This window comes from Gopherus flavomarginatus, chromosome 7, assembly GCF_025201925.1.
Source record: "Gopherus flavomarginatus isolate rGopFla2 chromosome 7, rGopFla2.mat.asm, whole genome shotgun sequence".
Taxonomy (NCBI): Eukaryota; Metazoa; Chordata; order Testudines; family Testudinidae; genus Gopherus; species Gopherus flavomarginatus.
In genome coordinates this window covers 12,052,203-12,174,335 of record NC_066623.1, presented here as the reverse complement: position 1 = coordinate 12,174,335, position 122,133 = coordinate 12,052,203, and the positions used below count along the sequence as shown (strand labels likewise).

The 122,133-nt window shown below is 41.5% G+C and overlaps 3 protein-coding genes across 4 annotated transcripts; all 3 read left to right on the top strand.

The window, feature by feature from the left end:
* The first annotated feature begins 11,525 nt into the window (after positions 1-11,525).
* On the top strand, positions 11,526-16,709 carry TXNDC15 (thioredoxin domain containing 15). Its single transcript, XM_050962454.1, has 5 exons — positions 11,526-11,699; positions 12,164-12,639; positions 14,194-14,357; positions 15,033-15,163; positions 16,186-16,709. Exons 1-5 carry the CDS (start codon positions 11,621-11,623, stop codon positions 16,380-16,382), a joined length of 1,047 nt encoding a protein of 348 aa, XP_050818411.1. The 5' UTR covers positions 11,526-11,620; the 3' UTR covers positions 16,383-16,709.
* Positions 16,710-19,723: 3,014 nt separating this feature from the next.
* On the top strand, positions 19,724-53,348 carry PCBD2 (pterin-4 alpha-carbinolamine dehydratase 2). 2 transcript variants are annotated; one of them, XM_050962464.1, is made up of 4 exons: positions 19,724-19,838; positions 24,424-24,555; positions 49,315-49,395; positions 51,451-53,348. In XM_050962464.1, the coding sequence occupies exons 1-4, from the start codon at positions 19,725-19,727 to the stop codon at positions 51,544-51,546; spliced, it is 423 nt and encodes a 140-aa protein (XP_050818421.1). In that variant the 5' UTR covers position 19,724; the 3' UTR covers positions 51,547-53,348. The 2 variants fall into 2 exon arrangements, with proteins under 2 accessions (XP_050818421.1, XP_050818422.1); XM_050962465.1 differs by lacking the exon at positions 19,724-19,838 and adding an exon at positions 47,455-47,569 and having other exon boundaries at positions 24,430-24,555.
* Positions 53,349-59,588: 6,240 nt separating this feature from the next.
* On the top strand, positions 59,589-78,970 carry CATSPER3 (cation channel sperm associated 3). Its single transcript, XM_050961930.1, has 8 exons — positions 59,589-59,600; positions 60,033-60,224; positions 62,740-62,979; positions 73,392-73,574; positions 73,989-74,129; positions 74,908-75,027; positions 77,098-77,255; positions 78,820-78,970. The coding sequence occupies exons 1-8, from the start codon at positions 59,589-59,591 to the stop codon at positions 78,920-78,922; spliced, it is 1,149 nt and encodes a 382-aa protein (XP_050817887.1). The 3' UTR covers positions 78,923-78,970.
* The last annotated feature ends 43,163 nt before the right edge of the window (positions 78,971-122,133 follow it).

Here is a 122,133-nt window from a genome sequence, read left to right as displayed (position 1 = left end):
TCCCATTTCCCTCCTCCCGTGCCAACCTGCAGTCCCAGTCTTTCTACTATTTTTTTGGTCCCAATCTAGGCTTCTCCTCACACCTCCCCCCAAGGCTCTTGTTCCCTCTGCATTCAAATCAGTCAGCTTCCTCTTTGCTGCTGCCCAGGCCCAGCAAGAATGGGGGGCGAGGGTGTCATTGAGAACACAGGAGAGACAGTCTCCCTACTCAGGTGCCCAGACCTGGCATGACCCACAACAGTCCAGAAGTGCAATTGCAGGGAAAGTCTTACTCAGCCCCTACATAAGAATGGCCCTAGTGGGTCAGACCAAAGGTCCATCTAGCCCAATATCCTGTCTTCTGACAGTGGCCAACGTCAGGTGCTTTGGACGGAATTAACAGAACAGGTAATCATCAATTGATCCATTCTCAGCTTCTGGAGATGCCCAGCGTGGACAGAATCCTTGAAGAATTTGGCTCTAAAATCAAAATCTCTATATAACAGGTGGGAAGACTGTGGCCCGCAGGCTGGATCTGGCCCACGAGCCGTTTTAAGTTGGCCTATGAGCTCCCACTGTGGAGCGGGGTCTGGTGCTTGCTCCACTCTGGTATTTCAGCTGGGGCACACAGTTGGGGGCCACACCACACAGCTCCCGGAAGCCACAGCATGATCCTGCTCTGGCACTCCAGCCAGGGCACAGGGTTGGGGGCTGCTCCACGTGGCTCCTAGAAGCCGCGTCATGGCCACACTCCAGCTCCTACAGCTCCTTCCAGCGCTCCAATGGGAGCTGCATGGGTGGTGCCATGGACAGGGCAGAGCACAGAGCAGCCTGGCCACACCTCCATGTAGGAGCCAAAGAGAGAGAGAGAACATGTCATTGCTTCCAGGAGCCGTGTAAGGTATGCGCTGCTGGGAGCCCGCACCCCTGAGCCTCTCCCCGTACCCCTACCGCAGCCCTGATACCCCTCCTGCCCTCCAAATCCCTCAATCCCAGCCCAAAGCACCCTCCTGCACCCCCAAACCACTCACCCCCGCCCCAGAGCCTGCACCCCCAGCAGTAGCCTTCCCCCCTGCCCTAGCCCTGATCCCCCTCCTGCTGAACCCCTTGGGTCCCAGACTAGAGCACCCTCCTACACCACAAACTCCTCATCCCCAGCTCCACCTCAGAGTCTGCACCCCCCAGCTGGAGCCCTCCTCCTCCTGCACTCCACGCTGGAGCCCCCTCCCACATTGTGAACTCATTTCTGTCCCCATCTCAGAGCCTGCACCTCCTCCCACACCGCAACCCCAATTTTGTGAGCATTCATGGCCCGCCATACAATTTCTATTCCCAGATGTGGCCCCACCTGATTTGTTAAAGCTTGTAACCTGGATGGATTTCAATGGATTTTCTCAGGGAATGACAAAATGCTTCTCCTTGACAGTAAGGCTACCCCGTTGATGAATTTCAAGTCTTTGCTACACAGCATGGGGGTGCCAAAGCTTTTCAAATAAAAGGTTGCCAGAATTCTTTAACATGAGCAAACTAATGTAATTTTTCCTAGCCTCATTTGTGGAAATGGCTGGACCAGTTTGGCTGAAATTTAATAATAATCAGCTTGAGGCTGACACCCAGCATGTAAACTTTCAGCTCAATGGTTTAAGCTTGGCAAAGTTGTAAGCAATTGAAAACAGGGTCTTGTAATTGGCATTGTTAGGCAATTTTAATAACAGCATTGCCTAAAACACATGCATAGACTGGGACAATACATTTATCCTAACTTGTGTGGGATATGTGCTGAGTACCTACATCTCTCAGGGGAATATTTTGTTTTGTTCACAATACAGATTACTATCCCATTCTCTTGTGTAATGTGTGTGTAAATTCACATATATGCACAGCTCCTGTCCCTTCTGTTGTGATGGAAGAGAATTCCATGGGTGTGATATTCTTTTCATTTCAGCAACACATCTACTTTGAGGGGTTGCAATATAAACAATGGGACAGGGATGTGATACCAAGCAGAGCAGTGGTTATTTGAAGAAGCTGGTATCTGATGGCTGAGAGGTCAGGGCTGGAACCCACATTTGACCAGATATGGGAAAGAAATAACTGTCAGGCAGGAAATCAGTTTCCTTATCCAAAATTCACCAAGGTGATGATCAGGACGAAATATGGTTTCCTGGATATTCTACTCTAAGCTGGATTCTTTAATCCCTCCTGAAAGAGAGAAGCATGTAAAGGATGGGAAGTGGAAAAATTCCCAAACTCGGACTGCCTACTTGAAACAGAACTAGGTAAGAGATGGTTAGTAAAATATCTGATAATTATAGGAGTTGATAAAGACAAGGTCTCATTTCTATTTGATACATTTTTTGACATCTGCATTCATTTATATGCACACACAATCTTTCGCCTGTTTTGATATGGTGGAAATAGTTCGTTCTTGTAATCTGTATTCCTTGTCCTTATTTTTGCCTGTAGCCTTGTTAACATTAATAAACATGTTTATTTCCCCCACCTTGTGTATGTTGCTGATAATTTTAAGGAACAATGGAAAAAGAAGCTAAGGAAGGTGTCCAAATAAGCCGAACCTGCAGACATGGCAAGTAAATAAATGGGCCCAGCCTGCCAGGGTGCCGATCCCTGATCTACATTCTTCTTGGGTTTTTTTATAATTTTGCACAACTCTGTTAATTAACTTCTTGAATGCAATGCGTTCATCTTTAGTGACTTCTTGTGTGTCCGGTACTTCCATTCCTTCAACTGATATGCTCATTCGTTTATTCACATGATCAGGCAAAAGGCAACTTCTTTCAGAACACAAAATTCTATTCAAAAGAACACTCAGTTGTAGCTGTTGTGACTGGGAGTAGCAAGAGATGAATTCCAAGTTCAGGTCGAGCCACTAGTGATGATAAAAAAAAGAAGTTGAAGTCAAATCTTCATTCATTTGTTGTATGATATTCCACTCTGTGTTCAAATTCTCTATTCTGTCCTGAGCCCATGGCAGCCCCATTTCTAGTAGTGCCTCACTCCACTCAACTGTCGGTGTTTTTATAGGACAGGGATCTGTAAAAGCTACGTAGAGGTTGACTAGAATCTAGAAGTCGCTGTTGTAGATTTTTAAGAATCAAGTCTGTGTACTGTTTCAGTTGTCTTAGCAAATGTTTCTTGTCCTCTTTACTTAAGGATTCAATATAAGTGTCTTCATTAGTCAACTTCTGGACTGAAGTCTTTGCTGCTTCACGTACTTTTTCAATGGATAGCTCTCTGATTGATCCAAATGTAGCTTCTATTGCTGGACAAAGATCTACTACCATTGTAGCAGATGCCTGGATGGTACTGTTTAATGACCCAAGTGGTTTCAACAGTAGACTTACAAGAGATAGAATGGCAATAATCTTCTCTGAACATAATAGCAAAAGTAATCCACCAGCCTCACTACTTAGATCCATGTTATCTTGGTAGATGCTTTCCAAAGCCAGTAATAACAGCTGGAGTAATTTTAAGACAACAGCCAACGATTGCTCATGAGAAAGCCAGAGGGTTTTCCCGGGTTGGACTAATTTGAACTTCAGTCCCAGTGTATCTTCTTTATTTTCCAAGATATTTGGTCTTTTTGGACTCTTGCTGAAAAAAGAATATAATGAAGACATTACATTTATAGCTTTTAAAATGTCTTTTGAAGAGTCTGCAGCTTGTACTGGTGCTAGTTAGAGTACAAGACTTCTGCAGCATGTATAGGATAGTTTAGGGCTTCATTTTTCTCTGAGCAAAGCTTGTACTCAAGCATGTCTTCCAGAGAAGTTTGTAGCTCTATCAAATGCACAAGCAGCCATCTGTTTGGGGTCCAGTTGACAAACATTTAACTCTTCTAAGATGTGGGTTGTCACAGATGTAGCTGATGTATCTTCTATAACTTGAACATCTAGAAATGTATTTACTGACCTCAAGATAATGTACACAATAACTTGATGTCCATTTGTATCAGTGCATTCATCAGCCAGGTATGCAGATTTTTTGAATGTGGGGAGAAAGTTCTTCACTTTTTCAACTTTTGAGTCTTTCACTGTTGCACCACATGCTTCTAGCCAGAAAGATAGTGAGCATTTGCTGGTCTTGTTTGGAACTAGTATTCAAACTTCAGAATGAACAAGTGACAATGCACTTAATGTTGGCCTCCAGTTTGTAGTGTGGTGTCTCTTGCTTAAATAGAAAGTATGATGCCATATTTGTTTGCATGAACTATGTTGTGTCTCCAGCATTCTTAACAGCCTCACTAACACTCACGGGTGTTGCCCTTGCTCAGTGGAGACTGAGTTCAGAGGTGCTTTCACATGAGTTCACCTCCCAGGTGGGGGGCAATAAGGCACCTTGCTCATTCCATCATCTGCTCAATGTTTGCTCGGGCCACTGTTGTTCATTGTGCCACCGTTCACTCCATCGCTCTATTGTCAATAGTCCTGTGCGATCACCTTCTGCTGCCACCTGCCACTGTGATCTCTACAAGTTGGTCTCTTGAGGTTCCATCCAGCTATGAATGATTTGAGCTGAGCTCTCAGTGGGGAACCTTGCTGCTAGTGCAGACTGGGTCATCACTTCCACAGAAATACTGTCCCACAGCTGGTCTAACCACTTAGACCTGATTATCAGTGATTTCAGCTGTAGTGGTCACTCAGTAAAACAAAAGACTCTCTATGGAGCCTAATCAGCTCTGTCTTTAAACAGTGGAGAGGGGCAGGTCAAATAGTACTTGTGACTTAGGCATTTCACACACACACCCCCACATTCAAGTGATTTGTAACCCAACCCCAGCCAAAATCTATCAGTTGGGCAACACAGCTCTGTTTGCTGGATAGCTAAGGGTTAATGTCTCTTTCATCTATAAAGGGTTAACAAACAGTGATCTGCAAACACCTGACCAGAGGACCAATCAGGAGACAAAATACTTTCAAATCTCGTGGAGGGAAGCCTTTGTTTGTGGGTTTTGGGTTTGGCTTTTCTCTCTGGGACCTGGATGGGACTAGAGGTGCAGTCAGGTTTCTGCCAATCTCCCTGCTACAGTCTCTTATCTATTCAGAATTGTAAGTAAGAAAAGGCAGTCATAGTCTTTTGTTTTTTTTTCATTTGCATATGTGTACTTGCTGGAAGTAGCTTAAATTGTGTTTCTGCTGGAGAAAGTTTCTTTCTATTGTTTATAGTTAAAAGACCCTGTAACTTTTTACCATCTAAAGTGCAGAGATAAACCTTTTACTTTTTTCTTTCTTTTTTATTAAAAGTTTTGCTTTTAAGGCCTGTGTGAATTTTTTCTCCTAGTTAAGGTTCAAGGGAATTGGTGGGGAGAAGGGAACGATAATTTTCTCTTTGTGTTAGATTCACGCAACTTGAATCTGTACGGCCTCTGGGTGAGGGGGAAGGTAACACTCCTCTGGGTGTGGTGATTCAAGAAGTTGAATCAGGCGATCTCCTAGTGTTCCCAGGGCGGGAAGGGGCTGGGAGGAAGAAGGGAGGGGGAAGGGAATGGTTTATTTCCCTTTGTTGTGAGATTCAAGGAATTTGGGTCTTGGGACCCCCAGGGAAGGTTTTGGGGGAGACCAGAGTCTATCAGGCACTCTACTCTAAGTCCTGATTGGTGGCAGCCTATCAGATCTAAACTGGTAATTAAGCTTAGGGGAATTCATGCTAGTACCCATATTTTGGATGCTAAGGTCCAGAATTGGGAATTATACTTGACAGCTGGATACCTAGGTAGATTAGGTGTGAATGTAAATACAATCTGGTCCTGAAGCCTTTCCCCCAGCCCCTAGCTCATCACTAGCTGTCAGTGAGAGCTCATTTAGACTTCGCTTACAATCATAATTTGAAATTATTAGGTTGGCCAACATCACCAAAATGAATGCACTGACATTGTCATAAAAAACAGTTGTATAAGGAAGCTAGTCTATGTTCATACTTTCCAAATCTATTATACTTTTTCAGATACACGTATTTTATCATACACTTTATATGTTATAAAAATGCATGTATTAATGTTTCAATTTCAATTCAAATTTCTGAACAATCACTAAATTGGCAACACTGCACGTAACTAGTTCACAAAACTGGGGGGGTGGGGGGAGTGTTGGGGAAATTCAGGGAGGGTGTAGGCAAATCCCTACGTTCAACCCAAATGGGGGTAACTCTCTGGCAAGAATACCACCTCTTTTCCCCCTCTCCTCCATCCCTTCAAAAAGGAAAATTACCAAATTGCTCTTTACTGATGGTTTGATGGTCTGCTAAATGAGGAGTGACATGCTACAGCTACAGGCTGTAGCTGGTTGGCTCATTGTCCTTATAAAACTACCTGTGGCTGGCTTGATGTGCTTGAATCACCCACTGTGTCTGATCAGGATGGCAAATAAATTTGTGCGAGTGCTCCACTGAAGCCAGCATTTCAGCTTTGGAAGGCCAAAAGCAACTAGGGATTGAGTTCCCATAGCTCAAGGGGGAGGCCTGATATCTACCATGCTGGGAAGCTGGTAAACGATATTCCCTGCTACTTTCACTCATCACTGCTAGAGTCTAGCACTGTGATATTGTTCTACAATGAAGCACACTTTTGAAACAAACAAAACAACTAACAAAATCATCCAAAGCCCAAGATTTGGTGGTGATGGGGGACTTCAACTATCCAGATATATGTTGGGAAAATAACACCGCGGGGCACAGACTATCCAATAAGTTCCTGGACTGCATTGCAGACAACTTTTTATTTCGGAAAGTTGAAAAAGCTACTAGGGGAAAGCTGTTCTAGACTTGATTTTAACAAATAGGGAGGAACTCGTTGAGAGTTTGAAAGTAGAAGGAAGCTTGGGTGAAAATGATCATGAAATCATAGAGTTTGCAATTCTAAGGAAGGGTAGAAGGGAGTACAGCAAAATAGAGACAATGGATTTCAGGAAGGCGGATTTTGGTAAGCTCAGAGAGCTGATAGGTAAGGTCCCATGGGAATCAAGACTGAGGGGAAAAACAACTGAGGAGAGTTGGCAGTTTTTCAAAGGGACGCTATTAAGGGCCCAAAAGCAAGCTATTCCGATGGTTAGGAAAGATAGAAAATGTGGCAAAAGACCACCTTGGCTTAACCACGAGATCTTGCATGACCTACAAAATAAAAAGGCGTCATATAAAAAATGGAAACTAGGTCAGATCACAAAGGACGAATATAGGCAAATAACACAGGAATGCAGAGGCAAGATTAGAAAGGCAAAGGCACAAAGTGAGCTCAAACTAGCTATGGGAATAAAGGGAAACAAGAAGACTTTTTATCAATACATTAGAAGCAAGAGGAAGACCAAGGACAGGGTAGGCCCACTGCTCAGTGAGGAGGGGGAAACAGTAACTGGAGACTTGGAAATGGCAGAGATGCTTAATGACTTCTTTGTTTCGGTCTTCACTGAGAAGTCTGAAGGAATGTCTAGTATAGTGAATGCTTACAGGAAGAGGGTAGGTTTAGAAGATAAAATAAAAAAAGAGCAAGTAAAAAATCACTTAGAAAAGTTAGATGCCTGCAAGTCACCAGGGCCTGATGAAATGCATCCTAGAATACTCAAGGAGTTAATAGAGGAGGTATCTGAGCCTCTAGCTATTATCTTTGGGAAATCATGGGAGACGGGGGAGATTCCAGAAGACTGGAAGGGGGCAAATATAGTGCCCATCTATAAAAAGGGAAATAAAAACAACCCAGGAAACTACAGACCAGTTAGTTTAACTTCTGTGCCAGGGAAGATAATGGAGCAGGTAATTAAAGAAATCATCTGCAAACACTTGGAAGGTGGTAAGGTGATAAGGAATAGCCAGCATGGATTTGTAAAGAACAAATTGTGTCAAACTAATCTGATAACATTCTTTGATAGGATAACGAGCCTTGTGGATAAGGGAGAAGGGTGGATGTGATATACCTAGACTTTAGTAAAGCATTTGATACGGTCTCGCATGATATTCTTATAGATAAACTAGGAAAGTACAATTTAGATGGGGCTACTATAAGGTGGGTGCATAACTGGCTGGATAACCGTACTCAGAGAGTAGTTATTAATGGCTCCCAATCCTGCTGGAAAGGTATAACAAGTGGGGTTCCGCAGGGGTCTGTTTTGGGACCGGCTCTGTTCAATATCTTCATCAACGATTTAGATGTTGGCATAGAAAGTACGCTTGTTAAGTTTGCGGACGATACCAAACTGGGAGGGATTGCAACTGCTTTGGAGGACAGGGTCAAAATTCAAAATGATCTGGACAAATTGGAGAAATGGTCTGAAGTAAACAGGATGAAGTTCAATAAAGATAAATGCAAAGTGCTCCACTTAGGAAGGAACAATCAGTTTCACACATACAGAATGGGAAGAGACTGTCTAGGAAGGAGTATGGCAGAAAGAGATCTAGCGGGTCATAGTAGACCACAAGCTTAATATGAGTCAACAGTGTGATACTGTTGCAAAAAAAGCAAACGTGATTCTGGGATGCATTAACAGGTGTGTTGTAAACAAGACACAAGAAGTCATTCTTCCGCTTTACTCTGCGCTGGTTAGGCCTTGACTGGAGTATTGTGTCCAGTTCTGGGCACCGCATTTCAAGAAAGATGTGGAGAAATTGGAGAGGGTCCAGAGAAGAGCAACAAGAATGATTAAAGGTCTTGAGAACATGACCTATGAAGGAAGGCTGAAGGAATTGGGTTTGTTTAGTTTGGAAAAGAGAAGACTGAGAGGGGACATGATAGCAGTTTTCAGGTGTCTAAAAGGGTGTCATCAGGAGGAGGGAGAAAACTTGTTCACCTTAGCCTCCAATGATAGAACAAGAAGCAATGGGCTTAAACTGCAGCAAGGGAGATTTAGGTTGGACATTAGGAAAAAGTTCCTAACTGTCAGGGTAGTTAAACACTGGAATAGATTGCCTAGGGAAGTTGTGGAATCTCCATCTCTGGAGATATTTAAGAGTAGGTTAGATAAATGTCTATTAGGGATGGTCTAGACAGTATTTGGTCCTGCCATGAGGGCAGGGGACTGGACTCGATGACCTCTCGAGGTCCCTTCCAGTCCTAGAGTCTATGAGTCTATGAAATAAACTAAATGTTGTGTGCTCATGTACTGTATAAGCTTCCATAGAATCAAAACATCCTGTCATAGCCACAGGGCCACCTCTCTCTCATTGCAGAAACTGGACCTGATCCAAGTTAAGTCTATAGTGAAATGTCTGTTGATCTCATGGCAGCATCAGCTGACACACTTTTGGCAAGTCTTTAAGCTTTCTCATTAGTGTAGCATTTGCTCTGAAACATGCTGTAAAAAAACAACTGTCAGTTGAATTTTCCCTAATTGTGTGTAAAGACTGCACAAATAAACTAATGGAACTGCCTATTTGCATGCTTGCATGGAAGTTAGAGGAGGGCTTCTGGCATGGATCAAAAGGTATGCAACAGCGAAGGTTTGAGTAAGAAATTGATTTAACAATAATTTTTGTGTCCATGTTGCTATGAGGATAGAATGGTCTAGTGCAGTGTTTTTCAACCTTTTTGATATCACGGATAGGCTTGCTGCCTTCATAAACCGTGTCAGGGAGATCCATGGACCTGCTGTTGAGAAACAGTGTGCTAGTGCTCAGTCAGAACAGAGGACTGGGATGTAAGAACTGAATTTTAATTCTTTTTTGCCACTGCTGTAACCTTGGGCAAATTGTTTAATCTCTAGTAGTTTTCTTATCTAGAAAATGGGGATAATAATCTTATCTACTTTAGGGATTTGGTGAGAAGTATTTTGATGTTTGAAGACTAAGATAGTTATGGATGATAACTCAGAACTCTGTGTTATCAGGTTGTCTCCCCTGTAAGACACTACTGCCTCCTTTTGCTTCTGCTGAGAAGTCATAGTCCTGTATTTATATTACCAGCCTCTTGGGATGGAAATGCATCTTATAAATAGTATGTAGGTGTAGTCAATGTCTTTTAAAATGCAGATAGCTGTGCTTATATGCAAATAAAAGGAATTAGCCCCTCTTTAGACAACAGTTACCAAACGTCAACACAACATTATTTACTGAAGTTATGAAATAGACTAAACCAGTGCTTCTCAAAGTCGGTCCGCTGCTTGTTCAGGGACAGTCCCTGGTGATCTGGGCTGGTTTGTTTACCTGCCACATCCGCAGGTTTGGCCAAACGCAGCTCCCACTGGCTGTGGTTCGCCACTCCAGGCCAATGGGGGCTGTGGGAAAGGCGGGCAGCACGTTCCTCGGCCTGTGCTGCTTCCCGCAGCCCCCATTGGCCTGGAGCGGCGAACCACGGCCAGTGGGAGCTGCGATTGGGTGAACCTGTAGACGCGGCAGCTAAACAAACCGACCTGGCCCACCAGGAGCTTTCCCTGAACAAGTGGCATCCCAACTTTAAGAAGCACGGGACTAAACAATCCCTGAGAGGGATTTTATCACTCCCCTCTCCCATCCTTGCAAACCTAGGTTGGGTGAAAGTTCACACTAAATGGTAACTTTAAACTAACCAGTCACCTAATCTGGCTCCTAAAATCAGAGAAGGATGCTTAAACTAGTGAAAAATTAATGGGCCTAAGGAGCAGGTTTCCTGAGTTTTGTTCCCTGACAGTGCCTCTTGCTCTGGGCTTGAGCAAATCATCTAACCCAGTAGCCCTCAACCTTTCCACAGTACTGCAGCTTTTCCGGAGTCTGATTTGTCTTGCGAACCCCCAACTTTTACCTCACTTCAAAACCAGACATAAAAATACACATGATTATAGAAAAACACCCCCCACAGAGCACACAGTTACAGAAAAATTGTTTGCTTTCTCAATTTCTCAAGGTCCCTTCCACTCCTTGAATCTGTGAATATAATTATAAACTAAAGCAATTGGAATATAAATATTGTACTTTCACTTCAGTGTAGGGTCTATAGAGCTGTATAAACAAGTCATTGGATGAAAGTTTAGTTTGCCCTGATGTGCTAGTGCTTTTTATGTAGCCGGTTGTAAAACAAGGCCAAAAGCTAGATGCGGTGATGTGCCCCCTGTGTCCCCCCGGTTGAGAACCAGTGATACAGCCCTTCTGCCTCCCTTTCTCCATCGGTAACGGAGTAACCGCCCCGCTTCACTGGTCTGTCTATGTCATGTTTGCAAAGCGGGGGTGCTGGAAAGCACTCGCCTCCCTGCTAAACGTTGAACACACCCGCTACAGGCCGGCCTAGCACCATGGCCGCGGTCACCCGAGACCTCTGCTGGAGCAACAGGGCCGGGAGCGGCTGTGAATGGCGGGGACAGGCTGCCACCTGTTGGCGGGAATCCTGCTGAGGTGAGAGGAGCTGAGGGCTGCCCGTGAGGGGCCTGTGCGGTGGGAGGCCGGGGCCTGAGTACCTCGGGCGCTGTAGGCAGGGATGCGACGGGGCACTCGTGCGCCGTGAGCGGGAGTGACTGACCCCTGAGTCTCCGTTGAAGTCCAGACCTTACGGATCCTTTGCCCGAACCCAAGATGGCGGCCGAGGCCATGCTGCCCAGGCCCAAGATGGCGACTTCAGAGCTGGGTCTGCAGCTTTTACCCCGGTAGCGGAAGCGATTGAGGAGCCGGCCGGAAGCGGTGGTTGTCAGTGGAGACGCAGGCCGGCTGGCTTCGTTCTTTCTCCCGCCCGAGGATGCGGGTTCTCCTCTCTCCCGGGTGGAGACTCCGGCAGCTGCTCTGGGTGACTTGGCTGAGCGGGAGCTTCCTGGCAGGTGAGGGCACGGGGGAGAGGCCACGGAGCAGGCCGAGGTAACCAGGGTGATCCGCCAGCCCTGCTCGCTCTTGCTCCCGTTCGCCACCGCCCTGTGTGTGTGCGGAGGTGTCTTTGTCTCCACCATCCCCGGGGCTGACCCAGGTTTTAGGGTCACGGTGCTGGTACCAGCTCTCTTCCGTTGCTCTCTGTCAGGGAGGAGGGTCGCACAGCGCTGCTGCCGGCCCCAGGCTGGCTCCCGTCTTGCCTGCTCCTCTAAGCTTCACAATGACCCTCGTGAGTAAACGGGCAGGAGGAGAGGACGGGACACGTTCATCTTCCAGCTGCCCTCTGCCGTGGTGGTTATCGCTCCTCCCTCTGACCCTCACTTCCATGAAAACTGCTGATCCCTTGAAAAAAAAAACCAGCCTGAAAGAAGCTAAAGCTACAGCTGAACGCAGGTGCTAAATATTGTTACTTTTATAGGAGCAGCAGCAGAGGAAAATGCTGACCCACGCTCTGAAACTGCCCGACCTCTTAGCACAGAAGGTGGTTCTGCCCTTACTGGAGAGCTTCAGGCGCCAGTGCAGTACAAGACTGCAGAAATTGCTGATGCAATGCTGGGTAGTGGGGTTCCTGCTGATCAGTCTGTGGTGTTGTCAGTGATTCCGGGAGAAGCAAAGGACAGGCACATGTCTGAATTTGATATTGGCACCTGCGATGCAGCAGTAGAAGATGCTGAATGTAGTGTGGGGACTAGCCTTGCTTCTCACTTATCACAGTCTGGTTCCCATGTTCAAGAACAAGCAGGAGACTCAAATGTAGTGCTAGAGGCTGTGCCTGCTTCACCAGCTGAGGAATCTAATAGCACAGACAACATGAAAACTCCCAAAGTGAACTGTGAGGAAAGAAATATTACCGGGATCAGAAACTTCACGCTACAAATCCTGAATGTTTCGCAAGTAAGTAGGAAATCATTCTGTTTGCTACTTTCTATGTCTATCTTGATACCTGGGTAGGTGTTACACAAATAGAGTTTTTACCCAAATGCTACATATATAATCCTTCCAGTATTTGCCCTTGTGAGTTTAGTGGCACAAAAAGGATAACTTAAAACAAATGTTTAGTGTGCTGGTGGGAGGGGAGTTAGTATACAGGGAAGTGCACTTTCCATATTGTTTTGAAATACAGAAATAGCAAGATATTCAATTCCGCTATGTGCCATGCCTATGTTCCCCAAAGTCTAAAGAATCTCCCGGAACCCATTATGACTTGTGCCAGCTTGCCTGCAGCACTTTTTTCCTTCCCTCAGGAATGCTTTGCAGCACTTGTTTCCACTAAATTCTAATTTAGATGGCTTTACTTAAAGAGAGGGTAGAAAATAAAATAAAAAGAAACATTTCAGATAAATACTACTATGAATTACAGCTGGTAGGAAAATGGAAACTTTTCACAAATTTTGGTTGAAATTGTATTTTTGATATTTCTGACCATCTCTATTAAGTATTGAAAATAACTGAGACACCTTTAAAAGTCCTTCAACTGATGCATAGTTTGAAAAGCAACTTGTCTTGTTAAAATCTCATTAAGGCATTCTTGTTCCCAGGAGGCTACTGCAAGTCTCTTTCTCCTTTGTTAGCTCCCAGCTTTGTCTTAAACACTGGTTTAAGTATTTGAGATATTACATCACCCCAGACCAAAGTATAGGGTAGCAGAACCAGTTTGAGTCTGGTTCATACAACAGAAGCTTCTCTCTGTTCCCCCAAATGCTGGGGAGATAAAGGGAGTCAGAAGGGAACACGGGCCTGGGCACAGTTTATTTGAGTAAGTTTAGCTTACCAGGTCCTTGCTTGCCTTCCTTCCTACCCTTCCACAAGCCATCCTTGCCTGTGATTCCCCAGCCTGATCAGTTCTCTGTCCTATGACCAAGTAACTTCCTTTCGTATCCTTGTTCATCTCCCACTTTCTCCTCTGCCCTTCACTTTTCTTGCTTTAGGAACAGCTCCACTACCTTTTTATCCCACAAATTAGCTTCTTGGCCCTGCTAAGGCTTGGAATTCCCCTATTAGAGAAGAAATGAAGTGGTAGATATCCTAACTTTCCCTTCAGAGCTGTCAGCCCCACTTCCTGACAAACAGGATTCAGCTCCTACATCACACATCTGCAGCCAGGGAGTAGGCTTCTTAGGTAAGGGAGGAAAGAATGAAAAAATGCCTTTTTTACTTAGTAATAATCCCCAAAGTATTATTTGTCTGCCAAGGAGATTTTTACATTTGAAAAATACGGTTAGGATTAAAATCAGTCTGACTACATTTTATTCGTTGGATGTTCATGTACTGTTGCAATACTGCTAAAAACAGACTTCTGACTGAAATGCTAACTCAAATTTGCTTATGATGGTACTACAGTGTTCTCCTGAAATTAATCTGTTACCAGAGTATTATGCAATGATATGTAATAGAACCCTTTAAAATATTTGGCCCCTTCTTTTTAAATCAGCATGTTTTCTTTCACAGGACTTGATGGAGTTTTTAAACCCAAACAGCAGTGACTGTACATTAGTCTTGTTTTATACACCTTGGTGTCGCTTCTCTGCCAATCTGGCCCCTCATTTTAATTCTTTGCCCCGAGCATTTCCAACTCTAAACTTCCTGGCATTGGATGCATCTCAGCATAGCAGGTAACTTGCAATAAATACACTTCACCTTATAAAGCTTCACATGCTACAGTATTAGCACTTTGTTTCTGATTCTGACAAACCTTATGCTTTTAAAATGTATTGATGGAGTAATATGTACTCTCTGAGTAAATTAGAGTTCTCTGCCCCCCTGAGTCTGCCTTTACTTCCTTTAGCTTTTCTTCAGGCAATTTTCTCCCTCATTCATCTTTTAATAATGAAGTTAATATTTTCTTAAATGTTCAAGTGAACACCTTGCTCTTCAAGATGAGGGATTAATAGCACTGGCTAATATTTGACCTAGTGTAGATTGATGCCAGGCTCAGCTAATTCATCTAAATCTTGACATGCAAATTCATTTCTGGGTTTCTTCTGAGCAGAGACTGTAAAATATGCTACATCCTTTTCTCTGACCACAGTGCATCCTCAAAGGACAAGAACAAGACCCTTGTGCCCTAAGACAGGATTGAAACATGGGTCTCCAGAATGAAAGTTAATGCACTAACCCACTGTAGAATTTTATATTGCCTAAATTCACTAGTGAAACATTCCCTAATGCCATAAGAAAATAGTTGTGCCCTTGTTCTTGTTATTGAGTTCAATTCAATGTTAATTTAGTAAAGCAGACTTTTCCTTCTTCTATTGTGACCTCATTTCTTACCTACTTATTTCCTTCAGTTTATCAACCAGATTTGGAACTGTGGCTGTTCCTAATATCCTTCTTTTCCAAGGAGCCAAACCCATGGCCAGATTTAATCATACAGACCGAACCCTGGAAATGCTGAAAGCATTCATTTTCAATCAGACAGGTATGTGGGCTAAACTTGATGCAGAGCTATGAAGGTCAGGATCAGGTATAGCCTCAAACTGACTTCTCCCTTTTTTTAAGAGGCTATATTAGAGCCTTCCTGCTGCCAGGAACAGAGCCTTAGGAAGTTCCTGTTCAGTCACCATAGCACTGAGTGGAATTTCAGGACAAGGTAGAAGCAAACAGCCCAGCTATCGAAAGCTGTTTTGATGGTGTTTGGGGGGCTTGGTGCTCAGGCAGACAGTGTAAGTAGGAGGATCAAGCACTTCTCCACTCCTGAAGTCCTGGATTAATTGGGAATAGTTCTGGACAGATATTAGTACTACCCTTATCTCTGCATTCCAGGAGGGGAAAGGATCAGACTCCTATGCCCATTGTTGTAGGATAGGCAAAAGGTAGGGGACATGGCAGCCTCAGTTCTTATGTTGGTGGGGACATAGGAGGAGCACAGAGAGCCCTGAATAGTTTTCCTGTAGCTGGGAATCAGCTGTCCAGGCTGATCTCCATGGGCTGACTTTACCCAGCCCCCTTCTCTCTTCCCACAACATAGTTAGCCTTATGAGAGTAGAAGAAAGAACATGCACTAGTGTTGTGACAGATTAATGGAGGAGACTGCTAAATTGTTATTAAAGCAGGATTACCTTTACTGTTGTTGTAGATTCCCTGACTGGTACTTCTACCAAAGATTACACTGGGAATGCGGAGAATAAAACTCTTCTAATGACACAGTACTAAGGAAATATGTATTAAGATACTTTGACAGTTTGAAAATGGAAAACTGACTTTTAGCATAGGTCACTGAAAACAGATCTGTGCTGCTCTACTGTCTAAAACTCATGGGCAGATACCCTGTAGTTATATCGTAAAATCCAGGGGACTATATGAACCAGAGTTGTGTTAAGTCCTATAGCACAAGTTGCTTAATTTGGAGATGAGAATACAGTTCCTACAATGAACTAATGACCCATAGATTTAAAAAAATTGCTATTGCTAGCAGCTTTTATCACTGGTTTCTTCTTTCAGGAATAGAAGCTAAGAATGATGTGGTGGTAACTGAGGAAGACCGAGCAGGCCCTCTACCGAGTGTCCTGACAAAAGGAATAGATTGGTTGCTTTTATTCTCTTTATTGTTTCTGGTTAGTTTTATTATGTATGCTACCATTCAGACTGAGAGCATTCGTTGGCTAATACCGGGACAAGAGCAGGAGCATCAGGAATAAGTGAGATCATGACGGGAGAACAGACTTCATGCCTACAGATAAAGCAGGAATTTATATGAACTGAAATTGCATAAACTTGTACAGTGAATCAGATGGTTGTAATTTATAATCTTATTAGTTAAAAATCACTTTTGTTCATTAACTACTGTATGTGTAAAGTCAAACTGCTGGTAATTAAGTAAACAAATACAAAAAAGTTCAGTAGAAGGGTTTTTATTTATTTATTTAGGAAGTATTAACAGGCTTACGAATCCTTGCTGTGTAAATATCAGAAAACAATTATTATGAAGATTGTTTTTTAATAAACTGACTTTTTTAGAAATAATGTTAATTTTGTTACAAAATTTTACTTTGAACTTGTAGTAATCAGTAGTATCATACAGTGGGACCTTGAAATATTGCAGATGATCTTTATAGGAAAAGTAAGAGTTCTGCAGCCAGCGGTACTGCTTTGGCAGCAGTAATATACAACCACTTCCATTATTTTGGAACTGAGGGATCTCAGCCTTTTAATGTGTTTTTCCTTTTCAAGACCCATGACTACAAATTAAAACTACATACATGGATTGATGCTGTGTATTGTAGAAAACTACAGAGATTACTAGTAATAGGTGTAGGCCTACATGGAAGATATTCATGTTATTGCAGGAAGGGAGAAGCCAAAATAAAAGGTTAAAGGATATTATATGTCCTTAAATAAAGGCATCCAGCATTTTAAACAGAGGTCACTAAACAAATTCAAATTGGTGTTTTTAACTAAGGCAAGACACAGTAACAGTAGAACCTCAGCGTTAGGAACACCAGAGTTACGAACTGACCAGTCAATTGAAATCAAAAGTATGCAATCAGGCAGGCAAGTACCATACAGTTCTGTGTTAAACATAAACTACTAAAAAAAAAAAAAAATAAAGGGAAGGAAACTGTTTCTCTGCTTTGTTTCATTTAAGTTAAAATAGTTAACTTAGAAGAAAATAATTTTTCTTCTGCAGAGTATGCTTTCAAAGTTGTATTATGTCAATGTTCATTTGTAACATTTTGAAAGAACAACCATAATGTTTTGTTCAGAGTTATGAACATTTCAGAGTTATGAACAACTTCCTTTCTTGAGGTGTTCATAACTTGGAGGTTCTATTGTATTTTTAATAAGGTTTTAAAATTGTTTAGTAATATGTTTCACTAATACGTTGTTAAGAGTAGTTATTTCTCCCATCTTATATTTTAATGGTACCTACTGGAGGAAAGACCACTTCCCAAACATCAGTATTAAACTCCTTTGGGTTTGAGGGAAGTATGTTTTGCACTTGCTGGTTAAGTTTAGCAACAACAAAAATCTTCATTTTGCAGCTGCGGAGAGGGTGACCATGTATTACATTTGGCCCTGAGGCTGGATGTTGTTTGATATCCTTGGTTTACCATGCTCTGTGAAGGATCTGCCTTTCCTTTCTAAGGATTGTGCAGAAAAGGCATTTTATTGTGTATTAATTCTTCCTTGCTTCCCTACACAGTTAACCTTCACTTACTACTTGTTTTTCTGTAGCAGGGTTTAATGTAACTTCTCAGGTCAGAATTGACTTCCTTTTCTCTAAGTACTGATTTCTGGCAGGAATAAAAATGGCCATTCAGTATTCCATACAACTTCAAGTATTGATCTCCCATCTAAATGAGCAGTCATGAGACTCGTTTGTATTTACACAAATCTTTGTTCATTGTTAGTTTGAAGGCCTCAGCTGCTGAGTGTATAAATAGTTGATAACTAGAGTAAGCTTATGACTTTTTAGTACTAACAATCTGATTTTATTGACTGTGAGGCTCTAGAATAAGATACACTTTAGCTTTAGCCATACAGAGTCAGATTCTCAGCTGGTGTAAACTTGTGTAGCTCCACTGGCTTTAATGGAACAATGCTGATTTACATCAGCTGAGAATCTGGCCCACTTTTCATTTCCCTTTTGGCTTGCATTATTCCTCACATGGTTAATAGAGATCTGTAGAATACTCTTAAAATTGCTCCATTTCCGCAAAAGACTAAAAGATAAGATTTTCCTTAAGAACCTACACAATTTTATACTACATTGGGGTGCATTTACCCTCCTGGCTGTTGGCATGTGGCTATGTATTTAAAACAGCTAATGAAGTTTTGTCTATGAATATGCACTTAGCTGAAAAATATAAAAGTTAAGAATGTGGACTTGATTTTGTAGCTACCCTTCCCTTTCCACTAAGCAACATTTCTACCCTGAAAAGTGATTTGTAAAAAAGACAGGTCTGTGTTTTATTTCAATTATTCCATAGCAAAGGTGATCATTTTTTTTTTGCATTGTCATTGTTTTAGAATAGAATCATATTTTCCAAGGCCACAATTTATACCAAAATTAAAACTTTTGTAAGCAATCCTTTACAGAACATAAGCCCTATAAAGAATTATAACCCCCCCCTTTTTTTTTTTTAACCATTCCCTGCTCAGTTGGAAAGGCTGCCTTTGCACCTCTAAGAACCTGAACATGAAACCAGCTTCACTGGCCAAACCAAACTGAATGGAAACAGGAACAACCCTCTTGAAGGCTGATGATTAAATGCCTGGCACTCCCTGATTTTGATAATCGAAGCCACTAACAGGTTGTGATAGAGTGACCAGATGTCCTGATTTTATAGGGACAGTCCTGATATTTGGGGCTTTTTCTTATAGAGGTGCCTATTATCCTCCACCCCGTGTCCTGATTTTTCACACTTGCTATCTGCTCACCCTAGCAAGTGTGAAAAATCGGGATGGGGGTAATAGGAGCCAATATAAGAAAAAGACCCCTAAACCAGGACTGTCCCTATAAAATCGGGACATCTAGTCAGTGAGGAGTTCTGCCTGCAGCCACATGCTGCAGCTGGTGGTTCCTGCTCCTTCTAATGCAGCTGCTCTTGACAAGGGTTGGGGTCCCGGGGAGGCTGGGGTTTTGCAGCTAGTGTGACCAGATGTCCCAATTTTGGGGTCTTTTTCTTATATAGGCTCCTATTACCCCCCACACCCTCTCCCGACTTTTCACATTTGCTATCTGGTCACCCTACTTGCAGCAGAGGTGCATGGACCACAGCTGGGGCGGGGGGGTAAGTACCATTCGCTTAGCGCAGGGGAGCTCTGTGCAGATGGCGGGTAAGTACCATTCTTGTCGGGGATTGGGGGAACCCCCGAGGGGTCTTCTGCGGAGGCGCGGGCGCAGAGGAGCCTGTGCCCCTCCCGGGGCCGCGTGACGGGAGGCGCCGCGCTGGGGGTGGCGGCGCAGGCACTGGCTTAGGCCCCTGCCCTGGGCCCTTCGCCCCGCGAGGGGGCGGGGCCGCCGCCGCGCTGAGGCGATGGGAGGCGGCGGGGTCGGGCTGCGGCTGGCGCTGTTCGGGGCGCGTCTGGCAGCGGCTGCGAGTGCGGGGCAGGGCGGCGCGAGACCCGGCCTCAGGAGCCTCTCCGCCATGGTGAGAGGCAGGCGGCTGCCGCCCTCGGGTGCGGGAGGGCGGCTGACCTGGGGAGCTCCCCAGAGATAATGGGGCCAGCGAGCCGCGATCCAGGGGCTGGGCAGACGGGAGTCCCTCGGGGGTGGACAGAGAAAAGCCCGCTAGGAGCAGGAGTCCTGGTCTTCTCCCCTAAGTTCAGCCTAAGGCAAGTCCCGCTCTCTGGGGACCCTGTTCCAGATCTTACTAGTGCTGGATGCGGATGCTTCATAGTGGGATCGTCCCTCTTCTTCCTTCTGTGCTGTGAAAGCGCTAACGGCCTGGATACTGACATGCCCGTCATTAGGGTTCAGAGCCAACGCTGCTGAGATAAATATGGCAGTTCACATCCCCCGGGCTTTTGTTTCCTGGTGTCTGCAGAGTTGGGTGCCTACCTCAGTGTAGTAGTGTTTTGTAATTTTCTTTGCCTTTACGAGGATTTGATGCTTAATTTGTTGTTTTTTTTTTTTAATGAAAATTTTAATTGTGGAGCACAAAATGTAGCTACCATGAAAAAAAGACTTTCCAGTCACAGCATCGCAAATTTGCTTCATTTGTTTCCTGCTAAAGGGCCAGGTTATGTGGGTAAGGGGGTGACTTTCGGGGGGGTCAGATGGGTATGAGCCCCTGAAGGCAGGCAAGAATGACTTGGGGTGAAGGGTGAACAACAGCCTCTCAAAACGTTGCATAATCTGTTTTGAGCAGTTCTAATCCTTGCTGTTTGTATAATGTGCCAGGTGTGATTCACACTGAAACAAATAATTAATTTAAAACTTTCTCCCAACACTTGGCACTTAATTTAACTAAATATTCAAGGGAACGTGGTGGGAGATAAGGGACTCAAATGCGCTTTTCAAATCCTCCCAAACTAAGGAACTAAGAAATTATTATTCTAATCCTTATGTGCTTGATTACCCATCAAAAAACTTTTCCTGCTGGACTGACTGAAAGCTAATGATCTGTCAATGTGAGAAGCAACTTTGGTTCTTCATATCTGTCAAGGTGTGAATGGGTGGGTTATGTGGATTTGGTGCTGGGAAGCACAGGATTTATAATCAGGAGATTTGGGTTTTATTTCTAGCTCTGACACAAATACACAATTTGACCTTGAGCAGGTCACTTGACCTGTCAGAACTTCAGATTATCCATTTTTAAAGTGGGAGTAATACCTGACTCCTAGGGTTGCACAGAAGTGTAATTCACTCATATTTGCGGCCCTGCCTTGGAAGACTCTAAATAAGTGAAAATTATCTTGTGCAGGTTGTCTGAATGTGATTTTCTTGGGCAAACCAGTTGATGGAGCTTTCAGGCTGTGCCCAGTTTATCCATCTAAAACTTGATTGCCCCAGATGCTCTTCACACCCAGCCTGGCCATCCCATCTCCTAATTCCTTTGAATGCAGAGTCTTTTAAAAGCCACTGCGTGAAAAAAAATGTACCAAGTATGCATTAGACAGAATGGTATTCCTTTGATTTAGCAGATTTACTAAAGTTGGGATGCTCCCTGGGCCTAGAAGCCAGGATCCTGAGTAGGAGTATGGTAATTCTTTAGGCATTATCCTGGGCGTAGTTGAATTAGTTCTTTATCTAGTATTGCTAATAAACTAAACTGTATCTTTAAATGTTCATCTAATTGTGGGTTATTGCTGGTTATGTACTGTATGACTTTTAAACCAACTTTTGTACTTTCACATAATTTAAGCACTATACCCAGATGTACAGACACTCTTTTCTTAACCTTTGTATTATATAATTTTAACATTAGCTTTAATAAAAAAAATTAAATCTGTTTCAGTCTTGGATCTACCTCCTCTTCTCTCAGAAGATATGATTATTTACATCCCCTGCATTTCAATCTCTATAGAGCATAGACAGTCTGACATCAAGTAATAGTAATACATAATTCTGCATATATGATTATCTAATAGCCGCCCCCATAGCCCCCAGAACATATTTTATTATAAAGATCTTTGATACAGGATAATGGATGCTTTGGCATCAGACTCCTCTCTTTCTTTCCTGGACTGCTTTCAAATAAAGCTGTTATTTTTTAACTAGCTTAGGGCCCATCATACGACAGAATATAATCAGTAAATCATGGGTCAGTTTTGTATGCTAAGTCTTATGTTTACATTTCAGTGTCCATACTCTGTTTGTTTCTGTTGTACCTTTCCACCTCTTCAGTGGGTTTGCACTGTGCTTCATTGTGTGTTACCACAGATACAGACATGTGAGCATGTTTCTAGAGCAGGGGTCAGCAACCTTCAGAAGTGGTGTGCCAAGTCTTCATCTATTCACTCTAATTTAAGTGAATTAAATTCAATTTAATTACGTGCCAGTAATACATTTTAACATTTTTAGATGGACTCTTTCTGTAAGTCTATAATATATAACTAAACTATTGTTGCATGTAAAGTAAATAAAGTTTTAAAAATATTTAAGAAGTTTCATTTAAAATTAAATTAAAATGCAGAGCCCTTTGTACTGGTAGCCAGGACTCGGGCAGTGTGAGTGCCACTGAAAATCAGCTTGTGTGCCACCTTTGGCACCCGTGCCATAGGTTGCCTACCCCTGTTCTAGAGCCTTGCACCGCCTTAAAGTTGTCTTAAAATAAATCAGCATGTGCTCAGTATACTGCTTTTTACTAAACTTTTTAAGTCAGTGGCAGGTGCATGTATATATGGAGCCAGAACGCAGAACTTGGCTTTTACAACCATTATTTCTAAGCAAAATTTCTTCAGTGTCAAAAGAGCTGGTGTGCACTAAGGACCAGGCCAGTGGCAAACAAAATAAATCTATTTATTAAAATCTGATGATCAGCTCTGAAATGAGTGGATGGACTCTCCGTTAATCCAGTGGGGTTTGGATAAGGCCTCAAGAAAGCAACTGAAATGTCTTAACTGGTTCTAAAAAGTCAGAACACAAAAATCTCCAAGGAAACGAAACAATTTTACCTCCTGGCTGACTATAAACATGATAAATTTCAGGCCAGAGACTATCTGAACATGCTTTATAACAGGCCTAAAGGGAAATTCTAATCAATAAATGTTCTTATAGCAACGCTAATATATATGTTTGTGGAACATTAATTTTATATTAAAGCAAGACACATATTTTTGTTAGTCTCTAAGGTGCCACAAGTACTCCCGTATTTTATAAGAAAGGCTAGATAGACTAAATTGAAATGTTAGTTTTTGGATATTTAAAACTTGTCTGTTAGAATGGGTGAATCCTGTTGAAAACAATTGTTTAATCAGTTGCATTAACTAGATCTGTAGAGTGCTCTTTTTATCCTCACCGTTAGTGAATGTGTTATATTTGGCTTCTTGGAGTTAATTACTAGGTTACAGTAATATGTATATTTCATATTTAAATGATGCATGTGTATTTATCATAACTTTCTGTGCCAATATCATTCAGTAATAAGGAACAATCTTAAAATCTTTCTGCTACTTAATTAGAATTAATTGAATTAACTTCTGATTTGGCATGCAGCACCATCTAGTGGTGAAGTGGTAACTTTATATTTATAATAAAGGTATGTACAAAGATCCAGCACTTATACACATACACAGTAGACTATATTTTCAAAAAAAGTTCACATCAACATTGCCAAATGAGTGTATGATTAAGTGTGAGAACATAGCAGGTAGACTATACATGGTCTGGCACTTCTAGAATGAAGTATCTACACACTTTAAAACCATCAAACTTAAAGTTAGACAGATGCTTAAGTACCTTGCTGAGTCTGAGCCTTTTAGTGGGAGCTCTATTTAGTTGTTACTTCTGATTTGTAATGGTATGAGAGCAGGCCATGCTTCATATCCTTACACAGAACTCCTCAGTGCTGTCTGTGGAGTGCCTTGTGCAAATTGGGGTAGCACATATCCTTAGTGCCGGATTGGCATTGAAAAGAAAAACAGAGAGAAACTTTTTTATAAATAGTTACTGAACTCAAATAATAACAATTTTGCTTTTTGTTTTTTAAACTTTCTTCTTAGGAAATACAGGGTACAATAATTATACATAATACACAGTGATTTCTGGTATAATCTGTGCTTTTCTAATTTAAATTTGGTCATGCTTAGTATTTTTCAGGTGATATTCCCTTTTTAACTTCAACTAATTACTGTACATTACATTTAACTTTAAGATTTAAATGAGGGAAAATGGCAAAATTGGATTGTCATCAAATATTTCAAGCTTCACAGTATCTGGATAATTCACATAGGCCTAGTATAAATGAAAGTAATAATACTACTGGACAAAGGTATTCTTGAGTCCCTATTTCATCCCAGCAAAAGAGTAAAAAATCCTTATATGCAAGCACATAAGCAAAGTTAGTTCACCAAAATAGTTATGTTTCATGGCTCAGTTAACTGGCAAGTGATGGTGTTCTGTTAAATTATAAAGTGGAATAAAACCGCATAGTAAATTTTCCACTTCTGTTGTCCTGAAGGATTATATTTTTGAAATACATAAATCATAATTTCAGCACATAATTTTCTTGTTGTGTAAAGAAATGAGAGGACATTAACCCTAGTTCTGGAATGTATTTTTTTTCTTTATAGTCTTCACAGTCTCACTGGTTGACAACAGAGGAAAGGACCCAAGTTTTACTTGAGCTCAAAGCTTCAGGATGGTCTGAGTTGGGAGAGAGAGATGCCATCTACAAAGAGTTCAATTTCAAAACTTTTAATCAGGTAACTATTGCTATATATTATCCTAATATAAAAGGAAATATAATTATCCTGGTTTGTATTGTGTTCCTAGTGAAGGGATGTTCACATCCACAAATCTAGGAGTATTTGGGACCAAATCCTGTTTGCTTTCCTCATGTCAGTAGTGTCGCTGAAGTTATTGGGCCAGATTCTAATCTCAGTTACCCAGGGGTAATTCATTGACTTTATTGGCATTGTTTGACGGTAAGGCAAGCAGAATTTTGAAAAGTACAGATATTTACCAAGCCAAACTTGGGGAAAAATGTGAACAGAAGTGTCATAAAACTCACCTTTTATACTGGAAGGGAGAGTTATGGTACTGTCTTGAATGAATTGCAGTAGACACTCTGTGAGGCTGCCTTTTGTAGATTATATACCCTGTTGGGCTTGAATTTTAAGTCAAAATCCTGGGCCATGCTGTGTCATCAATTTTAAAGAATTTTTAAATTTGAAATCCAAGATGAAACCTGCTTTGAAAATTGTTGGCACCGTATGGCCAACTATTATTTAATATATTTTCTTAAGATAAGATTGTCAACTAGATTCTTGCTACCATATCTCAATTCGGAAAGAAAATTTGATTTCTGATTAATCAAGTGAGACACGTACAAAAAGAGACAAGTTAGAAGAGGAAAAATTAGCTGTATTGTGGCCCTGCTAAATAAGACAAGAATTAGTTATAACATACCCTTCCCATTTCAGTGCCATTAAACTTGTGTTTATTTGGAGAAAATGGATTCTTTTCAGTTATGTCTCATTTAATTTTCTCATTGCTCTTTTTTAAAACCTGGCCTTACTGATATTTATTACACCTTTTATATAAGTGACCTATTTGTATTCTAGCTTGGATCTTCTTACGCAGATTTTGGGTCACATTATCAAAAGCCTTACATATGACTCTGCAATTGTGCACATGTTTGTGTGTAGGTGTCCACCCAATGTTTTTGAAAAATTGCCACTAAATGTGTGTGTTTAGGTCTCTTAGTCCTCTTCCCCTCATTTCTATTGCTCAGGTACAGTCAATTTAACAATCCTCTGTTCTGATCAAAATAGTAGTAGATTGTTATATAATAATGATTAGCTGTGAAAGATCAGCTATTCCAGGGTTTCTTAAACATGGGTCGCTTCTTGTGTAGGGAAAGCCCCTGGCGGGCCTTTCCGGTTTGTTTATCTGCCTCGTCCACGGGTCCAGCTGATCGCGGCTCCCAGTGACCATGGATCAGTGCTCCGTGCCAATGGGGGCTGCTGGAAGCGGTGGCCAGTAAGTCCGTTGGTCCGCGCGACTTCCAGCAGCTCCCATTGGCTTGGAGCAGCGATCTGCGGCCACTGGGAGTTGCAATTGGCCGGACCCGCAGACGGGGCAGGTAAACACACCGGCCTGGCCTGCCAGGGGCTTTCTCTACACAAGCGGCGACCCCTGTTTGAGAAACCCTGAGCTATTCTTACAGTTTTAGGCAGATGATAACCTACGTGTGGAATGAAGATAATTCCCAGTTCCTACTTTATTTTTGAAAGGGCTATGCTCTCCCAGGGGTGAAGGGTAAGATTACATTTTTTTAAAGATGCCATATTCCTCTGAAGATCTCTTCTCCTCCTTCCCCCCTCCCAACCCCCGTCCCATCCACACCACACTGGATTTGCAGTGTAATACTATCTACATTTGTAGACTGAAGCATATATAATGTGCTGTTTGTTCTCATGGCCATAATATAATCCAGACAAAGGTCTTTAGGAGACCCTGTATGGTGAAATGTGAAAATGACAATTTGCTGTGCCCATCCTTTTTAATATTTCACATTAGAGAGAACATAGAATAAAATATGTGTGAGGTAGTTAGAAAAGAGCAGCATCGCTACAATACAGAGCAAGAGCAGGTACAGAACTGCACGTGTGGAGCCTTGAGTACATATTTTCTGGATTGCACTTTAAACCTGGGAGTTAATAATAGAACAAAACAAACAACTTCAAATGAAACAAATTATGAGGCAATGAAGGAGGTGAAAACTACGAGGTGGAGTTTACATGAAACCTGGATGGGAGAACTGGAGAGCCAAGGACACAGGGATAACTACTCCTCTGCATCAAACTGTAGGTGCTGAGTTTACAGCTTTCACACTGGGGGCACTTTTGAAAGTGTCCATGCGACGGTGTAATTGGAGAGCTTGTTGGCTCAGCGTAGCTGGAAATGCTTTTTTAAAATTAGCGTAAAGTAGCCTTTGTATATTGCAAATAAGTGAAATAAATCATTTCTGCAGTTCATCTTTAGGCAATGGATCTGAAGACTATATACCAAAGAGATGAAAGCAAACACAGCCCTGTAATAGAAATCTGGAGAACCCAGCAGCTTAGATCAGTGAAGAAATCAGAAGGAGAATTAAATAGCTGATTTTTTTTAAGGCTTTATCCTTGAAATGGTATCGGGTAGAAATTAGTCAGGTATTCATAAAGTTGCATGTCTGGGAGAGAGCCATGACGAGGATGCTAGAGTGGAAAGTCAAAATATATTTAAATTTACACCATAGGTTATACTAAGCCTAAAGCTAATAGTACTTTTTTTCTGGGTTCAGAATTGGCTAGGTCTCACCCTATCAAATATATCATTCTAAAATGTCTCTTCCAGTTGGGTGGAAGATATTGGTGGATGCTGAGTGTGCCCCCATTCCTGCTTGACCCTTAAAAGTATTAGATGAAAAGGGCTACGCAGGAGCTATTATTACTCTGAATGATTGGAAATTGGCTTAAGAATTCAAAACTTCTGGCACTTTCAGCTGTGTGTACCACTGGGTAAACTAACAGGGGCCAAAGTGTCTACACTGCTTTCATTGTGGTCAAGGGGGTTACATGCATCTATATAAGGGCAGAATTTTGCCCTTAAGCATTTAGAAAATTGGGGCAGCTGTGGTGATGTAACATCGCCATTTGAAATTTCAGGCTGAAGAACAAGTTGGTGATCTCTTAGCCTTGGAGAATGGCTTAAGGTGGAATTTGGCTAGAGAATGCATGAATGTTTGCAGAGAGCAAATGTTTGTCTCCTGGGAAGGTGGCGCTGAAGATAAACTGAACTGCTATATTTTAATTAATCTACCAATGCTTACATTTACTTATGTCCCCATACAACATTTACTTATTAATTGGTATGTCTCAAAAGCAGATCAAGAAAACAGAAGTGCCAAAAATGGAGCTAGCTACCTGCTTTGTAGAGTTTTGCAGTCAATATGCTGTCCTTTAATACACATGGACTTTTAGGGGTAACTTCTTGTATTTAATAAATCTTCTGTTTACGGAACTTAGTTCTGTATATTAGTTCTAGAATATTTAGTAAAAGTCAGCCAGCCAAGAAATACAATTTCCTCTATGATCTCCATCCTGCCCTTTTACAGATGGCATAAAATCAGGTGTGTGTTTAAACCCCCCCCCCCCAAAAAAAAAAAAAACCATGAGCAGTTGAACTGACATGAAAGGTATTTCAGATTTATGTTTTGCAGATGATATGAGTATGATTAATGTATTCATTGTTTCTTTATTGCTTCCCACAGATAATGTGCATGATGCATGGAAAATTCTGTGGCTTTAAAATCTATGCCAGGTTTACAAAGACTATGTATGTCAACAGATGTTAAGAATATAAACAGAGTTTTTATTATAAAGTCGCTCAAATGCGTAGACATGAACTTGGTTTATGTATATTATTTTCAGTATGAGGGAGAATGAAATGAAACTTCTGTGAAATGAGAAAGTTATTTAGATTCCTAAAGCTTTCAGACTGAGATTAACTTGCTTAAAAGCTATCAGAAATTACGCTTCTGGCTTGGGAAATTATTTTATTACAGGACTTCACGTGAAACCGCTGGTGGTGGTGGTTTTTTTTGAAGATAAATTTTACAAAAATGGGCTTTAGAAAATGAGTTGGAAAACAGTTTGAAATGTTCCTAAAATAAGTCAGTGAATGTACTTCCTGTTGTCAGTCCTTTTCTCTGCTATAACTGCCATTGCATGCTAGTCATGATGTCCTAGTTTGAAAAAAATATTGATGTACATAGTGTCCTCCACCCAACCCTACCCAGAAAGAAAAGCATCTGGTATCCATTGCAGCTTGTTCCCCGTCCCTCATTTGGGCAGCTTCTATGACTGAAATGTTAATTTCCACTTCCTCCTCATAACCATATTATCATCATTGCTGTTCACTCCATTCCCTATCAGCTGGGGGGACTGAGGCATAGGAAAATCATGGTACCTGATCACTTCAAACTCGTCCACAGTAAATCGCAGAATCCTGTAATAGCTCCCGAAGAAGACTAGCCATCATACATGGTCCCATCTTCACTGGAGACAACCATCAGTACAGCCTGATATTGATGCATCCTGCCATGTTCACAGAGATTTTTTTATTTTTTTATTTTTTTACAATTAGAGCTTCTGTTTTGACTGAGAAGACAACAAACACAAATAGGGTGACCAAACGTCCTGTTTTGGCCAGGACAGTTCCCACTTTTAAGCCCTGTCCTGGATGTCCCGACTTTCTTGGCAAAACTGGCCATTTGTCCCATTGCTTTTGCCAACTTATCAGTTGGCAAGACCAAATGGGACAAATGCCCGGTTTGCCAAAAATGTGAGGGGTTCCCTCTTCCCTCCCAAGGGAGCGTGGAGGATCTTTGGGGGAGGTGAGTGATGACACCAGATGCTGGGCCTTGGGCTGTTAGATCTTCGCCACAGGGAGAAGGGGGGGCCTTGGGCCAGCCTGTGCAGTGTCCCATTTTCCCATGGGAAATATGGTCACCCTAAACACTGTTGTCATTGTCTGTTTTCCCATTGCATCATTCCTCCGTTCTGCTGCCCTCTATTTGTGTGAACTGGCAGGCTACAGATGTTTGAGACTATTGCCTTTTAAAATGGGTCTGTGGAGAGAGATAGCAGAGGAAAAAGAAAAAAAGTAATCTGTGTTTTCAAGCCACTTTGTATTACATAAAAGAAACATGTTTTAAAGGCTCTTAATTTCTATTCCCAAGTGATAGATATGGAAACAAAATGCCTATTCTCACTGATAAAGCAACCAATCCATTTCAATTTGCCAAAGCAAAAGTCTGAGTCAATGAGAGTTACAAAAATACTGTCACAACTTCAGGAGCCTGACTAGCAATGTTTGCTAATACATTTTTTTTCTTCATTTACTGAAATCTCTGGCAAAAAGAAAAAGTTGAAAAATTTGTAGTCTAGAGCAGAGATCTCCAAATGGTGGGGCATGCCCCCCTAGGGGGGCACGAAGGAACATTTGGGGAGGTGCAGCAGGGCCTGGGCCAGCCCCCATGGGGGGTGGGAAGGGAGTGTTACCTAGCCCTGCTCCATCCCAGGCTTCTGCCCTCAGCCCTGCCCCCAGTGTTGGCCCTTGCCCACGACCCAACTGGAGCTTCTGCTCCTGGCCCTACTCCCACCCCTGGCCCCCGACTGCGTCTTCAGCCCCGCCTCCAGCCTTGGCCCCTGACCATGGCTCTGTTTCTAGCCCCAGACCTGCCCCCAGCTGCAGCCCCAGCCTTGGCCCCCTTACCCCTGTTCATGCCCTCCCCCCCCAGCCCCAACCCTGCTCCTGGCCCCAGCTCTCGTGGGAGTGAGGCGCAGACGGGTAAGGGAGGGGCATGACTTTGAAAAGTTTGGGGACCCCTGGTCTAGAGAAAATAGAATTGTCACCAAGCTGTTCAAAACTTTGAGGTTCCTGGTCTGTTATAATTTGGCCTACAAATTTACCCTTTTTGCGAGCTCAGCTGTAAAAAATATGTGAAAATTAATAAGATGTCGCAACCACCAGGCAAGAGAGAGGTACCCAGATGATATGTCCATCATTTGGGATGAAACAGACTTCAACAGCAGCTTCAGCCAATCTTAACTAATGTCTTTTCTTTTCCCTGACGGGACAGTTTTTACCATCTTTGGTACCATCTAAGAGACCGTCAAACAACTTGGTATTTTTCCCAAAGACACTCTCCTGCTAAAAGGAAAGGGAAAAGGAATTGTTGCTGTTAAAATGAAAGCCTTATTTAATACTTAATATTTCAAATGCTTTAACTGTTTTTCCTTTTTATCTTTAATAAAAAGATAATCTTTTTTAATGGTGTTTACGCCATGGTACTAAGCGGACTGAGGTCTCTGTATGCCAAACCCCAAGCTTTGTTTCCAACTGTTCAGTATTGGACAATGACTGGTTTTATACAGGGGGATTCCATCAAAATTAATAAAACATGTTCTACATAACTCTAAATTCTTGAAGAATCCCTGTCCACTATAGTGCAGAAAGATGAGTCACTTCTATCTGAAAATGTTTTCCCTAATGCTTTTAGAAGGAACACCTAAAATTACTACTACTGAAAGAAAAAGAGGAAAAGTTGTTTCTGGTTTGTTTGCATAGGGCATGTCTATACAGCAACTAGACACCCACGGCTGGCCCGTGCCAGCCGACTTTTGCTCATGGGGCTCAGGCTGCAGGGCAGTTTCATTGCTGAGTAGACTTCAAGGCTTGGGCTGGAGCCTGGGCTCTAGAACCCTGTGGGGTGGAAAGGTCCCAGAGCTTGGACTGTAACCTGAGCCCACAAGTCTACACTGCATTGAAATAGCTCTGTGAGCCTGGATTGACTGGCACGGGTCAGCCACGGGTGTCCAGTCGCTGTGTAGACATACCCTTTGGGTTCAGCCAGTTTCACACTTACCCTGTATAGTCAGTCAGTTTCCTCTGTTTGTGTAGGTCAATCCAATAGCAACAGGGGAGAGAGAAACATTTAGAACAATAGGAAAATGTGATTGTAAAACCAAAAAATTTGGCAGGGACGCTGAGGTTTAATATCTGTGACTACTTCAAAGAATTTTTTTAAAATGAATACATTTAATCTTTTATCCATCACACTGTTTCTAGCTAGGTGAAATGTGTATGCTTGTGTACAAGAGTTCAGTGACTGAACCTTTATTATTAAGGTTAAGATTCTGTTATGGGGATCTTTAGTAAAAGTCAGGGACAGTTTGTGGGCAATTAACAAAAATTCACAGAAGCCCATGACCTCTCCCTGGTGTGGGGCGGGGAGGGGACTAATAGTTGGAGCGCTGTTGGGCGCTGAGCTTCCTCAGCTGCACCAGCCCCACTGCTGCTCCTGTCAGGGGCTGACTTCTGCAGCTCCAGCCCTGGGCGGGCTGACCCAACCCTGTCCACCACTTCGGCCCTGGGGCTGACTGCCAGCTGTTGCAATGGTGGTCCCTGCTCCGGCGGCCCTGCAACTGACTGCTGGCCATTGCTATGCGGCCCGTTGCTATGGTGGCCCCTGCTCCTGTGACTCCAGGGCTGACTGCCAGCCATTGTTATCGTGGCCCCTGCTCCGGTGGCTTTGGGGGCTGCTGCTCTGGTGGCCTTGGGGCTGCCCCTTCAGAAGAAGTCGCAGAGGTCCCGGAAAGTCACAGAATCCATGACCTCTATGACAGAATCATACCCTTATTTATTATATAAAGTAGCAGATGGTTATATCCCATCTCAAAAGTCTGATTTTTTTTTAATTGTTTAAAATATCTTTTGCAGATAAAACTCTGACTGGAGAAAATAGCAGGGAGACTGCCTGCTGTGTTTGGGCTCATGGATCCTGAGAATTGTAGCAAATCTTGTCTCTTTTTGATTATTTGTTTAAAGGACACTTGCACAGCTTCTGAAGAATTATTTCAGAAAAAAGTAAATCATTGTAGCTCTTGCATTAAATTGTTATACTTCCCAACTCTCCTTCTCCAAACCAGTAATAGCACCCAAAACTCAGAAAGCAGAGTTTCTGCTTTGTATGTCCTCTCTGTTTTTCCAGCTACTTTGCTTTAACTGTGCTAGGGCATATTTATTTTTGTCCTCTCTCATGGATGGTCCCTGTTATCAGTATATCAAAACTAACTTGCTGGCTAGGCGATTTATGATCTTTATATAGTTTAATCTTCTTACTTGGTGACAATCCCTTGGTGCTAGTCCTTTCTATAGGTACCTTCACCTTGATTAATGACCAAGAAGATCTTCACAAATGTACCAAATCCTATGGAACTGGGATACAGGGAACACATCCTTAATGAATTAGTGCTCTTTTAGTTGCTGTAATCACTTAATTTAGCTTAACTCACTTTGTAATAATACTGAATACTCCTAAACTTAATCTGTGTTGATACTTCCTTTTTTTCAGTTTCTCGGCACATTGCTTTGTCTTCTCTGTTGATCACAGGTTGGAAAATTTGTTTTTATGTGCATAGCCAGTGTATTTCATAGCTGTTTTATGAACTTAATATTTTGGCTGTTTGGCTGAAATATGTCTGCACCATTTATGTATTGAAAACATAAACCTGCAATCTGCAGAGGTAACTTGAATTTTATGTAAAATATTCACTTGTGGACCGTATCTCCAGCTTTTTATATGCCACAGTGGTCTTATCCCCCTTCCCCATTGTCTGTTAGTGAGGTCATTTTCAGTCCTCTGAGAAATTTTATTCCCAGCCAGATGCAGCCCATATATTAAAAGTAGCACCTGTGACTAATATCACAACAGCTTACCATAAATTTACATGGTAACTAGGATTATGTCTGTCAAGACTGTTAAAAAATGTCTAGATTTAATTTGATTTCAAGTATTGAAGGAGCTCTCTAACATTTCGCTTCATAACTATATTTTAAAAGTTAAAATCACTCCATTGTTAAGTTTTATAGCACTCCCATTGCCCATTAAGTTGATTTGTTAAATGGAGGTCAGAGTGAAGCAACTTGGCTACATTAGGATCGGAAACCAACCCATTTGTGACAAATTTAGTCCTCACGTGTGAATCTTCTCAAAACCTCAGCCCTGATTGGTTTCAGGTGTAGCTTATGTCAGTTGTGTTTAACCTCAAAGAATGAGCAACATGAGTCCATTATTGTCAGTTTTGCTTATCAAAAGACAAACCAATTTTCATTTATTTGGTGGGTTAACTATTTGCCCCTCTGTTTGACTTTTGCATTAGATTGCCTCTTGGATGAAAATAATTGGTTTTGTATCCACCTAGGTAGGTGCTGTTTTTCTTATAGTGTTTCCTAGACTGCTTAATTTCCCATTATTCTTTGAGCCCTCTCTCATATACTATGATTTGTACACCTGCAAAATTATGAAAGTATTTCTGTTGTTTGCTAATGTCCTTGCATTTATGAATACAATAACTGATTTGCTATAAATCAAAATTATTTGAGTGGGTTTACAGAGTAGAGCAAATCTTTATATTTGAAAATAATTTTTGGCCTATTTGTCTGTCTGTCTGTTTTTCCTTATTAGAAACTGACAGTAAAATTTTCAGGCCTCATGAACATCAATTCAGGTCAAAATACGTGAGAGTGAGCTGGTTCAAAACATAGTTTAGTAAAATATATATTTTTATATGATCACACCTTCCTTATTGTTATACTTGTGAATGGCTTAGTAAATAACCCTCTTGCCTTTGCGTCAGAAGGTTATAGGGTCAAGTTCCAGCTGTGGGACTGGACACATTCCACCTACCCATATTCTAGTGTGGCACTGGGTCTGAAAAGCTCATGTGCTTGACTTTTGGATGAAAAATAAATGGAGGTTCTCTGGAGATCATTCATCTGAAAATTTATGATTCTTCTGCCCTGGGTTTAAAAAGACAGAGACAACAATGGTGTTCTAGTCAGTGCAGCCTCTTTTCAATAGTACTACCAGTTAACTGACAGAAGTAGTTTTCTTATTGATGAGAAATGCTGCATAATTATACAGAATCTGGTGTGATGTCAGTGGTCAGACAGGAGCTACCAGATACCAATTAACTCCTTGTTGCTGGGAGTTCAGAAATATTTTTTGTTTTTTTACTTACTTACTTATTTGTCCTGGACACTGTGCAAAACACAGAGTGAAGGATCTCTCTGCCTCGGTGTTCAGCCTACATTTTTTAAATTACCAACATTTTTTTCTACTTGTAAATAATTGAATCATCATATTTACATTGGCAACTTTTGTCTTTACTTTCACCCCCCACACACCCAAATTTAGTCTTGCTGTACCTATCTAAGCTGTTTCCTTATTGCAAGGTCTGTGCCCACCTTCAATGGGCGCCAGCTATGCCAGCCTCAACCGGTCACTTCTCCGACAAATACTTTCAAGCTTTCTGTCATGCTGCTCCTTGTGAGTGGAGAAAGCTTAGTAAGAATCTATCAAGCCACCTCTTTATCTTCCAAACTCACCTCTGCTGTAATGCATATAGAAGACTGAAGACCAAGCAGGTGGCAAGCTGTGATCACTGCTAGTCAATGGCTAAGAACTGTGCCCATTCCACTAAATTGTTTCCCTACCCTCCCACCCTATTACATCTTGTGTTTTAGGTTGCAAGCTCTTTGGGGAATAGGCTATTTGTGCAATGGAGCCTGACCTGTTTGTGGCTGTAGGTATTATTGCAATATTATTATTAATGCCACAGTATTGAAATTTACAATACTATTATATTTAAATGAATCATGATGATATTAAAGATTCAGAACATATCTTTGTGTTTTGCTTTCTTGAGCTGGGAAGAGGTTTTTATGTTTGTATCTATCAGGAGCAGCAGGCCTGACAGGCACAGGTAACAGGTGATATGTAGAAGTTCAAGACTTTTATTCTCCAGGTGCTCTAGAAACAGAAGTTGACATCAATTTGTTATTAGTTAAAACTTAACAGTGACTTAGAATATCAAGGAAATACGAGTTTTAAGTTCTTTCCTTATCTCTCTTTCCTTCCTTCCATTCTAGGTTAAAAAATAAAATACAAGTAAAGAAAGAATAGTGTATTTCCAAGGGGAAGAGGCTCTTCTACAGTTACTGTGCACGTGCTGCATACCCTTGGAGCAGTTAGACCTGTGTTATCTATTCCAAAGAGGACCAGGAAGTTCTTCTCCTGATCTTTGGTCCACTTTGCAGTTGACACTTCTACCAATGCTTCTCTTAAAAGATTAGTGTAGATTTATGATCACTTAAGTGAAAATTATTATAGTATTTAATTTTCATTCATTAATCTGGAAATATTGTCTCTGGGAGTTGAATTTGAACTGGCTAAAGATTTTTATGAATATACTTTTTATTTCTCACAAGTATTCATTTAGATTGAAAAAGAAAATGGAAGTGTCACACTGTTGGCTGCTCTATGTCATCCATAACTGCTCTTCTAATGCTTGCTCGTTGCATTTGAAATAAGGGGAAAAATGGTTATGTACACTCTGGAGGCAAGACTTTCCTTCACTCCTGTAAGATACCAAATGCCGGCGTGTTGACTTTGATTTTAACTAAAATTTGGAATCCTCCCAGATTTGTTAACTCAGTGGTGGCAAGTACTGTAACAGTACTGTTTCAGTTGGGGAAATCAGTAAGATTTACATTCTTGCTGTTCTCAAGAATATCTTCATTCAGAATCACTTTTACTTTTTCAGTTAAAGAAACCTGCTCTCTTGTAGCTTTGTAATGTCCTGAGATAGCTATTATGAACATAGGGGAACTGGGAAGATACTAATTTCAGTACAGATGGCAAGTTCTGTCTCCAGTTTGATAGTGTTTAACCTCTTGCATCCCCTTGCTTTTGAAATGGTGAGCATGACCTTATTAATAACTGTAAATTGCATTCTACAATAGTGGCTTCCCCCCCTGCCCCAAGAGTAAAGAAAAGGCATGTTTTGGAATATTATACTCTGCAATTGTAATTAAAAATGGACTCTGGCTGGTAAAAGGTAAAAAGTAAAATAAAAAAAATTACAATGAACCTATTTAAAAATTAACCATTACTTGCCAAAAGCACATCAGACCTACTTAGCGGACATCCGTTAATCCAGCAGTTAGCTGTTTCAGGCTTTAATGCACACTGTTTTACACGTTAACGGTTTTGAAGTTTCAGGCCAAGGTTGACCTTTCACATCTGCTCCTTTCACAGTAGGAATCTCCACTTACTGCTTCCTGTCAGAATGGATTAGAGTGACAAAGTGCAGAGCTTGCGCTGGCTGCAATTTAGTTTTTGATCAGAATTATTTCTTTCACAAACAATCACATTTTGCTAAAATGTTACATCTGCTCTGAAAACCACTGGCAGACTCACAGTTGATCAGTGTGATGTGAGTATAATTTTTCATTTGTCTTTCATAAAGCTGTAAACCAGCTCTAAATGTATTTTGGGGACTGCCTCCTCCCCTCCTTCATTTGCCATTTTCTTCCTTTAATTTTTGTTGGGTTGAGATTAAAACTTGCTTATATCTTGAACTAACATGGAGCTGGCTGAATCTATTGAGGGATGTGTATGAAATTGTTTTAGTAAAGCACAGGTTGTTCAGTTAGGAGCCAGGGTTCTAATTTTGGGTCCTGTCGTGAGGTACTGAGTATGTTTAGGTTGTGGAGGTTGAGGTTACTCAGCACCTTTTTTTTTCTCCTGATAATTGTTCATTGTGGTGCTTCACAAGGAAACATTCTGGCACTGGGATTCTGAGTGGAGAGTAGTAGTTCATTTCATGGACTCGGTGATTTAATCTTGATTGGGATGGTAACAGCAATAGCTATGTACATGTGAGTTTTGTATTGTTAGAGGAATCTCTATCACCTGGTAGAAGTGGGCATTTGTAGGCAAAACTTGATTAGCTTTACAATCTTTGGTTGGTTACAGTTACACGCAGATTGTAAAGTGTCTAATCTAATAAAAGTGTACAGATGTTAATCTTTCTTACAAAGGACCATATTTCATCTCACTTACATTGGATGCATCTTTTTTTTAATGTTGTTTAAAAAAATCCCTTGCATGGCTAAAATCAGTTTTCACCATTCATGGACTGCATCTATTTCAAGGATATATTGATTTGTGAAAGAGGTGGGTGTGTGGGTAGGTGGATGGGGGTGGATTCTACAAAAGGGAAAGAATAATTGTGAGATTAAAAAAAACAAACCTGGAATTTCTCCCAATATATTGCATTACACATACTGTCTGGCACTTAGTCATAAATTTGGAGGACACCAAAAGTTTTTCAAGACCGCATAAAATATTGACCATGGGTCGTGTATTCTTATGCAAAATAATGCTAATAAAATTAGTCCACTTTCGTTTTTAATAATCTGTTCTTAATTTGTCACTTTTCTGTTCATTTCTGTATTTCTAGCCCCATTTCACCAGTTGTTCAAAAATCAAGAACAGCAAATGAAATACAATTAAATGTAATTTATACTGATTACATAACTTTTTGCATAAGGAAAATTGGAAATACTATATAAGAAATACTATGTAACTGTCTAAACAAATCAGGGTTTTTAAAGTCTTATTTTTCTTTTTCTGTCTTCTCGTATTGTCTAGGAAGATGGTCCTTCTCTCCATACTCCTCTTTCAAAGAATGCATCATCACTAGATTTGAAATAAATACATGAAAAACACTTCATACAATTATTCAAATATTACAATTGGGTACAAATTATGAGCTTAACAACCCTGACTCAGGCAAAACTCCCATTGGAGTCGTACAGTCTCCTTTCCTGAAGTTTTGTAGAAACTTGCCAAAGGCTTGAGAGAGAACTTGTCTCAGTATGGCTGGATAGCATGGCCAGAGTGCTTTCAGCCACACACAGTGGGACCAAATGACCTACCTGGTGGTACCTGCAGTTCTCCTTTCTCATCTCCCATCAATTTATAATGTCAGACCTTTTTTCTGCTTTAACATGTTTGAATTATTGACATTGAGATGTGCCTGTGCCGCCAAAAAAAATAATAAATAAAAGGTCCCTGATGATGATATGGTTATAGGGCCAACTGCATCTTCTCTTCATTCATCCTAACAATAGTAATACCTAGCACTCTTACATAACACTTTTCATCAGCAGATCTCAAAGCGCTTCACAATCTTTAATGTATTTATTCTCACAACACTCTTGTGAGTTAGGGAAGTATTATAAAGTGAGGCTTTTTTATTGTTCTTTGATGTCCTCTTAGGATCAGAATTAGGACATGATTTTCCATTTATGCTCAGCAGAGACTATATTGGATTTTGAGCTGACGTTGCACATGATCTTGGCAACAGACCAAGAAGAACCTTGTATCATTGCTACTGATGTCATCAACTGCATGTCTGGAATGTGGACTGTCTTTTCATGTTCAGAGTGAAATCCTCTGTGTTCTTTGGGAAGTGAAAGAAATAATTGGAAAACCAGCAGAATTTTGTTCTTTGTTCCTGATTTTTTTTTCTGATACAACATAATTTGATAACTAGTGAATTTCCCTTGCATTTCTCCATTTGTTTTGGCCTGGCCTATGCCGAAAATTATGTTCGTTTCTGCTGACATAGCTAACTTCGTCTGGGTAGGTGATGTTTGTATGCCCCTTTTGTCTGTGTAGGCTGTGTCTATAACTACCAGTGTAATGTCTGTAGTATGGACATACCATTGGGCACCAATTCAGGAGAGCATTCTTATTCAAGAAAGCTCTTAAGCATGTGTTGTAAGTCCAACTGAAGTCAATGGGATTTGTATTTAAAGTTGGGTCCTTTCTTAAATTGGGCTTTTACAAACTGCTTATATAGCCATATGTTTTGGTATAATAATATATGCTCAAACATTTCTAACATCTGAATGGCAGAACATTGTAAAGTATAAAAGATCAGGGTGAGTTAAGTGAGTTAACGGAGCATTCAGGTATATACATTCAAAAGATCCGAACAGGACCCAAAGTGCATTTTATTACTAGTTTGCATAGTGTTTTGTTTGAGGGTTTTATTACAGTACATCAAGTGTTTTTATTTGCTAGACCAAGCATTTATTTTAACAAGTCAAATTATCATTGTCCTTTCAGTTGCACAGCAAAGAGAGTTTATTATTTTAAGTAACTGATTGCTTTAACAGGTGCTCAGTTAATGAGGGTTTCGCTGTATTATTTAATTGTTTTGGTTGGGTGCACACTGCCTGTTCAGTAAATAAAAAAGAAGTCCAGTTTCTTTAAGTAGGCATTTCATTTAGTGTAAACCTCTTAGTGAAAACTTTGCTTTTCATTTTTGAGCACAACACACATTAAACCAATATGCTTGGGAAGAGGAAGTTGGAAGTTAGCTGCTTATTCTGGTTGGTAAGTGAGATTTTAATTGAGATGTGGTGCTTCTTGATGATTTTTTCTCTACTGAGCAACTGACATAAAATATCAATAACAATGAAAAATGCAGCTTGGTACAAATTTTCTATGAATCTCGGCAACATTTTAAAATCTGACATGACTTCATTTTTGAAGAAATAATAATATAGTTACAAGGTAGCTCTTGCCCTAAGCGTTTAAATGCAAAATGGAGAAATCCTTCCTATTCCAAATGTTTCTGAGTGAAATTATACATAACAAATAATGCCTTTTTGGAGTGCTTTGTAAGCTTACATGCTTTTAGCATACTGAACTTTGTTTCCAATACTGGTAGTATGGAATTTAATTAACAATAAGTTGGTAAAGTATTATTAAGTCACAATTTTTTCCTTCATTTTCCTTTTCCTTCTTTGAACAGTGCAAAGTGCACAGTGAATTGCAATACACAGTATTACCTAGACACCAGGTTTGTGATACAAAGCTGAAATTAATTTTCAGGAATTTTGTCTAGGGTCACTAGTAAAAGCCAGGAAGGTAGAGATTGTAAGGTTTGCCATTACATAGGCCTATTCAGAAAGAATTGTATGTATTAGTTCGAGATTGTTGCAACAGACTTCAAAGTTAGATGGCACAATAAAGGAGATTTTCATTGCTGCAAGCTAGTGCGAGTTAGTTACTCCATGTCAAGCTGTGATTTTGTAAATCCAATCTTCTCAGTTTAGAAATCATACTTACTTTGCACTAGTCTTTATGGGCAAAGATAATTATATATTTGCCTGTGTAAGCAAACTGATACACTTTGTAATAAAGCGTATCAGACCATTTAGTTGTCAGGGCCAGCATGGCTTGTGAAGCAGAGCACTTTCCAATGGAGCATGAAAAGCTTTGAAATTTCTCAGCAACAGCAGAAAGTAGTTTTTGTTGCCACTCTAAAACAATTGTTTGTCTTCAATCCAAGTTTATAAAAATTTGGTTGTAAAGTCTTTTAATTGAATCACAGTGAATAGGGCCTGCACATGATTCCAGTTGCATTCTGTCACCGTTGCAGTGTAAAATGGGAAGAGGGAAAGATGATCTCCAAATAACATTGTGGTTGTTTTAGGAGGCTAAGGATGAGGAAAAGGGTGATAGACCTGATACCCTGCTTCCCTTTAGGAGACTATCCGTAACATCAGTTACAAGAAAAAAAAATATTCATAGGGCACAAATGCAGCAGTGATGCAAATTGGAGTGTAGGTTGGTCAGAAAAGCTGAATGTGTGGCTAGCAATAAGTGCACATATTTGAATTTCAGGGAGTGTGCAAAAATGAGTGTAACATAACACCCTGAGGAAATAGCAGGAAAGGAGTGTAAGAAGCAGAACAACTAAGAGAAGGGCTTAAGGGAGAGAGTCTATTTTATCTGCACCCTTCTTTTAATGCTTTTTCTTCAACAGTTCCCCATGCCTCCTTGGCACAAAAATGTACCCATTTGCATACCCACTGAATGCCAAATAGAGGCAAATTACACTTGCACCTGTTTTCGACAAACGTATACCACAGTTTAGAGCACTGCTGAACTTGACACATAATATCTTTGACTCTGATTTATTTTGTAGAATTGTATCTTTCGTAACATCAAAAATATGTAGCTTCTAACACTGCACCTGGTCCAGATTGTACAGAATGAACCTAATCTTTTTTCGCTGTGATTTTTTTTTTTTCCTGAGAACAGAATTCGTGGGATTGCCTTCGGTCTCCTGCAGTTCTTGACATTATACTGGTACCTGTGTGTGAAAAGTTCCCAGTGTAAGAAAGGCCATGCCTTCTAGCTGCAGTGCTGTTTCGCAGCATTTTTTCTTCATGTTTTTAAAATGAGTAAATCATATGACAATAAACAGAAATACCCTCAGTGAAGAGAGAAGGGGAAACTGTTGTTTATCTGGTCAGGTGGTTTAGATTAGCAGTGATGCTGGTCTGTATTATGTTACTTTAAATCATAGTGTCCCAACAGGATATAAATTATGAAGATTGTTACAGTATGTTTCATCCAATGTAAGATCAACAAATTGGAATAATTTTTTTATAGGAAAATCACAGTGCTTTGGCAGGGTTATTGTTAAAGAATTTAATTTAACTTCAGATTTGCTCACATTATTTCTTAATATATAAAACACTATTTGCATGATGTATGAAGTATAAACATTTGTAGAATCAAAGGCAAGAATGCCTTTTCCAAGATTACATAGAGTGGCAAACTACTTAGAATAGATCAGTGTTTGTGCTTTTGCTGTCAAAATGTTTGATATAGAGCTGGCTAGCTAGTTTCTTCACCGACATAATTGTAAACAAGCGTTGCAAGCCAGAGACGGCCTCCTTTGTGGAAAAAAGTGTAAAGGTTTTCAGATATTTTGAAAGCTTTAACATATAACTTGGGTATAGAATTTACAGCTCTAATATTGATATATAATTTTATTTTAGGGATCAAAACAAACAGGCTTCAGTTTTGCATAAATGGGATGTGATGATCAGGGATGGAAAACTTCAGCAGCCAGGCCTCATTTGATTTCTAATATGATATTCTAAATTAGGAAGAGTATAGACCAATAACTGAGGTTAATATTGTATTGATATTTCCTACAAAGTCCATGTTTTTTTAGATGTTCCAATAAAAATTCCATGTCCATGCATGCCTACATGTCGTTAGTCTTGTACCCCTACTGTTTCCCTCCATTAGTATTTTTCATAGTTAAACGCACAATCCTCTAAAGTGCTGAGCAGCACCCGTGAGACAAGAAGAATTCAGGGTGCTCAGTATACTGCACGTTCAGGCCCTTTAGGTGTCCATAGCTTTCACTAAACCTAAGTGATCAGGTACTGTTGGCAGTAGAAAAACATAAGTTCACCTTGTTTGCTAGGAAGTGCTGATGTTCTGGCCCCAGTGGTCTATGCATTAGGCACCTCCAATATGTATTAGTATAACTCCTTGGGCCTGAACATGAAAGCAATGCAGAAGCTCCAGCTTGTATTGTATGTGGTAGCCTGCCTCCATGATGGGCTGGTTGCTGTGCCTCCATCACCCATGCACTATGGTCCGTCCACTGGCTCCAGTCTGTTTCTGTTGCCAGTTCAAAGATATAGTCCTGATTGTCAAATAGGTCAGGATATCAGCAACTGCTTCTCTATCCATAGGGTGACTAGATGTCCCAATTTTGGGGTCTTTTTCTCACACAGGCACCTATTACCTTCCATCTCCTGTCCTGATTTTTGACACTTGCTATCTGGTCAGCCTATCTATCCAGGACGCCTCAAGGCAGCTGCGCTTTTCTAGAGCAGCGCAGCCCGCAAAGTGCAGGAGGTGTTTGAAAGGTGGAGATAAAGTTCTCTGGGTCAAGGAAGTTCAGTTGTGGATCTTGCTCCCAGAAGGAGTCAGACTATGCCAGAGTGTGATTATATTTAGGGCATGCTTTAGCTGCCTCCTTTTCTGAGCGAGCTTTCCCACCATTCTTGCAATGATATTAAAAACCATTTTTTATATGATGATTAATGTAAAAGCGAGCCAGAGACAAGGAAAGGCAGTTCCATGAAGACAGCTGCTTAGTGCCTTGTAGCTCTAATTTACGTAGGTATTACAGTGATGGACACAATAGAGAATCTTTAGATGGATAAATAGGTAAAGATTTGATAACAAACACTTCACCAAATGTCTCTTCCTTCCCTGTTTTAACGTTGGTTGAATCTTTAGGTTTTTAAAAACTGATTTAACTTTTTTAAAAAATACCATAACCATGTAACAAGATGCCTCTGTTTTAACAAGGAAAAATCTTCCCTAAATGTAGCCAATAGAATTTTAAAAAATGCAGATTTCACTTGGAGCACAACAGAAAATGTAATGAAACTAACTTAAACAAAATCAAGTGACTATAAACAAAGGTATTGTACAGCATACCTTTAATTTAGCTCAACATTAAGCAACTTCTTTTCTCTGCCTGCTGACCCATAAATAAAAGTTAGCTAGTTACAGGAATTAGTGAAACTTCCATGCATGCAACCTACTTCACAATTTGGAGCTGAGGCCTAATGATGTGTAAGTCTTTTTATTGTTATGTAACAGGGAGTTAAACTGCATGAAGAACAAAGAGGACAAATGCAACGCATCGTGTAATGGCATGAAGTGAAAGCAAACATGCTAAGCACTGTATATTCTAAGATATAAATGCATTATTATGACTAGTATTATCCATTACGTACATGTATCCTATTAATAAAGGATACAAAATGTTTTTGTTATTAAATAGTAATGCTGCAAAGACAGGTAGCCCTTACACCACATAAGGTCGAGGTTAATACTGCCCTCAGCATTATAATGACAGATTGGAAATAAAAACCTTAATGTATTTGTGATTAGCATATGTTTCTCTTGGCTGAAAGATTTAGGAGGCCCAGGGACCCCAAGTTCATAACCTTTGCATTTAAAAACAAATAAATAAAATGCTTGTTAGATTGCTAGGTCTCAAAGCTGTTTTTCTTGAGGAGCCCCATCTTTTGAGTAAAGAATTGCCTGAATGCTGTGTTCCGGTGATACATTATGGTACTCTATCACTGGGAACTCACCAGGCGGTGATATATTAGCACAACACATGAGCCTGCATTGCTTTGATGTATTAATCATCAGGATAATGTTGGCAAGCATTGTGCAAAAGCTGTATGTTTAAAAAGTGTTAAGATGAATTGAGTCCTTGCTTAAGACATGTGAAAAGAAGAAGAATAGCAGATTAGCAGAGGGACTCTGCAAGCCTCCCATTGCTGTTAAATACTCTATAGTGCAAAGAGGTAGATGGAATTTCATCTTTCCATTCACTCCTGAAAGCAAAGCATATAGCACAGTTTTTACCTTTCTCAGGAAAAGCAAGTTGCATTAAGCCATATTTTGTGATAGCATGTTCTGTTATTTTAAAAGTACAGTTGGGCTGTCCCAGGGCACAGCTTGAGCAAGAGGTACCAGCTGAGCTTGCTTAAAATACTTTCTCAATATGATTTCTTCTTTCAGGAGTGATTTAGCAAGGAAATATTTTCCCAAAACAGGCATGTCAAAGCTGGGAGCATCCAGAAAATGAATCTCTGCCTTAGAAATTGCAGCTGAGCTACTGCTGCAACTTCAGTAGTTTTTTAGTTATTCCTTTCATGACTCGTAGAAGAGAGAAATGGAAAAGACCCATTGGATCATCCAGTCCATCTCCTTGCCAGAGCAGGATTGTTCCATACAGTAAAATTTTTAGTGGTGTTTCCACTCTAATTTAAGTGTTGCTTCCAATATTTCCCTGGGAAATCGTTTTCACAGGTTAAGGAATGTGTAGAAACCTATATTTCTAAACTTTATTTTAGTAAAAACATTATCTAAATATAACTAAAATTACACAGTAAAAAATCTATATAAGGTATTCCTGTGGCTCCCATTACCGCAGTACCAGAGTACCTCACAATTTTTAATGTATTTATCTTCACTACACCCCTTGTGAGGTAGGGAAGTACTATTTTATCTCCAACTTATGGATGGGGAACCAAGGCAGAGAGAGACTGTTGATCTCATCTGGTATGGTATTTCCTTTATTCGAAATAGCTGCTTTTAAAACTTGATGCACAGATTTTAGAAAATGCTGCTGAGGTTCTGTGTTGTGGATGATTATATATATATATATATATTAGATTCAAATTAAGATCTTAAAATGATGTCATCAGTGGTTATAGTTGCCACAAACAATCTGCTGAGGTCAAGGCCGTGTAGGGACTTATCAGCATAAATAAAACACTTATCCATCTAGCAACAAGAAATGTTTTCTCTGTCTGGTAAACTGTACCCACCAATGCCAAGTGACTATACTGTCATGTGACTCGTGCTTGACAATGATCTTGCACTGCAGACTGCTTAATAATTTTCATTATTTTTAATTAAAGTTGAAGAAGTGCAGACTCCAGCTCAAAATAAGGTTGGTTATGTTGCCGGAATCAGGTAATTACTTTAATTGATCACAAGATAGTTTCCTTGATCACCAATTAGACCAAATTACCGATCATGTTTCAAGACGTGAAGACATGTCCAAACTGATTGTGTAATAGTGTTTTCATATCTAATCAAACCTAAATATCTCTTCCTCCAGAGCCAATTGTATTTTGTAAAAGGAAGCTTATGGGCCTACAAACATAAAGGTGATCCATAAACAATAGAGTTCTAATTTATGTAATTAGAAAAGGATGTATTTAGGGGCTTAATGGAGATTGCACTGGTGAAATTACTCAGCAGAGCTGCTGCTCATTTTCTTAGTGGGAGATATGTGCTCTTTTGTGCATAGTTAAAATAGGCTATAATCAAAATAGAAAAAGTCGTTTATTTTAGTAACGCAGAGAAGATTGCATTGGGTAAAGCAGGGTTATATGTGTATGTATGTACATACCCCTATGTGTATATAATTGCACACACACATGATGTATGTATAAAATCATGGTTATGGGATCCTTTTAGCTCTGAAACATCCACAAGCCTCTGCTGTGGTAGTTATGTCCCACTGGAACGCTCATACTACCTGTTCCCAGGATTGAGCTCATAGGAAAGGACAACAGGACATTCTCCACGGAGGGCCCAGTGCTTAGGAATTCATTCCCTCTTGTAGTTGATGAAAACCTGAGTTTGGCTACCTTCAGGATGAAGTGCAACTTTTAAGATAACTTTCCATTTTTAGCTGTGGTGACAATGGGGGACATCAGGGTCAGCTAACTGGTGATTTCTGGTCAAGTCGGTAGGCAGGGGGGAGAGGCACAGGGAATGGTTTGGTAAAGTTTAGTGGTCATGATATTTGGTCACCAATTAATTTGTTCTTTAATGTTTTTTCCATTTGAACTTAAGAGTGAGTGGTCATGATTATGCAATAAAATAAAAATATCCATGGAAAAATATATGTATGTACTCGTGTGCGTGCACACATGTGCATATGTCTGTACATAGATATAGATTCTGGAAGTGCATATATGGATTTGGTCAGATTTTTCTTGAATTCCCTCCAGTTTTCCCTGCACTGCGTGAGGTTAAAAAGGCAATCTAATTTCAGATGCCTTTCTGACTGCAGCAGTGGCTTTTAAACTATCCTTTGGAGGCAATTCTAGGTATAATTTGGTATGGTCTTGTAAATAAAGATGTTAAGGCTATGGGTATTTTAAAAAAATCTTTAAATAAAATGTAAATCTTAGAATTTTGAATAAAGCTATATTCCCTAATGTCTAGTGATGAGTTTACTGCTTTATGCTTTGAAGCATCTTGTTGCAATGCTTGAAATTTTTGAAATGTAATTGTTCACTCCAAGTAAAATTAAACCAAACTAGAGCTTCAAGGGAAGCTAGTGTTCCCAATTTTTTCGAATGTTCTTGGGTCAAAGAAAAAAGCTTTTTAATTGCTGACAGTTTGGTGGTTTCCAAATGACAAACCTCATTGGAATAATTTGCTCTGATTGTAACGTTTGCATTCATCTGACTGGCAAAGTGACTTACAAAGTCATACTTCATCCAGGCACTGATTCCTTTTCTTAAAGTGTTTGTAATTTGTGAGAGAAAAAAAAGACTGAAACTATTATCAACCATTATGTTATTTATTGACCACATGTTTGTTTGAAATGGCCATTGCTTGATGGACCATATACAGGCTAGACTATAAATTAGTGCTTAAAATGATCTAAACAGGTAGGTCTATGTCAAGATACTAACTTATGGCAAGTATTTTAATATGAACCAGATTATGTACGTGGATACGGGGTTTTTTTGCTTTGCAGTTTTAATTTAGGCCCTGATCCTCCTGGATGGACTCCTTCATCTGTGCAGAGCCCATTGACTTCCCTTGGTCTCTGGGCAGGCACAGGGGCCTACCTACATGAGTCCTATTGCAGAGTGAGTCCTTGATTTGCATGGAATTTTTTTTTTTTAATGCAGAGATTTTCTGCAAATATTTTTGGCAAGGGCCTCACATTTTCTCCTTGAGTCTGTGATTAAATCCTGTATCACGGGGGAGTGTGAAGAGAAGAGGGTGGGGGACTGGGAAGTCTGTATTCTCTCATTTAAACCAGAACATTTTCTCATAAAGGAGAGAAGTGACCTCATGTGGCCAACCTCCCTCCGCCCCCCTCCAAAACAAAACAAAAATGCTTACATTCAGGGAAAGTCACTAGAAATGAACTCTGTTCCTGAAAAATACACTGTGTATATCAGAGGTGGGCAAACTATGGCCCGTGGGACTGTCCTGCCTGCCCCCCGCATTCTTGGCCGGGAGGCTAGCCCCAGCTCCTCCCCCACTATCCTCCCTCCCCTGTAGCCTCATCTCACTCGCTCCGCTGCCGGCGCAATGCTCTGGGCGGCAGGGCTGTGAGCTCCTGGGGCAGCGCAGCTGCAGAGCCCGTCCTGACCCGGTCTCTGTGCTGCGTGGTGGCGGCATGGCTGTAGCACTGCCAGCCACTGGTGCTCCAGGCAGCGCAGTAAGCGGGCAGGGAGCAGAGGGGGTTGGATAGAGGGCAGGGGAGTTCAAGGTGGTGGTCAGGGGGTGGGGGTGTCGATAGGGGTCGAGTGGGAACGGGGTTGAATGGGGGCAGAGGTCCTGGGGGGGGCAATCAGGAAGGAGAGGGGGTTGGATGGGGTGGCAGGGGGCAGTCAGGGGACAGGGAGCGGGGGTGTGTGGATGGGGCAGGGGTCCCTCCTGGTAACAGCGGGGGTTGGATGGGGCAGGAGTCCTGGGAGCGGGGGAGGCAGATCAGAAGTGGGGGCCAAGCTATGACCCCCTCCCCTAACCGGCCCTCCATACAATTTACGAAACCCGTTGCGGCTCTCAGGCCAAAAAGTTTGCCCACTCCTGGTGTATATTGATAGTATAGCAGAGTGTTTAACTTGGAGGAAAGGTGGGGTGAAGATCTAGGGGCATAGAGGTATCTCCCTTGGGTGAATATTTAAAAATATCTGATACCTGTTGCACACCGTAGGCAAAATAATTGTTTTTCATCAGTATCTTTGGATAAGTCATTTTGGACAGAATGATCGACCAGTATCCAAAGAGGGAGAGAACTCTATCAGCAGCAGGAAAATTACCACAATCCCTTTAGGTCAGTAGTAAATTTTTAACAAGGGGACCATGACTTGGAGCAGTATCCCACTGAGCAGAGGGGGTTGTAACCCATTGCAGGAAGAAGCCAGCTAATCAGAAAGCCATGAACTCTGTGAGTTAGGGTGACCAGATAGTAAGTGTGAAAAATCAGGATGGGGTGAGGGGTAATAGAGACCCATATAACACCCTGCCCTCTGCAAATATCGGGACTGTCCCTATAAAATTAGGACATCTGTTCACCCTACTGGGAGTTCATCTCTGGAGCATGTGCTGCAGAATGCTGCTTTAGTAAGGGAACGGTGAAGATAGAATGGGGAGTAATCCAGGGAAGGTGGAATGCTCCAAAAGGTGACATACTCAGAGTACTCAAAAGTACTCAAAGGGGTAGGGTACAAAACGAATTATCTTTAGGTCCCAGTACACAAGGGCCATCCTTGTCATTACACATCACTGGGCTTTTGGAATATATCCTTGTAGATCCATAACACTAACCTTAACGCACGTTCCTAACATGAAATATTTCTCTGTATTCTTTTTATCCTAGGCTTTTGGATTTATGACACGAGTTGCTCTGCAAGCAGAAAAGATGAATCATCATCCCGAATGGTTTAATGTATACAACAAGGTAATACAGTGAATAACCGTTTAAGTACCTTTATGAACAATTTACTAGACCAGATCAGCGTGTAGAACATCCATTTCTGTTCCTCCTTTTCACATTAGGAAGCTTCTATACATCAAAAGAGATAGTGACTTTACCTATCTCCTTTTTGGATTTTAAAAGAATATTTGCAAAGAAGATCCAGTCCTACTGATGGGCAGAATAAATTAGCGTTGTGTGTTTGTGTGTTTTTTGTTTCTTTTATCTTAGACTGGGCTGATTTTCTTCCTGTTGTCATCATGGTAATATACTTAACATTTGACACACTGTGAAAGTGTTTAAACCTCAAATTGTTCCTACTTTTTAAACTTGTATAGTGAAGAGATTGTCTAGTCAGTGGTTAGAGAGGCAGGAATCCATAGTTCTTCTCTCAGATTTCTCACCACAGGCTGTGTGGCTTGGACACATTATATAACCTCTTCAACCAAGATTTCCTAAAGTCTAAGCCTAAAGTTAGGCTCCTAAATCCATGTTTAGGCCATCTAGATAAATATTCGGATTTTTTCAAAGCTACTGAACACTCATCAGCTCCTTTTGATGCCTGTGGAAGTTAATGGGAGTTCAGAACTTTGGAAGATCAAGCCACTTGTTCCAGTGCCGAAACAGGAGCCTGGAAAGCTAACTTAGGCCTGGTCTACACTGGGGGTAGAGGGATCGATCTAAGTTACGCAACTTCAGCTACGTGAATAATGTATCTGAAGTCAACGTACTTAGATCTACTTACCGCAGTGTCTTCACTGACGCTCTCCTGTTGACTCCCGACTGCGCCTCTCGCCCTGGTGGAGTACCGGAGTCGATGGGAGAGTGCTCAGCGGTCAATTTATTGCATCTAGACTAGACGTGATAAATCGACACCTGCTGGATTGATCGCTGCCCTTTGATCCAGTGGGTAATGTAGACAAGCCCTTAGACTCATATCTTGAAAAACTTGACTCCGGTGTCTCAGTGTAGCTACCTGTAAAGTAAATTATAAAATTTATTTAATTCGTAGTGGTTTCATGAGAGCAAATATTAGTCAGGTGCACTGAGACCTTCCAATAAAAGGCACCACTTCAAAAGTCAAATTATTACTATCATTTTATTTTCTAATAGTTCTCATTTTGTTCTATTAACTATTTTTTTGTTTAGTCACTGGTAAATATATACCATGCCTATCTAAAACAAAACAAGGGACAAGCAGAGTGATGATGCATACACATAAAGCAGTGGTTTTTTCTGACTGGCACAAAGTGCCATGTATATTTTTTTAAAAATGGGATTAATTGGCACTGAAATGGTATAATTCTTTTTTAAACAATAAGGCAAAATTAAATACATTCTAACTATCTCATTTAAAGAGAGCCATTAAGTGATGTTGGACAAAGTGCCTATCTCACACTCTGGAAGAGTGTCTTGACTTCCCAGGGTGTTTAGATTTTCTTTTTTTGCAAATCCCTGCTACACAGGAACAACTAACAATGTAGCACATGACTTTTCTTCTGGGTAAGTCTAAACAAACTCATGCAGGCAGCCTGTATCATAGCAACACATACACCAGTCTGTTTATTTTTTCCTTTCAAAACTAATCTGCAAAGAGCTAACCAGTTTCTTCACCTTTAAGATACTGATTTTTATGCTCCAGTCACTTAATTTGGTGTTTGCAACTTGGTCAATGACCTGAATTCTTCATGAAACCAATATGTGGAATTTAAATTTAAAGAATGAGTAATTTAATCGGATGCTGCCTCTTGGATGAAACCCAAGAGCATGAAGCCTAAATTACTTTTTTACTCTGTGAAGTGCTTCTTTGGTTAGTCTCCAGATTCTGCTGAGCCTGCTCACCTTGCAGCTGACTCATGTGATGTCTTACAATTTGAAAAAATAGTAAGATTCCAACTCTTAGTCTGCAGGCGGGGTTTTTTAAAACCAATATATTAAAGATCACTCTCCCCACAAAAAATTTCAAATTGAATTCTGATCAGTCTTCACTGAAAGCTTGGAATGTAAATTGTAATCCACATCCTTTCCTTTTGCTTACAGGTTCAGATAACTCTTATTTCCCATGACTGTGGAGGACTGACCAAAAGAGATGTGAAGCTGGCTCAATTTATTGACAAGGCGGCTGCTTCTGTGTAATAACTGAATGTTGAAAATAGCATTGCCTTCAGACTGCTTTGTATCTGAACCTTATCATTCATTCAGTGAAGGGTTCTACGTTCTAAATTGCTGCTGCCCCTCGTAGTGTAAAATGATGTGTAATAAGACTAGTTTAGCAGCAACATTTAAAAAGAAACAAAAACTCATCAACCTTAATATGAGAAAACTGCCAAATCCTTATACTTATCATTACTGGTCACACGTACAATACATCAGACAAAGCAACAAAAGTAATTTTGAACAATCCTTCCTTAGAAATTAAAATAAACTTTTCACATTAAAAACCCAAACCAGAAATATGATTCACCATTATTCCACAATGGATAAAAGCCAGAATGCTGGAAGCCTTCCAGAGAGTGAAGGATTCTCCAAGCCCCTAGCCTAGTAACCCTGCAGGGAGTAATAGCACTCGGGTACTGCCAAGTGAGCGTGCCTTGTTCTTGATCCCAGCCAGCAGGACATTTGGTAGCTTTCTTTTTCTCTGTACTCTTGTATGCAGATACCAATAGTGGTGAGGTGCTTTTCAGACCTGTCACCCTCCCAGTAGTAGGATATTGAGGACTTGATCCTCAAGCTGCTGAGTACCCTGGCCTTTATCTGTCAAAGCTCTTAAGGACATGTTGAATTTTAAGCACATGAATAGACCTGCTGAAGTCACTGGAAATACTCATGTACTTGGGGGAAGTGCTTAAATATTTTGATGGATTGGGGCCAGAGAACTCAATATCAAACCCTTATTTTGTAATAGCATTCTCATATTTTATTAAAGCTCATCTGTAGGAAAGGGGAGTGTGGACTAAGCCAGGTTTCCATCACACCAATAAGTGCTGCCAGCAGTAAAGGAAGCAATGTTGGCAGGGTTCTTGATAAGGTGGGCAGGGCTAATCTAAAGTTATGGTGACCCATTTTCTTATAGTTAAAATAATTTGTAAATCTTGTTCTAGGAGCTACAGATCCTATCAGCTAGGTTTAAAATCTATTTCTCACAACATCCCAAGGTTATAAAGTCTCTGGCCTTTATTCTCACTCAGACAAAATTCTCACTGATAGCAGTTGGAGTTCTGCTCATGTAAGTATGACAAGAACAGGCCCCTCTCTGCAGTACTGAGTGTACTCAACATGCACAATCAAGCCTTTCTAATAATTATGTTGCTGCTTAACTACTGGGTTGATTGGCACCTTATAAATGCCTAGATACATAGATAGAATGACACCAGAGGCACAATTAGTAACTACTAAGAAACTAGCTCTATATTGATTCATGTCATTGTCAAAGCCTTTTTGTACATATTAGATTTGTGCTCCCCCAATACTTTCTGGATGCAGTGCAGTAGCTGCCTTCCAAATATTCCCTTCAATAAATTTGTAAAATATGAAGCACAAAATAATTAACATATGCCGTGTCATGCACTTATGGACAACAGTTGTTGATAAGATTTTTGAACCGAGAAGGTTTTTAAGTTAGCATCCGTAGGCTATCAAGTTAAAACTAAAGAGAACTAGTCTAGGTTTTATGCTCTCAAATGCCCATCCCTTAAAATCTTTTTGTATTTGTGTAAAATTAAGGATTTCTTTGACATGATTTTAAAGTGATCAGTGCTGCAGGGAATTACTTGAAAAAATAACTGTTGTCTTTTGTTACCCACGGATGAATAAATCTGGTCCTGAAGGTTTGACAGTGCCTCTCTAATAAGCCCTGAAAACTATTTTTGTTTTTTAGAACTGAGATATTATGGGAAAGCTTTGGATAAGAACAATAAAATCTAATTCCTCCTCTGTAATTTTGTTCCTGTATAATTATTATATACATGCACATATGTGACAAAGCTGTTTTGGCATTAGCATAACTTATATCTAGTTACTGGGAGGTCTTGGGTTTCAAATATTAATATTTATTTACATTCTCTTAGAAAAAAATCCCCACAAATTCATTGAGAGCTCAGAGCAGTATTCTTTTGTGACGCCCGGCTGTACAGTGTTGTTATTTTTTAGATCTGCTGCTTGGTGATGGAGACTGAGTGAAATAAATAGAAAAGGTGAGCAGCGCATTACTGCAGCATAGCTTTTTGGGGTAACATTTGTTTAGCTTCTGCCTCCTGCTCCTCTCCTGGTTATTACAGAGAGCAGTGAGGTGCCCTCCGTGAGTATTGCTATATAAACTTTGTTATCTTATAATGAAAATAGTAGTGAAAAACTGCTCATAGAATCATAGACTATTAGGGTTGGAAGGGACCTCAGGAGGTCATCTAGTCCAACCCCCTGCTCCAAGCAGGACCAATCCCCAGATTTTTACCCCAGTTCCCTTAATGGCCCCCTCAGGGATTGAACTCGCAACCCTGGGTTTAGTAGGTCAATGCTCAAACCCCTGAGCTATCCCTCCCCCCTCCTGTCTGATCAAAGACTGTTGACTTCAGAGACAGAATCTATGGGGAAAATCCTGGCTCCTTTGAAATCTGTGAGAGTTTTGCCATACGCTTCAGTGGGGCCAGGATTTCACCTTAGCCTCAGAGGCAATTTCCTTTCCTCCTGTTCCTCTTCAATTTTTTTGCTAAACTGCTATTGGCTGCTCTTCTCTCCTGCACTCCATGATACCTGCAGCTCCTCAGCACAAAAAGCAATGATGTTCTCCTGGGCTTTGGTTTGCCTTGCAGACACCAGCTCCTTCTTTCATTACCAAAGTCCGGTTTTTAGGTTTTTGACAGAATTCTTAGTATTTTTGAATTGCATCCAAACTGAGAACCTTCATCACACCTCCCTCTCCCTCCCCACCCCCAATCCTTAGCTTTTGTAATAAACTAGCTGCTTTCTGTGAAGCAAGTGGCAATGGAATCTTGGCACTCTACTAGCTATGCTGAAAAACCTCTGGCTTCCCTTTCTGTATCTGGGAAAGATTAAGGAAACATAAATCAGCCATCTAGCTTGAGTTCGCAGTTTGTGCGTGTATCTGTGTCTCTCAAAATATGTTCCTGTATATAGATTCATAGACTCTAGGACTGGAAGGGACCTCGAGAGGTCATTGAGTCCAGTCTCCTGCCCTCATGGCAGGACCAAATACTGTCTAGACCATCCCTGATAGACATTTATCTAACCTACTCTTAAATATCTCCAGAGATGGAGATTCCACAACCTCCCTAGGCAATTTATTCCAGTGTTTAACTACCCTGACAGTTAGGAACCTTTTCCTAATGTCCGACCTATATCTCTCTTGCTGCAGTTTAAGCCCATTGCTTCTTGTTCTATCATTAGAGGCTAAGGTGAACAAGTTTTCTCCCTCCTCCTGATGACACCCTTTTAGATACCTGAAAACTGCTATCATGTCCCCTCTCAGTCTTCTCTTTTCCAAACTAAATAAACCCAATTCTTTCAGCCTTCCTTCATAGGTCATGTTCTCAAGACCTTTAATCATTCTTGTTGCTCTTCTCTGGACCCTCTCCAATTTCTCCACATCTTTCTTGAAATGCGGTGCCCAGAACTGGACACAATACTCCAGTTGAGGCCTAACCAGCACAGAGTAGAGCGGAAGAATGACTTCTCGTGTCTTGTTTACAACACGTCTGTTAATGCATCCCAGAATCACGTTTGCTTTTTTTGCAACAGTATCACACTGTTGACTCATATTTAGCTTGTGGTCCACTATGACCCCTAGATCTCTTTCTGCCATACTCCTTCCTAGACAGTCTCTTCCCATTCTGTATGAGTGAAACTGATTGTTCCTTCCTAAGTGGAGCACTTTGCATTTGTCTTTATTGAACTTCATCTGGTTTACCTCAGACCATTTCTCCAATTTGTCCAGATCATTTTGAATTTTGACCCTGTCCTCCAAAGCAGCTGCAATCCCTCCCAGTTTGGTATTGTCTGCAAATATGAGTATATACACTCTTGTTATACATTGAGAGAATGTGTAGAGATATTGAGAAGTTGGGAGAATAATCGCTTCACTCAATATTGACCCCTCGGTTGGAGCTTAGCGACTGTAACAGTGTATAGCAACTTTAACCAAGGAAGTGAACGGTGCCATGTCCAGCTGAAACTTTATAGGAAATTTATATAGGAAGAATTTAATTACAGGTATTGCGTTTTAGTCAGGACATTTGGGCTAATGCTCCTCTTGTGAAAAGTACCAGTGGGTCTTGGATGACCAAAAGTGGCCAGAACTTCAGTTTTTAGTCTTGTCTGAAAAACAGAACCTCTAGAGTCATAATGCTCCATTACATCAGTCCGGTATATAGGTCAAAACTCCCTATTGAATCACACATACCACTTCTGCGGTGTCCTAATTTTTTTCTGGTAGCTTTCACTTTCTAGTACTGATGGGTGCCTGCTCTGCTTAGCCTTCAGAATAACAGCTCACTGCAGCATGGTGCCCCTTTCTCTTACTCTGGCAATGTTTCCCTGCTCGTTGCAACCACTAGGTTATATTTCATTGGAATGTTTTTGTTTCCAGGTTGATTGTGGTGCTGATGAGTGTTTGGATTATCTGTCATTAAACAACTGTTTTCTTTGAAGGTAATTTCCCTGCATCTGGATTAATCTAGACCTGTTCCCAGTTGCCAATAGGATCTCTAGTTTCACAGGGCAGTCTGAAACAAGTTCAGTAAATTCCCCAAAAGGCTGGCGTCCTCAGTGGGACTGTTCAGCAAACCATGCAAACACCACATTGGGTACTGGGTCTTGGTGAGGTAATTAAAGTAGTGATTATAATCACTGGCAGGACTGCTGGCTTAACTGCTATCACAGTGCAACCCTGATGCTATCCCATACAGTGCTAATATCACCAAGGTCACCAAATGTTCCCCATTTCCCACTGGCCTGTGTGTTTGCTCCCACTTTGAGCCATCATCTGATTATAATCAAAGAGAACTGGCAGAGATAAAGACATTCTTCTCATCACAGAATATGTATGAAAAGAAGTAACCTTTTCCTAAAAAATTCCTGTGGAATACCAGAGGAAAAATAGAACAAAAAAATTCAAGAAAACCTTACAAATGTAAGTAGATGTAAGTGAAAGGACACAATCATTGGCCTTTATTAGATGAAGCAGGAAGATTGGAAGTAAACCCATTCACCACTGAAGCATGTCCATCTGTCTATAAAAAACCAAACTTTTCCTAATCCTTATTACTCAATTGTAGTGATGGAAAGACTTTGGGGTGGTTGCTGAAGAGAAAGGTGTCTTTTTCTTTTGGTATTTCTTTTAATTAAATTTCAGTTTTTGCAGGAATAGAACAGAAGTCTGATATGCTAATAACAAAATATCTATACCCATTCCCAATAGCAGACTCCTCCAATTCGGAATCAGGGGAGAATAAAGGTCTTTTAATTAAATATTGTTGTATCATCATTTCATTCTCCAAACTTGATCTATGAAACATTTTCTGTTGTGCTGTGATACCCAAATCTCTATATCTGTTCCAGGAGATAGAGATTTGACAGATTTATCTGTGGAGGATTATACGGTATTCAGAATATCTTCAGAGTATAGATTTGTAGGTTTTAAGGCCAGAAGGGACCACTATGATCAACTAGTCTGACCTCCTGTATTACACAGGCCGTGGAATTTTTCTTAAGTGATTCTTCCATCAAGCCCATAACTTCTGGTAGAGTTAGACCATGTTTCTTAGAAAGTCCACTCAGTCTTGATTTTGAGAACGTCAAGTGACAGAATCCATTACCTCCATAGGTAAATTGTTGCAGTGCTTCTTAACCCCCCCCCCCCCCGTGAAAAATGTGCACCTTATTTCTAGACTGAATTTGTTTAGCTTCAGCTTCCAGCCGTTGGAACTTGTTATGCCTTTGTCTGCTAAATTTAAAGTCCTCTACCGTGTGAAGAGGGATTGAATGTGGCAAGAGAAGTGAGTAATGGTAGAAGACACCACTCATACCATTACCTTCTGTGCTGCAGAAATTGGAGATTAGTGTCCCCCTCCTTGCCTTTCTGCCTTATTTTTAGAAAATATAATTAGACTGAGAGCAAGGAAAAGAAATGGCCCTCTGAAAACTTTAGCATATAAAAATGAGATATAATTTCCCAGCATACTTCTAATGCTTTCAAATCGAGGCTGCTTCTTTTCTTTGAGATAAAGCAATGAATGATTGAGCAAACTCAGCCATTTGATTGGTGGAATGCTCCTGGACACCATTCGATTATATGGCCCTGATTCAGCAAGGTGCAGAAGCACAGGTCTAGTTTTAAGCTTCAGCTGAATTACTCCTGCTTCAAGTTAGGTTGGCTTTTAACAGTCTTGCTGAATTGGGGCCTTCAGCATATACAAAGAGAACTTTGTTTACTATTTGCCTATTTCCTGAATGATAAAAATCCTTCTCCAACAAATTGTTGCAGTAAGGCTTGTATCCAGCCATAAAAATGTATTTCTTCCACTGCTTTGGCTCATCACAAAGCATAAATACTAAAAATGAATGTAATTTCACCTCATGGTGCAAATTTCTGCAGTTTTTAAAAGGATTTTGCCAGGCTGAAATATAAATTAAAACAGAACGAACAGCAGAATTGCTTGCCTGACTTGCTCCCATTGTTTTAGAATATTAAAGCATAAAGAATTTTTTAAAAAAACTTCATTATCTTTCCCCTATTTATGCTGTCTGTTTGCCTTTCTCTGGGGTGAGACAGTGAAACGGGATTAGTTAATTTCACCTTGTTTTTAATCAGTTTTATGCCCTGGTCCTCCTGCACCAGTGTGAGGATGTGATGATTACATTGGAAACATGATAGGGAAATGCAAGGGCTGGATTAAGGCAACCCAGGGCCGTAGACACTGATTTGTGACTCCACACTTGTGGCCTTGCCCCTGTGCCATAGTGGTGGCAGGTGGGCCTCCTCCTCTGCAGGCAGGGGAAGTGGCATGAGGCCCTTTCTTTTCCTTCAGGGGCGGCATCAACGTTCCCCCATTCAGAGAGGAAGAGGTTGCAGTAGAGCCCCTCCATGTACACACCTCAGCTACTGGGGTGTATCTGCTTGGATCGGTGACTGGATTCACTGCACTCTTCTCCTCCTGCCTCACACACAGTCCTCTGCTGAGGTGGTATTGACTGGGTCTCACCGAGTTAACATTTCATTGAGATGCAGGGGAAGTTCACACCTTTCAGGTCATCTGCAGACTCAGGCAGACATCACTGAATTGCTTACATGTGGGCCACACTTTTCAAACTTTTCTTTATAACTCTGAGGACTAGAAACTTACTAACGAAAGCTGTGGTTTTGATGTAGTAATCATGTGGCTCCAGGATCCAGATTCCTAGGCCTGTAGTGCCTATGGCTTAGTCTGGCCCTAGAGGGATAGCTTTAAAATTGAACAAAAACTTACACCAAATAAAAAACATTTCTATTAATACTAGATTTGAATGTACTTTTAAACAATCCCCCTCCCATCTTGTGTATAAGGTGCTGCGCAATGTTAATCCAATGTTGCATTATATTTTCACAGCAGTGAATGTTTATTGCCTTCTTGCCTTGCTGACTCTTCACAAGAGTTTTCATTTGTCCAGCACTTTGTTTCAAGTGCTGACGTTATCATTTTTATGCCTGGAAGTGACCTCATAAAGTGATGATGTCAAATAGAAAATTCCATTCTTTTCTATATAGAGTATTTCCGTTCTCTGTGCTTGGCCTTGTGCACTCTGAGTTACTTAAGGGAATACATAATGACCACCTAAATCTCTTAAACTAAATAATCTGAAAGTGTGAGTATGGAGCCTACAGAATCTTTTCATCAGAGACGACTTGTGTCAAACTTGGTTGTTGAAAATTTTAAATCCTCATCTGATTCTGATGTGAAACACACTCTGTTCTGGCAATTCAGGTAAGTACTTGACCAAGTCCTTTTAAATATGTTTTTAAGTTTTGATCTACAAAGAAGTTAAAATGAGTCCGATTCATCCTCCATATAACGCCATACAACATTAGTGTCTCTGTCTGGAGCTACCAAGTGATGAATTTGACCATTATTTCTTTATGTATTAAAGTAAAGGCAAGGGATTTTTGCTTTCTGTTTGACTAAACCTCTATGGTTATTTCAGTAAGAGTTTAATGAGGGAGACTGTTCATAAACATGCATTTAAATTAAATACCAAACAATTTTTGCCCTAGTGCCTTTAAATTGATTGCTAATAAGACTGGTCATATTCTCATCTGGATATCCTGGGGAAAGAATGGGACTTTCTTTGTTGTCTTGGAACTTTCTGAAAAATACTGGGAGCTTCTCAGTGATTCTGGATTAAAATAAAAAATTACCACTGAACATGCAAATCTATTTTTAATTTATTGTAGATTTCACAATGATTAACCACCTCGGAAGGGAAAGGACTGTTTGCTAATTCCATTCCTAATCAGTATTAGGGTATGTTTGAAGGGGAGAGGGAGAAATCCACCTTGTGCCTGACCTTGCTCTCTTTGAAGTCATTGGGAAGGTGAATCAGCCTGTCATTTGCCAGACTCCTAATGTTCCTAGAATTTACCCTATTGTTTGTCCCTTAAATTGTTTGATAGGAGACGGGACACTGAATTTTGTGCATATATACGCAGATTACTGCAGAATCCCCTGTTCAACTCAATCATGATAAGCATCATCTCACTCAATGCAGTGTTCTTGGGCTTGGAGACTGATTATGCTATTAAGCTTAATTCTTATGCATATCTGGAGGTAAGGAGCTGGGCAATAGAATGGGTGGTAAGTTTTCCTTTCCTTTCACTAGCATCTGCTGACGATGTAGCAAGTTTTTTAAGTGTTTTTTTTCTATCTGTGAATAATTGAGTAGTAAAGTGAAAAAAAATGGGAGCCTGCATTACAGAAGCCAATATGTGTCCACCTTTCCATGTACAAAGCACACCAGTATCAGCAGACATTGGCCTGATCCTCAGCTGATGTAGCTCCATTGAAACCAGTTTGCATCAGCTGTGAATCTGGTCCAAGGTGCACTGTAAGAAAGATCGTAGAAAGATTAACTCTAAAGCAACATCACTGAGATGCTCTAATTGATGCCAGCTGGAACTGGCCCCTCCTCACTATTCCCCTCCCTCAGGGTCACTGGATAGTTCTCTGGCCTAACCCCCTTCTTGTCCCTGGACTGCTCCAGAATGTCTTTATGCCCATAATGGCGTAAAGCTGGCTATGCTGGTTTTACACCACTGGGGCATTTGACTACATCAGGCAACTTTGTGTCTCCTTTGTGCTGCTGGAGTGACACCCAGGGCATTACGCAGGGCTGAGGCTCTGCCCCAAAGGTTTAGATAAAAAAGTCAATCTTATTTTATTTTCTAAAATTAAATAAATGAATAAACATAGTGGTTGAAGCCCAGTCCCAGAGACTAACCCTACAATAACACTTTGGTGGATGTGACTGTGCCCTGGTGAGTACCCTAGTATTGCTCTCCAATGGGGATGGGGCCAGAGCAAGAAAACCCAGGTCAGTGTCAAGTTTCACAACCATTGATCATTACTAAATTATTTTTTTAAATATCATGACAGAGTCCTTTTAATTGTTACCAGTAATATTTTTTAAACCTGAAGAAGTTAACACCACTAACTTGAGCTCATATTTTCAATATTCAGTTTTCATGCTGAAAAATACTTATCTCCCACTCACACTTTGCTTTTTCTTGTCTTACACATGTCAACTACTCTAGATAAATCTCTGAGTCTTTATAATATATCTCAGTAATGTGGGAACCAAAAGACAGGCCTGGCTAATGTCAAGAAGTCCATTCCCATCTTGGAAAGTTCTAGAAAACTCCACTTCCAGAAGTAGACCCTGCTCAGGGAAAGGGAGGATGCATCATCTAGAGCAGGGGAAGGCAACCTATGGCACACATGCCAAAGGCGGCACGCAAGCTGATTTTCAGTGGCACTCACACTACCCGGATCCACCGGTCCAGGGGACTCTGCATTTTAATTTAATTTTAAATGAAGCTTCTTAAACAGTTTAAAAACTTTATTTACTTTACATACAATGGCTTAGTTATATATTATAGACTTCTAGAAAGAGACCTTCTAAAAACGTTCAAATATATTATTGGCATGCGAAACCTTAAATTAGAGTGAATAAATGAACACTCGGCATACCACTTCTGAAAGGTTGCCGACCCCTGGTCTAGAAGTTAAAACAGGAAATGAGGTATCAGGAGACTTCAGGTTCTGTCCTTGGCTCTGCCACTGACCTAGCCAAACACAACCTCCCTGTGCCTCAGTTTCTCCATTTGTACAATATCTTGTGAAGGGATAATACAACTCTCAATAGCAGATAAAATGGTTTTATGACTTAATGACATATTTGGCATTTGCCTGACTCCCTTAAATAAACATATTCATCCCTCTTCAAGATCAATTTGCATTCTTGATGACACTCGTGAAGTGTGAGGTGGAGTTATATTATCAAGTTTGACTGGCTCAGCCTGGCCCGCTGCATGAGGCAGTAGGTGCAGTAGATAAGACAACTCCCTGAGTGAGACCTCTTTTGTTCTGTCTGTTTTAATAGTGTGTTAGCAGTTGTTCTCATTTCAAGTTAGTATTGTTCTGGGTCCTGTTAGCCAACCCAATTGTTTAGACAAGCAAGAACTAGCATAAGAATTGACTCAGAAGAGGAGGGAGCATAATGGTCCACAAATACATTGGGTGCCATTATAAAAGTGCTATTTACAGCCCTGTGGTATTTATGGTATTCCCTGCACTTGGAATGGTAAATTTAACTGTGGTAAATGTCCAGTTTCTAGTGTGCTCAGCATATTTGAAGAGTGAAAACACCATGAATGGAGAGGAATTCTGCAGAGTGGTACATGGCAATACAATTAAGACTTATTTTGGGTGGAACATGGCAGTGTAACTAGGAATATTGGGGTGAAATTTAAACTGTTAGGGAAAACTCCCTAACAGTGACCTGCATTCAGGTTGCCCAAGAATGTGGCTCCATGTTATTTTAGGACATTTAAATGAGTGATGAAACACTGGCAGATGCCCTGGAAGGAACAGCCTTGTGATGGCAGGAAGAACTAAACGGCTTGACTGTGTTTGCATCCCTGTGTATCTGAGAGTAGGATAGAGCTGTTGGTTAACCTAATTCAGGATTTAACAGGAACAACTGAAGGCTCTTTTCTTCTGTAATCAAAGCCTTCCCCTCTCCCCCACAGTGACATGTTCTAGACTCCTATTCTTTTCTTTTCAGCTGGCCGATCTGATTATTATATCCATCTACACCACAGAGCTTTTGCTGAAGTTTTATGTGGATCCCTTGAATTACTGGAGGAGTGGCTATAACCTGTTTGATGTTCTAATACTTTTCATTGCTTACCTCCCATATACCATTGACAAAAATGACATCAAACACTACAGGACATGGAACATAATTAATGGTTTCCAGGCACTCAAGATTCTGAAGCTTATCTCCTACAACAGAGGCATGAGGGTAAATTGATTATCTATAGTTGCAGTGGAAACACACGTCTGATTTTTATATCCAGGCCTTTACAACTGCACTTGTAAGCAGTTATGGGATAAGAGGGAAGGTTCTCTCATGGATTGGTAACTGGTTAAAAGATAGAAAACAAAGAGTAGGAATAAATGGTCAGTTTTCAGAATGGAGAGTGGTAAATAGTGGTGTCCCCCAGCGTCTGTGCTGGGCCCAGTCCTGTTCCACATATTCATAAATGATCTGGAAAAAGGGGTATACACTGAGGTGTCAAAATTTGCAGATGATACAAAACTACTCAAGACTGCAGACTGCAAAGAGTTACAAAAGGATCTCTCAAAACTGGGTGACTGGGCAACAAAATGGCAGATGAAATTCAATGTTGATAAATGCAAAGTAATTCACATTGAAAAACACACTCCCAACTATACATATAAAATGATGGGGTCTAAATTAGCTGTTACCACTCAAGAAAGAGATCTTGGAGTTATTGCGGATCCACTCACTGTGCAGAGGCAGTCAAAAAAGCAGACAGAATGTTGGGAATCATTAAGAAATGGTTAGATAATAAGACAGAAAATATCATATTGCCGCTATATAAATCCATGGTACACCCACATCTTGAATACTGCATGCAGATGTTGTTACCCCTGCTCAAAAAAGATATATTGGACTTGGTAAAGGTTCAGAAAAGGGCAACAAAAATGATTAGGGGTAGGGAACAGCTGTCATATGAAGAGAGATTAATAAGACTGGGACTCTTGAGCTTGGAAAAGAGATAACTAAGGGGGGATATGATAGAGGTCTATAAAATCATGACTGGTGTGGAGAAAATAAATAAGGAAGTGTTATTTACTCCTCATAACACAAGAACTAGGGACCACGAAATGAAATTAATAGGCAGCAGGTTTAAAACAAACAAAAGGAAGTATTTTTTCACACAACTCAGAGTCAACCTGTGGAACTCCTTGCCAGAGGATGTTCTGAAGGCCATGACTATAACAGAGTTCAAAAAAGAACTAGATAAGTTCATGGAGGATAGGTCCATCAATGGCTATGAGCCAGGATGGGCAGGGATGGTGTCCGTAGCCTTGGTTTGCCAGAAGCTGGGAATGGGCAACAGGGGATGGATCGCTTGATGATTATCTGTTCTGTTCATTCCCTCTGGAGCACCTGGCCTGGCCACTGTCGGAAGACAGAATACTGGGTTAGATGGACCTTTGGTCTGACCCAGTATGTCCATTCTTATGTTCACTTTCCTTTCTTTTGACTTCAGGTTTTTGTTTTCCAACATTTTTGTTGCTCTTTGGATCACGTTCACCAAAAATAACTGATGAGGGAACAGCATAGGAAGGGCGGTCCATCATGCAGAAGGCCTAGGTTCCGTTACCTATCTTAGGTTGCTTTTAAATTCTAATTTGTGCTGAACATGAATTATCGTGGGTGAATCTTGCAACTAAACTGTGTTCTGTATCAATTGAGCTGCAGCCATTGCTGGTACCTGCTGTCAAAACCAGGTAATTTTCTTAGTGTAGACAAGGCTTCATTGCCTGGAGCAGTGGGCAATGCTTAGGGAAGCATGTTCAGGGAGTGGTTGACGTTGCTCCACAAGGAGCCCAATCCAGTATTATAGGTCATTGTGATTGTGTAATTATACCCCCTCCTCTTAAATTTAATGGAGTTTTCAGCAGGGGCTCTGCAGCCTTCTGACAGCATTCCATAGAATGCTGAAAGGGCAATTAAACAAAGTTATTTAACAAAGGCAGGATAAACCGATGAGGGCGCGTCCGCACACAAAGTCGCACTAGTTTAAGTAAATTGATACAACTTTGAGTGTCGAGTAGGGCTTGGTCTCTAGTTAAAATGTACACCAGTATAGCTGTGTCAGTCAGGGGTGTGAAAAACCAATACCCCCTGACCAACAGACACAGCTATGGAGACAGAATTGTGCTTGTGTAAACATAACTAACATCATTTGGGAAGGTGATGTTCCTACACTCACAGGAAAACTCCTTCTGTTGGTGCACACTGTATCTACATTAGGGGACTCTGCTGGCCTAGGCTTTTGTCACGCAGAGCTAGCCTAGGTCTCAGTGGTATGCTAATCCAATGCCTGTGACATTGTAGTGGAAGTAAATGCAGGATTGTGGCACCACCAAACGAACCAGGCAGGAGTCTGAAGTGATTGTGGCTGCTTACAAAGGAGACAGCCTGTGTGTGTATAAACCCCCCAGTGTAAGATGAGCTCCTCTGCTTCGCTGCTGAGGGAGTGAGATAGAAGAATGAATCAGGACCATCAGGAGAACTTCAGTGAAGCCTGAACAGACCACCTTCTTCCGGGAGCCACTTGTCTAAAGAACCCCTCCAGTGTAGTTTGATGAGAACTGAGTACAATTCAGCCCTAACAATTAGAAAAATCACCTATGGAATGAAAGCATTGTTAGTCCCTTGAGTAATCATGGGTTTCACTGAATTTTGTTGTAATATAACTAACCCCTTTAGAGGCTATAGTTTGTGCTGTAGCATAGAGCTGGCTGTAACGTTCGCAGTGTTCTCTGTAGATTAACAGTGTGTGCTGAGCCTTCTGGAATGATGGTGGTTGTTACTTGAGTATGGTGTGGGGAGCTGAAGAAATTTAATATTTTTGAGTTTTATAAAGTCCACAGCATGAATATTATTTGCTTTCTGCTTCTCCCATGTTCAGGAGAGATTTTCCTTTCCATTTTCATTTTACCACAGTGCTATGAATGGGGAAAAATATCTATTAAAAATAAGTCACACATGCCATTTTAATCCATGAGTTTCTCTCTCAAGCACACCATTTCTTACTTCATTTTCTCCGGACAGCCCTGGAGGTTTATTTTTTTTAGTAGGGCGTTCATGTGGGTAGTGACTGCTCAGCCTGCATCTCTGCATGTAATTAATTGATTGGGTAGCCCACCAGAAGTGGAGCATTTATGGGCATAAGGCTCTTATAATGTTCACTTCTGAGCCTGCCTTCCTCTAGTTTGGATAGTAAACTTCAGCGTTTGCCAGACTTTTATGTATTAATTATTAACCGTAGCTGGAAAAGGGGACAAAATTGAGGTATGTAAAAGAATATGTGTGTCAGGTGCTGCCATTTATCCTTTCTGTTAATACTAGAGCAGTGGTTCTCAAACTTTTGTACTGGTGACCCCTTTCACATAGCAAGCCTCTGAGTGCGACCCCCTCTTATAAATTAAAAACATATTTTTATATATTAACACCATTATAAATGCTGGAGGCAAAGCAGGGTGTGGGGTGGAAGCTGACAGCTCATGATCCCCCATGTAATAACCTCACAACCCCCTAAGTTGTCGCAACCCCCAGTCTGAGAACCCCTGTACTAGAACAAGGAGACACATAGCAAAATGAACAGCCATTTACGTTTTCTAAAAGCTCTTTTTAACCAATGGTGCATGATTAACTTGTGGAACTCATTGCCACTGGATAGGAGTGAGACCAAGGTCTTACCAAGGTTTTTAAAAACTAAAATAAAATAATTTAAGGTAAAATTGGGCATCTAACTCACATTAGGCACCTAATCTGATTAGGTCCTTTTGAAACTCCCACTAGACACCTATTTGCAACTTTGAGAGCTTAAATACCTTTGTAAATCTTGCCCTTAAGAGCCTAAGATTTATTGAAAGTCAGTGGGACTTAGGTTCCTAAGTCTCTTAAGTACTTTTGAAAATTGTACTCTTGGGCAATTCTATAGATAAGAACATCCAGGGAATAGGATAAAAAAGATAAGGATAAGGGGGTGTAAATCCTCATGCTTCAGGGCATAAGCCTGCCAATTCTTATTCCAACACAATTAGAAAGGTCCTTTATGAGCAAATATCCTGTAAATGTCCATCATGATGTGTCTTGCATCCTCCTCTGAAGTATTTGGTACTGGCTGTTACTGGAGACAGGTTACTCAATGGACAATTGCTCTGATCCAGTCTGGCATTTCTTGTGTTCTTAGTGACCGAAACTCTCTGCTAAAAGACATTCTTTGTAAAATATGTTACAATCTGCCCCAGTGAGCTTTTCTGAAGGGATAGGAGGTTGTTCGTACCTATATGTGTATTATAATGAATTAATTGAAGTCTATATTAGTCTTTAACGGGGGAAATTGTGTTTAATGCTGAAAACTCAAACATGTAATACATTCTTGGCATACGTCCCTTTATTAATTAAAAAACTCTTTAAAACACACTGCCTTACACCTTGGGGCAATAAATTTCCACCTCTAGGAAATAATTTCCTTGCTGTATTCCATACAGAGCAGTTCTGTTAGCTGTGATCCCAGTCGTTGTGTAGGCTCCATTTATCCTTATTTCAATTTGAAAATAAACTTTTTAAATGCCAGGTTGTTCCAAAAATCAACTTTTCTGCTTTTTTTAAAATGTATTTGGGATTAATTTCAACATATTTACAGTTTAGGAAGACCATGAGCCCACAAAGCTGCATCTTAATAGCTGAAGCACAGAGGACCTGTTATGGATTTCTGGAGCTATACAGGAACCTCAGGATGTGCCACAGAAACTGAAAATTATTTGATGCTTCTATATAAGGGGCACTTGCTAGACTGCAATCACCAATGGCATTTTATGGCTCTCTTGTTACCTTCAGCTATGGGTGATTGTCGTTGTTTAGGATCATGTGCACAACCCCCGTTTGCTGAACACCATGCCATATCTTGGTTGGAATGTCATATGTTTTTGTGTAAATGACTTTTGTTTCTACTCCCAGGCACAAATACAAGAATAAAATTAGGCCTCGAGTGCTTGGGACAAACAGGGTTCAGGTGATGGCTAGGCTTCCATGGACAAAAGATGAAGGTGACCAGTGTGGGTTACCTTAGAAGCAGTGTCTGTACCCAGATCTCTGAAATGTGTCGTGCTTTATGTCTGTTGTTAGCAGCACTCCACAAAGTATAGGATCCTTCCTGTAAGCAAGGGTGCTCAGCTTCTGTGGTCTGTAGCCACAAGATGTTGACATGATTTCACACACCTAAGCAGCTCTGACATTCCATCCAGTAGAAGGCAGTAGTGTTTATGTGCAGGAGGGAAGAATCCTAAGGAATTGCATAAATTGTACGTGGGACTGGTAGCACTGCCTATTATTCAGGTTGCCCGATACTTCCCATTATAACACTGGTTCTCAACCTTTCCAGACTGCTGTACCCCTTTCAGGAATCTGATTTGTCTTGCATGCCCCCAAGTTATACTTCACTTTAAAACTACTTGCTTACAAAATCAGACGTAAAAATACAAAAGTGTCACGACACACTATTACTGAAAAATTACTTAATTTATCATTTTCACCATATAATTATAAAATAAATCATTTGGAATATAAATATTGTACTTATATTAAAGTGTATAGTATATAGAGCAGTATAAACAAGTCATATGAAATTTTAGTTTGTACTATCTTTGCTAGTGCTTTTTATGTAGCCTGTTGTAAAACTAGGCAAATATTTAGATGACTTGATGTACCCCCTGAAAGACCTCTGCTTATCCCATGGGTATGTGTATAATACCCCCATTGTATTGTAAGACCCCATTTTCAGTTGATTAGTGTATAATGTTGCTAAGCTTTAGCCATTCAGGCTGAAATTTTCATGGGATATCAGGAGGTCAACCAGTCCAACCCCCTGCTTAATGCAGGACCAATCCCCAGATAGATTTTTGCCCCAGATCCCTAAATGGCCCCCTCAAGGATTGAGCTTACAACCCTAGGTTTAGCAGCCCAACGCTCAAACCACTGAGCTAGCCCTCTCCCCTGCATGTTGGGAGTCTGCAGCCAAAATATGTGTGCCATTTCCAAGAACAAAGCTAGGGAAAATATATTGTTTTGCTCATGCTAAAAAACTCTTGCAATCTCTTTGAAAAGCTCTAGTGCGCCTATGCTTTTGAGCAAGGGCTGTATATTTAGTGTGGTGGTGGCCTTTGTGACAGAGATGAGTTTTTTGCTGTGCCCATGAAATTCTGCCCAAATTCTAAGACTTTCTTTGCATATTCTCAGTAGAGATTTCATAGATTTTAGAAGCTCAAAACTCCGAATCTTCACTGAGAAAGCTCCATCCCTTCACAGGTCCTATGTGTGATCGGACTTTGCATGCCCTACCCGCACAAAGTGACTGAGCGTGCTCCAACCCAGGGCTATAGGGGCTCAGAAGGACTTTCCCTGTAATGGTTGCTCCCAGCTGCTCCAGACCAGGGTGGGTCCGGGCATTGGAACTGAGATCAGGGAGCCTGTCTCTCCTGTCTTCTCAATGACCCCTCCCCCCACCCCTGCTGGCACACTGACAGCGAGGAAGAGGGGACAAAACAGGACTTGGGGCAGGAAGGAGTGGATTAGACCAAGGAGTCTGGTGAGATGGTGAGACGGGGACTGTGGGGAAGAGAAACTGGGACGGGGAATGGCTGGGCAAGGACCCTGGACGGGGAACTGGTATAGGGGAAGAAGCTTGAGGGGAGGGGAGGCTGGACCTGGTTAGGCAGGAAGACAGGAACTGGGACCCAATGAAGGAAATGTGGGGAGGGACTGGGAGTCCATTGGCTGAAGGAGAAACATTGAGTTTGATGAGGCAGGGTGGGAGACTGGGACTGGCTGGTCAAGAAGACTAGGAACCATTGGAGCTATAGTCTTTAATTACATCATCACATCTTATTTTTAACCCAGGACCTCTGCCTCATTCAGCGTGCATGGTCCTCGGCCTTATTTACTGCACACTGTTCAAACCCTGCTCTGAAGACAGGATTATTGATTTCATCATGGGCTTTTCTGTGGTGCTCATCACTACAGTATCTTGAGTGCTTAAGAACATAAGAATGGCCATACTGGGTCAGACCAAGGGTCCATCCAGCCCAGCATCCTGTCTGCCAACAGTGGCCAATGCCAGGTGCCCCAGAGGGAGTGAACCTAACAGGCTACGATCAAGTGATCTCTCTCCTACCATCCATCTCCACCCTCTGACAGACAGAGGCTAGGGACACCATTCCTTACCCATCCTGGCTAATAGCCATTAATGGACTTAACTCCATGAATGTATCTAGTTCTCTTTTAAACCCTGTTATAGTCCTAGCCTTCGCAACTGCCTCAGGCAAGGAGTTCCACAGGTTGACTGTGCTTCACAAACAACCCCCTGTGAGGTGACAGGGTGGTGTTATTCCTGTTGCGCAGATGGGGAACTGAGGCACAGATCGACTAGGTACAAAGTATCCACTAATTTTGGGGGTCCAAACTGAGACACCTAGGACCTGAAATTCCATGATATTTAATATTATCTAGCACTTTATATGTTCAAAGCACAACATCCCATTGACTAGTTGCAACTGTGAGTGCTCAGCACTTCTGCAAATGAGATCTCAGGTATCAAGTTTGACATAGAAAATGTAAGACGCACTATAAGTGACCATCTGTGAAAAGTCTGGTTTAAGTGACTTGCTGAGCATCCCACAGAAAGTCTGTAGTAGAGGCAGGGATAGAATCCAATTTTCCAGGGCAGAATTCAACTGCCTTAACTATGAGATCATCCTTTTTCTTCCTGCAATCCTTTGCCTCATTCACTTCACACCTTCCAACTTGTGCAACAGATAAAGCAGGGGTCTTAGAGACAACAGACTCTTTTACTACACAGCCCTGATTCGTTGCCAAAGCAGGTCCATCCTGTGCACTGTATGAGGCAGGGGTCTATAGAAAAAATACTTTGTGGTCATGTAGTTAAGACTGTGTCATAATGTGTACACACAAAGGGGCCTAATTAAGGTTATGCAGGCAATCTTAACTTTGGCTTTTCCTAACTTCTGAGTGCTTGCATTTGAAACCGTAATAAAGCTCTTTCTTTTAATATATATATATTTTGTACTACAGATATATCTTCAAGCATTTTTATGTTGCAGATTGCTTGAAAGTATCTTATAGCTGAATATTGGGTTACTTTTCTCAGATTAAAAAAACAAGGTTGTTTTAACTTTATTGGGCTTTAAATATGTTATTCTCTTCTTCTGATTCCTACTCAGGAAAAAAGTAAAACTGAATCCTTTTTAGCTTTACATAGTATATGGTGTATGAGCAACGTTTAGGGCTTCATAGATAATGACCAGCACTTCAGTTTGCATTCAGGAGTAATTAGCAACTAGTGCAGAGCCAGCAATGCAGAATATTGTTTGCTCTTCTTTACTTAAAAGGTGAAGTAGCAGCATTCTGCAGGAGCTGAGGCTTTTCAGTGGCTGCAGCAGGATGGCAAGGCTCTGTCAGCAAATACTAGAGCCCTACATGAAACAGTTGATGTTCTGCTGACTCATTGTGGTAGATGCATCCGGGTAGAACAGCAGTGGGAGTGGCTCTCTAGAAATTGGGAATTAGTGGAGATCCTGGAGGGAATCTTTAGGAAAAGCCAAGGTCAGGGAGGAAGCTTAGGCTGACGTTTATGATGTGTTCTTCTTTTTGTTACCCATAAAGTCAAACTGCACAGAAGAAGTGGGCTTGGACCTTAACTCCAGGTCTGTGTAGTCTGTTGACACAGCATTTAAAACAAGCGGGTCTATGGTATCTCTCTCACCATTGCTATCATCGTTGGAGCTGCCACAATAAAAAATTTTTGGGAAAAAGGCTAGAGTAGATGCTGCCCTCATCTAAAAAATGTTCAGCATCTTGTCACATCTGACCTGGATGGAAACTAGCTGCATGAAACTTAATCCATGGAGGTGATGCCTAGTGCCAGAAGGAAACATCTGGAGGAATTAGCCAGGGTGCGACTGCTTCCTAAATTATTGATGAGAGTATATATTTCTTAGGGCAGACAAGGTTTAGGAAAACCTGGAAGTATCCACCTGATTTCAGGGGAAATTCTTAATCCATCATAACAAGTTTAACTATTTGGCAATCATAGGGGATTGGAAAGTACATTTTACGTTAGCTTTGCACAAACCTCTTAACCAGGAAGTGCCACCTCAACAGATCAACTGGGTAGATTATGGAGTTTTAACTTGAGATGCTAGAGACATTGTCTAAAAAGGAATTGATAAATGGATATTCCCTGAACCAGTGCACTGCATTAGATCCTCTGGCATTAGCACATTTTTCATAATCAGGGGAAATCATCAAATCCATTCATTAGCTAGTGTCTAGAGTAATATAACATTGGTGCAAGAGGCTGTGTGTAGTTTTCTGCAACTTTAGAGTTAACAGAAATGTTTGCAATTTGGCAGAGATCCATTACCAATGGTCTGACTTAAACTGTATTCCCAAATCAGTATACATCAGTTCCTAAGAGCTCCTGCTGTGCGTATTGGTGTCATCCGTAGGATTTGTTGTCTCTCAGGCTGTTCCTGCCTAGTGAACCCCTGGTTTTCAGTGATTTCTTAACATGTGCACTACACAGGGGTTACCATAGTGGAAAAGATCATTGGCCCATCTGACACCCTGACTCTGATCAAGCAGTATTGGACACATCTAGTCAACTATACAGTGGTGGTAGGAATGGGAATTTCTTCCTGTCCCCAGTTCATGAACAGACTCTACACTGAACCGTGAGGATTGCTAGCTTTTGTAATTTTGATCCAACTAATTTAATACAAATGTTCTTCTTACAAAGTGTCTAATCTTTTATGAAGAGTCTATTACTCTGTTAATATTGTTTAGCAGTGAACCCAAGAAGGTGATAAAAATAGGTGTGAAAAATTGTCTTTTTTAAATGTGGTCCTTTTGAATTCATTGAGTGCCCTTGGTTGTTTTAAAGGATACCACAAAGCTCCTTAATTTTTCATCTTTCCACTTGTTTGTACATTTGTCCTGCTTAATAGTAGAATAAACAAAATGAGTGGTAAATGCACTGTGGCCTGCACGGCTGTTAGCTAGAAAATATGGAAGGAGGGATGGTGTGATCTTGGCTGTTTAGCAGCTGGACTCTTGAGATGATAATGAATAATACTTGGCACTTCTATAGTGCCTTTCATTCCAAGACCGCAAAGCATTTAAACATGAATGAATTAAGATTTACAACACCCTGTCCTAAGGTGCAATGGGGAGCCAGTGACTGATTTGGGAATAGAACCTCTAATTCCACAGGCCCTGTCCCAGGCTCTCACCTGTAGGCAATACTTCCTTACTCCTGACAAGTAGAAAGGACTCTCCTGTAGTTTAAGAGGAAGAACTGTGTCTGTAATGGCCACACATGATCAGGACCTTGGTGTTTTCAGTGTCTCACTTTACAGAGACAGGCCACCTCCCCCAGCACAGCACCCTGGGGGATTGGCTCAGAACAGGCTCAAAGGGAACAGTGCCACCTACTGAATCACCGCTGTCTGTGAATTAAACAAGCCTTTTCTTTCATTTAGAGCTGCTTGTCTCTGCTCTAAACTGCACACATTTGTTTTTCCCTGTTGCAGAGTTTGATAACGGCTCTAGGCCAGACTGTGAAGACTGTGATCTACGTCCTTGTCTTGCTGTTCCTGTTAATGTTTATCTTTGCCATTTTGGGTTATGGATTGTACGGAGACCCTGAAACGGGAGACAGTAAAAACTGGGGCAACCTCGCATCTGCTCTTTTCACTCTCTTCTGTTTAGTAACGGTAATTTCTGCTGTCCTTTCCAGCTTATGTCTGCCTGTTTATAGAAACTACTGTAAGTAACCACTACCTCTGATTTTGGTTGGGATGTTGGGGAAGTCATGTAATGAAACTGTGATTGTTCTCAGCATTAAAGGTGGTGGGAGCTGTTCCCGGGGTTTTATTTAACATCAGGTGGTTGTGAAAATTCAGCCGGATGGATAGATTCATATATCTGGTATTAAAGACTCAGAAGGGCAAGCTTGTTGAGCTGACAACAATGGGATATTTAGTAGCTTTCATATGGCATTTGAGTCTGGAACTCTAAGCAACTGGGGGGAAACCAGAGTTCAGTTTGAGAAAGAGAGAGATTTAATCTGGTCTGTGAGTCAAGCTGTGGTTTGGAACTAGCTGATCAGAGATTTGATACATTTGCAGGTCGATGGCTGGACGGACTTTCAGAATGAATTAGACCAACGTGGTTTTAGTGCTAGCCGAGCCTTCACAATAGTGTTCATCTTGCTGGGGTTCTTTCTGTTTTTCAATATGTCTATTGGAGTTGTGATTATGAATATCCAGGTAAGTTGGGTTTCCCTTATTCTTTCTGTGTGTCTAACTGTGGGGCCATTTGTCTGAAAACTAGTGTGTGCACCTTTTGAAAGCTGGCTTTTTGACACTGCTGGAGACTGAAGTCCTCTGTCCGCTGCGTAGGAACAACATACCTTCCCCTCATAGCCCTGCTAGTTTGCCTCAGACCAGAAGGGAGCATCTTCAGCTAGAATGGTAGTGAATTCACTGTTCCCATTTAGGGTCAGTCCTAGGCATAAGTACAGGCAGCTGTACGGTGCCCTGGCCCTTGTCTGTGTCATGCAGAGACAAACAGAGCTAGCTGGAAACTCTCCATCCTCTCCTGTCCTTCCAGTCCTATCAGCTGCCAACACCTCCCATATATGAGCATAAGGGAAGTTTGCCTGAAGCTCCACACACTGCAACAAGGCCCATCAGAACGAAGGGCAAATTTGTGTCCATTTAAATCCATGGCTTACTGCAGAGTTTCTTGCAGCTTCCCCTGAAGCATCCGGTACAGGCTGGAAACAGGGATACTGACCTAGACAGACGGCTGCTCCAATTTGTTATGGCCATTCCTATGTTCCTGGGTGACACTGTTAGCAAGGGTGCCAGCTGTGAGGTGGAAATCTGCTAGACTGACCCTACCAAACTCAGCAGGTGGTAACCGCTTTGTTGCTACCAGTTTGGGCTTGATTTAGATCAGTGACTTAAAGGCGAAAGTGTCTCTGATTAATTGCCTGAGTCATCCAGTTAAGAACATTTAACATACACTGTTTTATATTTATAGGACTCCACTCAGAATTATGAACGAGAGCTTAAAGCAGAAAAACAAGCTGCTCTTCAGGCAAAAAAACAGGCCATATTACAAAGACAACAGGAAGAAGTAAACATGCTAATACACCAGCAGGTAGATGCACTGAATTGTATTTACTTGAAATTTATTGAACAGCGTAAGTATTACAAAACATATGTAAGATACAGTTTAGTGATGCAAGACAGCATAGAGTTATCTTCAGTATAGGACTTTATGGTCATTTATCTCACAGAAGCAATTTTCTAAGCTTTTTTCACCGTTAGAAATAAGCCAGGCCACAGACCTTCATCTATATCCTTTTATAAGTTCATGTGTCTGTTTGCCTGTATATATATGTGTGTATATACAGATTTCATTTTGAATCTTTTATGTAAGAAAAAAATGTCACAGTGGAAAACTCCTCACAACATTTAAAATAATAATAATATCCAAAACAGATTCCCATTGCTGTTTTTCTCTGACATATTTCTGCATTGTTCCAATGTTATTAAATGTAGGTCAGTTTGTATTATAATGGTATCTCAGTGCAGTGCATATATTCCTCAGTTACCATATATTTCTTTTGATTTGTTATGTTCTATAGGCAGAATGTAGAAACCCACTAAAATCAGGTCACAGGCACCTTTCAAGATGACTTAGGTTACGTCTACTTCAGTGGTTCCCAAACTTGTTTCGCTGCTTGTGCAGGGAAAGCCCCTGGTGGGCTGGGCCGGTTTGTTTACCTGCTAAAATGTATTACTGGCACGCGAAACCTTACATTAGAGTGAATAAATGAAGACTCGGCCCACCACTTCTGAAAGGTCGCTGACCCCGACCTAAAGTCTGTTTATGTGAACTTGAAATTCATGTAATGGATAATTTTGATTTTTTTACCCTGACAGTTTTTTGAAAATGAAGCTGATTTGATATAATTGTAAATACTGCTACTTCAGTGCAGATGATTGGAATAATCTGACTGCCTGTCCCCTGCCATCCTTTCTGTTCATTTTCATTGTTACCAAATATAATTTAAATGTAATGCTGATAGACCCTGGTCATCGGTGGGCGGGATTGAACCTGGGATCACATCTCTCTGTTGCTCTCTTGCGGTCTTGGTGCTACTAGAGGGGACAGAACACCACCTCAGGAGGTGTGTGGGTTACATATACAGCTCAGTATGGCTTAGTGCTGGTGCTCTAACCTTTTGGCTATAAAGTCATTGATTCAAGTTCTGATTCAAAAGACTGATTTAAGGTTAATGATTTCAGTTCCATCCACTGGTGATGTAAACTGTTCTAGGACCAATCTCTTTGGCTGAGACCCTGAACTGCCATCTCCTCTGCCGGATCTGGTAGTTGTTCATGTTCAAGACAAAGATCCTATGACACTTCTGAAAAGAAGTGACTTTGGCACCCTGGCCGATGTTCTCTCTGGGTACGTCTACACTGCAGCTGAGTGCTCTGCTTGAGCTAGCGTGCAACAAATAGCTGTGTGCTCGTTGCTACACTGGCAGAGGCTTGGGCTAGCAACCTGAGCTCAGACTCAGGGGGTCAGGTCAGTCTGAGCTCGGGCGGTAACATTCACACTGCTGTTTTTAGTGTATTCGCTCAAGCTGAGCTAATGCTACCCTGTCTACTTGGACTGGGAGGCTTGCTCCAAGCTGCAGCTTAGACATAGCCACTGTGTTTTACAAACAAAAGTTACATGGCCAAATTTCCAGCCCCTCTTCCAGTTTTGCACACCCTCTTTTTAATGCTCATGAAACCAGGCACTCCTCAGACATGTTGCCAGAGCAATTAGCTATGTGTGCAAAGCTGTGTGTGCAAAACTGGAGGTCAGAGGTGAAAGTGCTGGGTAAGTTATTGCTGAGGCCTAAGGCTCCACCTGTCTCCATGGTTCCTGCACTGCTATCATTTTTCGTAAATCAGAGGGGTAGCCGTGTTAGTCTGGATCTGTAAAAAGCGACAGAGTCCTGTGGCACCTTATAGACACATGCGTCTGACGAAGTGGGTATTCACCCACAAAAGCTCATGCTCCAATACATCTGTTAGTCTATAAGGTGCCACAGGACTCTTTGCTGCATCTTTCATAAAGCTCCTTAAGATACCTGGAGAACAAAAATCCCTGTATAAAAACCCATTCTGTTTTGATAACGTGTTTCCCTGGGATATTTTTTCACATTAGAAAACCAGTGAATATAAAACCTTCAGTGAATTGGTGGAGGACTTTAAAAAGACATTACATCATTCTGATCCTATGGTCTTAGAAGATTTTTGTGCCAGTATCCCATTTATTGATCTTTATTTGACATCCCTCGATCTTCAGGATAACACAGTTTATAGGTAGGTAACGTAAGTGTAAAGAAACAGAGACCAAGATGCTAGAAATTGTAAAAATGTGCATTTGAGTTGTTGTTTTCTTTCTTTGGATTAAATACTGGCCATCCCTTTGGCATTGTTACTGGCGAGTCTGTAACCAGTTGGTCTCCTTGGGTAAAAGATCTCTGAATGGACTGTGAGGGCGCATTTAAAGACATTTGATCTTACTGAAGCTGGTGGTCAGTGTTTGCAGGACAAAGCTTACAGAAGCTTTGATGGGCTTTTGCTAAAGTCCAACAGTCTTGGATATTCCATGGACGGTTAAAGCTGTGGTATGGAATGGCACTGTGGTAGCACTGACCTTCCCTTCACATTTGCAGATCTCTTGCTCTAGGTTCTGAGGTCTGCTGCAGATGATGGTGCTTCTCTGTTCTATGCAAATAGTACGTAGAGTGCTGATACTTATTTCTGGTACTAAGTTATTACAACAGAATGCCTTCTGACCCAGGCACAATGCTTTACCATGCTCGGGATCTGAGTTTGGTTCCTAACCTTAGTCCCTTATATTTGAGCCTGGGAGCTCTGCAAAGACACTCTGCTAACAAAGCCATGTCTGTACATTCAGGTATTATGGTCTTTGGCTACACGCATAGGGCCTGGAATTGAGGAACTTTTGCTCCAAAACTACTTGAGCTAAAGGTGGGGTGACCAGATGTCCCAATTTTATAGGGACAGTTCCTATTTTTGGGGCTTTTTCTTATATAGGCTCCTATTACCTCCCACTCACTGTCCTGATTTTTCACACTTGCTGTCTGGTCACCCTCGCTAAAGGAGAAGCTAGGAGATGAGAGTATCATTAAGTAGCACTCTTTATGAGACAGCCACAAAGCAAACCCAAACCCTTGAGCAGATTTGACATTCCAGTCAGCAGAAGGCAGCGGTACGTGTGCACACTGGGCTAGACATTTACAGGGTCCCCCACCAGCTCCCTGCCCTCCATCCCAGGAAAGAGTGTAAGGAAAGAGAGGAGTACCCCAGATGTCGCTGTAACCTCCCATGGGGAGGCATGCAATGCTAATGATGAGATCTTGGAGGGAACTGATGTCTGACACTATCTTTCATTGATGGGAAAGCTATCATGATGCAGTCCTGTGTGGGATGGAAGGAGAAGGAAATGGGAATACTCAGTACCGGGCAAGTGCAGAGGCCTCTATTAGGGAGGGTGAAAAGAGAATGCACGCATAAAATAATGCAAAAACCCAGAAAAAGCCTGCAGAAAATTTGACTGTATAACGGGACCTGTTTTGTCATCTGTTACTACAGGAAGATTTGGATTTCTTTGGAGATGGAGTAAAAAATCTTTCTTCGTTGTTATGCACTTAACCCCTCTCAAACAACTGATTATCCAATTGTTGTTCATTGTTCTTTTTATCTTGTTAAATGAACAGTAAAAGGTCAGATTAGTTGAAGAGATGATAGTTCTACGTATACGTTTTTCACTAGGCTCTTCACATTTTCCACTACATGTGAACGCACTGAAAGCGTAATATGATATTATTTCAGCCATGCTCTTGTCTTCTCCCTGTAGGTTACAAGAACTCTGTTATGAACTAGTTGGCACGTTGAACACCATCTTGGAAGACATAAGAGAAAAATCCGTGCTGCCCCCTGAGAAAGATATGAAGAGTTAAATGTTCTAGTGTAGAAAATGTGATGCTTTGCCATTGTAAAAAACATTGTTTAAAAACAGAGCATAAATATACATAAATAAAAATAACTCAGAGGAGATTTACTTCCCCCTTTGATAACTTATCATAGAGTGTCTCCTTATAATAATACTGCACACTAATGCAGTACCTTTGATAAGAGGCAGTGTGGACTAATGGATAGACTGCTTGCCTGGGATTCAGAAGACGTTGGTTTTATTCTCAACTCTGTGACTAGCCTGCTGGGTAACTAAAGCAAGTCACTTCACTGCTCTGTGCCTCAGTTTCCCCATCTGTAAAATGGAGATTACGATACTAACTTGCTTTGTAAAGCGCTTTGAGATCTACTGATGAAAATCACTAGATAAGAGCTGAGTATTATTATTTATTTAAGGACCACAACAAGCCTTATAAATATTGATTGATTTAGATATTATTGTGCATTTCCATTTTACAGATGGGGAAGCTGACAGGCAGAGAGATTTAAGGGCCTGAGGCTTTCTGGAAAGTTTATGGCAAACCTGAAATTAGATCCCCATGCTCTTGACTCCAAGGCCAGTGCTTTAACTGCCAGATCATCCTTCTTGCCTTTATAATTCAAAGTATTTGTGTGAGCTAACGTAGGGACTATGCTAAACAAGAGGCATTTGAAACATATTAAAGAAATTGTCCATAATCTCTCTAAATGTAGCAGTTCATTTTAGTGATAGGACTCCAGTTAGAATATTGGCTGAACTTCTTTGAATTTGGCCCTCTGGAGTTTTTTAAACAACCACACCCACTATGCTCTGCATTAATTCTTGCATATCTGAAGAGAGAGATGTAGCTGTTTCTCAAGGCCATGCACTTTGTACTTATACATGTAAGTGTAAGGTGATTGACTGAAAAGTTGGCCTTTGGCTGCAATAACATTTTTCTTAAGATCTTACACTTTTGCAAAGCCACTGGTGCAGATCCACCTGCGGCAGTGATCTTGGGAGCATATGTGTTGATCAGCCGGTGGTGTTTTAGTACCATCTCACATAGACAGGGTTAGATGATGTGGTAGTAAAAATGCTTGCTAGCCGTTGATCTACAGTAGCTACTGTAGACACAGCCATCACAACTTGCTCCAGGCTGCACAGTGGCTGAGCTAGGAACAGATCTCAGACATTCTAGATTCTATTATTTGTCTTCTAAACGCACTTCCATTATCCCATATCCAGCCAGGCTCTTGCTGCAGCCATAAAAGAAAATGACTCACACAGGTAAGTGCAAAGCAGAGCTGGAGGAGATGACTAATTGTTATTATGTGGTTTCTCAGCACGCCAGAGGCAATGCTACCCTTGAAAGAGATTCAAGAGAAACTCAATGCGGCAATGCTACATTTGGCTGTTTAGTAGCTTAGAGATGGAGAAGCCTTGTCATTCCCAGATCTTGTCCATTTCCATGTAGAAGAGGTATCCAATGTTAAGCAAATACCATGCTTGATCTGAGAAGCAGCAAGAAAACACGTCTGACACAGTTGACTGGAAAAGTCTTCAGTTGTTAAAGTATTTTGAGAACTAGAGTTATGTGGATTGAATCTACTACTATATATATATATAGCATTTGGTGCTGAGTTTTCTGAATCATGTATAATTTTTATATTACAGCTGTGAAGTACTTTATGATTATATGTAGTCAATAGATGTATAATATTACTGAAAGAATCACTTGAAAAATGGCCTCTTTAATAGCAAGTGGCTATTCTGGATCACTCAATGGCTTTCAGTACTAAAATAAATTAGAAACAGATGCATACAGTATCTAATTCTAGGGTTTAGAGTTTGTGAAAAAACTGGGCCCATAAAGCAAAATTACTGACACTTTCTCACAGAGATGGGTGGAATGATTTTTTTTTTATAGACATCTCTCTCCAGCTGCATGCTGCACATTTATTTCTTGAGTACAATGTACCAGACTTGTTATTCTGTGCCTCTCAAGCATCTCCACTGCTAGGGTCTAGATGTTCATCTGCCTAACTATCACCAAAGCTGGCATACTACTCTTTATACGTGTGTATGTGTAACCCACACACCTCTGGGGTGTGGTGTTCTGGCCCCTCTAGTGGCACTGAGACCACTGAGTAGTTAATGAGTCTGCTACAGCCTTAGCTAAGGGCCCCATGGCTTTTAGCTCTAGAGGTCCCAGGTTCGAGTCCACCTGTCAACAACTGGAATCTGTCGGTGTTACATATCTGCACATATTATCTTTTGTACATCAGCTTCCTAAATGCCCTTTGTGTCAGTTATTAAGCCACACAACCAGTCTCCCTCATGTCCCTTAGATTGATTTACTCATGATATTATTTAGTCCAGATTTGACTGTAGTATAGGAGACCCTCAAGTTCAAAGCGAGCCCTGCATCTTTGTTTCTACTTCCCTAGTTTAGCTCTTCAGAATCAGCCAACTTCAGAGGCCCCAAAACACCCTGATACACTTTAATTGCCATCTCTACTATTTTCCTTCCTGAAGATGTTTATGGCGGCTAACAGAAGCCCCTTGTAAAAGGACTAGAAAGGAGACAATGACACAAGTTCCTACTACATTTGTTTTCATGTTCTCATTTGTAATAATTTCACATTTTATGAGGAACACTTCCTAAAACTTCCGCAACATGATGGAAACATATGTGGCTCTATAAGATGTTATGGGACCATTTTCATGGAGAGACTAGATCAAAACCTCCTTTTCTCTGACAGTTATATGGGCCACATTTCAGCAAGCTGGATAAATGGAAAGAACATTGTCAAGAATTCTTTTAAGCATACTTACACTATCCCTACTTTCGTAAATATGGTAATTTTCACACCCACTCTTCAGATGGATTTCTTGCGGTCTGAAATATAATTATTTAAACTTTTTATTAGAAACCCAATTTCCATCTGTGTCCTGATAATCTTGTCACCCCACATATACCAGTGGCCGTGGGGGCGGCGGGTGAGCGGGGAGTAAAATTATGAGGAAAATGTTCTAATGAGGTATGACTGGGGGAGGGAGGAGAGTGGCTACAAAGAGTAGCTGGATTGTGCCTGGTTTTTCCTCTTTGTGCTGTTTGGAATTTATTTTTACATTGGCCGGGAATGGCGAACCACGGCCACTGGGAGCTGAGGGGGCAATGCCTGTGGATGGTCAACATAAACAAAATGTCTCTTGGCCCACCATTGGATCACCCTACTGGGCCACGTGCTGAAGGTTGCCGACCCCTGGGATGCATTGTTGCGAATATTTCTACAGTCACATTTAAAACAACAACCCCAAACTAGGGAAGGGCAAAATGCTTAATTCAGGAATTCCAAATCTGTCAAGCCATGTCACAAACAACTAACAATTGGATGGGCCCGTGGGGAAATCGCCTTGTGCTGCTGATAGAATGGATTTTATTTGGATGGCGATAAACTCCTGTAACATGCAGCGTTTTCACATTTCTAAAGGTACATGTGGTATTGTTTGTACACCAAAGATACTGCGGCTTTGAAAGGTCACTATGGTTATGTTTACACTGCAATTAAACACCCTAGGGTGACCAGATGTCCTGATTTTATAGGGACAGTCCTGATTTTTGGGTCTTTTTCTTATATAGGCTCCTATAACCCCTCACCCCTTGTCCCGATTTTTCACATTTTCTGTCTGGTCACCCTAAAACACCCACTCTTCGTGAGGGGGGAGGTTAGGGTTTGGTCCGGTTCCAGAGCCTAGGCTCTAGCTTGAGACCAAATATTTCCCCAGCAGTTTTATAGCCCTGCCCCCTACGAGCCCGAGACAGCTGACATAGGCCAGCCGCAGGTATTTAATTACAGTGTAGACGTATCGGATTTCTCTAGCTCTCTCTCAGTACCTTAACGTCTGAGCACCTGTAATGTCTGACTTTGCGATACAGGTGCTCGCGTCGCATGCTATGGAAATGAGGGATGGTTGTGTACTCCAGGGAGGAAGGATGATCCAATGGGTAGGCTGCTAGCCTGGGACTTTGGAGACCTGGATGTGATTCCCTGCTCTATCATGGACTTCCTGTGTGACATTGGGTAAGTCATTGTATCTCTCAATTCCCCTCTGTAAAATGGGGTAATGGTACTGCGCAGAGGCGGTGTGTGTTAAAGATTGTGATACTCTCAGCTATGCTACAGGCCTGTTGGCCTTTTATAAGTATGATAGATAGATGAGCACCCTAAAATATGGACAAACTATAAAATATTCTGCTGGCACCACCTGTGAGTTGATAATGAAAACAGATACCTCAGATAGGAGCTATTTCCTGGCAAATCACCTGTGGTTGTCACTTATTAGCTGTCCTCCAAAGTAAGTGCAGTGAGACAAGTATTTGCCTTGGCAACTGGATAGACATCTGTTAAAGGAGGCTGGCCTGCTGTTTTCCACCAGTTATGCTCTTGTGTGCAGGAATCTGCCTCTTTATGTGTCGAGGTATGTTGTGCGTCTGGTTTTGAGTGTGTATATGGGCTTGTGCACCCCACACTGAGGGGAAACAGGTTATAACCTCCTGGGATAGGCACTTTATGGAACCAATATTGAGCTGGCTTCAACCCAGCCTGAAAGTAAAAAGGTTTTTTTGTGCATGGCAATGCTATAGTGGGGGAGGCGGGAGGGAGCTAAAGGGGAGTTTAAGGGGCTGATTAGGGTGATGGTTTCAGGCTGCCTGATGAATTACGGGGAGGTAGTTGTTGGCAGGGCACTCTGCTCGAGGAGCCAGGGGTGTCACACATATGGCTCACAGAGTGCTGGATGCCCCCCGTGGAAGCTGCTGGCTGGGGAGAAGTCTTGCCTTAACTGTGTCTGAATGGGTCCTCTCGGTGCCTCCCTGCCTGATTTGCACATGCACAGCCCCCCTCCCACTTGCAAGTGAAGTCATTCCAGGCCCCGGTTTTGTGGGTGCCCCAGCGTGTTAGAAGTTGGGGGTTGAAAACAAGGGTCTGTATTTTCAGGTTGCTGGTGCTGGGTGACTTTGAATCAGCTAAAAACGATGCCAATCCAGACCTTCGCCTCAGCCTTGACCCAAGCCTGTGGTGAGCTGCCGACAGTTGGTTTTTCTCTCATGTTATTTTCCATTTTCACACACCTTTGCCCTTCCTAGATATGGCTGCGAGTGCAGCCAGAAATGCCGAAGCACAGCGAGAAAGGGTCTTAATATATTGGGCCAAATCCTGGCCTTACTGTGGCCACTTTGGGCTTCTCTGATGATGAAAAGCAGCCAGGAGGCCAGTGCATCTGGATCCTTGAGATTCCTTTGGGGAAATCCTTGATGGTGTAACAACAGCACAGCACCTCCTTAAACTGTTCCACTCCTGATCCTGAGCGTAGGGCATGAGTCTGGGAGAAAGGACACCTGGATGGGGGCACCTTCACCCAGTTGATCCCTGGCTGCTAAAATGGCCTTTAGGGGGAACCAGCAGATGCTGCAGAGTAAAGCCATCTTTGCCTCCTACATCTCCCTGAGCTGTGCTGTGTGTGGCACTCAGACATAGCTCAGGTTCAGAGGCCTGGGCTTCCTCTGGTCAGTAACAGCTGTCAGTCAAGTTTCTGAATAGTTCTGCTTTTTTTGAAGGGGGCGAAGGGGGAGTAAAAGTATGAGGAAAATGTTCTAAAGAGGTTCGACGGGGGGAGGGAGGAGAGTGGCTACAGAGAGTAGCTGGATTGTGCCTGGTTTTTCCTCTTTGTGCTGTATGGAATTTATTTTACAGTGCAGCTGCTCAGAAATTCCAGCTGTGAACATATGATCAGGCCGTCTACGGGTGAAAAGAAAGGGGTGTTTTGTCACAGAAGGACTCACAGTTGTGCTTTTGGTTCTTTCCAAAGCTCTGCACAGTTATTAGGCAACTCCACAATATGCAGCTATTTATGGGGCTTTTTAAAGTAGTCTTCAGTACATGCCCTCTTTAACCACTTCTTGAGCGTATAACAAGCTGGAATACACACACTGTGATGATGTATGTGTCTTAATATGTCTGATCCTGTTGCCCAAGCCATGTGAAAGAGGATTGTAGGACTGAGACTAGGTATATAATAAATTGTATTCTTTAAAAATAATCCATGTGTTTATATATTGGAGGAGGGTAAAGCCACACTCTGTCTACTCTCTCATTTTATTGTTATACTGGAAAGTGTTAATGGCTGCCATCAATCACATCTATAGCTCAATCACAGACAGGATTAAAGTTGATGGGTGTACTAACTACCCTTCATGGAAGCTAAATGGAAGGAGCAATTAAATGTCACTTTGAATAGTGAGAGCTGAAACAAGAGAAGCCAATGCCCAGGGTACTGGCCAGCATGGCAGGGCCTGAGCAGAAGCTAAACCATGTGGGCTGAAGGGTTTTCCTGGGTATTTATTGGTTGCAGCTGTATTTGTGTGTGGCAGAAAGTGAGGAGAAAGTCTTCAGAGAGCAAGAGAAGTAGTGGTGGGAGGAAGCCAAGAAACAGAGCTTTTTTTAGGAACAGGATTGGCTAGAAAGGCAATGGATTTCTTGGATTTCTCAACAAAGGAACTGCCTGTTTGTTTCTATTGAGTTCAGAGAAAGAGAATTTTGTGTACATTCTCTGTAAATAAACAGGATTGCACTAAAGAAATACCTGACTCATACAATCAACTTATTCTCTTTACGGTGACAACCTAGCAAGGCCCCAAATATTGATTTGCTGCTCTGGTCGAAAGGGGCTATGTTATCAGCCTCTTTTAAAACTACTTGTAACCCATAATCCATGGAGTGTCAACTACTGGCATCTGTCCATGGTCTGATCTCATATTCCTGCAATGCAGACAAAATGCTGGTGACTTCGCTGGAAGTTGACAGTTTTGCTCTTCTTCTGGAACCATGTCCTGAACAGCCAAAGGGAACGAATGTCTGTCTACATTTTAAACAAAATTATTTTTCTCAGACGCTGGACCCCAAATGAAACCCTGATGCAAGTGTTCAAAATTGGGAGCCAAATGTGGGCCTGTCTCTTGCCCTAACACAGCATGATTTGTCACTCAGCTTTGAGCTAAAGATACTTAGGCAATGATATTAAGTATACACAGAAGAAAATGGGATATGGTCACTGGAGGGGTCTTCAAACGTTATCTAAATGTTAGTGATGTAAATTATGATTTTTCCCTGCCTTAGATTGGTGTAAATTGGGAATAGCTCTATGGAAGTCAGTGGAATTGCACCATTGTAAAACCAGTCTAAGGGGGAGGAGAGTGATGCCCCTTGTACTCAGGAGCTGACACTTAGCATTTATGTAGTGTTTTTTGCATCTTCAAAGCACGGTATAGATATTAATTGATTCCAGCTTCACTCTCTGAAGCAGACAAGCAAGTTCCATTTCACAGATAAAGACACAGAACTGTGCCTTGCCAAAGGCTACGCAATAGGTCTGTGGTAAAGCATAGATAAAAATGAGTTATGCCCTCTACCCACTAGACCACGCTGCCTTGCTAAATATAAAACATTTCTGATGAATGTTAAAATCGTCTGTGAACCTATAAACCCAGTTACATTAAACTCAGTTTAAACGAAAGCTATTTATGTCTCAAACTCTCACTGAAGGTCAAAATAGAACGTAACTAACTGATACTGTTTGTGTTCAAAGTCTCTTAAACCACACATCTGACCATCTTGAGAGTGAAATATAAAGTACTTACTTAGATATGGCCCTTTTCCAGATAGTCATTTCAGGCTCTCACTCCCTCTCTGTACCTCGGATGTTTAGAAAAACATCATAGAATTTAAACAGTGATGGAAAAACCATTTTAATTCTTGTCTGTTTACATAGCATTGGGAGCTCGTACAGTTCTGCATGGCTGTTATTAATACTTAAACTGGCATGTTACAATTATTGCCCAGTCCTGTGAACATAAGACTAGTTTTGGAGCATCTGGGACTGGTTAACCAAGTGTCGCGTTGAGAGAGATATGGATTAATACAGCGGTTGGGTCCATTTGCTGGATGAATGTTATATATACCTGACTTTTATATTGGCATAACACATCCTGCACCCAGCTTGCTTCATTAACATTAAGTTGTTAAAAACTAAGGCCTAGATTTTCAAAACTGACTGGTGATTTTGAGGCCCTCAAGTTTTGGATGCCTAACTTGACATCTGAGCTCTCATCCTGTGAGAATCAGCCCCAAATAGGGTGTCTTAAGAAGGATGCCTGAACATAAGAACATAAGAGTGGCCACACTGGGTCAGACCAAAGATCCATCTAGCCCAGTATCCTGTCTTCCGAGACTGACTAATGCTAGGTGGCCCAGAGGGAATGAACAGAACAGGCAATCATCAAGTGATCCATTCCCTGTCACCCATTCCCAACTTCTGGCAAACAGAGGCTATGGACACCATCCCTGCCCATCCTGGCTAATAGCCATTGATGGACCTATCCCCCATGAACTTATCTAGTTCCTTTTTTAACCCTGTTATTGTCTTGGCCTTCACAACATCCTCTGGCAAGGAGTTCCACAGGTCGACTGTATGTTATGTGAAGAAATACTTTCTTATGTTTGTTTTAAACCTGCTGCCTATTAATTTCATTTTCTGACCCCTAGTTTTTGTCTTATGAGAAGGAGTAAATAACACTTCCTTATTTACTTTCTCCACACCAGTCACGATTTTATAGGCCTCGATCATATCCCCCCTTTGTCATCTCTTTTCCAAGCTGAAAAGTCCCAGTCTTATTAATCTCTCCTCATATGGAAGCTGTTCCATACCCCTAATCATTTTTATTGACCGTTTCTAATTCCAATAGATCTTTTTTGAGATAGGGCAACCAAATCTGCATACAGTATTCAAGACATAGGTGTACCATGGTTTATATAGAGGCAATATAATATTTTCTGTCTTAATATCTATCCCTTTCCTAATGATTCCCAACATTCTGTTTGCTTTTTTGACTCTGATGATCTCTGAAGATCACAACTCCAAGATCTCTTTCTTGAGTGGCAGCAGCTGTTTTAGAAACCACTAGTCGTTTTGCAAATCTTGGCCTAGGTGTTTAGGAGCCTGATGCTCCTTTTGCTTGCACTCATGTAAATCCAACTTTACTTGACCAAAGCTGATGGAGTTACACTGGTGTGCATGAGAGGAGAATCGGGCCCTAGGTAAAAAACAATTATACTATGAAAATGTCTTGATTTTTTTTTTAACCAGAGGAGGAAACGAAGATGAACGTATTCAAATGGCACATTCAGCAGGTATTAATGTGCACCACCGTTGTCCGGCCACCTGCTCCAAGCATCCTTGCACACCTCGATCAGAAGACTCAAACACAGTTTTATAGTCTATTGCCCAGCAGGATCTTGTACCTATAAAACTGCTCTTAATTACTGCCTAAGTTACTAAGCCAGGTGATGGTGATTTGTCATACACTCCAATAGGGTTTTCTTCTTTTCACAGAACACCTCCCTGCCTCCAAACTTCTTTTTTATTTTATACATATACCTATACATTAAATATACACCCCACCTTTCTCACCCCCCAGAAAAACTCAGCATGGCCCAGATTTTCAGAGAGACCTCAACCTGCCCTCTGAAACAGCATCTCTTCTTTGCAGGTCCATGTTTTTGCATGTGCAGTTTTTCCCATCTAGGCTTCTGTATGCACAGAAACTCGGCTTTGCTTCTGTGCACATAAATTGGATAGTGAGTTGCCTGTAAAATAAATAAATAAATATATAATAACAACATGACCCCTAAGGCACAGTGACCACTTGGGAACCAAGTGTAAGGGGCCAGATTTTTAAAAGAATTCCAGTCTTGTTTAGGTACCTAACTGAAGCATCCAGCTTTTCAAGTGCTTAGCACCCAGCAGCCTCACACTGTAGTGTTCACAACATTTCTGATCCTGTGTCTCTCTGCTTGGGTAGGGGAATTTGAGGTTGTGGAGTGTGGCTGCAAGAGTTTATTAGACTATAGGTAAAATAAAATGACACGTGATACCTGCTGAATCACTGGCACCTGTTCAAGCATCTTGGGTTTTCCTTGGAGGTCTCCAATCAAAACACTAACCATGTCTAGCCTTGCTGAGCAGCTGAGATCCACTGAAATCACAGCACAAGGTGGTACAAATGACAACACTCATATTACAATGACCACAAACACTCATTGTACCTGTCTACTCCACCAGTTCAACCTGACACAGATTGTAATACAAAAAGGACTAAAATCATGTTGATGTTAGAGGATGATCACCTTTATTATTGCTATGGTTGGATCTAATTGCAGTATGTTGCTAGCTGACCCGATAAAATAATTCATTATATATATGGTCTGCAGTGATAGAGAGCATTTAAAGAAGAAAATTTGCTCATGAAAAGAAAAGTCATGAGAACATTTTTCTAAAGAGACCCCAGATCCATCACCAAAATTAGCCATGGCAGAGACCCGTTAGATCATCTAGTCCAGCATCCCTTGCAGTACAGGCTGTAATCTTTAGATCGATGACATTTAGAACTAGGAAGTGCTATAGTCTCGTTAATAAAGTTCTTTATCATGTAAACAGTCTGAGACACCGAACTGTTTTTTGAAAGTGCTACTGATAGCTTCAGCTGCAAGCAATATGAAAAGGGAAGTTGCAGTGTCAGCAGGGAGCTCTTCTGATTTACAAGGCCTGAGCATCCTGCTGGAAGGAGATAAAAAGGGACAATAATGGTTACCAGCAGAACAAATGGAGTGTGTAAGTTAATAGGGTTGAACAGACTGGTTAAAAGACACAGGGTCTGATTCACCTTCCACTTACACCCATGTAAATCAGGAGTAAGGCCACTGGATGCAGGAAGTTGTGGGCGAAGCTAGTGGGAGAGACGAGTCAGCCCCATAGTTCTGAAACCTGATCTAAAGGTTTGCAGATGTGAGTGGTTTGGTGAATGAGAAAGCTTTGCAGAGAATGGCCTTTTCCTTTGCTGCAGCAAGGAAGAGAACACTATTTCCCAGCACTGGATGTGGCCTCCTGCTGGACACCCTGCACAGCACAGCAGGGGGGGAAGATTTTACCTTTGGAGAGCTGGGGTTATGTACCTCTGGGTCGTCTCACCTGATGATGCTCTTATGAGCACAAGGGGAATCTTTTAATCAATCAATCAATCAATCAGTCAAACAAACAAACAAACCAAGCCCACATGGTTTCAAATCCCAAAACAGAATCTGGACCAAATTCAGTCCATAGAGGCACTCAGGGTTTTTAGCAGGAGTTTCATTTGCCTACCTTCGTGGGACAGAATTTTCCCCAAAAGCCTAATTTTTAAAGCTAGTTTTATTATGCTCAGAGTAGAGTCAAATCTGTCTCCATTAACAGCCACAGAAAGAATAGCTTATCATTGTCGAGATCAGCTATATGAATGTGAAGAAATGTGGACCTTGTTTCTAGATACATGTGCATAAAAAAACATGGGGCTGCTCAAAGAATGCCAGACCTACTCCAGCTAACTCCCTCCTCCTTTTCCCTCCCCTCCTTGGTCCCTGCCTTCCCTTTTCTATTTTTGCAGGTCTTTTTCTGTTGGATTACTGTACTCCCTCCCACCCACACCTTAGTTTTGCATTGTCTGGTCTTGCAGCTTTGACAAGTTGTAAAATGGCATAATTCTGTAGGCAGTCTCATGAAGTGTGCCGTACTTGGAAACATACAAGCTGTAAGTCATTTGCCTTCTTGTATTTTGCACTATTGTAGTTGTTATAAAAAGCAATAAAAATATTAATCACAATGCCCCCATCCTGCTCCTCAAGCCTTTCATTTTATACTCAAATTTTGGCACCTGTAAATAATTGCAGGTACCATTTTGTGGGAACAATTAGCTGCCCATGGCAAGGATGCAGATCCTGGAGACATTTAACAACCTCATTGCACCTGCAATGAGATATTTAGATTGAAGCATACCATTACTTGTGGGTGTAAAATGGGTGAGCCAAGCTGAAGCCCCATTAAAAATCAGGTCCTGCACATCTGTGCTTAGGCAGTACAAAGAAGTGACTGGTAAAACAAAATATTGGGAAATCTGTTTCTTATTTACTCTGTTGCCAAGTGCTGACTTCAGGATTCTGTTTTTCTTCTATGAAACTTGTTGGGTTTGTAACCTCAAACAAAAAACAAACCAAACAAAAAACGTGGGATGGGGAAAGAATTTTGCCTATCTTTAGGCATGTGCTAGCGATGTTATCAGCTGTGGTGGAAAAGTAAGCCAGCCTTTGACAGGTGTGTGCAAGAGGAAATGATTTTCAGCTGTTTTAAGTGGTGCCGGGAAGAAAATCTATTGTCCCATATTTCTCTCCATTCTCTTTGAGATGGAAGTTTATGAAGTGTTACAAGAATACAACAATGTTATGAGGACAAACCAGAATTCTTTGAGGATGCAACTCTGAAAGAGGTTTTTGTGGTTCACCTTAGAGGCAAATACTTTCTTCTTTTTTCACTGGGTTCAGGGTTTGAGAGAAAAATCATTCTACTAGGCAAGAATTAAGGGGTTCTGGGAAGTAGCAGTGGGCACAGAATCAAATTTTGGAGGGCGGTTGGGAAGCCTCTCCAGTGGCGAGGCTCGCGGGCTTTCCGCTGGAGCCCAGGTACCTTCCCACTCTCTGAGAATTGTTATATCTCAGCAGGGCTAGTTCAAAGTTCTGCCTAACTTGCCTTCATGGATGCATGGAGACTTATCCCACCTCAGCGAGGGATTGAGTGAAATCCAAGTGTGGCATTTATTGCCCCAGTAGCATGTGTTATGGAGTTCTGAGGTAACAAAGAGCTCACTTTTGTACAGCAAGAATCTTCCATCCCCAATTTGCCTAGTTTCCTCTACAAATACAGAGGTGGTAGCAAATTAACTAGCAACCTGCTGGGTAAAAACAAGAGGCTTCCCAGTGAGGAAGACAGTCTTACAGTTAATCTGTTCCCAGTAATGGTGATCCACAGGCAGTAAAATCAGCTGCACAATTAATGAGCGATGGTAGGTGGGATGAGTGAATCCAAGGCCACAGTAACATGTACAGTGAACCATTAAACCCAGCTGGGGCTTTGTTATAGGCAGATCTGCAGCTTGCAAAGAAGGTATTTGGCTGGCTGATCATCATCCCGATCACCCAGTCTGCAGGGAGGGATGCAGATGGCGCTGGAAAGCAAGACTGGACTGGACTGGAGGACAGAGAATTCAGGTCAATGGGGGAATCATAGAAGCTTAGGGTTGGAAGAGATCTCAGGAAGTCATCTAGTTCAATCCAGCTCAAAGCAGGACCAACCCCAACTAAATCAAATGTTACAGACCAGGAGCTGAGCTGAAGGGACTCAGAGTAACAGACTTGTTTGGGGACTTTACATTCATGCCAAGCTGAGACCACTTATGCTTACATTGTGCTATTCTTCTTCAGGGCTAACTGCTCTCGTAAGGGAAGCTGCCTGTGTGAGATGATGATGATGACCATTTGTATGACAGTAGTGCCTAGAGGCTGCAGCCGCATTGAGTGGGTGTTGTATGCCCATGTTAAATCAAAGGATTGCCCCTTCTCCAAAGATCCTACAGCTGATTTGTAAGACAAGGAACAATCGGAGGATATAGCAAGGTGGCAGTGAGATGGTTATGATCAGCATGAAGAGCAGTGGTCTCTGCACACCAGTGTTGGGTTTGTTTGCAGGCATTATGGCAGAGATGAGTTTTAAGGAGGGATAGAGGAGGACAATGAAATAGCTTTGCAGAGTTTCATGGGCAGCTCTTCCCTTGCATAAGGGTGGCAGGGCAGAAAGCATGATGGGGTTTCTGAGGTAAGAATGTGTTTTTTCATTAATAATGCTAATGAATTATATTTAGCACTTTTCATCTGACCACCTCTGAAGGGGCTACAACGCTGGGGAAGTATCATTATCCCTACAAGTGGGGAGACTGAGCCACTGTGTGGTTAAGTGACTTGCTCAAGAGCAAGTAAGTAACAGAGCCAGGAATAGAACCTTGGTCCCTGTCTTCCAGTCAGGGCCGGCTCTAGCCATTTCGCTGCCCCAAGCACAGCAGCTCCACTGGAGCTGCGGGACCAGCGTACCCTCCGCAGGGACGCCTGCAGGAGGTCCACCGGAGCCGCCTGCCACCCTTCAGGCAACCGGCAGAGTGCCCCCCGCGGCATGCCGCCCCAAGCACGCGCTTGGCGCGCTGGGGCCTGGAGCCGGCCCTGCTTCCAGTACCATGCCAGAATCTCTGGCCCACGTGCTCCTACCACTTTAAAGAAACCTACCACTTTAGTATCCCATCTGCTGGCTGGGATTACAGGAGCACAGGGACTGCCAGACTGGAGTCAGACCCATAGTCAATCCTTTCTCTGATGGTGGCCCGCACAAGTGCTTCAGAGGAAGGTGTAAGAGCAGTAGCCTTTGGATGCCTTCGCAGTTACAGCCTATAATAGACATTTTAAACGGCTATTCCTATTATGGTGAATGGGTGTTAAGTCACTGGAGTTTTGTTAAGGAATAATTTGGCCCATAGAAGGGTTGATGGAAGGAAGGAGAGAAGGGGAGAGGTACTGACTGGGAAGGGAGATGGGGTTGTACTGGGGTGAGAGGTAGGAGTGATCAGGAGGAATTTGGAATCTTTATTTGGTGTCCGGGGGTGGCAGCAGCAAGGTAAGCTCTCTGGGGCAGGGTCTGTCTTCTTGTTCTGTGTGCAGCGCCTAGCCCAGTGTGGTCCTGGTTCGTGATGATGATGAGGGGTCCTAGGTGTGCCAGTAATACAAAGTAACAATAATAATACTAATGGGGAGCCAGGTATATCCTGAGACCTTCTTAAATGGCCATTTCTTGAACCTTAAAGCACATATGAGTTCAGATCAAGAGGTGGAAAAGGGATGCATCTTATTTTACATGCAATGAGTGAAGAGTGGCACAGAAACAGAACCTGCACAGACAGAGGTCACAACATCATCTGCCTGAGTAAGGAAGATTGTTATTTTAAGTAGATAGTTAGTGTCATTGGATTGCATGGCACTATATAGACAAATAGAAAAATAGGACCTTACCTGGAGGAACATACAATTAAAATTGGACTTCAAACTCAGTGAAAGATGACCGTCGTCATGGGCACGAGTGGAGGTTGAATACAGCTGTTGGGTGCTGTTGGCTTTGCAAGGCCAGGTGGCAGCGGTTGTCTTTATTTGTCATGTATTTTGGATGACAGTGTTGTCTTTGAGAGGAATGTACGCTTGGCTGCCAGAACAGTGGCACAGAGTTCAAGCCCATCCAACCGGTGCATTAGCAGGTGAAAGCCACTTGAAAGGAGTGAGACTGGGAGAAGGTGAGTGAGGTTGCTTGGACTGCAGCAGTAAGGAAGCTGTTCCAGGTGCAGGAGATGAGGCCGTGAAAGGCACGGAGTTGCATACGTCAGAGGAGATGAAGGGAGTGTTTAGAAGAGAAGAGTTGGCGCTGGGGATGGAGCATGAAGAGGAACATGTTGAGACATTGGCAGAGGCAAATTTGAGTAGAGAGTCTGGACTCCGTTCCAAAAAAGCCAGGAAACTGGGCAGTGGATTTCAGAAACTGGAAAATCCGTGTTGGACAATATGTCTAAGGTGATAGAAAACTATCTGGTGGCAGTAATGACATTCTGCCGTGGGGTGGAGAAGCTTGGGATTAGAAATCACCTCTCCTTCAGATTTTGCTGGGATACATTTAATCTAGACATGGGACTGACCCAGAGCCCCAAACCCAAGCAATGCCAAGCCTTGGGAAGATCCTATTGACTCCAGATTCCAAGCTCATAGAATCATAGAATATTAAAGTTGGAAGAGACCTCAGAAAGTCATCTAGTCCAATCCCCTGCTCAAAGCAGGACCAACACCAACTAAATCATCCCAGTTAGGACTTTGTCAAGCCGGGCCTTAAAAACCGCTAAGGATGGAAATTCCACCACCTCCCTGGGTAACTCATTCCAGTGCTTCACCACCCTCCTAGTGAAATAGTGTTTCCTAATATCCAACCTAAACCTCCCCCACTGCAACTTGAGACCATTGCTTCTTGTTCTTGTTCATGGCTCAGAGCCATCTCTTGTTTGGTCCCAGTGAATTGCAAAACCCCAGGGAGCCTACCTTTCTTAGTCTTTTGTAGGAGTCCAGGGCTCAAATGGAGCTGGAGCTTGGGGAAACTGTTTCCCTTGTTAAAATAAATGTATTAGTTTAATATGTACCAAGAGAGGATAGGGAGTTCTCCTTGTTAAATGTTTACCAGTCAAACCCTGCTGTGGACCTACTTGGAGAGCCTTCGCTCTTTCTTGCTATTCTAGAATAAATCTTCAGCAGGATCCTAGACTGTAGAGAAACTGCCATGTCTGAGGAAGAGGCTAAATCTAAGTGTCACCTGCCCAGCAGTAAAAACCATATCAAACCACATAATGCTATTTGAATAGAATAGGTGCCATGCTGGAGCCTAAAGAGACTGCACTAGGAATAGCTGCATGTTGTAGAACTTTGCTCTTGCAGGGTAAAAACTCATGCCTTCAAAGAAGACCGGGACAGATATAACTAAACCAAAGGTAGCAGCCAGCTTAATTGTTTCTACTGGAAAATGAAACACCATGTGCTTACATAAAGAAGTGGCATGAAAAAGATGGTCAGTAATGCATGATATTGTTCATTACTTAATAGCCACTTTTTACAATGCACTGATAGCTTTTCAAGTGCATGTTTTTAGCTAATTTTAATCAGAAGAGCCATATTCCACTGTGATTTATTCCAGGTAGAAAGAGTATGCACAGTATTTTTAAAAATCTAAATCACAGGCTGTTTTCAGTTCAGCAAGACGTCACTTCTACCATTTATGGCTTATTAAGCTACGTAACAGTAAACTACCACACCATAGCCTTTCTTAACACGAGTAATATATCCATTTTTATCAAAAGGAATTCTGATTACCTGTCTATTCAATTAAACCCTTTTTGTTTTGTAACCGTGTTATTTTTTTTAAACCCTTCTTAGAATTACATTTAGATATCACGTGGGAAAAATGGATGTGCTCTTTACACAAGTACCACAGTGCACTGCACCCATTTAATAAACCTTTTATATGAGAAACAGCTGTATCAGGTTTTTACCCAACAATCTGGATACTCCAGGAGATGCTGATTGTTAGAAACTGTGGCCCTGACTCAACAAAGCCCTTGAGCAGACACTTAATCTTAAGTATGTTTTTAACACTGACCTCAATGAGGAGTCAACACATGCTTTGCTAGCAAAGAAGGAACTTAAATATCTACTTACACTTAAACATGTTCTTACGAGCTTTGTTGAACTGCTGCCAACATTTCAACTCCCGTAATACATTTTTAATCTTAGCTGCCATCTAGTAGGTTAGGAAAGAATAAAAAGATAATTTGTTTTAATGGTGTCCCCTTCCCTTTCAGTTAATGAACACGATTGCTTCTCCTGAACCTCCATAATCTTAGCATTTGAAAAATGGACATGAATGTAAACATTACTTTTTTTAACCTTGTTATGAATTGACGGCTCTAATTAGTCTTTTTGGTTGCTGTCTTATGTTTTGATTTGGGAGCAGAAAACATTTTTCATTGCTCTGTTGGAAACATTTTCTTTCATCATGTTTCTTCATTTAACAGGTGCCTGTTTAGCAGAAGCAGCAAAGAATCCTGTGGCACCTCATAGACTAACAGATGTTTTGGAGCATGAGCTTTGGTGGGTGAATACCCACTTCGTCAGATGCATGTGGTGGAAATTTCCAGGGGCAGGTATATATATGCAGGCAAGCTAGAGATAATGAGGTTAGTTCAATCAGGGAGGATGAGGCCCTGTTCTAGCAGTTGAGGTGTGAAAACCAAGGGAGGAGAAACTGGTTTTGTAACTGGCAAGCCATTCACAGTCTTTGTTTAATCCTGAGCTGATGGTGTCAAATTTGCAGATGAACTGAAGCTCAGCAGTTTCTCTTTGAAATCTGGTCCTGAAGTGCTGCAGGATGGCCACCTTAAGGTCTGCTATAGTGTGGCCAGGGAGGTTGAAGTGCTCTCCTACAGATTTTTGTATATTGCCATTCCTAATATCTGATTTGTGTCCGTTTATCCTTTTCCGTAGCGACTGTCCAGTTTGGCCAATGTACACAGCAGAGGGGCATTGCTGGCATATGATGGCGTATATTACATTGGTGGACGTGCAGGTGAAGGAACTGGTGATGGTGTGGCTGATCTGGTTAGGTCCTGTGATGACCTTAGCAGAGCTTCACTGTGTTTTGATTTAGCCTCCATGTTCTGCTTACTGCAAGGGAAATGTAAATTTGTAAAAGGTTCTTTTACTAAGTTTTTGTCCAAATAGGCTCTACTGTGTATCCTTTCACCAGATAGTCAGGCCTAATAGTTAGCAGCGGTGTATAAAAAAGCATATTGACAAACTGGAGAATAGGTCTGAAATCAACAAGATGAAATTCAGCAAAGATGAGTGCAAAGTACTGCACTCAGGAAGGAAAAATCAAATGGAGGTCTTTAAGAACAGGTTAGATAAACAGCTGTCAGGAATGGTGTGGGCATACGTGGCCCTGCCACAGCATGGGGGGAGGGTGATTTAGATGATCTCTTCAGTTCCCTTCCAGCCTTGCATTTCTATGATTCTATAGAGGAAAAAGCCAAGGGAACCTACCGGATTATTGGGCACCTCTCTTTCTCTCCTATCAGTCCACTCTGGATATCCTCAGATGACACATGGTAACTCTGAGCCTATTCTTCCAAGGTACTGACTATCCTCAACTCACACGGAAGTCAAAAGGAATTAAAAGTGCTCTGTCCCTTGTATTACCAGGCCCATATACAATCAACACAGATCCTGAAACTCCACACTCGATAATTCTCGTGGACTGGGTTCAGATACTCTTCTCTTATTTGTTAGGGCTCTTAGGAGGAGAACTAAAATACATAGTATAGTCTTGAATCAGAATCTAAAAGCAGAAACTAAAGCTAAGAGAGATAGGCCAAAGCAGCAATGTTGGATCCAGACCAAACAAGTACAAAGTTAAATGCTTCTGATCTATTGGTGAAATTCTGGTCCCATTGACTTGAATGGGGCCAGGACTTCTTTCACCCTAGGGTTTTAGGTTTGAACTATTTCTAAGACAGGGGGAGGACTGAGGCACTAATTGAACAGATGCAGTCTAGTTTTACAAGAAACCTGCTGTTCCATTCCCAGCGTTGCACTCAGGTTTCCGCATGCATCTCACCCACTCCTCCTCCTTGGGAGACAGACAGATTGAGCTACTCAATGGAAAATGTATGTCTTTGTAGAGCAGGTATTGATTTGGAGGTCAAAAAACATGCCCAGAGTCCAGACTATCAACTCCTGAGGTCTTCATTGAGTCCTGACTCAGGGGTGTCAGACTCCCTGGACGTCACGGGGTTAAATAAAAACTAAATAAGGGCCTCAGGAACTGGCCCTTTATGCTTGTTTTCTTTGCATATGGAAGAATCCAAGTTCAAGTTATTCTGTGTCTTAGAAAAAGGAAGCAAGTCTCCAGCAGTACCTGGAGGACTCCAGGCGATAGTGTGCACTCCTGATTTATGGCGTACTTGTTAAAACCACTTGTTCTTGTCAAAACAAAACAGATCGAAGTGAGTTTGGTAGAAGGTCTCCTCCTAGTTGGCACTTCATCATGACTTCTTACTCTTTCTTAGGTACTGGGGGTTTACAGTTATATAAAACTTAATGAATCAGTATACTTTAGATTTCCTTCCTAATACATATGGGTTCAATTAACTGCGCTGTTTGCTTATTCTGGCATTTTCATTAAATTGCTTAACTATATTTTCCTGCAGTTGAAAGAGAACATGGTGGAGCTTACGCCATCTGCCACCAGCAGTTTAGCAAGGCTTTTTTCTTTGTTCAAAACTGTTTCTTTTTTAATATAAATGATCCTTTCCCCTATTATTTCACTGCATGCCATGCATTTGTTTCATTCTCTTCTATTAATGGCAGAGCTATAAAGAAGAGGATTGTGGCATGGACTTAGTTTGCAGAAAAGGTTGCTTTTGCGTCATATTTTGTGAGCAGCCTTTTGCATGAGCGAATTGTGCTCTGCTCCACCTCTGCCTTCACACTAAGCGTCCTCCTTGCTCCAGCTTGCGAACAATGTTTTCTGTCTTATGGTACCTAGAAACTCCTGCCTCCTGACTCTGTTGGATGACAGCCTCCTTGGCAAAGCCCCAGTTCAGGGCTGCAGACTGAAACGGGGACAGCTTGAGTGAGGCAGAGTTAAAAAAAAAAAATCATTTAAAATGAGCTGAGTGGGATTTTACTTGTCTGGTTGAAACAGAGCAAAATCCTTCTTCCTTTATAATAGCCCTTTCTCATGCTACAGGGCCTTCTCCCTGAGCTACTCCAAGTGCTCTGCAGACATTCCGGGCTGAGACTTTGCAGTAGCTCTGTGGCTTAGGTATTCATCACACAGCGGTGCAGTTTCTGTCTCTGCACTTATGGTGATTATTATGTTGCCACCTTACATGTTCACTACGGTGGTATCTAAGGCCCAGCCAAAGGGAGACTCCATTGTGCAAGGTGTTGTAGCAGACGGGTTCTGCCTAAAACGCTTACAAATCAAAATCCACGAAAGTGACCCAGGGTAAGGGAAGGGGCGTTTCTCACCCCCATGCTTTCTGCTCCACCTCTGAAGCCTGTGCTGCATAACATCCTCTCTTGTCAGTCTAACCCTTCATTTAGAACCAGAGCCGGCCACTTTGTGAATAGCACCACCCTTCGCTAATAGATTTTAGTGAGATTGAGCCCAGAACATGATGCTGCTCAACATGAATAAGGTGGCAGCATCTGGCCTCTTCTCTGGGTTTCCTGTGAAATCCAAGGGTGATGTAAACTAATGAATGATGCTGAATTATTCCCATTGTAAGAGGGGAAAAATAACCTTTATGGAAAAGTCCTATAGAATTGAATAGGGGTGGAATTAATAGGCTATTAAGGAAATATAGTAGGTGTCTATAGAAACTACTTAAAAAACTTATGGCTTGTACGAACGAATGATATTGTACAGGGAGTTTCAGGCTGGCCAATGGAATTCTATTGCAGGGATACATCTTCTGTTACAGTCTATAGAAATGTTCCATAAAGGGAAGGGGGTCCACAGAGAGTAGATAAATCTGTAATAAGAGAGTCAGGTAAGTCTGTGCAAGAGTCAGTATCTGGATTCCTTGTCTCTCAGGCCCATGAACTCGTCGATGCTTTTCATGGGGAAGATTTGGAGCCCTGCACCAAGTCTGGGTAAACTTCAAGGGGAAAATAATTTTCCTGCCCTTGAGCCATGGATCACCAGTGGAGCTCTGCTCTGCCATTGCTCCAGCAGTCTAAGGACTGCAGTTGTGTCTGCAGCCTCTCTGCTTCCCCTCCATGGGGGGTTCTGGCCAGTGTTGCTGTGGATCCACCAGCTCCACCCACAGTCTTCTTGATCACCTTGCAAATCCCCTGCAAGTTGACATGCAATGGACCACTGGGAAGCACTGCAAGGTGTGTAGAGGAAAGTGGGATCTTCTGCTAAGACTCTCAGCTGCTGAGACCCATCCACACAGCATCCCCTTTTCAGGATTTGGCTCCATAGTAGGGACCCTTTATGTCAATGCAGAGCCTGGGCTGGATGAACCTCCTTATAAACAAGGGAGATTGATAGAGCTGCTAGCTCAGAGCTCTCTTTGGTGTCCTTTCTTCTCCAAGTGAGAGAGAGAATTAATGGAGGCTGCTCCTTATGGAAAATGGTTCCTCAAAACATGCCTTCCCCGGATGCCCCCAAATGTAAAGATTCAGTTGGGGGTGGGGGAGAAGACGACCCTTCCAATACACTATATGTAGACTGCGATCACTTACCAAATGCTAAAAGGAAAATGATTCGCTTTGAATCGTCTCCAGAAAGACTCAGCTACAATGTCTTGTGGAGCAAAATTGAATCAGTTGAAAGTGCAGACGCCAGCCCAGCCTAATCCCTCCCAGCTGCTTTGCTTTGCCTTTTTTCCAACAAGCAGCCCCTAAAAGTCTTCTGCCTAATCCTGCACACTGAAATCCAATCTTGTATTTTTTTTTAAATCAAATTTCAAGCCTGGGGCTTGGGGGAAGGAGGAGGGAGGGCTTCAAATTCTCTTCTCTCCCCCTCCCCAGTAAACAATGCCTTGAATTCAAGGAAAGCCTTTAGAATACAATTCACATGGCTTGAGCCAAACACACAAATCTGGTGTCTTTAAAGCCCCTTTAACAGACAATAGATAGCTTTGAGATTCTCACTAAATGGCTGTCTGATGGCTGACTTTTTGTTGTTGTTGATTGAAGGGCCCTAGTAGACTTTGTCTCTGGGTTTTTTGGTTTTTTTTTGGTCTCCTTTTATCAGTAAATTTAGGTTGGGCATTTACCTAATACAAAGACCAAGACAAACAATTTCCAACACACACTTGTGATTGTGAATCCAAAGAGAAACGCACATACAAGATCTGCTATCTTGGGGAATACCAAGAGGAATTTATGATACTTTTCTAAGAGTTTTCTGAATGATTGCCCCCCCGCACCTCCCATGCCCTGCCCACTCTCCACCCTTGATTTGCAAGTTACAAGGACTCAGCAAACATTCTTTGGTCTCTTTGTTCCTTGTTCTCTCACTGCTGTATGTTGCAAATGAACCACAAAGGTAATGTGAGTTGCTTTGTCAGTTGCTCTTTGCCTCTTGATAATTTGTTGATCCAAAGGTTTCTAAGATCTAGATGCACTCTTCTGATATTTTTCTTTTGGGGATTATTAAAAATAGACAAAATAATAGAGAGGGATCCAAACTAGAACCCCAGATCTGAGCTTCATTATAATGGGGTGCCCAAACCCTGGATATGAACACTCCTACAATTAGGTGTTCAAAATCCAGAGTTGAGTCTGGACTTTCCAGAATTTCAGAACCCTCAGATTTACCCCATTTGGATTCAAGGTGCAAACCCTGATTTGAACCCTGGTCAGGATCCAGAGTTTTAGCTGAGAAAACAGATGACTATGAGTTGGCAGGCCAGTAACTTCTGAATCTGTTGCAGGAAGCTTTAGTATTGTCTAGTTATGGAAGGATTTTGGAGTACTAGCAAAAAGAAGAGGCCAGTAGTGTTAAGGAAGGAGAATGAAAAATTTATAGCACTTTTTTGTGAATACTCAGTATATTATTTCTTATATTTTGTAAGATACTGTGACAAAGGGCACATTTACACAAAGTTTGTGCAAGTACCCCACGTAAATAAAAATCTATTGTTAGTGAAATAAGCCCCACGCCATTAAAAATCATGCATTTCAGCATATGCTCAGAGCAAATTTTTGTTTGCCGTTGACTATTGTTGCTGCCCTGGGATTCACTGATTTAAATTAAGTTTTAAAGAAATCATAGCTACCCACACATCTCAACTAAGAACAGGAGTAATTGTGGCACCTTAGAGACTAACAAATTTATTTTACCATAAGCTTTTGTGGGCTACAGCTCACTTCTTCGGATGCATAGAATGAAGTGGGCTGTAGCCCATGAAAGCTTATGCTGAAATAAATTTGTTAGTCTCTAAGGTGCCACAAGTACTCCTGTTCTTTTTGTGGATACAGACTAACATGGCTGCTACTCTGAAACATCTCAACTAAGGTAACTTATTGGCATTAATTGAGGCTGGGAAAAACAAGGAAAACAGAAGTGGTATTGCTCACTTTCTCTTGACAGATGAAATCCAAAGCAAATCTCACATATTTTGGATGTGCAGGATGGTATCCATGTTTTGGTTTTTTTACCTCTTCTCATAAAGCTTATTTTTCATTAATTTATCCAGAGTAAGAATATCAAGTCCTGACTTTCCCCTCTCTGTTGAAGGTCTGTGGTAAGAGAGCTTTGCAGGACTTTAACAGTCATGTCACTTTGGGATGAAACCGGAGCTTCATCTCCCATTACTCCCAATGGCTAGGGGAAAGGATGCTGATTGTAGGCACTCCCATGCTCCATCAGAGTGAGAGGTTTTACAGCTCAGGTTTCAGCCCTGTGTGATATCGCTATTCAGGTCCTGCAGAGTCCTCTAGCAAAGGGAGAGAGTCAGGACCTGGTACGACTAATGTAATAAAACAAGTAAAAAAAACCATTTTGGGTTGTTTTTTAAGGGAAAAACTGAACCTTGATTAATTCAGTTATTTATAAACAATAAAGGGCACAAGCACCATTTCATTAATTTTGCATCTCAGTCTTCTTGGTCAGGTCTTCCAGCGGCTTCAGAAAGTGCAGCCTTCTGTACTGCAAGATTTAAGCATCACAGGGAGCAGCAAAGATACAGCTGCTTCCTTGAGTGAATGTCCTTGCTTTGTTGCTCTCAGTCAGAGCCTTGATAGAAGGTCTTCTGCGTGCATGAATTTGCACCAGTTTAATTAAAAACATAAGCGCATAAGAATGGCAACACTGGATCAGACCAAAGGTCCATCTAGCCCAGTATCCTGTCTTCTGACAGTGGCCAATGCCAGGTTCCCCCAGAGGGAATGAACAGAACAGGGAATCATCAAGTGATCCAACCCGTCTCCCATTCCCAGCTTCTGGCAAACAGAATGGATCTAGTTCTTTTTTATTTTGTTTTAACTTGTTTTATTATTTCAGTGTGTTCATATTGAAATGTTTGGGAAACTCCACTTGGGAAACAGGATTTGTTCTAATAATAAAATGACAGAGTTTACATGAGCTTGTATTGTCCAGGAGAGTGCTGGTCAGTACAAGACGCACATATCTGGGGGAAAGTCTGGGACTGGGAATTTGCTGGTGCTGCAGTGTTATTCGAGGGTGGCTGGCTGTAGCACTCCTGCAGTGTGACTGGGAATAATGCACATGCTGGAGGCTGTGAGGGAGCAGATCAGGAGTGGTAGCTCTCATAGCAAAGCAGTGTATGGGGCACAGCTGTTCATTGGTTCAGATTGCTTCCCCTGGTTATTGTCACAAACACACTGAGATGAAATTATAAAACATGTTTAGTAACTACAAAGGATAGATTTTAAGTGATTACATGTAATGATGACTAAAAGGTGGGGGAGGGATAGCTCAGCAGTTTGAGCATTGGTCTGCTAAATCCAGGGTTATAAGTTCAAACCTTAAGGGGGCCACTTAGGAGTCTGCTAATTGGTCCTTCTCTGAGCAGGGGGTTGGACTACAGGAGCTTCACAACTCTGATATTCTATGATTCTAAGTCAGAAGTAGATAGAAGAAAATAAAAGTAAATCACAGCTAGTGCCTAACTTAACAAGTTAGAGTGAATTCAAAGGCAAGGTCTCTCTTGCCACGTTTTGGTAGTCTTAATGGCTGAATCCTTCAATCAGAATCCTTCCCCTAGTCCAAAGCTGTTTGCTCTGTTCTTCAGGTGTTGTGGATGCTTTGTGGCACCTCCTCTCTTCTCTTATAGTCCTTGGTCTTCTTTGAGAATCATCTCCAGCTGAGGTTCCAGAGACAAAGTCTGTGTGGATGGAAACCCCCAAGATGCAGATTTTTACCCACATCCTCTTTTCTGACAAAGAATAGCCACTTATCCGGGTTCTAGTCCATTTGATTTTGTTGACACTTGGCTGAGGCATCAGCCTACATTTTGTCTCTGGGGATGTGGTTTGGGACTGCTCTCCCAAGACTTGGAAAATGTCTAGTAATACCGTACAGAGGAATCCCATAACTTTACATATAATGTTATCACACATATTTTACTAGGACAATAATGATCAGTACTTTATGAGTTTTCCAGTGATAATTCACAAGGCATATTTTGTATGAAATTTATCATAGTCTTGTAAAAGAGATGAACATAGGGCTACAGGCTGACTCAGAGTTTTAAAACTGACTTAAACTGGAGAAAACCCCCTACTTGTAAAGCAATTCAGACCTGGTTTATGTTGATTTATCTTAATTTGGTTTCTTGCTGCATTGAGCTAAATTTATGTCAGTTTTCTATAGATTTGAGAGGTTTGCACCCATTTAACTAAGCTAATTAAAAATATTTGTTAGGGCTGCCTCTCACACACTTGCACTGAAATCATTTTTATTCTTCAGACCTTTAGATATTTCCTACTCAACCACAAAAGGGGGTGAATTAAAGCTGAAACTTAATTTCAAAGCAGTAATGGCCGTGTTCTTCTGGCCAGAACATATGATCAACAAAGGCAAAGTGGCTGAGGAGTGGAAATAGATGGCTTTAATCCACAAGTTTTATAATGACAATTACATCCTGATAGGTCAGTGCTTGTTCACCTCTGTTCATTCAATATGCTGTAAACATTTTTCATGTCATGTTCTCACACTCTTGCTGAAATAATGGATACAAATGTATGGGTCTCAAGAAGGGTTTTACATGGGAACTTTTCAAGAACAATAATGCTGTGCACCTTTATAACAACTTCCACTAGAGGATCACAGAATACTTTGCATACATGAAGCCTGACTGCATCCTTGTAAAGTATGTACTACAATCCCCTATTTTACAGATGGGTAAAATCTGTGCATAGAGGAGATTAAAGGACTTACCCACGATCACAAAGGAAGTCAGTTTGTGTCAGAAGCAGGAAAAGAACCTTGTTCTCCTTTCTTCTAGCTCCAAAACCAAAGCCCATTGATGTTGATGGAAGGACTCCCAATGACTTCAGTTGGCTTTGGACTGGAGTCATAGTTCTGTGTGTCAGCCAAAAAAACCATGTAGGTAGAACTTGACAGCCTAGGCACTTCAGCAAATATGATCTTTTCTCTGAAAGGTCCCAATACACCAGGAAATGACACTTTCAGTGGTGAATGGCATAATTATTTAGGGATGATTGGATGCCATTTAATATGGCTGTTTATTTCTACAACCTTGTGTTGTTGTTTCATGTGGAATCAGCTCGGAGTAGCATGGTCCATTACGTTCTTGTCAGTAGAAACGTTGGGTGAACTGTTGTGTATCATTTCAACGTGCTGGTGCAACTCTAAGCCCTGTGGCTTGAAAGCCCTAATGCAATGGTGAGCAACCTATGAACTGTGGGTGGCACACGGCCCGTCAGGGTAGTCCACTGGCGGGCCTCAGGACAGTTTATTTACATTGATCGCCTGCAGGCACTGCCGCCCACAACCCCTTGTGGCTGGAGTTCACTGTTCCTGGCCAATGGGAGCTGTGGGAAGCAGCGGCCAGACGTACTTGGGAACTGCTGGTGGCCGTGCCTGCGGACAGTCAATGTAAACAAACTGTCTTGCGGCCCACCAGCAGATTAGTCTGGAGTGGGCCGCAGGTTACCCACCACTGCCTTAGAGAGGGAGCTCACTATTGACACCTGTTGGTAAAATGGGAGAAGAGCATCCCAGAGCTGCTTGAGAACTCCAGCTGGACAGAGTTGGTGAACAAGGGGAAATGACTGAATTGGCTGGCCTCATTTGCATTTCAGTTATGTGACAGTTTGGGGCATTTTGGTTAAAATACAGGTAAGTTTTAAGTTTGGGGCCAGTGAAGTGCTGTTATCCCTGTTGGGAAATTAAAGAACAAGAGAACAGCATCAATGTGATGGGGCTGACAAGTCACCCTGACCAATACTGCACTCAGGGACAGTTGGGTAAGGATCTCCATATGCAGCTATGGGGGGGGGGGGGGAGGGGAGGGGAGTGTTGGGTGTTTTTTTTTTATGGGTGTGGTTTCTCTGCAACAATGATGCTGATAAGGGTCCCATATGCTATTGCTCTCACTCTAGAGCTGAGCTGTGGCAGTTATAAAGTAGCAGATGATGCAAAACCGAAGCAGCTTTGAGAAGATAGACAGCACAGAGCTGAGGTGGCTCTGATGCAAGTGATGTTACTGAGGGAGTTTGGGCTGAAGATACAGAGAGCAGCAGTCTATCTGAGGGACTTGGGTGTGGGCCTCCCTATCCAGCAATCAAAGCTGAAATCACCTCGTCTAAGTCAGGTAGTAGAACCCCTGAAGCAGCTCAAACAGAACTGACCTGCCAGAACTTTTGGATTTCTCCAGTCCTGGACAACAAAGCGTGAGTGGGGAGCCTGGAAGGAGGGAAGTGTGTAGAGTGCATCAGCCACTCACAATTGCAAGAGTAGGACTGAGGCTGGGACTCTTATTAAGACACTTTGGAGGGTGGGGGAGTCTTAGCTAATGGATTAATGTATTAATTTCTGGCTTTTCCTAGCTTATTCTATTTTCTCTCTTTTGCCTCCTGGCAAAGTTTTCTCTTTTTTTTTAACCTCTGTACTCAGTGCTTGTGAGTGGGGAAATATTGCCTATCCAGGGTGACCAGGGTGGTACATATAGTTCCCCAGGTTTCTGGGTGGGGCTTGATCCAGTGTTTTTAAATCTTTAGAAGGAACCTCTAGATAATTGACCCTGGCTCTTTTTGCTGCCAATAATAGCTGGCAGAAAGGTTACACTAATGAAGTGATCCTCAAGTTTGTAGGGCTATATCCCTGGTGGGAGCATTAGCTCAGTGCTTTGAGCATTGGCCCCTTAAACTCAGGGTTATGAGTTCAATCCTTGAGGGAGCCATTTAGGGATCTAGGGCAAAAATCTGTCTGGGGATTGGTCCTGCTTTGAGCAGTGGGTTGGACTAGATAATCTCCTGAGGTCCCTTTCAACCTTGATATTCTATGATATCCTACCTCTGCTGCTGTGAGTGGAGAAAACAGATCCAGGAAAGCCTGTTTAGAGAGTAAGGAAGATGGGAATGTCAAGCCTCAAGATCTGGGTACAGGGAGAGAATGGGTATGGACAGCAGGAGGTGGGGCAAGGCCTGAGGGACAAATTCCCATACCTTCTGTAGGTAGGTGTTGCATGGCCCAACAGCAGTCTAGGAGTCAGCTGGATTCAGTAGAGGGAAACAGGTCCCTGGAAGGCTTATTCCCTGGATCTTGGGGGTTCTACCAGTTTGGAGGGAAGAACTTGGAATCCCTGGACTAGCTCTATGAAGTGAGACTAACCTAGCCAAAGAAAATTCCAGGATAAACCTGCACATCAAATCTCATGGAGTGAAATCCCACATCTACTGTAGTCAATGGACTTCAATAGGGTCAGTATTTTATCGCATGGAGTTCCCATGCCCAGAGGGCACAATCTGGCTGATAGTCTGTGAAGGATGCTGAGTAAATCAATGTATAACAACACAATAATACAATATGCTGAAAAGATATTAACTCATACAGCATAGTTTTATCAACACCATCAAAAATTGTGAGTCCTATGTGAGAGGACAGCATAGGACACAACAGGCATGTGCTTGATATGAGTAGAATGGGGATAGACTTGGAAGATCCTTGGGTTTATTAGTATAAGCCTTGACTTCAGAGTTACATTAACATTCTCTTCAATTTCATTTGCTGAGACATTTTGGGGAATAGCTGGGTAAGTTTTATTCCTGTTGCTTTGCTTTCATCTTGGCACTGTAAGGAGACTTTGTGCTGTTCTATTGGCATTTATACAGATTGTTTCCCTCTCATAAATTGTCATCTTTTTGAAAATTGACCATGTGACAAGCCTTCAGAGAATTCCATGGGAACTATTGTGCTAGAGAACTCTCACTTCTTCTTAACATAAAAATGGCCTTATCTAGATATAGTTTCTCCAAGATAACAGCATGCTGAGGGGATCACCATGGGCTTGTATAGCAATTGTCAATGAAATTATGTCCCCCTTAAATTAACAGGATGTTAGGTAATTTTACATCAGTACTCATATTTCAGTTTCTTTTCTAACTCAGTCTCTCTCCCCATGCCTTCCAAGTATGAGAAGGTTAAGAACATGTTATCCTGCACCTTGTGGTCATCTACACCTGTAGAAACGGGGTAGAAAATGCTACTGATCTAGTAGCATTTGTACTCTCTGTTCTCAGGTTGCACTGTTATACATGACTAACCCAGGAGAATTGGGCCCATTGACTTAAATGAGACTACTTGTGTGAGCAAAGGTTTCGGGAACTGCTCGAAACTACCTTCACATTCTTCTGGCTACAGTCTTGGCTAAAACAGTTGGACGTGCCTTCAAAATACCTAAGGTGTGTAACTTGGTGAAACAAACTCGAAATCCTGGTCCTGACCTAATACTAATATCCATGTGTGCTGACTGCTCAAATGCTCTGTTTAATGTTGATACAATATGAATTTACTTAGAGCTGCTAATACACTAAATCAGAATAACTTAATTTATTGGTATTGATTCAACATGACTGGGTAAGGTACATCCTGGCAGTGGAGTGAAATTAGTGAGAAAACAGATTTTAACACCACACTCATCTGTGGCTGAAAATACCCGAGACCACCGTATGACCTATTTTGTGCATGCAGAACAAAGTCAGATGAATATAGATTATCACACTACATAAAATATAACACCACCAAAACTTTTCTGGTAATTAGTCGATACATGTTCCGACAAAGAATCCTGTGGCACCTTGTAGACTAACAGGCGTTTTGGAGCATGAGCTTTCGTGGGTGAATACCCACTTCGTCAGATGCATGTAGTGGAAATTTCCAGGGGCAGGTATATATATGCAAGCAAGCTAGAGATAATGAGGTTAGCTCAATCAGGGAGGATGAGGCCCTGTTCTAGCAGTTGAGGTGTGAAAACCAAGGGAGGAGAAACTGGTTCTGTAGTTGGCAAGCCATTCACAGTCTTTGTTTAATCCTGAGTTGATGGTGTCAAATTTGCAGATGAACTGAAGCTCAGCAGTTTCTCTTTGAAGTCTGGTCCTGAAGTTTTTATTTCTGCAGGATGGCCACCTTAAGGTCTGCTATAATGTGGCCAGGGAGGCTGAAGTGTTCTCCTACAGGTTTTTGTATATTGCCATTCCTAATATCTGATTTGTGTCCATTTATCCTTTTCCGTAGCGACTGTCCAGTTTGGCCGATGTACATAGCAGAGGGGCATTGCTGGCATATGATGGCGTATATTACATTGGTGGACATGCAGGTGAATGAACCTGTGATGGTGTGGCTGATCTGGTTAGGTCCTGTGATGGTGTCGCTGGAGTAGATATGTGGACAGAGTTGGCATCGAGGTTTGTTGCATGGATTGGTTCCTGAGCTAGAGTTGCTATGGTGCGCTGTGCAGTTACTGGTGAGGATATGTTTCAGGTTGGCAGGTTGTCTGTGGGTGAGGACTGGCCTGCCACCCAAGGCCTGTGAAAGTGTGGGATCATTGTCCGGGATGGATTGTAGATCCCTGATGATGCATTGGAGGGGTTTTAGCTGGGGACTGTATGTGATGGCCAGTGGAGTCCTGCTGGTTTCTTTCTTGGGTTTGTCTTGCAGTAGGAGGCTTCTGGGTACACGTCTGGCTCTGTTGATCTGTTTCCTTATTTCCTCGTGCGGGTATTGTAGTTTTGAGAATGCTTGGTGGAGATTTTGTAGGTGTTGGTCTCTGTCTGAGGGGTTAGAGCAGATGCGGTTGTTACAACAGACGTTTTGGAACTTGAGCTTTCGTGGGTGAATACCCACTTGTTACAACCGCATCTGCTCTAACCCCTCAGACAGAGACCAACACCTACAGCAAAAAAAACTTCAGGACCAGACTTCAAAGAGAAACTGCTAAGCTTCAGTTCATCTGCAAATTTGACACCATCAGCTCAGGATTAAACAAAGACTGTGAATGGCTTGCCAATTACAGAACCAGTTTCTCCTCCCTTGGTTTTCACACCTCAACTGCTAGAACAGGGCCTCATCCTCCCTGATTGAACTAACCTCATCTCTAGCTTGCTTGCATATATATACCTGCCCCTGGAAATTTCCACCACATGCATCTGACGAAGTGGGTATTCACCCACGAAAGCTCATGCTCCAAAACGTCTGTTAGTCTATAAGGTGCCACAGGATTCTTTGCTGCTTTTACAGATCCAGACTAACACGCCTACCCCTCTGATACATGTTCCAACAGTGGATAGAAAAATTGGCCTTGCTTGAAGCTCTGGAAGGACTTGTGTACTGAATAGGCAGAGGATAAATATTAGTGGAAGGGCATTATGCTTCAAATTCTGCCATCCTCAGGTAATGAGCAAACATTACTGAGTGCTAATGCAATGTATTGTACCTGCTTTACTGCCAGTTGTGTATAGTTATGTACAGAAAAGCAGTCTTAATCTACCAAGTCATCTTCATTTCATAAAAGCTTTAACGTTCTGCACCGTTAAATGTTCTCTATGATGCTTTCTATTGGGTTTCCTCAGCTTTGTTCTGTCTGAGGGTTTAGAAGTCAAGATGGAAAAGCAAAGTAAAACAGTCCTCAGAAATCACACAGCTGAAAAAACTCCCAAAGGAAAAGCTTGCTTTTATTGGAAAAGGTTCTGACCATACTAGAGTGAATTTATATAAGACCTGGAATTCAAAGGGAAGATAATTTCTGCTGTTGGTAAATGGCACCAGCAGCATGTTTAATCTTGCCATCTTGATGTCACTTTAAAGGTTTTGATTTAATCTTAGTAGAGTTTGCCCTTTATGCAGCTGATTTCATTTGCATCACAAAGGGAGATGTTGATTGATTTTTATAAACATATGAATTATGATATAAATACAAGAGTGACTGCCATAGTTTGTACTAATGTGACTGAGTGCATGTGAGGAGCAGCTGATGTAGCTATTAGTGTCATGATCTAGAAACACTAGGTAAGTTTTTTTTAACAATAGGAGCTGCATATTAGACTCCAAAAGTCATATTTAGACTTTTAACTGTGATCTGATTTTCAAAAGTTCTGAGTAATCTACAGTTTCTTTAGCATCCAGAGGAGCTGCAGAGAGTTTGGCACTTCATGAAAATCAGGTTATTCAGGCTCCGATCTTGCAGCTGACTCCAGGAGGGTGCATAGGGCTGCCCATGTAAATCCAGATGAAGGATTAGGCCCCTTTTTAAAAAGCCTTACTTCAGGGTCCTTTTTAGTGTTTTTATCTTGGCCTTAATTTTTTCTCATTATATGAAGTCCAGAAGCCTGTTGTTGCTAGAATAAAATCTTTCAAAGGACACACACAAAAAGTCACGTCTTCTTAGTTGAGACTGGCTGTAATGTGAGGACTCGTATCACCGGTACTTTTTTATCTTGACAAAACATGCTACAGAACCTTTTACAAGGATGTTCTGAAGCAGAATTGTAACTAAAACTGCTCCTGTAAAAGCAAATGTTGCTTAATTTATTATGCATAATAAAAATTGCCCTGTATTTCTCCTTTTTCTTTTTGTGTTTCTCCTGTTTGTAGGATGTGGCCCTACAGTGAAAGCCAGCTCCCAAGGGGGCCAATGGAAGTTGGATTCAGGCCCTCATGCATAAAGTTACAAAAGTCAGTGATACATGATGGGTATTTCAGTCCTTATTGTGATGCAAGGATTTCCCAATGAATATTTAAAAACACAAGTTATAAAATAGAATATAACCATAAACACTTATCTCAGTATTTTGAAGTACTTGAGGGCAGACTCCGCTCTGATAAAACAAACTGATCCAGAAGAAGTTAGTCAAAATACTAATTTTATCATAATATATAGCTACAGTACCCTGGTATTTATCATCAGATTTGACAAACTAAGCCCCTCTTTTATAATTGTAGTGTCCGTTTAGCCACTCTAATAATTTGGTTTGGATTTATTGGCTGATTTTTCTTTGTGGTTAGTGGTAACCAAAAGAAAATAAGTTGGGACAAATACCTTTTCTGAAGAATCTCCATCCATTCCGAAGACAGCACTGGCCCACTGCCCAGCCCCTACTCCTACCTACTTAATTTGATGGCCCAAAACAAAGATCTCAAGCTCTGAGGCACTATATGTGAATTTTCTTGCTGTATATTAATGACTTGTAAAGCTGGTCAGAAATTTTCCAATAGATATCTTTTCCCACTGAAAATGCTGATCTATTGAAATCAAAATGCTCCATCCTTTCTCCACTGAAGAAGCACCAGTACATTGTACCCCTCAATTAGTGACTCAGTCCCTGATCTTTGCCTATTGCTTCTCCTTCACTCTGTGGAGTCATTTTATCTTGTATCGTATTTTCATTAGCTCCCTTCCCTTTGCAAGCCATTCCCCTTTTTGCACTCTTTGGCATCATTCTCACCCTTACCACTGGTACAATATTTCAACAGGAACGTTTTGTGAATTTATTTCTGTGTGTAAAGCATTCTTGTTCCAATGTTCCCTAGGTACATGTACAATGTTACTATGTCAATCAATAGCCACATCAATAGATTGACTCCAGAAATTATGGAAACCCTTAGGCAAAAGAATGAGCAAATGGGTGTAGGCCTGGCATTGTACCCATTAGGCCAAGCTCTGACTCTGCTGGGTCAGTAGAAGGAAAGGAACTACAAAGTGGAGGGGCTCCATTGAGAAAGTTCAATCTCCAGCTCCGAGATGTTCAGCTGTAGAGACTGTGTTAACAAAGGAGCTGATCTCAGCTGGCACCGCAGAATGTGGGGAGAGCTGTGAGCACACATTTCCCTGTCATAAATGGAAAGGTTTCTTGCCACTTCAAATATCTGAGCTGACACTGGTTTTTGTTGTTGTTTTCACACTTGCAATGCATTCCACCGGGGAAATATCCTGTTCGGTTAAATCATCCTATACAAGATTCTGTCTGTCCAGTTCATTATAGGGCATCACTGATTAGAGAATAAGATCCTCTGGAAAAGATCCTAGTGACAAACTCTCAGTCGTTGGCTGTCTGCATGCGGAAAGGTCTGGAGAGAAGCATACTTTTAAAAAATGAGTGTGGAGAATGTCCTTTATGTGTGTAGCAGAAGGCTTTGTGGGCCCTACTGACATTCTCTGCTGACTTTCAGATATTTATAACCTAACCTTTTAATTGTATAAAAACTTGGGGTGTGATCTCCTATGCACACTTTAGTATTTGACTTCAGCTACTAAACTCCTCTCTTCAGCAAAGCACTTAAAACTTGCTCAGCTTTAAGTACATGCTTAAGTACCAATGAAATCAATAGTACTTAAGCACATGCATGATAAGCATGGGGTGAAATGCAACTACCTCTGAAGTCCATGGCAAAGCTTCCACGGAGTTCAGTGGGGCGAGGTTTTATCTCCATGTGTTTAAGGGCTGTGCTGGGATGGGTATGCTCACATAGAAGTGCTTTGTTGAGTTAGGACCTTAATACTGTCTGGAACTGATTTTCTTTTTAAATAAGTGAAAATTAAGGGGATCGGTTCTAGAGTGAGATTTTAAAAGGTGACTAAGTGAGTTAGGCACCTGGGGCCAATTGTTAAAGCAATTTATGTGTCTTAAGATTGTGATAGGAGTCCTAGTGGGATTTTTAAGAGTGCCTAAGCACCTATATCCCAGTGGAGTTAGGCATCCAGGTGCTTTCAAAAATTCCTCTAGGCATGGGGTGACTAGGCAGCAACTGTGAAAAAACGGGATGGTGGTTGGGGGGGGGAGTAATAGGCACCTATATAAGAAAGAGTCCCAAAAAACGAGACTGTCCCTATAAAAATGGGACAGCTGGTCACCTTATCTAGGCACCTATCTGTGTCTTAAGGTGCCTAAATTCCTTTAAAATTCTGGCCCCTAATTCACTTAGGCACTTTAGGAAATCCCACCCCAATCTCCTACACCCAGGCATGTATCATTTTGAAGCCTGTAAATTACTTTGCACTTCTAGGGGATAGTTCTTGCTTTGTCCCTCTTAGCTGGATGTTAGACTTCTCGTTTTTTAGATGCGAACATGTAGATTCTGCAAAAGCAATCACCCTTCAGGCTGTCATGTGAGAGTTGAGCTGTCAGTTCAGATTCCTTTTTTTTTTTTTTTTTAAAGAATAAAAATTAGTTGGCAGTTAAGATTGAGAACTGGCTTACATGTTACTGAGTCACAGTCTGCCCTCAGTTGCACCTCTACACCAACAGTGCTAGGGGAATCTAGCTGGGGGAGGGATAGCTCAGTGGTTTGAGCATTGGCCTGCAAAACCCAGCATAGTGAGTTTAATCCTTAAGGAGGCCACTTAGGGATCTGGGGCAAAATCAGTACTTGGTCCTGTTAGGGAAGGCAAGAGGCTGGACTCAATGATTTTTCCAGTCCCTTCAAGTTCTATGAGATAGATATCTCCATATATTTTTATTTTAGCTTCATGTTTGTTTTAAATAAATAGGGCTGGGTTGTGCAATCTTCACTCGTGCGGGTGAGCAGCTGATCACTTGAGTAGCAATACTGGTGTCAAAGGAAAGATTTGTGGGGTAAGGTACTATTCAGCAGAGCCAACAGCGTCACCTGCTTTTTGTAGAATATTTTTTGGGAAAAAATCTATTATGTTTTCCATGGAAATGTTTTTTTATTTTTTAAATGACAAATTGTAGAAAATGATTTTTTTCCCTCCTGTTTTGGTTTTTCACAAAATTTTCTAGTTTTTCAAATGAAAGATGAAGATTTTCTTCAAAAATTTTCACTTAGGAAAGAAAGCTCTTTTCAAGTGAAAAAAGCAGATTGATGGAAAATTTTCAGCCAGCCCTGCCAGCCAGCCAGTTTGAAGTGAATTAAAGAATCATTATGTGGCCCTTAGTTTCCTAACAGTGCAGCTCTATCAAGCCATTGTCACATTACGTAGCTGCAAAAGCTGATTTTATTTGTAGCTGCAGGTGTTTTTATTTTGCAGCTGCATTAGTGGTTTACTGAAAAATATTAAATTTGAGGGAATTCTTTGAAGTCGAGCGTGAAAAGAAAAATGATTTGAAGCAACCAAGTTAAGAGATGCTTAAACTAAAACAAAAATATATCAAGTGTATACAAGCAGGGCTAGTCTCAAGGTTATTTGCTAAACGAATTCTCACTTTGCAAAATCACTGTGTATTTTTTTTTTTTTTGATTCCTGTATAAACCCTGCTTTGTGAGACATCTCAGATGTTTTGTTGGTATGGAACTAAATTTGAACATACTAGTTGCCCGTTGAATCAAAAATGCTGCCGCAAATCCTGTTTTAATCTGTAAAGTGACTTTTGATTTATACAATAGTAAAATAAAATAGAGCATGAATCTGTGCCCATTGAAGTTAACAGTGAATGCTGACTGACTTTAGAGCAGACCTGTATATTTATTATCCCAGTTCCAGAGGCTTTTGCTGCAAGTTTGCTACAAAATATTAGGGCGTTTTAAGTGTTATTTTTACTATGCAAAATCCCATTTAAAATTAGTATTGAAGCATCCGGTTAGTTTAAAAGGGATTTGACTTAGTTTGCTGAGTTTCAGACAACAAAGAAAGACCAAGTTTGGAGTTAAACTGACCACAGCTTCTATGAGCAGGCACTTAAACCCTAACAAGCAACTCATTCTGAGGCAGGAAGTCTTTTGTAGACCAGATCTGGACCGGTGTGCCTTCGACACCTCCACTGTCATGGGAACCACATATGCAGATCTGCTGAACCAGCCCCATGGGGTGACCTGAACAAGGCCAATTACCCAGTCAGGTATGCAAAGCCAAGGTCCCCCATCCATTGTAAACAATTGGCCTTACCTTGAAGACACTAATAGGGTTAAACCATAAACCCAGCACGGCTGGGAGTCTTGAGCCAGCTACACTCCTGGATGAAACTTTGTTAGCTTGCTCGGGTAAATGCAAATTGTCAGTCAAACTTTGCCACAGGTCAGTAGGTGCATCATGTCCATTGACCCACTCCCCCCAAGGAAGGCAAAACTACACCATGATGGAGCCAAATTAGGATAGAACAAAACAAAGAGAAGTTGCTTCCTGATTCTAGGTGCAACCAGAGCTAATCAAAGGGGTGTACAAGATGAAGAAGACATAATACATCACCTCCTCATGAAGGGAGCCAAATTCTGTGCTCATTAGCCTCCATGACCTGGAACTCTCAGGAGCTGTGCAGCTCACCTTATCTTGGTAGCCTTGGTGCATGTGCCAAGGGGAAAGGTCTCCTCCTTGCCATGTATGTGGCCACCCAGCCACTTCCCCTTCTCTGGCTTGTAGTTCCTGGGCCTCTTTCTGCTTTCACTTATGCTGATCTGATCCCACTGGCTTTAGTGGAGAGTTACTCCTGATTTATATGGATGCAAGTGGGAGCAGAATCAAGCCCACAGACTCTGCCTAGCCTGACTTCAGTAGATGACACTAAGGTCATGGGGGTGACATTAGGGGAGCTGCTGAGTATGTGCAAGGCTTCCCCCTCCCCCATTTAAAAAAAAACCCTGGGATCTGAATAGCTGTGAGAATGCATGAGATCTGCCTCCTGGTTAAGGGCGACTGTGACAGAGTTTGGGAAGCTAACAGGTGGGCCAGTGCTCTGACAACTTAGGCACCCACCAGTTCCCCTAGAGCAGTGGTTCCCAGACTTGTTCTGCCGCTAGTTCAGGGAAAGACCCTGGTGGGTTGGGCTGGTTTGTTTACCTGCTGCGTCCTCAGGTTTGGCTGATCGCGGCTCCCACTGGCTGCGGTTCGCTGCTCCAGGCCAATGGGGGCTGCAGGAAGCAGCGGCCAGTACGTCCCTCGGCTCATGCTGCTTCCAGCAGCTCCCATGGGCCTGGAGCAGCGAACCACGGCCAGTGGGAGCCGCGATCGGCCAGACCTGAGGACGCAGCAGGTAAGCAAACCGGCCCGGCCTGCCAGGGACTTTCCCTGAACAAGAGACAGAACAAGTTTGGGAACCACTGCCCTAGAGAAGGCTGACTGGGGAGTAAGCAGCTAATTAGCTGGTAATTCTGGGAGTTCTGATGAACCAAGTAACCCATCAGCTGAGTCTTATAAAAGAAGAAACAGGAAGAAAGTGATTGTGTGTGTGGGGGGGATCAGGGCTAACTGAGCCTGCTATGTGTTGATATCTGTTTATGGATATTGATCTCCAAGGCCCAAAAAGTTAAAAGGTGTTTATAAACTTTAACTTTCCTACACTAAACAATGATAGTTTGGTATTATTTTAAACAGAGGCCTTGGTCTCACCCCATTCCTTGGCAATCACCCAAAAGCATTCTTTCACATTAAAAGTTTGTTGATTAAACACAAGAAAGAACAAGAAATCAAACCAGGCCTTTATATTGAAACTGTGGTTGAGAGATTGTGCAAAACAAAGCCTTTAAAGCCTTTCTCCTTTTGGAGACAAAATGTCAGTGTTTTGCTATTTGCAGAGCAAGCTCTCTTTGATGAAAAGGAAAGGGTTAATTTTACTCAGTCCTGATGGACATTTACTTAACCTGTTGTTAATAAACAGACAGAGGCAAGGTGGAGGAGAGACAGGCTAGAAAAGATCAGCAAAATACAGCTTTTGTTGTTGTTTTTGGAACACTAGATTGCTGATTAGTTACGAGTGGATGCTTGTGGTTGACAAGTAGACCACCACACCTGCTGCTTGGATCCTGGTTTACCGTCTGGTCATGGACGTCATCTGATCGAATCTTTTCTTGGTAGTCAAGGCAGGCTTGGATGAATACAGCATAGTTGACTTCTGAATTCACTGAAAAGCTGAGAGAGAAAGAGGGAGGCAGGGCAGCAAATGACACGAGAAGGGAAAATAATGCAGGATTTTACCTGCCTCTGCAGTGCTGACAATTGACTATCTCCACTGATGGGCTGAAGACTGGATATTATGATCATGTGATTTTCAGCACTCATGGGTGAAAACAAAGTTCCTTGAACAAGATTTCTTCCTTCAAGAAGAAAATCCTTTAGCTGAGCAGAGTTGAGTTGCAGTGCTGGCAGTTTGGGGGATGAGTTGGGAGGTAAGGTGGGATGGGAGAGCTCATCTGATGATCATGTTTTTTCCCAAAAAGGGGGGAAAAGTGGGTGCCGTAGTTCATCTCCTTCATTATTTTGTTGACTAATTAGGTCTAATATCTGTCACAGCAATTCTAGTCCATTAACTTCTGATTCCACATCTGTCTTTATCAGGCATAATTTGAACAGTCCTTGGATTTTTGATTGAGTCTAATCCAGCTTCTTTGACTAGTTCTTTTGCACTTGTTACGACCCTCAACGTCATAAACCGCTTCACCTGTTTTTTCCATGGTTATTGTAACATCTTAGGAACTTTCACATAACATTTTTACTTTGGAGTTTACAAGAGGGGTACACCTTGTAGGCTCAATAGTCACAACATAATCCCTCTCTTTTATGAACCAATTCCATCTGGGATAGAACTTTTCTTCATAAAAATACAATTGTAAACAAAACAAATGTAACATGTTCTTAACACAACATTGCATGAACTTAAAGTGGCTTGGCACTTCTTGTCAAATATGAAAAATCATATTTGTACAACTAGTTGCATTTGAGCTAAATCAATAAATCAAACACTGATGTACTACATGCCTTCAGCCAAAGGCAGCTATCTTGATCTTATGTGTATTAGCATGGTACAATTTAACACTGTTTATCATATCAAACTTATTCATTATATTTCAAAAATAAAATTCCATTTTGTTTTAGACATTTTTACTTCTAGGGTTGCTAGACACACACACACACACACACACACACACACACACACACACACACACACACACACACACACACACACACACACACACACACACCACTTTAAGGCCAGGTTTCTTGCAGGGGCAGGTTGAGAACGTGAGCCCTGGGGATCTGCAGGTCCTGGCCTACTTTTATCGATCTTTGCTTTCCTGAATTTCTTAGGCTCTTTAGGGTCTCAATAATTAAAGGAGAGAGCCCTAGAGTGACTGAAAGGGCTGGAATTCCTTCTGGGGTGTATAGGCTCAAAAAGATCTAAGGCATGTGGATGGGGTCCAAGACCTCCAAAAATAAAAATGGTGGAAGATATGAAGGAGTTAGGGGCATTAGATGCCTCGTTGGGGGTGGGGGTGGCAGATAATTTCTTGGGTCATGTATTGCTATCTTAAAATATATCCAAAATACAATAATCAATCCCAGATCACAACTGTTAAAATAGCAGCGGTTGCCCAATAATAACAAGTGATTGCTTAGGGTCTGTAAATCCTGTACCCCAAAATTGGGAACCACAGATTTAATCTGGTCAGATTCCATAAACAAATTAATTTGATGGGAATCTTTCAAACCCAGCAAAGTATGCAACTCAGAGCTTATTGGTACCTTTTTTCCTTTAACAATATCAGCAAGTTGCATTTTAACTTTCATTGAGTCAAACTCCAAAGAATACAAAACCTTTGAACATGAACACAAATGGAGCATTTAAAACTTATTACACCCAGAATTATTTGCCAGTGGAAGTTACAGTTTGTTTATAAACATGGAAGTCCTTATATTTGCCCTGGCAGAAGGCCCAGAATTAATTAACTCTCTTTCTTGTTTGCAACAACAACATGAAGGAAGAAAGGGGAACAAAAGGTGTTTTTTCTTGAGCTAATTTTTGGTTTCCAGAAATGGTTTTATTTGGTTGAATTGCCCATCATTTTGTTTCAATAGGTTACAGGAGATATTTTTCTGTTATTTTAAATGGACCAATCTAGGTAACTCTACTTTCCTGGGCTACTTCTTTTTCTTTTTGATAGTTAAATTAAAACACTTGTTGCCTACCTGGTATTCTTTAGAAACACTCTTCCTATCATAGTATCATTTTGCTCCCTTAGCATATTCTTCCATACTTTGTTGCACAAAAGAAAAAGCTTTTTGCAAATGTCATTTTGGTTGTTATGTGCTCTTCTGGATTTAAGACAGGGGAAGGATCATTTTCTGCCAGATCCTGATATAGACGATGAGTTGCTAGTACCATGGATCTTCCTGACGTAAGTTCAAGGAGTACGTCCAGTCATTTTGCTAGATGTTGAATGCATAGCCCAAAAAATTAAACGTAACTTAATATCCCAATCTTGTGGATTGTCCTGCAAGCTTTTATGCAACATGGTAACAAGCCTGTTGCTGACATTTTCAACTAATCCTGAAGATTCAGGGTGATAGGAAATATGCAATTTTCTTTTAATTCCAAGTATTTTTTATAAGTGGAACATTACTTCAGAAGTAAAATTACAGCCTCTGTCAGACTCGGTTCTCAAGCGCAATCCTCATCTGGTAAAAATGTTATTTTCCAAAAGACATACTGTAGTGTCATCATTGTCATGGGGGGCTGCAAAGCATTCCACCCATTTGGTAAAGACACAGATCACAATTAGTAAATATTTGTTTCATTGTTTAGATGTTGGTACAGGTCCAATCAAGTCCACTTGTAGGTCTGTCCAAGGCTGACAACCCTCCTTTTATTAGAGTGGAGCCCTAAACTGAGGTTTGGTGGGTTGGAACTTACGACTTGCAATACTGTTTTTTACATAGTTTTGAAAATCCTTATACAGATTTGTCCAGTAAGCAAATTGTTTTCAGGTTTTCATAGGTGGCTTTAATACCAGGATGTCCTTTCCATAGCTCATCATGATTATGCAGTAGCATAATTGTTTGAGAAGATGTTTGAACCACCGTTCTATAGTGTTGGTCGCCTTTGTTTTTAAAAATGTACAATTTATTTTGAATACTAAGTTTGGATTTCAAATTAAACATTGTTCACAGTTCTGGATTTTGTTCAAAGTCCTTGTCAGGAAAGGGGGACTTAACAGGATCCTGGACATAATGGTAGAGTTTGGACACATTTGGATCATTTAGATGGGCTTGGATCAAATCCTGTTCTGGATCATCGTTGACAAAGATCACATCACCTTTGTCTAACTGACTCCCATCAGCAGAAGTAGGGGCAGTTGCTTCATCAGTAGACAGAGCTTGTGCTTTCTTTGCCTGACTGAGAGTTAATATTCCCACTTGAGATTTTACAGGAGGTGCCTGGTCAAGTGATGTAAATTGCCATGGTGCTCGATTTAGCTCACCTTCCTTGGCAAGCTCTCTCATTGCCCAGATGACCTTGCCCATTTGCATATGAGTGGCCTCTCGCCTTTTTTCCAATAAATGGTCAATTTATATTCCTGAACTAGTTGATGTTGCTTTAATCAGTTCGAAGTGTCTGATCTGTTTACCTTCAGCATTTTGGAATCCGTTGTTATGCCAAATATTAAGATAAAACAGGAAACTACTCCTCACATAGCTTGAATCTGTACATACAACCGAAGTTGACACCTTTGTTTTCATAGCTGATTTTAAGGCCCATAATACAGCAGCAATCTCAGCATACTGATTGGTGACTGAACCTTGTCTAAATTTTTCTGCAATTTCTCCCTTTCCCAACATTCCTGCACCAACAGACTTGACCCCATCTTGATGGAATGAATGACCCTCTGTGTATGCAATGGATAAATTGACCCAAATATCTTCATAAGATTGGTATTTTGAATCTTGAGGGCAAACATCAG

Bases quoted from the DNA above. Each gene is read 5' to 3' on its own strand.
- TXNDC15 (XM_050962454.1), top strand. From the start codon at position 11,621: ATGCGGGTTCTCCTCTCTCCCGGGTGGAGACTCCGGCAGCTGCTCTGG. The intron at 11,700-12,163 runs GTGAGGGCACGG...TTACTTTTATAG, and splicing joins GAGCGGGAGCTTCCTGGCAG to GAGCAGCAGCAGAGGAAAAT. The intron at 12,640-14,193 runs GTAAGTAGGAAA...TTTCTTTCACAG, and splicing joins AAATCCTGAATGTTTCGCAA to GACTTGATGGAGTTTTTAAA.
- PCBD2 (XM_050962464.1), top strand. From the start codon at position 19,725: ATGGGAGGCGGCGGGGTCGGGCTGCGGCTGGCGCTGTTCGGGGCGCGT. The intron at 19,839-24,423 runs GTGAGAGGCAGG...TTTTCTTTATAG, and splicing joins TCAGGAGCCTCTCCGCCATG to TCTTCACAGTCTCACTGGTT. The intron at 49,396-51,450 runs GTAATACAGTGA...TTTTGCTTACAG, and splicing joins GGTTTAATGTATACAACAAG to GTTCAGATAACTCTTATTTC.
- CATSPER3 (XM_050961930.1), top strand. The intron at 75,028-77,097 runs GTAGATGCACTG...TTTTCACATTAG, and splicing joins ACATGCTAATACACCAGCAG to AAAACCAGTGAATATAAAAC. The intron at 77,256-78,819 runs GTAGGTAACGTA...TTCTCCCTGTAG, and splicing joins CAGGATAACACAGTTTATAG to GTTACAAGAACTCTGTTATG.